The 108,409-nt window shown below is 50.2% G+C and overlaps 3 protein-coding genes across 4 annotated transcripts; 2 read left to right on the top strand and 1 right to left on the bottom strand.

Moving 5' to 3' along the window:
• Nucleotides 1-14,901: 14,901 nt before the first annotated feature.
• SNX20 (sorting nexin 20) lies at nucleotides 14,902-23,212 on the bottom strand. Its single transcript, XM_081118618.1, has 4 exons — nucleotides 23,101-23,212; nucleotides 20,773-20,911; nucleotides 19,217-19,368; nucleotides 14,902-18,075 (listed from the first exon to the last, which is right to left on the bottom strand). Exons 2-4 carry the CDS (start codon nucleotides 20,900-20,902, stop codon nucleotides 17,410-17,412), a joined length of 948 nt encoding a protein of 315 aa, XP_080974744.1. The 5' UTR covers nucleotides 20,903-20,911; nucleotides 23,101-23,212; the 3' UTR covers nucleotides 14,902-17,409.
• A 5,245-nt stretch (nucleotides 23,213-28,457) lies between these two features.
• NOD2 (nucleotide binding oligomerization domain containing 2) lies at nucleotides 28,458-54,080 on the top strand. The gene is made up of 12 exons (XM_081117701.1): nucleotides 28,458-28,535; nucleotides 34,187-34,653; nucleotides 35,874-35,979; nucleotides 38,778-40,593; nucleotides 42,756-42,839; nucleotides 43,057-43,140; nucleotides 44,759-44,842; nucleotides 45,789-45,872; nucleotides 46,362-46,445; nucleotides 48,067-48,150; nucleotides 50,966-51,049; nucleotides 52,773-54,080. Exons 1-12 carry the CDS (start codon nucleotides 28,529-28,531, stop codon nucleotides 52,843-52,845), a joined length of 3,057 nt encoding a protein of 1,018 aa, XP_080973827.1. The 5' UTR covers nucleotides 28,458-28,528; the 3' UTR covers nucleotides 52,846-54,080.
• Nucleotides 54,081-60,951: 6,871 nt separating this feature from the next.
• CYLD (CYLD lysine 63 deubiquitinase) lies at nucleotides 60,952-101,129 on the top strand. 2 transcript variants are annotated; one of them, XM_081118471.1, is made up of 18 exons: nucleotides 60,952-61,031; nucleotides 61,645-61,722; nucleotides 67,550-68,200; nucleotides 69,087-69,389; nucleotides 71,628-71,733; nucleotides 77,804-77,902; nucleotides 79,593-79,709; nucleotides 82,904-83,283; nucleotides 84,121-84,286; nucleotides 85,563-85,704; nucleotides 87,161-87,283; nucleotides 92,860-92,951; nucleotides 93,719-93,785; nucleotides 96,640-96,772; nucleotides 97,668-97,776; nucleotides 98,571-98,689; nucleotides 98,955-99,171; nucleotides 100,608-101,129. In XM_081118471.1, exons 3-18 carry the CDS (start codon nucleotides 67,697-67,699, stop codon nucleotides 100,790-100,792), a joined length of 2,862 nt encoding a protein of 953 aa, XP_080974597.1. In that variant the 5' UTR covers nucleotides 60,952-61,031; nucleotides 61,645-61,722; nucleotides 67,550-67,696; the 3' UTR covers nucleotides 100,793-101,129. The 2 variants fall into 2 exon arrangements, with proteins under 2 accessions (XP_080974597.1, XP_080974596.1); XM_081118470.1 differs by having other exon boundaries at nucleotides 60,963-61,122.
• The last annotated feature ends 7,280 nt before the right edge of the window (nucleotides 101,130-108,409 follow it).

Raw genomic sequence — 108,409 nt, 5'->3', positions numbered from 1 at the left:
GGCCAGCCTTGGGGAATCGGGGCTTGCTGGGACCACCAGCGAGCCCTGCTTTGCTGTGCTATGGACCCAGGCTTGGTTACCCAGCCACTGGGCACCCTCCCCTGCCTACTGGGGTCTGCTTTGGGGTTTTGTCTGGACAGCCCTCAGAGGGCCCTTCCCAACCCCCAGGTCTGGAGGTGTGCAAGGGGGGTGCGTCAGAGGCCTAGAAGGACTAAGGTGCAAGCAGCCTGCGGGGAAGACAAGGGTCCCAGGATGAGCACTGGAAGAGAGAAGTCCGACCCCCTGGGTCGCTGCTCAGATCTCCCGGTGACAAGCAGAGTGGCATCAAGGCCTTCAGGGACCTGAGCGCTAAGAGAGTAACCAACCTCCATCCCCCACCCACCCTGCGATTTGACTTTCTCCTGCTCCACTAAAATAACTCTTGAAGACATTTTTGATCACAAAATTCTGGATAAGTTCATCAAAGCTGACCTTTTCTATATTTTCAAACAAGGCCTCGCTTCCTGGAGCCCACGTGGTTGGTGCCAGACACAGGGCCGGCCCGCAGCGGTCAGCAGCATCCTTGTGTGGCTGCTGCCTTCCTGCTGGTCTGGAAAGTCCGTCAGGCAGGGACTCCCGTGTTGCATGGCACACAGTAGGTTGTCAATAAATGGAAGAGAGGGAACGAAAGATAAAGGAGGGCTGGAGGGAGGGCACTGAGGATCTCACACTGTTTATTGGACCGGAGGGATTATGGCTCCTTCCCGCCTGCCAGTCCTTGACTGTGGAGTTTTACGAAGTAGTCATGTTTCAAATGCAAGTTTGATAAAGCAATAGAGTCTCTCCAACTTTTAATTTTGTTAAATAAGAACATAAAGAAAAACTACAATCTCTAACTGTGTAAAAAAAACCGAGAACCAAACCCGACTTAATTCAGTTTTATTTCGAGAGGAAAAGCCCTCACTGTGCTGTCCTTTCCCCCCCCTTGGACATCGGTGAGAACCTGGCCAAGTGCTCCTTGGGTCGGTGAATGCTAATGTGTAGGGCCCGAGTTACTCCTCCCATTCGAGATCTGAAGCTCAGGGCGAGGGGTGTAGAGAGAATGGACACTCTCTCCCGAGGCTGAGCCCAGACCAGCTACAGGCCCCTTATGCAGGCTGTGGCCTCAGCTGCCCACTGGGGGACCTGGGGACAGGCAAGCACAAAGCACACAGATGCGAAAATCGTGGCACTGAATGGGCCATGAACGGAACATCTGTGTAGAGTGTGAGAGCTGAAACGGGAAGGCTGAGTGTCTCCTGGGGGCACCTCAGCTGGCAGTGTGCACGGCAAGTAGCTCAAAATTCCAGCTGCCCTGAGTGTGACTACCAGCCACCATGCTCGCTGGGAGTACTGACCTGGGGTCCCAGGTACCTCTGAGTGAACGGGTCTCATCCGTAATCTGTGACTATCAGGATCGCCTGTATGTGCTTGTTTGTGCCTCTGATTGTTTGGTGAACATCTGTTTCCAACAAAGCCCTATTGCGGTCACCAGGGTTATTTTGTAATCATTCAAAGGCTCAGCACAGATAGGTGCTTGCGGGGTATCTGCTGAGCAACTGAACGACACGGATTCCTGGCCTCCCACTCGGCCCTAAGCCAGGCCTGGCACGTGGCCTGCTTTTGGCACTCGGCACAGCCCTGCGGTTGGGATCCATAGATGAGCAGCATCTGGACAGGCCGAAACCAGGAATGTGCCGGATATGAGCCGGGTAGCCTGGAGAGAGGATGTGCCCTGGGACCTGGCCCATGGGCTCCTGGCATAGTCCAGGTCCGGGGTGACTCCCGAGTGGCCCAGTCCCCAGGCCAGATCTTTTCCAGATGGAGAGGGGCCCCTGGCCATCTTAACCGAAGTCACCTGACCCCATTTCCTCTGACTCTGTCCTCAAAAAGCAGCATCTGATTGTGATTTGGCTCAGAAAGTCTTGGCCAAAATATTCTAGAGTGATCCATGTGACCTTTTCTCTCCCCCCCCTCCCTCCCTCCCTCCCTCCCTCCCTCCCTCCCTCCCTCCCTCCCTCCCTCCCTCCCTCCTTCCTTCCTTCCTTCCTTCCTTCCTTCCTTCCTTCCTTCCTTCCTTCCTTCCTTCCTTCCTTCCTTCCTGAGAAAGGATTTGAGTGTCATGTTCTGTCTTGCTGTGCAGTTTAGCTACTGCAAGTCGGTCTCAGGTCTGACCACTTTCTGGAGACAGAGCTGCCCAAATAGTTTGCTCCAGGCTTGGGAATAGCAAAGGGTGACCCAAACCTGGCACTCAGTGCCCAGAGAGGTCCTGCTCAGAACCCGCTGGCCTTTCCCTGGACCACACCTACCCTACGTTTGTCTCCAGATCCCTCCATCCATCCGTACTTTCAAATATTTACTGATCAACTACTATGTGTCAGGAACCATGCTCAGAGCTAAACAAAGCAGACATCCTCCCTCCCTGCCTTCACAGAGCTTTCAGCCCAGTGGGGGGACAGCTGTCACATAAAATTACATAGTTCTCAACTGTGATAACTTCTGGGGAGGTGTGTGAGGGAATAACAGGGGGGACATGATTAAAATTGGGAGTCAGAGACGGCCTCTCTAGGAAGCTATGTTCAGATGGAAACCTCAAGGATGCGGAGGAATTAGCCAGGTGAAAAGCTAGAGGCAACAGCTGGTGCAAAGGCCCTGAGGTAGGAGTGTCGGTGGGCATTGGATGAACTGATGGAGGCCAGCGAGGCTGAACGTGGACAGCAAGGAGGAGTCCAGGGGAGCAGAGCCTGGGGACCATAGTGGAGAGTTTGTGCATTACTCTGGGGGAACATCAAGGAGTTGGAGGGACAGCAGGGCAGGTGGGGCAGGATGTGACCGTCTGGCCACTTAGTGGAGAATGGATTGGGACCAGTAGCCTGGAGGGGGAGCTCGCAATGGTGGCCTGTTGGAGAGACATAGCTTATGACATTCCTACCCATGAACGTGCTCGGGATACACCGGGGATCAGCGATGCCTTCCCCACTGTTGAATAACATTCTTCTTAAGCGGGAGAAGCGATGAAAGGCAAAGTTGGAAAGAGCTAGAGGGCAGAGGCAGAGAGCCTGGGAGAACCGGCCTCGATTTCCCCCGGAATGGGCGGAACTGGCCCTCGGGAGGCGGAAAGGGGCGGCCGAGCTGCACCCTCCGCCAGGAGAGGGGAGAAACGGCGCGGTATTGACTTAAACGGGGGCATTGAAAGGCCCTGCGCCCCCGCTCTGCGCCTCGCCTCTCGCAGACAGCCCGGGACCTTTGAAGTCGGGCGGCCCAGTGGGGAGCGGGCTCCCGCCGAGACGAGATGCTGGGGGGCGGGGAAGGGGCGGCGGGCTCTATTAGGCATGCTCTAGCGAAAAGAAAGGCAAATCCAATGATAATGTACATCTGTTTCGGGGAATTTATAAGCTTTGAACATTTTTTATGGGCAGATAAGTGGGTCCTTTTCTTCCCATAACTTAGAACTTCAAAGCTGAGTGTGTGGATAATGCAAATTGCTGAAATTCGAGATTTTCCTACAAAGAGGCTCCCAAAAAAAAATGAGGAAGAAACCCGGAGAAGGGGAGAGAGACAACGAAGGCTAATTGATGCCGTAGTCTTTTATGTACGCGACACAAACGGGACAGAAATTGATTTTTATGAAACAAGAGGTGGGCGGGAGAGACAGGGAGAGGAGGCCGCCCGAGGCAGGTGTGGGGGCTGGGACTGGAGCCCTGAAGGCCAGCCTTGGGAACATGGTCCCCTCCTTCTTGGAGCCCTCGCCCTTAAAGGGGAAGGCAAGACAAATGGACACAAGGACGATTCAGAGCCAGCTAAGGCCCTGTCAGCCCAGGGCTTGATCCGTCCAAGGTCCTAAGGAGCTTGGGGTCTGGATGGAGCCTGAGGCCTGGGGCGCTCAGGGCATCTCCTGCAGGCATGATCCCGGGAGCTGGGGGGTATTCTAGACGGCAAAACAGCGGGACCGGGGCATCCCGGGGTCTGCCTCTGCCACCAGTCCGGCCAGCCCTCTGTGCTTTTCTTGTCTCACCCCCCTCCCCCACCCAGCAAGTAGCCTGTGAGCTTCTTGAGGGCAGGGGCATAGTAAACATTCAATAAATGCTTGTTGAATGACTGACTGACTGAGTGAATGGATGGATGGCACTGAGCGCCCAAAGCAGCTCCGGCTTTCCACCACTCACACGTCCGCAGCAGGCGATTGGGCCGGGGAGGGAAGGTAGGGGCCTGTTTGCGCCTCGTGGTTGACCCCAGGATCCCTTCTGCACCCAGGTGATCAGCCTAAGCCAGTCTCGTGTTTTAACTTTCAGTTTGGTTTTAATATTTACAACATAACCAAATAGGAGTTTTTGGGCTTGTAAAGTTCCTTTGGCATTACAGGTGTGAGGTTTCTTTTTTCTTTCTTTTTCCTCCCATCCCCTCCCCTCTTTTATTTCCTTCCATCGCCTTCAACAAATTTAGAGGTGGGAGGCCTCCTTTATTAATTATTCTGGCTCGTCTAAGCCAGTCACCTCCCTCTGTCCTCACTCCTGTCCTCCTCGCAGCCCCTCTTGGTTCTTCCCAACACACTGGCTCTCTCACCCCCTCACCGCCACTTCCCGCTTGCCCTACAGTAGCCCGTGGCCTGCGTTCCCGCCACTCTTGGTCCAATACCCTGCCCTCTGCCACCTCTGGGGCTCTGCCCCACCCACCCGGCAAACACCAACTCTGGAAAAAGTAGAGAGCTCAGGATCAAGGGCTCTGGGGCCAGATGGACAATTGTCATTAGTACTAACTTGCCATTGACTTCTTCGTCCCTAAGTCCAGTGGGCCTTGCAGTAGCTCTGTTTCTTGACTTGGTGGCTGCACTCCATGATGGTGACCATGCCCGCCCTCCCCAGATGCCCTCTGCCCTTGGACTCTGTGCCCAGGCTGGCGATGCTCCCGTGTCCATTCTCCCTTTCTTCCTGGCACTAGAGACTCTGGTTTTGGGTTCAAGAAGAAAGCCTACAGCTCTCAATCTCCTTTGCAACTAAATTTTGTGGCTAAATTTTGATCCATAGGAAGCATCGCGTGCAGCTCCTGGGGATCTTTCTTAAAAGATAGCTCTAGTTTATTCCCATTACTCTTTTTTCCCCTCCATCTCTTCTTCTATTCTGCTGCCTGGAAAGCAGATGTGATGGTTGGAATTCTAGCCACCACTTTGGACCTTGAGGACAAGGCAACACCCTAGAGATGGTGTTGTGTCTGGAAGAAGCCTGTGTCCGTCTCCAAAGACTCAGAGGAACAGGAATTCTCTTCCAGACCTGGGCTCTTATATTTGGACTATGAGATGAGGGGGTGGAGGAAGGTGGAGGAGGGTATGGGGGGTAAATGCTGATGGACAGGCTCTTGACTTGGGGTGGTGAACACACAGTACAGTGTACAGATGATATGCTATAGAGCTGTGCACCTGAAACCTGTATAATTTTGTTAACCAACCAGTGTTACCCCAATAAATTCAATAAAAAGGAAAGGAACAGTTTATAGAAGCTGTAATGGGGCTTTCACAGAGTTAAGACGGGCTCAGGAACCATGGAGACGGGGGAGGAAGCAGTCTCTTCCTTGCTCTGGGCCCTCTGAGGTGCTATGGTGCCAAAATCCCACTGGAGTCAACGTTCCCTTTAGGCAAAGCACTGCCCATTCAATCCTCACGGCAACTTTCTATCCCGTCCATTTTACAGATGAGGAAGGTAAGGCTGGGAGCTTATGGAATTTCTCTCTCTCTTCCCAGCCCTTCCCCTCCTCCCTCCCCTCGCTCCCCCTCCTCCACCCCACTCTCTCTCTCCCCCCTCCCCTCCGCCTCCCTCCCCTGAGCATCTCCTGACCACCCATGAAAGGGGCTGTGGTGGGCATCACATTCGCTCCCATCCTACTGGTGGAAGCAGATGGCATGGCCAAGCCCAAAGGCGATGGGGCAGGAGAGCGCCCTCTGCGCTAAGGGGCAAGGAGAGTAAATGTCCGGACGCTGGACAATGCGCACTCAGGGCGATGCCCACTCTTGAGCAGTTAGACGAGCCGAGTCCAAGGCCCAGCCTGGCTGCCCCTCTGCCCTGCGGCTTGAGGAAGTCATTTCCCCTTCGTGGGTCTTGGTGTCCTGCACTGGGGTCAATGAGACCGTAAGTCGCTGGCTAGTGTGACTGGAGGGTGGTCCCCAGGGCTGTTGGCAGTGAGCACAGGGCTGTGCACAGTTGAAAGGGATGCCAGAGGTGCTGACCCCAGTACCCCCCCCCACACACACACTGATTAGATCCAGTTTGACCTGGCCTGGGGTCCAGCTGGACCGACTGCCATGGATGACAGCGGCCCGGCCTCACCTCCTCCACCTTCCCCCTCCCCATGCCCACTCAGACACCCCGTGGAAGGTTCTGGAGGCCGGAGGTGGCTTCCCGTCTCGTGGCAGAGGGTGGGATGGGGGTGAGGACGGGGTGGGGGGCATCGGGGTGGCCAGAGGACAGGCAGGCCTTCCCGTGAGCAGCCAGCCCAGCAGCATGTGCCACTTGTTGACGGGGGGGCTACAGATGCGGGGATTATGAAAAGAGAGAATAGAATTTCCTGATAAAATAGAGGAGATTAAGTTAATGAAGGATCATTTGGCTGGCTTGAAAACTATAATTAATAGGCATTAATTGTATGTCTAGAAGTTGCGCGTGGCGTGGGTGCAGAGCCGTCGTCAAACACGACGACACCCCTGCCTAATAAAGTCGGGGCCCAGGTGGTCCTCAGGGCCCCCGACGAGAGCGTCGCGAGGGGCTGCTGTGAGGATGAAAGATGTCACTTGCTGTTGTGCTCTTCCCTTCGTGACATCCTTTCGGAGACGATGCTTGTCATTAGTACTTTCATCTTTGGTTAAATAGCATATGGCTCCAGCTGATTAAAGCCCCCTCCTGGTTTCAATCAGCGACTCGGGATCAGGTTTCTCGTGGTGGCAGTGGTGGCCTTGCTGGTCCCGTGGTAAACTCTTCAGCCACGTCTAAGTCTGGAGAACAGGCGGTGGGGGCGAGGGAGGGGCTTGGAGCTGACCCTGGCCACGCCCCGGGGCTGGCCCTTCTGGAAGGACCTGAGCCAGGAGCCGTGCTGGGCTGGCTCAAGTTGTCTTTAGGGGACCAAGTTGGCTCGAGGCCAGGCCTGCTGACCTTGGCTGTGGCCGGAGGTGGGCTCTCAGACGCCCTCCTTCTTACAGAAGTGTAAGAGGTTGAAGGAAACTCGGAGGGGCGCTCACCTGGGAGGAAGAAGAGCCGGGGACAATGGAATCAGGCCGACAGTGTTTGGATCCTGGCCCACCGCCCTTGGCTGCAAGGCTTCACCAAGCTGAGATTCACTTTTCTCGTTGTTATTGGATGACTTCTGTTAGTCTCCTATTATTCCCATTGCACAGATGAGGAGACCGAGGCTCTTTCAAGGCTTGAGAGCTGACTAAACTTAGTGGGTGAGTCAGAAAGGATGCTGATGTTGTAAAAAGGGGGGGGCACAGAAATGAGGGCCTGGAGAGCTTTGACGAGGCTCTGCTTGATCGTCCAGCTCCCTGCCATCCATGAGCTCCTTCGGGACTGGGACTGCGCCTGTCCTGTTTGTGGCGGTGGACCCCATGCTAGCAGTGCCCAGGTCTAAGTCATCCTCAATAGGTGTTTGGTGAGGGAGGGAGTGATCCCATGGGGCATGGCAGAGCGGACCACAGCTGGGGGTGTCCCACAGGTGGAGAGCAGAGATGTTTATTGAGATCACCAACTCTCCATGTGCCTGGCCCCCTTGCAGCTACACGGGGCCACACAGCTAGTCCTGGCCAGTGGACTGCAAGTGACTGCCCTGGGTGCAAGGATTTTGGATTCCGTGCGGTCTGCCCATAAAACCTTGTATTGAGATGGCATAGCTGCAACAGCCAAGCAGCTGGGCTTGCTGAGACGTTACACAGAAGAAAACTGTCTGGGAAAGTCACCGACTTGCTCTGGACTCTGTGAGAACAGGAAAGTAAATGTGATGTATTAATACCAAGATGTCAGGTTAGATTGTTATTGCAACATAACCAGCCGCATCCTGACGGATACAGAGTAGGGTCACTAAACTGAAGTCAGGGACAGAGGGGGGGCTGTAGTCAAGGATCTAGCTGGCATTTCATCCTAGCCTGTCAGGCTATAGGTCGTCTGGTCAACCCCTGCCCAACACTCACCCTCTGGGCCATGCCCTCCTCTCTGCATGCCAGGCCTGGTAGGCTGCTGCATGGGGTGTCCTCAGTGGAGGAGGGTCCCTCGGAGGAGTTTGAGGCAAATACACTTGTGGGTACTGGAGACGGTGGCCATTCCTTGCCTTGCCACCTTGCTTGGCTTGAGCCTATGGAGAGGAATGGGGCTTGTGAATAGGAAACCTTAATAGCCAGGCTCTGCTCCCCACCTTTCATCTCAGTAGTAAATTATCTACTCTCCTCACTGAGCATAGTTAGTGTATTGATGTATCTAACCAGGGGTGGGGGACCTTTTTTCTGCCAAGGGCCATTTGGATATTTATAACATCATTCGCAGGCCATACAAAATTACCAACTTAAAAATGAGCCTGCTATATTTGGTTAAACATTTAATTAGCTCACCCCTAATGCGATGGCTGGAACTGCTTCACTTTGGTGAGGCCTTGGCAGAACCAGACCAAATGATTTTGCCGGCCATATATGGCCCTAGGGCCAGACGTTCCCCACCCCTGGTCACTCTAAACAAGTGGTGTACAGCTTCATTCCGCATCAGACTCACCTGGAAAGCTTGTCGGAACATGGACTGTGTCCTGATTCAGTAGGTCTGAGGTTGGGCCAAGTGACGCTGGTGCTGCTAGTCCAGGGACCACACTTTGAGACTACTGGGCTGTGGCATCTATGGCCCCAGATCATGGAAGGCCAGCCCCTCTCCCAGGGCCACTATGCCCTGGCATCCTAGTCCCATGCATCCTAGTCCCCACCCTGCCACCTTCCCTCCCAGTGCTCCCAGGGGCTCTAAGACACCGGGATGACTGGGAGGGTCCCAAAATGCCTGAGCTTCCTGGGATAGGCCTTCTCCCTGACCTCTGGGGCTGACTGGGCATAACTTCCCTTTGTCCACAATATACAGCACCTCAGAGATTTGAAGGCAGCTATACAATCAGGACTCTTCTGGTTGATTAAGTGGCAGAATCCCAACTCAACCTGGCTTAAGCCTAAAAGGGAGCCTTCAGGCATAGCTGGATCCAGGAGTACAACCAATGTCGCCAGCACTGTCGCCTCTGTCCTAGCTGTAAGGCGGAAGGTTAAGTGCTGAGTGTGTGTCAAGATAAGGAGATGAGAGTAGGAGAGTCAAGTGTCCCTGGCCCCTGCTGCTTCAGTCCCTGAACCTGTAACATGGGACTGCCAAGTTCAAGGAGAGTGATACAGGCTGCAGGAGACAGGCTGTGAGGACTTTTGATCCATTTCTTTGCACTGTCTTTTGAGTGGAAAGATACCCAGGAAGGGACAACCCAGAGGTGTGACCATCCCAGGACCTCTCCATGTGGTATCTCACTTGGGCAAGCCTCAGTTTCCCTGTCCAGACTGTGCCCTCTCACAGAGTCTCCTCCAGTGTTGGTGTGTGATGAGCCTGGAGGGGCTGAAATTGTGCCTAGAAATGTGCAAATGGAGAAACTCGTGCTGGCCAAGTCCTTGGGGGCACTGTTGGCAGCGAGGTGCCTGAAGACACATGTTCAGTTGATAAAACATGATCATGGAATAGCCGTGTTTGGTCTCAATGAGAGAAAAGCCTCAACTCAGCATGTTAAGCAAGGAAAGGGAGTTGATTGCTGCCATGTTCAGGTACAGTTTGATCTAGGAGCTTAAGGTCATTGGGACTTGGCGTCTGTCTACTTCTTCCCACACTGTTGGCTTGATTCCCTTAGTCCCTCTTGGGCAGCTCCCTGGCAGCTGCAGTCGGAGCCCCAAGATTGCTTCTCTGGTTCTGATTGGCTCATGCCCACTTTGCGACCATGGCTGGGGCCAGGGGCACACCAGACTCCTCTGCCAGGTCACACACGCAGCCGCAGCTGGGCTGGAATCAGCAGCCCCCGAACCAGAGGGGGGTGAAGGAAGGGTGGTCACCCCAAAGCGAAACGGGGCCACTCTGCCCAGAAGAAGGGGAAATGCATTCTGGGAGGCCCACCCAACCCATGTGGGCTACTGGCGCCGAATTATCAGCCTGCCCGAAGCCCCCTCCTCCACCCCTGCCTGCAGCCCCGGCCCTTATCTCTGCGCCCCTCCCCTTCCAAATCCTAAAGGCCACCCAGCCCAAGATGCGCCGTGATCCTCCCCACTCCAGGGGAGAGGAAGGGGGCTGCAGTCACACTCTCTCATTAGTCTCTCTGACATCTTTTGTCACCTATCAGGGGATCGAGCAAGTCCTTTGATCACAGCAAGAGGAGAGAGAGTGTTTAAAGCAGCCCGCGCAGATCTGCTGAGCGCGAGGCAGGGTAGGGTCCGCAGCGGCCTTCAGAGAAGAAACACAATTTCCGCCTCCGGCCTGGCTTGTCTGAGGACGGGTGGGGATCGCCTGCAGCTTGGGTTTTCAAATGGGCCCTGAAGTTGGGGAGGGCAACCCCAAGGGACTTGCTGGAGGGGGACTTCTAGGGGGAAATCCGCAGCCCAGACTTTGATTCTCGGGAGTCACCTGCTGTTGAAACTGAATGGTCAGCTGGGTTCAGGTGTGGCCTGGTCTCCTCCCCCGTCCCCACCCCACCCGCCCCAGCAGTCGCCCCTTTCTGCCCCTCTGCTGGAGCTTGGGTGGGGTCCTCACCCAGCTTCTCAGAAGGAGATTTCGGGGAGGGCAGGGCACAGTGCCTGCCTCCCCCAAGAGATGCTGTGGAACATTCAATAGTTATTTGTTGAGTGCCTTCTACCTGCCGGGCACCAGGACAGGCTATGCATCTGATTCACGAGGCCTGGGGCAAAATGAAACTGTGGGGAACATGTTCAAACGCTTTACAAATTCCCCAGAGCCCAGGGCCCTTCAGAACGTGGGGTCCTGTACAACCACAGAGGTCAACCACCCACGTGGCCACCCTGCCTGCCACTCTTCCAGGTACCAAGGGTGAGAGAGAGAGACACAGACAGACATTGATTTGCTACTCCGCTTATTTATGCACCATTGGTTGACTCTTGTATGTGCCCTGACGGGATCGAACTCGCAACCTTGGCGTATCAGGGTGACCCTTTAACCACCTGAGCCGCCCGGCCAGGGCCTGTCCTTCCTATTCTTTTATTAAAATATGTTCGCTGTGATGCATAAAACACACAGAAGAGCGCATTACCCGTGAATGTGCAACGTAGCAGAATAAATGCCCTTATAGCTCTCACCCAGGACCAGGAACAGGGCACCTCCGCACCAGGAGGCCCTCCTGCCCCTCCCACGAAGCCCCTCCCCCTGCCAGAAGTAACTCGGCTGTCTGGATTTCAGAGGAACTTTCTGCGTTTTTCTCGCCACCTAAGTAAGCGTCCTTAATCACGGTGGCTGAGGTCTCCTCTCTCAGGGTGTCGTTGAGTTGGAACCACACAGGCTGTGCTTTCTGGGTCGGGCCCCTTTCACTCAGTCCAGCTTGTGAGACTCACCCACGTCACGGTGCATCGCACCCTTCATTCCCACGGCTGAGTAAGACTCCCACGTGTGAATTTACGCCGATGTACTTCCCTGTTTTCTTGCTGACGGGTGTACGGGTTGTTTCCAGTTGGGGGTTGTTGTTGGACGTGGCCCTGCTCTGAAATTCCAGCTCAGGCTCCTTGGTGAAGGCCTGCCCATCTATCCGGGGGTACATTCCTGAGAGCGGGAGTGTTGGGCCCTCGCAGAGTCACCCATGTCCAGCTTCAGGACAGGGCGCCAGGTGCTTTTGCTAAGTGGTTGGCCAAATTCGCACTCCCGACAAGCAAGGGATACTTCTCTGTTCTTTTTCCTCCCACCCCGGCTCCCTCTTCCAACCGTCTGCACTGGGCCCAGGGCGTGGGAAGGGGAAAACAAGTCCAGGGGCGCCCCCCTGGGAGTCCTCTCCCGGTCCCCAATCCAGTGAGCAGATGGACTGCAAGTCCCAGCACCATCTGGGTCCTCAGAAGGTGGGAGGTGGGGTGAGGGCTGGGGAGGAGGTGGCACGAAAGCCTCCCTCCAGGAAAGCCATGGGGGGGGGCTCTGGGGTGCCCAATCTCCCCTTGGAAAAGGGCCTCTGGCCCGTAAGGAGGGAGGTTTCTTCACGCCCTCTCCCCCGGGCCGCTGCTCACACCGTGGGAGGCTCCTGGGGGCTCGCGCGCCCCTCGACTATTTTTATGCGCCCTATTCTGTTAGGGTTCGCGGGCTTCGCTGGCTTCCTCCTGTCGCGCGGGCTGGAGGGGGCGGCAGTGCACGGGCCTCCTTCACCTCTGGGGCCTCTGGCGGGGAGAAGAGGCTGGGGGAGCAGAAACCCAGGCGGTGACCTCCTGGGCCCCAAGTGGGGGTCGCCCTGGACCCCACCCAACACTGGCAGTGGCGGGGTGGGAGGCGGTTAAGGAGACAGCGAGGCATCAGCAACGCTTTTTTTTTTTTTTTTTTAATTTCTAGCCTTATTTCAAACCCCTCTGAGTGGTTTTTCAAAGTCTCTTTTTCGGGAAATGCTCAGTTCCTGCTGTTTGGTCCGCGGCTCCGCGCAGCCCGCTGAGCTTAGGAACCGCCGGTGCGGCAGCGCCCCCTGCTGGTCCCCTTCACATTTCCCGACTAGCCGCTCGCCGGGCGCCGCGTGGGTCCAGGAGCGCTCGGGGAAGGGCGGCGGACGCGGCTTCATAACCCGGCGGACGGCGGGCGGCGGGCGGGCCCGGGAAGCCGGCGGAAATGCTCACGCTCGCGGGGGCGAGCAAAGGCGCGCGGAGCGTGGGCGCCGCTTCTCACCCGCGTGGGGAGTGGCTGTAAAACGCTCACATCCAGCTCGGAAGTGCGGAGGCGGCGCAGGCTCAAGAAGACGCCGGCAAGGCCTGTGCCGCTTTGCTGCCTGAATTAAGGAGAATCTGGAGCATTATAGGCCGGTTGAAACAAGCAGGGCATTAGGATACAATGAAACAATCACAGTAGCAGGGGAGACTATTGTATGGTACAGGGAAGTGCTCATGATTGATGACATTTAATCATACTTTAATTTTTCATACTCAGATACATGTTAACGGTGGATACATTTATTTAAACCCATGGGATGTACACCACCAAGGGTGAACCCTAATGTAAACTGTGGACTCTGGGTGATAGTGTGTCAGTGTAGGCCTTTCAAATGTGGGGTTGTTGGTAACGGGGGAGGTTGTGCATGTGGTGGTAGTGGTGGTGGGGGGGAGTCAATGGGAAATCTCAGCACCTTTTTCTTAATTTTGCTGTGAACCTAAGACTGCTCTAAAAACGGAAGTCTATTAAATTTACAAAGCAGATTCCATAAGAATATAAGACCCATCTCTGTTGTAGACTGGGAGAGCTGGTGGTGGTTGCTGCACTGGGGGGGGGGGGGCAGGCTGCCCTGCCCAGGCAGTGGGCATCCCCTGCATTTCCTACAGATGAAAGCTTCAGGAGAACCCTGGAGGGGGGCCTCTGGGGCTGCAGGGAAGGGAGCGTGTGAGCCTGGAGTTGCTGCAGCCATCTTGTCACCAGGAGGAGAGAGAAGGCAAAGCCGAAGAAAGCAGAAGTGGCACAGAGGAAGTGAAAGTGAGGAAGAGAGACTGGGCGACAAGGTTTGAGTCTTTGGATCCAACTTGGCTTCAAGCTAGTCTATTCTCGGGCATTTCCGAGAATAAAGTCCCCCCGTGTCAGATTAACCTGGCCTTCAGTCACTTGACACCAAAAGGGTCTGTGTGCCCTAAACTTGGGCTCCCCAGAGGTTCACTCTGACCCTGTTACTGGAGGTGGGGATGGCACAGATGTGGCGTGCCAGGCGTCTCTTGGTCAGTACCTGGAACCTTCCTCTCGGTGGGCACAGCTGGGGTGGGGGCTTCCTCCTGTCTGCGCCCTGTCCTGGGTCCCCGGGATGGAGGAGATTCCTGCCTCAGGGTTGCATTTCTGTTTTCCATCTACCTAAAGCTCTTCCCCTCCCCTGGCTGCCGTGGCCACCTGCTTAGCCTCCCCTGTGGCTCCCTTAAACACATCCTCCTCTGAGAGGCCCTCCCTGACCATCTGGGTGAGGGGGACCATTCTGTCCCAGCTTCTCTCTGCTCTGTGAGTGGCTCCCTTCTAACATGTCACCTCAATAAGGGCAGGGACTGGGCCTGTTCTGTTCACTGCTATGTCCCAGCTCTTCGCAGGGTCTGGCACATGGGAGGAGTGTCACCCATCGTTGCGTACTGAGAAAATGAGAACACACATAGGTGGGTGGGTGAGGCTGGGGAGAGGCCCTATTCTGCTGCTGACTGGGAGGGTGGGGCTCTGCGCAGGGCCTGGGGGTGGGAGGGCTTTTTCTTGCTCTTAACAGGGGGCACAGTGACACTCACTAGAGGACATGCTGCAGGTTTAGGCTTTGGTGACCCCAGAACTCTCCCTCTGTTTGGGGGTCTTACCTGATATCAGGTAAGATATCTGCTTTGTGTCACAGCCACAGAACAGAGGAGCTGCAGCCTGGGTGGAAAACCAAGGATGTCAGGGGCTGGGGAACAAGCAGAGCTGAACACACAGATTAGGGACTGGGGGACCCAGCCCAGGGAAAGGAGGGACCTCTGATGGTCAGATATAATGCACAGAGGACATTGGGTGTTCCAGCCAATGTCAGAAACTTCCCTGCAGTATTTTCCAGCCCTGAGAAGATCAGCGAGAAGTCTCAGCTTGGTGAAACCAGGTCTTGCTTCTGTAACAGGCCCCCTGGCAGCCTCAGGCTGGGTTTGTCTCAGACAAAGGCCTGCGAGGCATAGTCACAGCCATAGGCTTCAATGTGTTTATTTTTATAGCCACCTTCTAATTACAGCAAGTGATTCTGAGTTTCTGTTTGGGGCAGTAATAAGAAGTTCCCCCAAGTAAAAGGAAATGGCCAGTGGCTGATGGAACAGGTGGTGGTGTCATTGGCTGGGAGGGAGGGGAAGAGGGTCTTGGAAGACGGCTCTTTGTAGTTGTTGCAGGAGGGCCAGGAAAGGTCTGGAGGAGCCCAGGGAGCCAGCTGGGGACGCCTAGGTGGTGGTGGGGAGAAGATGGGGTGGAGGAACCCTTCTGCAGACTGCCCTGGCCATGGGGATGCTGCTCATCAAGGCACTTCGAAGTCACTTTAACACAGAGGGTCTCCAGCCTTAACCTGCACAGAAATGAATCACTTTTGAAGGAGGGGAATGAATGAGCTTGTTAACATGCAGGTTCTGATTCAGTAGGTCTGGGTGAGGCCTGAAATCCAGCATTTCTAACAAGCTCCAGGAGAGGCTGATGCTTCTGGTCCCCAGGCCAGGGGTTATAATGGTGGGCCATGAGGAAGGCTTCCCGGAGGAGGGGGCTTGAGGAGTTGAAGAACTTGTTCCAGAATCCAAGAAGTGAGAAGGTCCCTGACTTCTGCAGCAAAGAGGAGATGCCAGGAGGAGACAGCCATGGGTCATCCCAGACCTCAGACACCCGTAACGGATGAAGACTGTTTGTGGCCAGAAGCACTGGTGACCAACAGGCCACAGCTCTCAAAGACCTGGGTGGGCAGCACTGAGTGTCATCAGGAAGAGACCGGGGGGAGCCCTGCAGCCATCCGTTGCGGGCAGTCCCTTTTTAGGAAACCAGAATAAGTCCATTCCCTGTGCACAAAGTGGGGAGCCAGCCCGTGTTAGGGGTCCTAATGGGGAGGGCCCTGATATGATTTTTTAGGTCCCTTCTACCCTATTAGTTTAAAAAAACCTCTCTCTACCACACACATGCACCGTATATGTGTGATTTTGAGGTGCACACTACCCCCACACTTGACACTCCTGCACCCAGCAAGTGATTCCATGTGGACCCTGACATCAGGGGCTAGCTCTTTGCTTGCCCAGCTTGCTGCCTTAATCTAACTCCTCCCGCCCCCTGACGAGCATGTTTTTTTTCTTAGTGAATATTAGGTGCATCTCATAGTCAACAGCATTTTCTATTTAATGAAATAACTTGTAGAATCTGTGTGATTCACCGATACAAGAAATCCAGTATTTCCCACCCAAAGCGTCCTTCCCCTGGAGCGAATGGAGCCACTTGAAGGCTTTCTTTGTCCCAAGGTGTAAGCCTGTTTTTAACCTTCGGGACAGAGCCAGGTGTGGCCACATGGCATCGCTGTTGAACACCTCCCGGTACAGCTTAGTGAGTGCTTGTCCAGGGCTCTGGCGATCCCTTTGCTGAACCGGCTTCCTGCACAGGCCAGAGTGGCGCCCCACATTAAGGTTCCCAAGTCACAGCCTCCGTAGTTCCCCCTGCTAAGCTCAGCCAGATGGTTTAGGTCCTCAGGGACATACAGCCTCAAACACATATTGGGCCCAAACCCAGCCTGTACCATCCATTTCGGGACTGATGTTAAACCCAGGTCATCCAGACTCCTTTCACTTTGGGGCCCTCGATGTCCTCTCCTGACTGCAGACTTCAGTCGGGATCACTCCAACCCATCAGAGAGCTTCTGAGAACATTGTGCCTCAAAATGGGGAGGTTTGAGCATTCAATCTCTTTTCTATGAGGCCCCCTGAGTGTCTTCTCCCACCTCCCTTCAGGGCCTTGTCTCCATAGCCGAGGGAGGCCATTCAAGGGACAGTTGCCTTATAAATGGAAATCCACCCCTGGGCAATGAGTTACAGCTTTCTAACCAGAGGAAGGTTGGCAACTGCCTTTGTTAAATATACCTTGAATCACAGACTCTTAGGACGTGGTTGCTCCTACCCTTCAGAGGCTGACAGACGCCCCACCCGGGGCCCAAGCTGGCCTTGAGGAGCAGGAGGTGAGCTTTTGTTTTGTGAGTTGGGCCTACATGCTAAGAGGGAAGAACCAGAATACTTAGGATAATGGGTGGGAATATTTGCTATTTGCTTAGGTAGCAACTTCGAGGGGGAAGGAGCAGACAGAAAATACCCAAGAACAGCTTCAGAGACGACCTGGATAAGCTGTGCCTGTGGTGTGCAGTGGAAACCTCTGCTCCAGCCACCTACAGAACACCAGGGAGATGGATCTTCCTCTCCAGTGTCCTGGCAGCTGGGTTCGCGGTTTGGAGATGAAGTGAACCTGGCATCTAAGGGACACAGGACACAAGCAGAGGCTTCCAAGGACACCCAGGGATGGGGAGGGGGGCTCAGTTCCACACATCCAGGGAAGTGGAGGACCAGAGGAGGGCTCGTTCAAGGTCACCCAGCAGGTTAGAGCCACAAGTGACCCAACATGGCTATTCCCATCCAAAATGCACCCCGAACAGCTCACAGAGCAACGGTGATCCCAGATCTGCCAGAGAGGCTCATCACAGATACTCCCGGACAGCCAGTTCCTTCAGGGTGACGCTCCAGGAGGTGTGTCTCCGCAGCTGGCTGTCCTCCAGTCTCTCCTGCAGTGACACAAAGTCCTTGCCCAGTGCGTAGGCCAGGTGGATCATAGCGTCCAGCAGCGGTGCGTAGTAACGGTGGCCCTCCCGGGCGTGCAGGAGCTCCAGGGCCCTCTGGCCAGCCGCAAAGGCCTCGAGGGGGCGCTCGAGCTCCCGGTGGCACACCAGCTGGGCGCAGAGGGCCGGGACCACCAGCGCGGGGCAGTGGCCCGCCAGCTTCTCCTGCAGGGGCACGGCGTGCACCAGGATGTCCAGCGCCTTGGTGTACTGGCCGGCGCGCAGGCAGCCGAAGGCCTCCTGCAGCTCGGGCCGCGTGAGGAAGTCGATGAACTCGCGGGACCTGCGCACGCAGCGGATGCCGTAGAGCTGGCTCAGGTACTCCTTGAAGGCCAGCTTGCGCTCCGAGATCATCTCCTGCGTGAAGTTGCCCACCAGGCGCTTCTTGGGGAAGGCGATGTCTTCGATCTCCTCGCTGAACGTCTTTAGGAGGTTTTTCTGGAGCTTCTGGAAGTCTGAATAGCGCCGTTCCAGGATGGCCTTGGTGTTGTCGAAACTGCCTGTCTGGATGACGACGATTTGGTACATCTGTGGGGCAGAGAGAGCGACAGGCTTTGAGCACATCCTGACGGAGGTTTGAACCGACAGAGCGAGCCCGGCAAATAAAAATAATGATGATCGTGACTTAAAGCATACCCTGAAAGCGGGTGGTGGTTCTGTGGGATCCTGTTTTAAATTGCCATCGGGATCAAGACAAGAGTCAACCCAAGAATAAGCCCAGCGACAAGGAGGTATCTCTGGGGAGAAGAGCACAGGAGCCCGCAGGCAGGGGGTCTGGTGGTCTAAACGGGGCTTGGGGGCCTGCAGGGGAAGCTGGGTTAGGCCTGTGCTCACCAGCTGCTCCACCCCTGGGAGATGGTTTTTAGGTGCTGTGCTGGCAGCAATGTTACCCAGCAAGACAATTATTCCTTTTCAGTTCTCTTTCGGGAGGACACTGATGAAGGGTACAGGCTGCCTGGTTTATAACTCCAGCCCCACCACGGTCTGGCTGTGTGGTCTTAGGTAGGTGATTTAACCTCTCTGAGCCTCACCAGGTAAGGATTAAATGAGTTTATGCACTGAAGCCAGTCAGCGGTCAGCACATTGTGCACGCAGTGTCCTCCAAGGAAGGTGCAGTGGCTCTTCCGTGGTCATTAATGTCTCCCCAACACAGGCTGAAATTCCACTGTGGCAAAGAGCAGGCCCAGCACAGAGCTTCCCACCGACGGAGCTCTGCCCTCAGGAACCAGCCAGAATTTAATAAGAGCGCTCAGTGTTCCTTGTGTTTACTTTTATGATCGACTTTTCTTTATGACAGGATACTGGTTTTCCATTTAAGGTATTTTTCGTAGAAATAAATATACTTAGTGTGTTTTTTAGTGAACCAATTTAAAGGAAAAATTAAGTAAATAATAATAAAAATGATACAGGGATGTGGTAAAAATGGCGCGGAGACACGGATGACCAACACTGGATAAGATGGGATTAGTGGCTGGTTCCTCCTTGGGAAGGCGCCGTGACTCACAGCTCCGGTGCTCACGGCACCTAGCACAGCGCCGAGCATGAAATCCTGCTTTTTTAACATTTTCCCCAGAAGAGCTCTGCAAGTTCAAGTGTGTGAACCCACCCCACGGCTGGGAAAGCTGAGGCCCGCAGACCTTGCCCAGGGCGGGGAAGGAGCGGTGCTTACCACGAACTTGGACACCTTCCTCTCCTCAATGCGGGCCGAGGCAATCTCGAAGAGCAGCTTGACCGGCTTGCGGCAGCCCTTCTCGTTCCTCCAGTACTCCTGCAGCTCCCTCGTGGTCATGCTGGAGTTGGGGCTTGGGCTGCCTTCTGCGTCTGCAAGCACAGCACCCCTGAGGACTTGGACTAGTCAGTGCACTTGGGGCCAGGGCCTGGGAAATGGCTGGGTCTGCCCGGGGTAGGACATCGGATTCCCAGAAGAGCTGTGACTCCCTCCTCCCTCAGCCCACCAAGAACAGGTCCGGCTGGGCATCAGCCCACCCGGCTGAATGCATCCCGCCTGTCCTCCCCCAGCGGTTTTGGTTGGATGCAGCGTGGGTCGCAGGGTCCCCTTTCGGCCTGCACGTTGGCCACTGCGGAACCCCATTGTGCCGACGAGCAGGGACTGTGGCTTGCCCATCTCTGCACTCCCCACACCGCTGGCTCCATGGGTGTCGCGGGCCTCCCTAGCACAGGTCAGTGGGTGGCACAGGGGGCTAGGAGGGTGTTGGGCTCCGGGCTCAGCCTGGCTGGCCCCTGCCAACCCCCTCCCTTCATTGCCCACACTCCATGCTTTTTCTTGCACACACCACCCCTTCTGCCCTCAACACCAACCTCCGCTTTCCTGCCTTGAAAACACACACGTGTTCCTTAAACTTTGCTTGAGCCCCGGGCCACTCTGAGAATCCCGCAGCGATGAGAATCCTTCCCGCCAACGTGCACAAATCACGGTGCATCTTCTCTCACGGGATATGGGTCCCGGGAGCCCTTCTCCAGCATGTTCTTCGGGACCCAGCCTCATGTCGTTTCATGGCTTTAGAGTGAGAGCCGCCCACCTTGCCCTACAGCTTTTTCCATGGCATCTCAAATTATCTCTCATTCCGGACTACACTGGAGGGCCAGCACGGCGTTGGATTTGTTCCAGGGTCTCCCCCCCCCACATAGGCCCGTCTCGAACCAGTGCATAAATGGGCTAGTGACTGAGCAGAGACTTACTCCAGGAGACAGTGCCACCGCAGACGCCTTGGCACTCTCTGCTCTGGACGGTCCCACTGGCTTCCTGGGACTCCTGCCCCACGGGCTTTCTCAGGCCCCAGCAGCTTGTTGTGGGGAATCCCTCAGTGATGAAGGACGGGACTGGTAGGTCATAGCCCGGCCTCCCCATTCCTCAGATGGAATTGCAGTGAGGGATGCTCCATACAGGCTCCGAGAGGGCCCCCACTGGAACTGAGCCCGGTTGCCCAATAACCTGTACAGTGACCCCCATGTTGCTTCCTGCCCTTCCTTCCTTTCCTATGTGGCTTTCCCACTACCCTGCTCTTCCTCCTGGGACACCTGGCAGACAAACCACATGCATGAAATCCCTGCCTCAGTATCTACTCTGGGGTGAGCCAAGCTAAGAGAGCTGTGCCACTCGCTGTCTGTGACATTTGCTGAAGTACCCACATGTGTATTTCAAATGTCTTCAAACCTTTGTTCCCCTGACCAAGCCCTGTGCCCACCTGAGTCCCCTCAGCCCACCTGAGTCCCCTTCAGATCCTGGAGGTGGCAGGTTCGGGCCAGTGGCTGATGCTTCCTGCTTGACCTCTGCTGTGCTCTGGGCTATGGGTCCTGTCCATCCGGGGCTCCAAGGGTGCTTTGCACTTGCCATGTTCCAAGGCTGCCAGGGGGACAAGAGAGAACAGTGAGTGCCCACTCATGGTGGGCTCCTGGTGGGTCCTGGGGTGCCTAGGACCTGTCTCATAGTCCCCACTGTGAGCCCTCCACTGCCCACCCAGCTGTCTACCCAACTGCTGGATGCTAAACCAGGGGCTGGCCCGGCCGGGCGTGGCTCAGCGGTTGAGCGTCGACCTGGGATCCAGGCGATCGGAGTTCCATCCCCGGTCAGGGCACATGCCCTTGTTGTGGGCTCGATCAATGACTCTCTCATCATTGATGTTTCTATCTCTGTCTCTCCCTCTCCTTTCCTCTCTCTGAAATCAATAAAGATATATTTTTTAAAAATAAAAAATAAAAAAATAAACCAAGGTCTGGCCCTTTGCTGGACTGATGGATCCAAGGCCAAGCAGGTCCTTTCTTCTTGTTAGGACCCTGATATTAAGGAGTTGCTCTGAATTTTAAATGAGGTGACTTCAAGCAAAGGTAACGGCTTTAGTGATGAATTGGAAGGAAAATGCTGGCATGTCCAGAAAAATGTCCTAATACTCCATTTGATCTGACATTTGTAAATGAACCTCAGTGTCCAGAGCAGGGACACTGGTATCTGCCTTCCCATCTCTCTCTTTGTCGTTAAGCGGATATTTTCTTAAAAAAAAAAAAAATTGTTTTTATTGATTTTTTTTAAAGAAAGAGGAAATGAGAAGGAGAGAGAGAAACATTGATGTGAGAGAGAAACATCAATCGGTTGCCTCCTGCACGCTCCCTACTGGGGATCGAGCCAGCAACCTGGGCATGTGCCCTGACGGGGCATCAAACCAGTGACACTTTGGTGCACAGGACGATTCTCAACCAACCGAGCCACACCGGCCAGGGCTACTGACAACATCTTATACCCACTTCATAGTCACCCAGGTTCTTCACATCCACTCTTATTTAATAACTCCCAAATCTATCATGACTCCCAAGAACAGATGAAGTTTAGCCCAAGGTCACACAGCTGGTGAGTGTGCCCAAGGAGCAAAGCCAAATGCTAGTGACATGCCAGGCTGTGCCTTCTGCCCGCAATCCCCGCTCCCTCACGCAATCTGAATCCGTGTGTGGTAGGAGTTTTTGAATCTCCATTTTATGATAAAGGAACCAAGGCTTTGAGTTGTCCACAGTAAAGAGCTAGTAGGTGGTGGGCAGGACACAGACGCAGGCTGGGCCGCCCTCAGAATCCTCTCCGCCCTCAGGGCAGGCCGGCAGCGGGAGCCCTGGGGCGCAGCTCCTGCAGTAACTGTCTGATCCAGGCGAGTGACTGAGATGACGGGGTGCCCGGCCAGTTCTTCACCTTCTCTGTGCCCCAGCGTCCTTTATACCGACAGAACCCCCTTCCTGAGGCTGGTGTCCGTGGACAGCTCCTGCTCGGGGCCCCCACACCAAGCACTGTGTAAGAGTCCCTCTCATTATCTGACCTGATAGATGCTTTGAAAAATAAATGACTCTAAATCAAGGTAGAAGTTGGAATAGCATTTTAAACATCTGAGATAAATTAGAAAAGACACAATGAAAACATTAGCAGAAATTCAAAATAAGAAGGGCGCAGGGGACCTTACTCCTTTGTAACAGGATCTGAGGGGTCTGCAGGTGAACCACAGGGGTGGAGCTGGGACTTGAACTCTGATTCAAGTTGCAATCCAGGCCTGGGTGTGAACCCCTGTGTTGCCTCTGGCCTGAGCAGAGATAGGGGCCATGCTGTCAGAACAGTCCCAGGGGCATCAGAAGCTCCTGGAGGGTGGGGGTGCTGGGGGTTTGTAAAAAACAGATTCCTGGCTGCCAACACCAGAGGGTCCACTCTAGCAGGTCTGGGGGTGGGCCCTGGACTCTGCATTTTGCACAAGTAGCCCAGGACTGTGCTGATGCAGGGGTTCCTTGGCACTGCTTTTTGAGAAACACGGGGGTGGTGAATTATTCCCCAGGTTCAAGAGGCGCTGTAGAAGCGTCTGGCACTTCAAATAGAGGCGGAAGAGGGTTGAGGAGGGGCTCCCTGCTCTGTCCCAAGCGCTAAGGAGAGCCCCACATACTGAGGCTGTCACCAATCCTTCTCTGGCCCACCCTTCCCCCAACACGTACTGAGGGTGGGTCACAGACAGCAGGGCTCAGACTCTAGGCGGGCAGAGAGGCCCACTAAGCTTGGAATCAAACACTGACCTCTGATTGAGGCTTCTGGCCCTTCGGTGTCCAAGGGTCCCAGAAGAGTGTCACATGGTCCCCTTTAGCTCTCTTTCCAGCTCCGGCTGTTGCTCTGCTCAGTTCCCCGTTTGAAAACAGGAAATAGGCTGTGTGACCTGCTCTGCGCCGCCCAGCCCATTGGCTGGTGAAAGATGGTATAGTGAACCCGACAGCCAGCCAGCCTGAGGCTGGGGCAGCCAGGCGGGCGGGGCAGAAGCCTCTGAGGGTTCGAGTGGGGCCTCACTTCCCACAGCCTCGCGGTGGCCTGGCTGTCCCTCTGAGTCCTGGACAATCTCTGGCCTTTGGACCTTAGCTCCCAGAGCTCTTTGGTGTTCATTATCCTATACTATGAGCTGGACATTAACCGGTGGGGAAACTGAGGCTAGGAGCACAGAGCTCGGGGGACCAGAGCCAGTGTGGGATGTGGGAAGAGGTGGGATAGACTCTCGGTCCTATGTGGTCCGCTTTTCTGAGCAAAGCTGCATCCCACTCTCTGGACAGAAAGACCCAGGGAAGCCAGACCTCTGGGAAGTGACATGGTTCATGGCCACCAGCACTGTGGCCTGAAGGGCAGGAGTTGGGGACGAGACACAGAACAGAACCCCGGAAGTCCACTCTGCCTTCTCCAGCTCTGACCCCGTCCCTCCCCACTCAAGGCAGTCACCGTCCTGATTCTCAGGGGGTCACTTCCTTGCTTTTCTTAGTCAGTCAACCACCTGCGGACAGACGCCAAAACTGTGGTTTCATTTTACTCATTTTCTGAACTTTCTATAAGTTGAATCATACGTGCTTTTGGTATGCTTTCGTGTCTTCTTTCTGTCACTCAACATGTCTGTAAAACTCATCAATTTTAGTGTGTAGCTGGAGGTTTTTCCATTTTTATTGGTATATGGCTCCATTATTAAATACATCATTATTTAGCCCTTGTTTGTTTGTTTGGTCTGCTGATTTGGGCTGTTTCATCATGATCCAAGCCGCTGGGGATGTTCTTCCCATGTACGCAGGGTCCGTGTTGTCCGAGGTGAAGGGACTGGGTGGCTCTGCCGCTTCCTGAGCGCCTGCATCAGCTTGCACCCCGCCAGCCGTGCGTGGAGTCCCGGCCCCCCCTTGCTGACACTTGCCGTGGTCCGTATCTTCTACTTCAGCCGCCTTCACGGGTGGGCAGTGGCATCTCGCCGTGGGTTGCTGTTGCATTCCCTCCCGCCCAGTGATGCCGAGCCTCTTTTCCTGGGCTCATCACCACCGTTCTGCTCTCTCTGGCGAGGCGTCTGCCTACGTCCGTGGCTCATCCTTCGATCAGATTATTTTCTTTCTGGTTTGTAGCTGTTCTTTACGTTTTCACAGGGTATCTGGCTTCTCCGGCTCTTCTCCATCCTGGGTTTGCATTTGTAATCTCTCAATGGGGGACTTTGATGAGTCAAGTTGCCAGGTTCAAAGTATTCAACCATGTCAGTCTTTTCTCTCACCACCGTGTCATACCTTGAGGTCCTGGTGATTTCGCATTATTTCTGCAACAGCCTCACGCAGGCGGTGCGGGGGTGTGTGTGTGTGTGTGTGTGTGTGTGTGTGCTTAAGATGAGCTAAGGTGTGTGGCACCTAGAGCAAGCCGGTGCAGAGCAAGCGCTGGGCAAGTGCGGGCAATTCTGGTTACTCTGAAAACCTTTCCAGTTTGCCTGTCTTGTTCAGGGTAGTTTCGTGTATGGGGCGGGGTAGGAAGTGGAATATTTATTCCCCATGTTTACCTACTGGCCTCGCTTAGTGAACTGGCCAACATGCGGGCAGAGCCACGGCGCTTATAGAGTGTCTGCATATGTCAGGGTCTGTTTAGCTCAAGGGGAGTGTCCTGAATAGTGCGCCTCTGGCCTGCTAGCGGGCGAGCCACTGAGTGCATCTCTGCCTGGCACTGCCCGCAGGTGGCTGCTGTGGCCAGTGACACAGGCTCTGTGCAGAGAGAGGCTGGAGCCCCTCTCCCCTCCTGTCCTCGGTCCTGTCCTGCAGCTTTCCTGTCTCCTCCCCCACCCCCTGCGTGGCCTGGAATCTGCGAGATGCCAGGGTAGACAGACTCTGAGCCCTTCCCTACAGTCCTGTGAGCCTCCCTCCCAGCAGCCGGCAACCACAGGGCGGAGTGTATGGAAGTCAGTGCTTCCTCTTCAGGGACAAGAGACTCTCTTTGGAAACTCCCAGCCACACAGGGGTGTCTGGCCTGTGCAGGAAGAACCCAGCTGGACCAGAGTGACCTGCCAGCAGCTGGCTTTTCTCTGTAGCACAGAGCTCAGCGTGGTCGAGCAGCTCCATGGGTGTACAGATCAGGTGAGGCCCCACTGACATGGGGAAGTGTGGCACAGGAGTGGGCGGCCCCCATTGTAGTACTGGGCAAGATGGTGAGAAGGGGGTCTTGGGGCATCAGGAAAGGAAATGCTGGCATCTTGGAGTCCAGATGTCTCTTACAGAATTCAAACACTTCTCAGATTCAAACCGCCTGGACCCTCCGTGGCTTCTCAGTGCCTTAGGAGCAAATTCAAACCCTACCTGAGGCTGGCTCCCCCCCCCGGCTTTGTTTTGCCCCCTCCTAGCATCACTTAGACACAACAGTGTCTCAGACACGCCCCCAGTCATTGCCCTCGCACTTCTGTCAGCAAGCAATGCCCTTCTCTTGCTTCCTCCAAGACTGGCTGTTTCATTTTCAGGTTGCGGCTTGGTTATCTCTCCCTTGTGTGGCCTTTCCTGACCCCCTCTGTTGAGGCCTGTCACTGTTTTGCTTGTTTGTTTGTAGCTGGTCTTGAACACCATAATGGCAGGGACTATGTGTGTCTGTAGGTCTGTCCCTATAGCGGTACCTGCCACAGTACGTGGGTGCTCAGTGGCGACTGTGTGAAGAATGAGTGAATACTGAGTGAGTAAATGAATGAGCGGGTGATGCAGAGGGTGGTGATTGGGGCTGTGGCTCCAGCTTAGCCCTGACTCACCGTGTGCCCTGGGCAAGCCACCGCCCCTCTCTGAATTTCAGTTTCCGTAATTGCAACATGAGATTAAATGCAGTTTGAATTCTAGCACCATTGGGCAAGTAACTGAATACCATACACTACCCCTCACCATTGGCCCCGGCGTCCCACAGGCTTGGGACACCAACACTGACACACTGTTTTTGGTAAATTCAACAAGAATTTGTCACTGACAGGTGTGCCTCCACAGGTTTGGCAAAGAAAACCCAAACTGGCAAGGTGTTCGTAGGTGGCACAAAATTCAGTCATGTCAATTTTATTTCTCCACAGTTGGGCATACACACACAAGCCTTTAAAAATCTCAAAGGTTCTTCTACCACATGACCCAGCAATTTCACTTCTAGGTGTTTATCCAGAAAAAAATGAGCACACTAACTTGAAAGATAGCATATTCTTTTGGGTGAGAGGCTGACACAAAACACAACAAATAAAATAGATAGTGTGTTGTATGCAGATAAGTGTTATGGAGAAAAATATAAGATAAACCAGGGAAAGAGGGAGCCATGTAGGTGTCTAGAGGAAGAGCATTCCAGGCAGAGAGAACAGCAAATACAAAGGCCCAGAGGTGGTGGCAGGTCTGGCATATCCTAGGAACAGCAGGAGGTCAGTGTAGCTGGCAAAGAGTGAAAGAGAGAGAGTGTGAGGAGGGGGTTCCGAGAAGGCTCGGGGTGCAAATAGCAATCCTAAAGCCCTTCCTTGGCTTTACTCTGAAATGGGAGTCACTGGAGGGGTTTCAGCAGAGGAATGGCACATAACTAGACTTTTTTTTTTTTTTTTTTTAAGACAGACTCACACTGGCTGCCATTGGAAGCATGGCCAACGGCTAGGACCTCTTGCTACCACCCAGGTAAGAGATGCCGGTGACAGAGGCTGAGGTGGTAATGGTGGTCTAGTAAGAAGTGGCTGCATTTTGGATGTATTTTGAAGGTCAAGCTGAAAAATTTGCTCACGGGTTGGCTGTGGGGTATGAAAGATGAGTTGGCTCAGTTTTCCAGTTGCTCTCTCAATTTTCTCAAGTAATCTGCTATTACTGGGCATTTAGGAGGCTTCCAGCTTTTCACTGTTACGCAGGAGATGGTGTGAGCATGGCTGCAGACAGATCTGCACACCACCTGGAATGATTTCCCTGGGGTAGTGCAGTCTTTCTAATGCAGCATTTCCCAACCCCAACCTACTGCCTATTACCTGTGCAGGTATTTACCTGGAGGCAGTGTGGGTGGTGGTTAGAGCCTGACTTTCGGTGCCAGGTCCCTGAGGGTGAACTTGGCTTTGCTGTCACTACTTGGGTAGGTTAATTAATTTTCCTGTGCTTCGGAGTCCTCATTATAAGTTAGGGATAATGATAGCCAGCCCCCGGGTGTGGGATTTACTGAGTTTGTGTATGTGAAGCCTGGCCCATAGTAAGAACTATGTAAAGGTCAGTTCTTTTTCTTTAACTTGACCTTACATTTTAAAACCTCCAAATACAAGTGTTTTCAAAGGAACATTTATATTAATGCCTCGAATGGAAAACTAGTGTCGTTTGCTTGGAACAATGAGGAATCATCACGGTGTTAGAGGTGCTCCAGCCCGTAGAACTTACCAGAGTCGCCGGCCTCAGCTCAGACAGAAGGACAGAAAGAGAGATGATGTATGTAACTCCTCACACTCCCAGGACACGGTTCTTGGACTTCACAGTATTAAGGCTTACTGATCCCTCAAGGGTGCGTTGTATTCTGCCACCAACAGCCTTCCTGGCTTCTCATTTCACAGAGAGAGTGGGGAGGGGCACTTGTGCTGAGAAACTCTCTGGTTCCCTCCAGTTGCAAGGTGGCCCGGAAAGGGGGATGCTGGCGGCCGGGTCGCGCAGCCAGGGCGGGCCGGCCCTGCGGCAGCCCTGCGGGTCTCAGCGGAGCCCTGAAGGCCGACCCAGCGGGGGGAGGCTCCAGGGCCGGGGGAGTGGCCAGCCGGGCAGGTGGGCGGGGCCGAGGGCAGCAGGGGCGGAGGCGCCAGGGCCGGGGGAGTGGCCAGCCGGGCAGGTGGGCGGGGCCGAGGGCAGCAGGGGCGGAGGCGCCAGGGCCGGGGGCGTGGTCAGCAGGGAAGGTGGGCGGGGCCGAGGGCAGCAGGGGCGGAGGCGCCGGGACGGGGGGCGTGGTCAGCAGGGAAGGTGGGCGGGGCCGAGCGCAGGGGTTGGGCTGAGCGCAGGAGCCTCTGGATCCTCCAGGCTCTGCCCTGAGCGCGCGGAGGAGGAATCGGGGCGTCCCCCCCCACCCCCGCCCAGCTACGTGCTCCAGTGCCCAGCGCCCGGAGAGGGCGGACACCGAGGGTCCCGCCCCCGGGACTCGGACACCTGGCTTCGGAGCCCTCCTGGCCTCCGGGCTTAGGAAGGGATGCTTCAGTTTCCCCTGTGGGGCCCCGGGATCTGAATGGAAGGTAGGTAGACGGAAAGGGGGCGTCTGGAGGTTGGGGAGCCCCCTGGCGGGCTGTGGCTACAGAAGAAGAGGAGGGTGGGGATGTCCGTAGAACTTCTGGGCCCCATGAGCCTTAGGGGTCTAGCGAGAGGCGGTGATCTGGGGGTGGGGCCAGTGGAGGCGCGGGCGGCCTGGGACTGCGGAGGCCAGGTGTCAGGTGTGTGTGGGTGGGGGGGCTGCTCTCTCCGGCCTCAGTTTCCCCTCTTTTCCATGCAGGCCTGTGAATGGGTGGGTGCAAGTGAGAGAGTGCCTGGATGGTCTCCACTCCTTCCTGCCGCCTGGTAGCTCTTTGGGGAGGCTCCTCCCCCTGGGTGGGTGCAGAGCCCCGCTCATCCCCTCATCCCTGCTGGACAGGCCTACACCAGGGTCTGCCCAGCATCACATCCTGTGTGCCACTGGCCCTCTCCTTCGCGCTTCATGTTGGGGAGCAGCCTTCTGGTCCTACTTGCTTTCCAGCAAACTGAAAAGCCCCCCAAGTCCTCTGGGGGGGCCTGCCACAGTTGGCCTCCTGGCTCTCAGTTGGCCCTTGTTTCTTTCCCTCTTTCTGAGCCCTGTCCCTGTTTTGGCTTTGGTCTCCCCCTGGGCTGCTTCCTGGCCACAGGGTCCTTGGTTCATAGAGGGAAAAGTCTGCCATGTCACCCGTCCCCTGACTCTTTGGTGAAGAAAACCAGAGTGACATCCCCATTGCTCTGCCCTCATGTCCCAGTCACTGTGCCCCTGTTTGTTGGCTACTCAAGTCCCCTTTGCCAATCTGCACACGGGGATCTGAGACGGGAAGGGACCCCATCCAGCCTACCCCCCTCTCACCCAGTGCAGGATCCCTCTGCTGTGTGCTCCGTGATGGCAAGCTCCTTATTTATGAGATGCTGTTCAGTGCCCTGCAGCTCTCGGTTCATTTACTTAAAATCAGTGGCTTGCAGACTCCACCGCCTGGGTCCACTTCTGCCTCCTGAAACCATGCAGAATAAATTCATTCTTTTATTTATTCAAACAATCTTTATTGCTGCACTGGGTGAGACACTGGGTCTATAGCAGTGAGAAAAAATGTCATCAGCCCGGCTGGTGTGGCTCTGTGGTTGAGCATCGACCCATGAACCAGGAGGTGGCTGGTTCGATTCCCAGTCAGAACACATGCCAGGGTTTTGGGCTCAGTCTCCAGTAGGAGGCATGCAGGAAGCAGCTGATCCATGTTTCTATCTCTCTACCCCTTTCCTTTCTTTCTCTAAAATCAATAAAAACATATTTTTAAAAAATTATATTAAAAAAAATCAGACAAAATTCCCTGCACTCATGGCGTTAGTAATTCTAGAAAAGAGTCAAAGCAGTCAAATAAGTAAATATGTGATGTGCCAGGTGGCGAGAGTGCTATGAAGAGTATGAAGCCGGTGAGGGGGATGAGTTGTTGGGCAGGTTTATATAGCACGGTCAGGGACTGCCTCTCTGAGATGGTGACAACTGAGCAAAGCCTTGCAGGAGGGGAAGGTGAGCTTTGGGAATATCTGGGCAAAGAACAGTGTACCTCACACAGGCCCTCAGGCAGAACCATGACAGGCAGGAGCAGGTTTATCTTGTTCTGGGAACAAGGAAGGGGCTGGTGTGGCTGGAGCATGGTGGGTGGAGAGCCAGTGGGAGATTAGTAGGAAATGAGTGGGGAGGTAAGGCCTGGGGAGGTGGGGGCACTGCATGGGGCCTTGAAGGCCACTGTGAGGGCTTTGCTGGTTTTCACTCTGAGTGCCGAGGGAGCCACGAAGGGCTTGGAATAGAGGAGTCACCTGCTGTGACTTGGGGTCAGCAGGTTCATCTGGCTATGGGTGGGAGAAGAGGGGACCAGTGAGGCGACCACTGTTGTCATTCTGGGAGAGACCAGAGGAGCCTGTACCTGTGGCATAGAGATGGTGAAAAAATATCAGATTTCGAGCTTTGGGATATATTTTGAAGCGGGGTAGACAGGACTTGAGATGAGAGAGAAAGCAGGAGTCAGGATGACTTGGGGGGTTTTGGCCTGTGTATCTGGAAGTTTGGAGCTGCTGCTTCTGGACTGAGATGGAGCTGTTTAGGGGGAAGATGTGGAGTTTGGCTTGGTGACTGTTGAGTTTGAGATGCCCATAGGCATCCATGTGAAGACGTCTGGTAGGCAGTTGGGGTACGTTTAGTGGAGCGGTTGGAACTGGAAATAAAACTTTGGACCATATCACCGTATAGTCAGCATTAAAGCGGTAAGAGCAGGTGAGTTCACCTAGGGAGAGAGTGATACGGAGAAAAGAGGTCCAACCAGGGAGCTCTGGGGCTCCCGGGATGGGAGCCAGCCAAGGAGACAGAGCGTCCAGTGAGGTGGGGGGAAAATCGGAGTGTTGGGGTGTCCGGAGGTGAGGAGGAGGGGAGCCGCGAGGACAGGTGCCTCTGCAGGAGCAGGAAGATGAGGGCTGAAGACCAAGCCACGCAGGGCTCACTGCTGGGGCCACGGGTGACCAGGACAAAAGCAGCTGGGGATAAGGGAGACCTGATGGGAAGGGCTGGAGTTGGGGACAGCGATCCAGACAGCAGACAAGGAGTCCTGCTGTGGAGGAGCCAGAGAGATGGGATTGGAACCAGAAGGCAGCGGGTGTGGAGAGAGGGCTTTCCTCCTGGGCTGAAGTTATGGTCTGTTTGCACAGTGACTGGATGCTCTCCTAGGCAGAAGCCAGTGAAGGGACCAGGAAGGATGGCTGCAGGAGGCAAGGGGACGGATGGTGCCCCAGGGGCGGGGAGGGGGCCCGCTGAGGTCCAGGACAGCTCAGAAGCCAGGCTTCCCAGAGCCTCCCCCTTCTCCTGTCTGCAGGGACCCAGCAGCTGAGATTTCATCATCGAAGCAAATCAGGTGCTCAGGGACCCAAAGACCCAGGCTCGCCGTGGTCTCAGGAAGGAAGGAGGCATCAGGGCCTGTCCTGGGTTTGGGGATTAGGGAGGGTCTGAGTGGGTTACCCCTTCCCCTTGGCCCTCTTTCAGCAAGGAAGTGCCCTTTTCTCTAAATTGATGGGCCTCACCTTCTTCGAGGAAAGACTATGATTCCAAAGTTGTAGTAACTGAAGTGAAGAGGCAGTGATGATAGGCAGATCATCTTTCTCTCCCAAGTTAAAGTGGAGCAGGAGAAACTTAAGCTAGACATAATGAGGAACTTCCTGAGTGCTTAATGAGGACAGCAATGAGGCCAGGTTCTCCCTCCTGGATGCTTAAGATGAAAAGGCGACACATGCTAGCAGACAAGGTGCTGGCCAAATTGGTCCTCGGGGAATTTCCCTGCTCTGAGGTTTCTGGAACAGGGGCCCGGCCAGAGACGGGACTTTCCAGCTGCTGGTAGGAGGACAGTGATAAATGCTATGGCTTTGCCCTGCCTCTACCCACTGGTGTCCACAGAGCCCTGACATGGCTAGTAGGGTATGTGGCTCAAGCATCTGGCCGCCTCAGTATGTTCAGGAAGGGCCCTGCTTACTTGTCCCCGTGGGTGAGCACATCTGTGGATGTGTCTCAGGTCCCTGTGGGGTCTCTCAGTGCGGGTCATGGTGGATGCACAAGGCTGTGGGCCAGAACTGCCCAGCGTTACCTCTTTCCACACAACTGGTTGGCCAACTCTGGCTTCCGGCCCATCATTTTGGTGTTTCCCCTGGCAGATCTAGACCTGCCAGTCTGGTGTCCTGGCCTTCCTGTTCCTGTTCAGGGCCTGCCCAGATGACTGGGCCATGCCTGCTGAGTTGGGATGAGGGAGACCATGGCCCAGCTCCCCAGACACAGAGGAGAGAGAAGCTGTCCATCCGGGTGAGAAGAGCAGGCATTGTCCTGTGTCACATCTTAAACTTTGCTAATTCCTGGCTGCCCATGTGCCTTCCAGGTGTTGGGTCAGAGGGAGAGCTCAGCCCCCATTTCTGGGCTGTTCCCCGAGGGAGGGATGGGTGGTTCTCTTTCCCAGGACCTGGGCATGGGTGCTGAGGGTTGCTGTTTCCACAGCTGAGAGCCACTCCAGGGCCACGCTCAGCACTCTTCCTACCCCCTCCTGTTCCCTCCTCTCCCCCCTCCTCACCTCTAACCCCTTGATGCCTTTGCTTGGCCCTGGGCCCTGGGAGGCTGCCTGCTTGGCCAGGGAGAACAGTTTTGGGTCCTGGTTCGCTCTACCCTCTTTATTGGGGATGCCCTGCTTCTCAAACTGCGGGACACACAGGCAACCTCGCTGCCTCAATTTCCCCATCTGGCCAGCATAAGGCTTCTAGTTGGAGATTGCTCCTTTCCCTTACTTTGGCTGGCATATGATGGCAGGCACAGAATGTCCCAGGCTTGTCCCCCCCCTCAGTGGATTTTTGATTTATGAACATTCCCATTGTGCCTCTCCAGGGCCCCGCCCTGTGCCGACCTGGGGGTGCCAGCATGAGTAAGTCTCAGGCTTCAACTTGGCCCAAAAGGGAGTGAGACACATAAACAGCCAATGGGAATGGTGCAGAGTCACCCAGCTCCTGTGGCTGCTGCCCTGAGCGTCTGGGAATGCCCCGGGTTTATAGAGAAGCAGGCGCCCCTCCTCTTTTTCCATGCCTCTGCCCTTTCACTTTCATGTTCACCAGCCCAGGTCCCCAGGGCAGACTCTGCTGAGAGATTCTCTTTGTTGCTTGGGGACCCTCCGAGGGCTTGAATCTCTGAGAGACCGTTTCCCCTCAATTCCCAGAGCCCAGAGGCTGAGGGCTGAGCTCAGAGCAAGCCATGGACAGAGGAGACAGCATGTAATGTTTGGTGGTGATGGAGGTGATGGCCTGGGGCAGCTGGGAAAGGGACAGTGATGACCGGGGCCTGTGCACCCATGAGCTTTGACACTACTTAGTTACAGCATAATTTTTGTTTTGCTTGGTCTGGGCTCTTTATAGCAGTGTTCTGGGTCTGCCTCTTGGGGTAGCAGAGGGTTACCTACACAGGCATGGGCTCAGGGCCCCTGTGGGGAACTCAACTACAAGGGAATTAAAGGAATACTTCTGGAGTTTTATGTCTTGGGTTCAAATCCACCCCATCTGCCTGTTAATCCCTGTATAGGTCATCTAGCTTCTCTGTGCCTTAGTTTTTCCATGTGTAAAATGGGGCTGATCACAGCATCTACTTCAGAGTGGATGGAAGGGGTAAATGAATTCGTGTAGGAAACTGCTTAGGATAGTGCCTGGTACATTGTAGGTGCTTAATGAATATCAGCCATTATTGAAGAGAGGGGCTGTAGCCTAAACCCAGCCAGTATGGAGGAGCCCTCTCACACTGCCTCAAAGAGAATTCATTTCCTGATCCTTTGGGAGACATTACTCTTAATATGGGTTCAAACTGTTTTAAACTTCCTAAGCCAGGCCTGAATGAAGTATGGAAATGGGAGCCGGGGTCTTGATTGAACTTCTGCCTGCTTCAAACTCTCTGTGGGACCTTGAGCCAGTTTCTTTCCTTCTCTGGGCCTCAGTTTCTACATCTGTACAATGGGGAACTTGGACTGGGGAAAGTCTGAGGGCAGAACCGTGGCCAGCTTGGACTTGGGGTGGACTGACGGGCCCCTGCACTGCCCCGCTCCCCCATGCATGCCTGCTCCTGAAGGCGTCATGCTGACCTCTCTCTCTTCCCCAGGCTGTGAAATGGGCACGCAGGAGGCTTTCCAGGCACAGAGGAGCCAGCTGGTGGAGCTGCTGGTCTCGGGGTCCCTGGAGGGCTTTGAGAGTGTCCTGGACTGGCTACTGTCCTGGGAAGTCCTTTCTTGGGAGGACTATGAGGGCCTCAGCCTCCTGGGCCAGCCCCTCTCCCACGCTGCCAGGCGCCTCCTGGACACTGTCTGGAATAAAGGCGCCTGGGGCTGTGAACAACTCATCGCGGCCGTGCGGGAGGCGCAGTCTGACAGCCAGTCCCCCACACTGCGTGGCCCCTGGGACCCCCACTCACCCCACCCGGCCCGGGACCTGCAGTGTCACCGGCCAGCCATCGTCAGGAGACTCTACAGCCACGTGGAGGGCGTGCTGGACCTGGTGCGGGCCCAGGGTTTCATCAGCCCCTATGAATGCGAAGGAATCAGGCTGCCCATCTTCACGTCATCCCAGCGGGTGAGCAGGAGTCACAGGGAGCGGGACTGCTTAGTGGCTAAGACTCATTTGTTTCGGTGAAGTCCGTCCTGTGGTGAGGCGCCCGCCCTGGGCTTCCCCTAAGGAGGTAGCCAGCGGGTGAAGTTGCTGCATTTTGGTATCACCCGCTTGTGATGAGAGGACCGCTGCGCGGTGGCCCGGGGCTTGGATACTGGAGCGGGGTGGGGCAGGCTCCGGGCTTTCTCTGTGTGACTGCAGGCCTCTCCACGGAAACCCTCCTGCCCCAGTCTCTCCCGTCTCAGCTTCCTCATTTGTAAACCTGCGGTGAGGTTCTTGGAAGAATTCAGTGAGCTGATCTGTGTAACACGTAAAACAGTGTCTAGCCCATAGTAAGCACTCAGTTCCTTTATCATAATATTTTATACTGCGCACATCTAAGGCTGGCTGTTTGCAACGATCAGCTCAATGGATCATAAAAATTCATTAAATTAAATCTGTTTAATAATAAATATAAATGAATATAAGCACACTGTACACTAATATAGTTTAGACGCCCACATAGGATTTCTGATATGAAATTGCATTGTGTAATTTCATATGTTATGGTATAAACGTGCTCCCACCACCCAGGTGAAGACTAGTACCTGTGTCCTTCCTCAATTACAGTGGCTCATGGTGACCATTGGCCTGACTTCTGTGTTAACTGCTTCTTTGCTTTACTTTATAGTTTTAATACCTTATAAAATAACCCCCCAAATAATGTATTGTTTTGTTTTGAAAATAGAAGAGCGAGCACAGATGTAGCTGTGACAGGAGCAGGGAAGCTCAGGGTCTCAGGGCCGTGGTCTGGGTTTCCTTTCACCGAGAGTCATGTGGGCCCCGCCTGGGAAGTTAGTGGGCAAGGTCATAAGTGAGTCCTGGGAAATACAGGGTTCACTGCAGCTGGCGGGTCTGGAAGGGCAGGTGTGAGTTGGGCTGGATGTCCCCCTTTTTTTTTTCTAAGTTACCCACTCTTTTAGTGGGCTTCAAGAGGGAGCCAGATTGGACGTGTGTTGAAGTGTTGATTTCATCGCCCAATACTGTGTGGCCTTCTTTAAACTCAAGCGGCTGTCTGGTTGTTTTCTGGCCTTGTATTGTGCTGCAGGAGAGATGCCTATGAAATCGCAGTTATCAGCAGACACCTTCCCACACAGATCCATCAGCCTTTCTGGAGAAATAATGACTTTTGCTTTTTCCCATAGGCAAGAAGGCTCCTGGACCTGGCCACGGTGAAGACAAATGGGTTGGCCGCCTTCCTTCTACAGCATGTTCAGGAATTACCAGTCTCACTGACCCTGTTTTTCGAAGGTATGTATGTTCTTCTTAGTCCATCAGAAAAGGAAATAAGGGCTGTGCACATTCATGGTTAGGAGCAAAAGCTCCGGAGTGAGAGATGTCAGTTAGGATCCCACCTACTAGCTGTGTGAGCCTCCTTAAGACACAGTCTCCTCGTTTTAAGGATGACACCGCCACTGCCTCATTGGGCTATTGGGAGGATTAACAGGATCAATGTGCGTAAAATTAAGGTTAGCTCTTATTATTTCCAGAGTGATCATGGGAGCTGTGTATTAAGGTACACACTCATTATGTGTACCAAAAAGATACGGACACACTTTGAAATAGGGCTGGTCTCTCTTTTACTTTTAAATTTATTTTTCAATTACAGTTGGCCGACAATATTACATGAGTTTCGGGTGTACAACCTACTAATTAGACATTTATATACCTTACGAAGGTCTGGAATCTCTTGATCTCTGCAACTCAGCTATTCACTACCAGAAGCTCGAGAACCAAATGGATTTAGATAACGTTGTATCTCTCATTGCGCAGGGTCACCAGCCCAGCTCAGGCATCCTGCTCCGTGCTTTGTTTACAACCTCTGTCCCCTGAGAAGCCGGTGTTGTTTTTTCTGCTTTCCAGATGTGAAAACTGGGCAGGAGGTCCAGTGAGGAGGTAGGGGAGGCTGGGCCTGGTTTTAGACGGTCTCCAACCATGCTTTCTTCTTTCTTGGGACAAGAGGTTATCAGCGGTAAAGAGAAGACATGCACCTGGAGCTCTTTGAGTCTTGTTCCCTGGTCTCTGTAGGGAAAGTCACTCTGTCTCTGCATGGTGCTTGCAGATGGATTTGCCACCCTTGGCCGTGCTCTCTGGGCCATGAGCGTGCCCATGGGAGGGATGGCTGGAAGCCTGTGCTTGGCACCTGGGTGTGTAGCCTCTCACGTGAGAACAGAGCACAGACGTCGGTGCACGTGAGGGGATGCACAGCCCAGAGCCAGCGCCCACTTAGCCCTTGGTGAACACTTGTGTCATTACTAAGCTCCACTGGCTGTTCATGCATTGTAACACCATGCCACGGGGCAAGATTCCCCAAGGTGCCAGCCCTAAAGGTGACAACTGACATCGTTTGTTTTTAAAATGAGAGGTAAGCCCTGGCCTGTGTGGCTCAGTGGTTAGAGCATTGGCCTGCGCACCCAAGGGTTGTGGGTTCGATTCCCAGTCAAGGGCATGTACCTCAGTTATGGGTTCACCCCCTCCCCCCTGTCGGGGCGAGTGCAGGAGGCAGCCAGTCAATGTGTCTCTCTCACATCGATGTTTCTCTCTCACTCTCTCCCTTCCCTTCCCTCCTTTCCATTCTCTCTGAAAAGCAATGGAAAAAATACCCTCAGGTGAGGATTGACAAAATTAAAAATTAACAATAAATAAATAAAATGAGAGGTAATTTTTTTTCTGGAGAAGTTTGCTATCATTGGTGGTAGATGGAAAACCTGCATGGAAATCAGGGCATTAGGAACAGATATATTTTGTGGACTTTGTTCAGTGCTCCTGGTATATCCAGAGGGCATTAAGAGCCACGGTCATCAGCTCTGGGAGCAGAACAGGCACAGGGCATCTCCTTCCTGTGACTAAATCCAGCTTGTGTGTGCTGAGAGCGCTCTGTGGAAATTGCTTGCTAGCCTTTGGGCTGCGAACAAATGAGCCAGAGCTTGGTTGGGGACAGTGAGGCTGTGATGGAGTGAACGGTGCTCTGAAGTCTCACCAGCCGGGGCTCCAGACCACCACTTGCCCATTTCCCGAAGGGGGAACTATGCCCTGACAAAGAAGTGGCTGCTCAGGTATTAGGATGGTAAAGGGAAAGCGGCAACCTTGTGGACACAGCCTGTAAGTGGGACTCCAACTGCAGGGGCTGGGCGCAGAGGATTAGGAAGTGGGCCTCCATCAGGAAATCTTGTACAAGTACTCGGCCCGGGCACCCCAGTGACCCCAAGGGCTAGGCCCACCCAGATAATCCAGGACAATCTTCCCATCTCGAGGTCTTTAATCACATCTGTCTAGTCCCTTTTGCAAGCAAGGTGACAGTCACAGGTTCCGAGGATTAGGATGCAGACATCTTTGGGGGGCCATGATTGTGCCTGCCACACATACTACTAATAATCATAATAAACACCATTTTTGTGAAAGTTTGCCATGTGTCAGGCATTCTTCTAAACTCTATTTTATCTCATTTCCTCCTGAAACCATCCTTCAAGATGTGGATTTTCCCCATTTTTCAGATAAAACTATCGAGGTCAGAAAAGTGGCTTGCCCAGGCTGATGGGGGACCCTGCTTCCCAGGTTTGAAGCTCAGGTGTGTCTGACTTCAGGAACCGGATCCCTCAGCCCTCACACCTTCTGCTTCCCTTTAGAGAGATTCAGCTGAGGCTGAGTAGTGAAGGGACTTACCTGAGGCCGCTTGGGCATCAGAATGCAGGTCTTCTGACTCAGCCCAGTGCCCCTTCTAACCTGCAGCGCCTCCTGATGCCATTAATAATAACAGCATTCACTTATGTCATTTGAGCATTTATTTTGTATTGAGCACTGAATGAAGCCCTTGGCATGAGCTATCTTAATTGTTCCACGTAAAAACCCTATAAGGCAGGGACTGCCATCTCTCTCACCTTACAGGGGAGGAAACTGAGGGTGAGGAAGGTTACATGACCGTCCTCAAAGCCCACGGCTCCTGAGTGGAGAGCCCGCTGGCTGTCCTCCCACCTGTGACGTCACACCGCCCCATGCAGCCCCCCACCCCCCGCTCAGCCCCACTCCACTGGCCTCTCCCTGTCTTGCAGACACAGTGTGTAAGAAGTACCTGTCCAAGCTGAGGACCACGGTCTCGGCCCAGGCTCGCTTCCTGAGCACCTACGATGGGGCGGAGAATCTTTGCCTGGAGGAAATATACACGGAGAACGTCCTGGAGGTCCGGACGGAGGTGGGCATGGCTGGACCCCCCGAGAAGAGCCCTGCCACCCTGGGCCTGGAGGAGCTCTTCAGTGCCCGCGGGCACCTCAATGAGGACGCGGACACCGTGCTGGTGGTGGGCGAGGCTGGCAGCGGCAAGACCACGCTCCTGCAGCGGCTGCACCTGCTGTGGGCCGTGGGGCAGGACTTCCAGGAGTTTCTCTTTGTCTTCCCATTCAGCTGCCGGCAGCTGCAGTGCGTGACCAAAGCCCTGTCCGTGCGGACGCTGCTCTTTGAACACTGCTGTTGGCCTGACCTCGGGCAACAAGAAGTCTTTCAGTTCCTTCTTGACCACCCCGACCGTGTCCTCTTAACCTTTGATGGCTTTGACGAGTTCAGGTTCAGGTTCACGGATCGTGAGCGTCACTGCTCTCCGACTGACCCCACGTCCGTCCAGAATCTGCTCTTCAACCTGCTGCAGGGCAACCTGCTAAAGAATGCCCGCAAGGTGCTGACCAGCCGCCCGGACGCGGTGTCCGCGTTCCTCCGCAAGTACGTGCGCATGGAGCTCAACCTCAAGGGCTTCTCGGAAGACAGCATTGAACTGTACCTGAGGAAGCGCCACCAGGAGCCGGGTGTGGCCGACCGGCTCGTCAGCCTCCTCAGAGCGACCTCGGCCCTGCACGGTTTGTGCCACCTTCCGGTCTTCGCGTGGATGGTGTCCAAATGCCACCGGGAGCTGTTGCTGCAGGGCACGGGGTCCCCGAAGACCACCACGGATATGTACCTGCTGATCCTGCAGCATTTCCTGCTGCATGCCTCCCCACCAGACTCAGCCCGCCACGGCCTGGCGCCCAGCCTGCTTCGAGGCAGGCTCCCCACCCTCCTGCACCTCGGCCGCCTGGCTCTCTGGGGCCTGGGCATGAGCTGCTACGTGTTCTCGGCCAAGCAGCTGCAGGCGGCGCACGTCGACGGGGAGGACGTTTCTCTTGGCTTCCTGGTGCACACCAGAAGCACCGTGCCCGGGAGCGCACCCGCCCTGGAGTTCCTGCACATCACTCTCCAGTGTTTCTTTGCTGCCTTCTACCTGGCGCTGGGCGCTGATGTAACGCCGTCCTCTCTCAGACACCTCTTCAATTGTCGCCGGACAGGGGGCTCGCCGCTGGCCAGGCTGCTGCCCACGGTGTGCGTGCAGGGCTCGGGGCGCGAGGAGGGCAGTGTGGAGGCTTTGCTGCAGGAGGCCGAGCCGCACAACCTCCAGATCACGGCGGCCTTCCTGGCGGGGCTGCTGTCCCGGGAGCACCAGGGCCTGCTGGCCGAGTGCCGGGTGTCCGAGAAGGCCCTGCGGTGGCGCCAGGCCTGTGCCCGCTGGTGTCTGGCCCGCAGCCTCCATAAGCACTTCCACTCCATCCCGCCAGCCCTGCCGGGCGAGGCCAAGAGCATGCACGCCCTGCCGGGCTTCGTCTGGCTCATCCGGAGCCTGTACGAGATGCGGGAGGAGCGGCTGGCGCGGGAGGCTGTACGCCGGCTCAAGGTCGGGCACCTCAAGCTGACGTTCTGCGGCGTGGGCCCTGCCGAGTGCGCTGCCCTGGCCTACGTGCTGCGACACCTCCGGCGGCCTGTGGCCTTGCAGCTGGACCACAACTCTGTGGGCGACATTGGCGTGGAGCAGCTGCTGCCTTGCCTTGGTGTCTGCAAAGCTCTTTAGTGAGTGCTGGCGGGCGAAGCTGGTGGGCTCGGTGGGGGTGCTGCCATCGAGGTGCAGGTGTGGGAACAGCTGCCGGGGCCCAGGAGTTTGGGCCCAGCCCGCCCCCCCTCCTGCGCAGCCCCAGCTGGGTCCCTTCCCCAGTCTGGGCCTTAGTTTCTGTTGTTATTTTTAATATTTGTTTCAGGCGCACAGCATAGTGGTTAGACACTTGTGTAATTTACAAAGCGGTCCCCCAGATAATTCTAGTTCCCACTTGGCCTGGGCCTTGGTTTAGATAGATGATAATGATAGCCATAATCCGTGGGACAGCCCGTGTGACAGGCATTGTGCCTCACACTTCCCAGAACGACTTATTTATCTGCACGGCCACCCTGGGCTGTAGCAGGGGCATTCTTTTTCCTATTATCCTAGCTTTGAGGCTCAGAGATGTGATGTAACTTCTCCAAGGTCACACAGGAAATGGCAGAGCTGGGAGACACAAGTCACACCTCTCAGGTCACAAGTCCCCGCTCCCCAAGTCCCACAGGCAGCCTGTCTGTGGATGGGCTCCAGAGGCTGCCTGACAACCTTGAAGCCATATGCAAAGTTTTGTGTCATTTGTGTCTGTGTCAGGAACTGCCCCAAATCAGAGGTGACTTGTGCCCCATCAGAAACTTTAAAATCCCAACAAGGTGGGAGTTTCAGGACCCCAGAAAGAGAAAATGATTGTGGAATTTCACCTGAGCTTTTATTCCTTATGTAGCGCTGGGTCCAGATGAAGTTTTGATATCACTCATGCCGCCTTCAGCCCGTCTACAGGTGTGAGGCCCTCCCTTTGGGAGGTCGCTGCCCCAGCGCCTGGGGGCCTCTCTCCTTGTCTTGGGCCAAGTGAGCGCAGAGGGTGTGCCCAGGTCTAGCCACCAGCCCATTGCAGGTTCCCCAACTTCCCTTCTTGCCTTGAAAGAAGATGTCCTGCCCCTATTTATAACCTCTGAGAAAGAGGAAGTTATAAGTTAATGTTGAAATCTACTCACGTCTCCCTGGTGACTTTATTTGGCCCTAATCAAGGGACAGACATCTCCTGGAACATATGAGGATGACATACCTTCTCTAGGCCAAAGCAGCAAGACTTTCTTCTGCATGGAGCAAACACACAGATGGCTACTAGAAACTGAAGGGGACCTTCGTCCCTTACATAGGGACTGTTGGCCCAAGTTTATAAATAGGATGTAACAATATGGCATATAGAGTTAATATGTGTATATCATATAGTTAATATATATAGTAAATATGAATATATCAGGAGGAAGAGATGACACACTTAAATTGGGTGGTTAGAGGAGAGTTTAATAAAGGGAGTATTTTCAAAGGCTTTCGTGGGTGTTAGGAAGAGCTAGTGAGGGCTGCTCAGGATCAGAACATCCAATGAGGGATTCCAGAGCCTGAGCTGTTACCCTTTAAGTCAGGGACCCCCCAAGTTTGTCTGAAGATGAAGAGTCATGCACACAGTTGTTAAAATACCCAGATCCCCAGGCCCCACCCCACACACGCCAAATGCCAACTCCAGGTGTGGGGCTGGAAAGTCTTTGTTTTAAGGATGCTTTCCAATCCTGTGATCAGGTGAGCCTTGGAAACACTGACCCAACAGGCATGTCAGGGGCAGGGCCTGGCCTGCAGGAGTGATGTCATTGGGGTAAAGTGCTGGACAGCAGGGCCTCACTAACCACAGTCTGCATGCAGGTTTTCCAAAGTATTGGCCACTCTTGTCTAACTGGTCTACCATGTGCTCACCCAGCTGCCCAGCTTCTCTGCACCTTTGCCACGTGCCTGCTCCTTCGCCCTTGGAACCTTCTATGAGGCTGCTCTGATTGCCATTTCCCTTTCCCAGAGCTGGAAGTGGTGCCTCGGACGAGGTCTGTGACTCCCTGCGGAGTGCAGTGTTCTTCAGCAGGAGCTTGGGGTCCCCAGTTGCTGAGCCGTCCCCCACACAGTGCATGACATCAGCAGCCTGGCCAGTGATGGGAGAGTCTCCCTCTTTTCTAGGCTGTTCCCTCTTTGTGGGGTTTCCTGCAAGCACAGATGCTGGTGCTTTGGGGAGGAGTAAAACTCTCTTTTAAGGTTTTGCTCATTTTTTCCCCCTCTCATGAGCTGTTTTCAAGTTTATTTATTTGATGTTTTTTAGCCTGCGAGATAATAACATCTCAGACCGAGGCATCTGCAAGCTCGTCGAGCATGCCCTTCACTGTGAGGAGCTGCAGAAGCTGGCGTGAGTAGGTCTGGGCCATGGGTGTTGGGCCCTGTGTCCCCAGCCTCACTCCTGGCCATGTCCCCAGGGAGCAGTTTCAAGCTGTGATGGGCTGGACAGGTGTTTGCATGGCTGAAGGATGCAAGTGACTTCCATCCTGAGGGGACAGGCTGCCCGGGGTTTGGGTGGTCGCTGTCCGCTGTGCTTGTCTCCATGTCTCTCTCTCTGAATTTTCCAGTTTGTTCAACAACAAGCTGACCGACGGCTGTGCACAGTCCATGGCCAGACTCCTTGAGTGCAGGCAGAACTTCCTGGCATTGAGGTGAGCCTCGGCCTCTGTTCCTTGGAAGCTGTCTTCCCCCCACAGCTCCATCAGCGCAGTCTGGGCTCAGCCCTGGCTCGGCCCGTCCTGGGTGCATCATCTCCTGGCCGAGCACAGGGGCAGGGTCTGCTTTGGGGCAGGGCTGTGCTGTGGCCTCCCCAGCGAACCCTGGACTGGCTGTGCTCAGGGCTTCCTGCCCTTTGACCTTTAACGCCCAGGGCTGGAGAGGGTTTGCTGGCCCCTTCCCTTACCTGTGTCTGAGAGTGTTACTAGCTCTCTGGGTCAACGAATTCCCTGTTGAACTTGAGCACGTGCTAGGGAGGAAGGCATGCTGCAGTCACTTGCCACCAGAGGTGTGGCTGTCAGGAGCCAAAAAGCTCTCAGAAAGTCCCTCCGCTGCTTGGACGGTGCAAGAGGCGCGGGGTTTGATCTCCAGCCTGGGAGGTCTGCATGTCTGTTGCCCACCCTCCTGGCCTCAGCTGGTCTCGCCTGTGTGACACCATTGCATTGCCCCTCCAGCTGGTCCCTCGCTTGGCCTGGCTCCTCTTTCTCTCGGGGCTAGTCTTACCTCCTGAATTGACAGGCAGTGAAAGAAAAGGTGAAGAATTGCCTGCATTCATCCTTTCTACCCCCTGCACTAGGTTTGGGGACGGGAGCTGCCATTTTTAAACTGTTGACTATGTAGCTCAGTCTCAGGCAGGGCGCTGAGGCCAAGGCCAGAGGTGCCCTTCCGTGTGAAGGACTCCCTTCTGCCTCCATCACCGTGGCTGTGGCCAGGCCTGGGCTGGCCCGACCCCAGGGAGGGCTGTGGGTAGCGGATGGTGGAGGCCTGGGTGTCTAGCTAATAGAGCACTGTCACTCAGAGCCTGCGCTCTGGAGCCGGGCCAACTGAGGTCTGAACACAGATCCCTGCAGTTTGAATCCCCGTTAGCTGTGTGACCTTGGGTCAGCCCACTGTGTGCCTCTGTTTCCCCTTCTGTCAGATGGAGACAGTGATAACAGCCACCTTCCCAGGAGTTGCGATGATTCAGTGAGTTGAGGTTCAAGTACACCCTGTAGTAAGTACTTTACCCAGTGAGTGAAAGATCACAGGAATCACCTAAGTTCTCAGCACGCCTGTCCATGTCCCGTCTCCGAGGAGGGAGTACTTATGCAGTTGATTTATTGGGAAAAAAGGAGAGGAAATGGGTCTGCCCCAGGCTCTCTGGAAACAGGTGGAGGCTGCTGCAGCAAGGTGGAGCTGGAAGGCTGCAGGGGGCACGAAGCCTAGTGGGAGGAAAGATATGACAGTGAGTCACCCTCACTCCCTGGGAAACCACCTTCTAGGACTTCTTCCTCCTGTGGCTCTTGCCCGTACCTGTCACCTGCTTTGCAAAATAGCCTACCCGAACCCCCCTTCCCTTTGCTGGTGGAAAATGGATTCTCAAGAGCCATTGGGCAGGCTCCCGCAGCCAGACAGCACACACAGAGGCTGGCTCCCGTGTCTTGCAGACAGGTCCCCAGAGCATTCTGTCCCGGTTTCTCTGTCCAAGCCACACGTTCCCCTGCAGACCCGGGTCTTCGGCACGACCGGATCCCACATCCCAACTCTCTCAGCCTCCTCTGTCTTCCCTTCCAGGCTGGGAAATAACCACATCACCGCCGAGGGAGCCCAGGTGCTGGCCCAGGGGCTCCGGGCCAACACCTCCCTGCAGTTCCTGGGGTAGGTTGGATTCTGGGCCCCGGGCCGCGTGAAGGGGTTTGGGGCAGGTGGAACTTTTGAACCAGAAGGCCCCAGAGGCAGCGTGGGCTCCAGTGGGGAGGGTGAGGCAGGGAGACAGTGGGTGGCCCCTGGCTGCCCAGGACTTGCTTTCCACTTGATAAACAGGAAGCTCAGGATGTCAGGGCTGGGGGAGGGCAGTGCCACAAGGTGGCAGGAAGCCTCGGGTTCTTGCTTCTCACCTGTGTCTGTACATGGGAACCACTGGGCAGCTTCTGCAGAGCCACTGCCTGGGCCCCACCACAGACTAATTAAGGGAACTATCTAGAGGCAGGGCCCAAGGATCAGTAATTTTCTAAAGCTCCCAGAGAAGGTGCAGCCAGGTGAGGACCACGGAAAGAGAAAGATTAGGGGAAGGCTGGGGAGGGACCAGGTCCTCCAGAGCCCCTGCTTGCTGGAGGGATGCCAGGCCTGCGAGTGGGGGCGGGAGTCAGGCGGGCTGGGAGGGTAGTTCCCCAGACCACGGGGCCCCAGCGTGGGGTTTCCTGCTTGCTGGACGCAGCATCAGCCCCCAGCAGGCACAGGCACCTGTGGGTACAGTTACCAGGAAGCAGGTCTGACCTAAATGTCAAGGAAATGTCACAACCATGTGAATTGTCATTGGGAGTGAGTTTCCCGTCCCTGTGGGTGCACCCTGGGTGGGCTTCTGCTGTTCTGTGAGTCTGATTTTAAAGCAGCTGAAAAATCTGAGTGAAGATTGGCCATCCCTTGGAAAAGATGGAGGCAGGCCACTTCGCTGGGAGCTAGGAGCCCTGCTGAGACCTTTCCGGGACTGGGGTTCCTGCCCCTCTGGCTGGGGCCATGGAGAGGAAGGGAACGACCAGAGCATGTCTAGAACACAGAACACATTCTCGCCGACACTATCTGTTGACTCTGTTGACCTTTTCAGGTTCTGGGGCAACAAGGTGGGTGACAAGGGGGCCCAGGCCTTGGCGGAAGCCTTGGGTGATCACCAGAGCTTGAGGTGGCTCAGGTAAGCTTCGGTGCCTATCCTGCGGTTGTCACAGGGAGCCAGCATGAGGAGGGAGGAGCCTGGGCAGGTTCTGAAGGTCTTTGACCTTCATTTTTACCCCCCTATGTTAGGCAGTGGGATGCGAAAGAAAGATCGTGGGATTTGGAGTTAGGGCGCTTGCGTCTTTCTAGGTGACTCTGGAGCTGTCCTTTCCCCTCTCAAGGGTCTTGATTCCCTATCTGTAAGTTGAAGATGTTAGGCTGGAGCGAGGACATTTTACCTCAAGGACCAACCTTAGTCCAGTCCCAGTGCTGCCCAGGCCACCGTGTCGGGAAGGGCTCCAAGGCTGCATGTGGCCTTGATGGGAAGAGCGCGGTAGCCCATTACCGATTCTGACCTGGAGTGGATGGGAAGAGGGGCCCTGCGTGCTGTGCATTCTGCCCTTCAGGGCTTAGCTCATCTCTGAGGTCCCTCCTGCTCTGACATGTTCTCGCTCCTGATCACATCCAGCCTGGTGGGAAACAACATTGGCGGTGCGGGTGCTCAGGCCTTAGCCTCGATGCTGGAAAAGAACACGGCACTGCAAGAGCTCTGGTGAGTTTGGGGGAGCCCTTGCTTTGGGGGGAAGGTATCAGCCTCTCTTCCTTCCCTGGCCTGACCCGGGGAAGCAGTTGTGTGGGTGAGACAAAGGTGTATGACTGAGTGATGGGGCCACCGCGTGCGTCTTTTCGTGTCCTGGGGGATGAGGCTTACGGGGCCCAGCACGGAGGGGCTCCCTCTCTTCAGTCAATGCACTTCTGGGTTTGTTGGTTTGTTCGCTGCCTCCGTGTGGCCTCATGGTTGCGGGCACAGGTTCTGAACCACGTGGCTGAGCTTCAAGGCCGGCTGTGATCTTAGGCAAGTTCAGTGGCAATCTCTGAGTCTTAGGTTTCTTCCAACTAGAAAACACTTCTGTAAGAATTAAATGAGGTGATGCCTGTAACGAGCTTGACGTGTGTAAGTGCTTCATAAATGTTCCACCGTGACAGTGACGTGTGGCTGCTGCCGCGACAGCCACTATGGTTAACTGTGACTTACTGCTAACAATGTGCCGTCACTCAGAGTGAGCGGGGTGCCTGAGAACACCGGACACAGTCAGGGCCACCGTGGAGGGTGGGGTGGAGTTTGGGGGAAGGTGAAAGATGAACCGTGAATCAAACTGTCACAACGGACCTGAAACTCATTCCAGGTTTTCCATCCTTTAGATGCTACCAGTCTAGTCTTCTTAGGACATGCCCTTGGCGGTTCCAAATTATATCAGGCAGTTAAGACGTTGATTTATCTAGGAAGCCAAAGGGCACCAAAAGCCCTGAGCATTGGGATATAGTGGCTGGGCCTTGGCTGTTGGCAGGGCTCATTGGTTCTGCCCATGGACCATTGTTCCTTCCCTGGTTGGGTTTCACCACCTGGAATTTCTCGTTAGAGGAGCGCCTCGCTGTGAGTGCATCAGGTATAACCTCTGTCGGCTGCAGGTGAGCGAAAACCACCGTCTACAGTGGCTTAAACCAGTAAAGGATTAATTTTTCCACGTGCGAGCATTCTGGACGCAGGCAGCATAGGGCCCGTGTGGTGGTGCCCCAAGGCCAGCGGGGTCTGGACTCTCTCTGTTCCATCACATCCTCCGTCTGTGGCTTCACCCTCAGGGTTGGTGGCCTCATGATCACAGGAGGGCTGCAGCACCTCCAGCACTCGGTGTGGGTTCTCAGGAAGGGCAAAGGCACAGCCAGCCGGGCTCTTCCCTTTTAAGAGCATTCCCAGGAGCCCACCTGTCGACTTCCCCTTACGTGTTCCTGGCATGTGGGTGCCCCTTGGCCGACCCTGGCTGCAGTGGAGAGTGGGAAATGTCGTATTTGTTGTTGTTTGTTTGTTTGACCAAGCACATGGCTGCCCCAGACAAAATACATTTCAATTAATAAAAAAGAAAGGGAGGATGGATCCTGAGTCACTGGGACAGGAGGGAGCTCCTCACCTAGTGGAGAATTTGGGCAGATCTCTCTGCCCAGGATGTCCCTGGAACGGAGCCCCTCACACCCGCCTTCTGTGGTCTTACTTTGTTTGTAAGTGTGGGTTTTCAGATGTTGGGCTTTCTAAAGGGGGGGCACAGCCCATCTTCGGGGACCTCGTCTTCCATAACGAATGTTATCGCATCAACGGAGTCTTCTCTCTCTTCTTCCAGTCTGGAGGAGAACCGTCTCCAGGATGAAGGTGTCTGTTCTCTCGCCAAAGGACTTAGGAGAAATTCAAGTTTGAAAGTCCTCAAGTAAGGAACCCGCCCGTCCGCGGGAGCCGGGGTAGTAGTGAGTGGCATGGGGAGGGGTGTTTCTGAATCGGAGGCCTGGGCGGGTGCCCAGCCTGCCTAACTCCCACAGCCTGGCCCGGCTGAACACGGCTGTATTGCCCGGGAGCCCCCAAATGCAGGAGGGATTCCAAGGCAAGGTGGTCCCAGCGAACACTGGTGACAGAGCCGTGAAGTGAGGTGGGAAGGGGAGGTAACCAGTAACAGTGTGTCACCAAGCCTGGTATCACTGAAGCTACCAGGGCTCAATCCCACTGTTACGAGGCAGTGGGGCTATTTGTCCACCAACTGCCTGTCCTTTTGTTGAAGTGAGCATGCTTCCCGAGTCAGGAGCAAGGCCTCAGGCTGAGTGGGGGTCTTCCCAGCCAGCAGCCATCAGAGCTGGAGGTGACAGCTGAGGGGACATGGCTGGGCTGCCGACAGCAGGTGCTGTGGGCCCCTCCCATCTAAAGGCCTTCTCTGGCCCAGGCGAGAGAAACCTGGTGCTGGTCACCTCCAGTGGTTTCTCTCGTGTTACGCGGTCAGGCACCTTGCTTTGCTTGTGAGGGTGTTCATCTGCGCATGTGTGGAGACGAGAAATGTTTTGGGGCTCCCACTCCGTGCGGCACAGAGTTTAACATGATAAAAAGGATGGGGCAGGCCCCGAGCAGGTAAAGACATACATGTGAGCGGTAAGTAGTAGAGAGGGCTCTAAGGAGAACTTGAGAGGCGAAACAGAGTGAAGAGGGGAGTTGCTGCTGCTCGGACAACGCCCCTCTGAGAAGATGGCTTCTGAGTTAGAACCCGAATAACAACAGGTCCCTGCCATGCTGAGTCTCAGGGACGTGTGTCCCAGGTAGACAGAGCAGCAGGTGCCAAGGCCCTGCGGCAGAAACAAGCCTGGTGGCTTTGAGAACAGAGGAGGGCCTGTGTGGTGGTTCTGTCGGAGGGTGGAGGGGGCAGAGGTGAGGCAGTGAGCTCCAGGGGCCCGAGCCGTGGGAAGGATGGGGCTTCTTCTGAGGACACTGAGACGCCTTTGGAAGGTTTTAATGAGGAACTCACGTGACCTGATTTACATCGTAGAAAGGTCATGCTTGCTGCCTGATCAGAACGGATAGAATGAGGGGTGATGTGGGGAGACCAGGCAGAAGGCTCCGGCCGTCTTCCAGGCACAGATGGAAACTTGGATCAGGCTGGTGATGTGGAGGAGGCTGGTGAAAGGGGCCAGGGGCTCGTAGTGTCCTGCAGGTCCAGGGGACACTGGAGGCAGACTTGGCGGGCAGGGACCCCTCCCACGTGGAGATGGATGGCGGATGGGAGCGGGAGTCCATGACCACCACAGGCTGTGTGGGTGCTCTCTCAGGCTGGTGCTTCCGAAGGACACCGGGCATTACAGATGGCTCCTTTTGCTGGAGGAGGGTGGCATTTTCCCTGGCAAACGTGGCCCGAGGGACACTGTTGCCTTTAGAGAAAGGCAGACAGCTGCCTGTGGGAGAGCAGCTGCTTTGCTGCCAGCCTGCCTGCCACTCTGGCAACGCTTGTTTGTGTCTCTTTGAGGGGTGATGCAGTTGCCAAATGTTTGGGGAAAACACTTCCGCTCATCACATGGGGGAAAGTGGGCTGGGAGGCGGGGGGGTCTGAGCCGGGACACCAGGCTTTGAAGACAGGAGGCCTGTGGCGATACCTGCTTTGTTACTGACCAGGCGTGGATGTGGCGAATGCGCGCTCTCTCATGGCCATAGACTTACCCAGTCGACCCCAAGGGGCGCTAGGCGGTGGCAGCAGCGGTTGTCCCATGCGGCCTTGGCATGAGTCTTATAATTCAGCATCACTGAATTAAATCATCCCTCACTGTTTCCCCATAAAAAGATGCCTGCGTCCTTTTTTTAACCAAACTGCCAAGTGTTGGTTAGGAGTGCAGGCTCCGGACCCGGTGGCCTGGGGTTGGACCCAGCCCCACCATGACCGGCTGTTGCTCCTTGGACAAGGGCCTCGGTTGTCTCAGGTGTGAATGGGGGTAATTATCGGACCCTCATCATAGGGTTTTGAGCAGGAAAGGGTGTGGTAAAGAGCTGGCACATAGTAGGAGCTCCACCCAATGAGCAGTTGTTATTCACAGCTTTGCCTTGGGGCCAGTTTCTGAGAAGTCCTGCATTTGTGGAGGAGGTAGGAGGCAGGGAGTGGAGATTATCTAGCAAGTGAGCTATGAGCAGGTCAGCATGGGGACCCCGGGGCTCTTCCCCTGCTGTTCCCACAGAATGACACTTCCCTTCTTCATTCCCAGCCTCGAGTTTTCTCTGTGCCCCCTGGGGCCCCAGAGGAAATGTCCCTGTTCAATGATTGTTTTCTATCAGTTAATCATGGTGCTGAGTGGTTTAGAATAAGCCCTTCTCTAATTCTTATACTTTGAGAAGTGGGCACTCTTTCAGGTCCATTTAGAGATGAGGAAGGTGGGACTAATTTGCTTGAGATCCGGAAGGAAGTGGTGTAAGTCGGACTTGGACCCAGGGAGTCTGGCACTAAGATGCACACACTTGGCAGCCATGCTGTAGCACCTTCCCCAGGGAGCAGCCACTTAATCAGATAATGAATCTGAGAGTGGAAGAGAGAGGCATGCATTTCTCCTTAGGCACCGCACCTTTGGTGATGAGCTCCTCGGGAATCTCAGCAGGGGAGGGACATGTCCAGGGGGCCGGTGGGCTTGGGCAGGCTGACCAACTCCCAAAGCCTCCTTTAATTGGAGAGTCCCAAGAGGGCAACCCAGCATCCTTGACCCTTACTGTTGCATCTTCCTCTGCAGGCTGTCCAACAACTGCATCACCTACCTCGGGGCAGAGGCCCTCCTGCAGGCCCTTGAAAGGAATGACACCATCCTAGAAGTCTGGTAAGGGCCCTGGGCAGGCCTCTTTACCTCTCTGAGCCTCAGTTTTCCAACCTATAAAATGGGGTGAGAGGAGAGAGGAGCTTAAGAATTTCTAAGGCCCCTCTTGGCTCTGACACGTGGTAGATGTAGTTCTTGTCTGGGAAAGACATCTTCACGTCTCTGAGCAGGGGCCAATTCTTTTGTTTTTAAATAATGAGTATTTACTTGGAAATAGCTCTGTTCCAGGCAGGAGTATGGAATGTGGTTGAAGAGTAACAGAGGAAAGAGCTCAGCTCCTGCCCTCCTGGGCATTATATCGGCCTTCCCAGGTCAAGGCCGTTGAGTCAGACAGGCTCTGTGTGTTTCTGGGTGGTTATTACACAGGGTGGACACTGCTGTACAATGTATCCAAGTCTTTATATTTAAAAGCCATGTTCTTTCACGTATTTGGAAAAAACTATTGAGGCACAACTTCAAAGATTTATCTTCCTTTCCAGGAATGTAAGTATCACTCAGATAGTAAGTAGAAAGGTCCCGCTGGTTTAACGCATTATACATGAACATCACCATATATGCTTCAGACTCTGAGCTGGGAGCCAATACAGGGCTCCTTGACACGATGGGATTATGTCCCGATAAACCCCCTGTACGCTGAAAATATCATTCAGTCAAAAATGCATTGAATACACCTAACCCACTGACCACCACAGCTTAGCCCAGCCCACTCGGACATGCTCAGGGCGCTTACATTGGCCTCCAGGTGGGCGCCATCTTCCTGTTGCCCAGCCTCCCGAGGGGGCATCCTACCACAGTCCCTGGTCCAGAAAAGGTCGAATCCAAAGTATGGCTCCTACTGAATGCCGATCGCTTTCCCACCTGAAAAATCAAGTCGAACCATTGTAAGTTGGGACCTATCTGTATTTTAAAACTAGGAGATTCCCCCATAAAGATCTAAAAAAACCCTGGCAAGCCTGGACCCCCAGTGAAAGTGCCAGTAAGGAAGCAGAGTAGAGGAAGGCCAGACCCTGGATGGGCAAGCTGCCCTGGCTGACCCAACCCTCCTGGCCCGCTGTCCGGGACCAGTCCCTCGGCTGCTGCACGTTACCGGCCTCCTCCCTGGGAGTTTGTGACCCACTCTTAATATGCAGACTCGTCCCTCCCCCGAAACGCATAGCAAGGCGGTAGATATCAAATGATGAAGTTAAAAATAAAGACTTCTCAGATTTGCCCTGTGATGGAGAGAGTCTCTGTCCGATTGTGCAATCCCCGTATCCTGTGAGGTCCGCAGGGCGTGGGCGCAGTGTGGGGTTTTTTAAAAAATCATTGCATAGCCCTAAGGAATGTCACACTCTGTGTCTGGGGGGAACAAGCCCGCATCAGGTTGATATTTTAAGGGTTCTGATGTTATTTGCTTCCTGTTGGTGGAGCTGGGGAAGGGGGGCATGTGGCCATGCTTGTTGCATTCTCGACAAATTCTGCTGTTGCCTTAAAAAGAATGGCTGGCTTTGGGGAGTCGGGCTGGCCATGGCCAGAGTGGACTCTGAGCAGAGCCTGGTGTCATCATGCCCAGTGACTCAGAGCTGTCCTGGCTGGCACCGGGAAGAACCCTCAGGCTGCTCTCCCGGGAGCTGCCGCTGGCTAAGGGCAGGCCATCCCACGTAGCTTTGGGAGGTTCAGCTGCCGTTGGGGAGCAATGCTGTGGCCCTGTCCTCACTCTGACTTCTCATCGCTCTGTCCCCTGAAGGCTCCGAGGAAACATGTTCTCTCCTGAGGAAACTGAGACGCTCAGCCACAGGGACAGCAGACTCCTGCTTTGACGTCTCCGGGCCCACGCTCACTTCAGGCTGCGGGGTTGGACCCAGAAGCTGGGTCATATCTGCGGGAGCCCGTTCGGACAGAGCCCCTGGTCCTGCCCAGGCCAACGCAGTAGGTCACTTTTGTTCTGGCAGAGAAGGGGTGTCAGTGCCCTGCAGAGGGGATACTCCCAAAGCCTACTGTGGCCATCGAGTTCTTCCCACGGTTCAACCTGTGGGCTGGAGAAATGTGCAGCCCCTCCTTGTGGGGCCGGCCTCCAGCGATGGGACGGTCAGTGGACCACGAAGGTGACTGGGTGCCTGTTGGCGTAGAGACCTGGGTCCCCGTGAGGAGCTCCTTTCCACGCCTCTCCCGATGAGCGGGCGGCTTTAGGAGAAACTTTCTGCCATGTCTCAACTCATGGGCCAGCCATCCAGGCTGCTCCCCACCATCTGGCTCCTCTGCTCATCCTGGACCCTGCAGGGGGCATTTCCTCTGTGGTTGAGGATTGGACATCAGTGTTCTCAGCTTTGATCGCTCCCCTTCCCCTGCACAATGGGAGGGACTACAATTTGCCCTGCTCTCCTTTCTGGTCCTTAAGACATTATTGGGAGGGGACACATGACAGCTATTTAGTCCCCAAGGTCGTCTAGATCTGCAAGAAGAATATGACCCTGCTACCTCTGGTCTCACACATGAACTTTTATTTCAATTATTCTTTGGAATCAACTTCCTATCCAAATGCAGCTTTGGAAAAAGCAGTCTGTGCCAGGATTTGGGATGGCCCCACCAGGTCTCGGGGTGATGCCTGTGAGCTGAACTCTCACAACAGACTTCCAAAATGTACTCCTACGAGTCGGTTCTGGGTGATTTGTGCCAGGATGCTTTCAGATATAAAGTTGTGGGTCAAAAGTTTACAGGGGCAAAATCAAAGGCCCTTCCTTATAAAGCAAATGTCTTTCTGGGTTTTTCAGAATGATGCGAACTCTCAGGTGCTGTGTAAGTGTTACTGTTTTCAACATTGTTATTTGTGAAAACTAGTTACTATTTATCAACCACTTTGTTTTATTCTCCCAAGATTATATTTTTATGAAACACACACACACACACACACACACACACACACACGACTAGGAATTTTATGCTGTACATAGTCACAGAGAAGAAAACCCTGGAGTTACCCAAGCTGTCTTCATTGTGACCAAACAATTGCAATGTTCCTGCAACTTGTCAAATATTAAAGCACAATTTTCTACTTAAAGGGGCGAAATTATGTTTTTGACCAGATCATTTATTGCTTAAGGCAAAAGCAAGTCTTGGAAATGGCCCTGCCATCGAAACATATTGGGCTTTGGCTTGGCCAAGTTTAATCCGCGTGACATTGAGCTGTGCCGGACCCTCGGGGTGCCCTGGCTGAGAGGCCCCAGCCCCCCTCCATTCTCCCCAAGTGGCTCCAGGCGCCTTTTAACAGAAGGATGGAGAAGATCTGGGAACAGCTCTCAGCCAGCAGCCTCCCGGTAGGCCTTGTGGAAATAATTCGTAGCTGCATTTAATGAGCAAGGGCTCAGGTGGCCGCTTACCAGAGAGAAGCCCTCTTTGAAAGGTCCTGAGTGTGCCTGGCTCGTTAAATGCGGCAGCAGGCCCCTGGCGCCTGCGGGTGAGCGTGTCGGGGGGCTCTCTGTCGGGGCGCTAGGCTCTGTCCAGACCATTGTTCCCCACAGAGGAGACCGGGAGGAAGGCGGAGATGGTCCCGCTTTCTCTTGAAGCGTGAACACAGCAGCCTCTGCGCACATCTGGGATTGTAAATGCATCTTTCTTCATTTTAGTCCGCAATTATATTAGCCGGACATGTTAGGATGGTCGGGTGAACAAAACAGACACGGCTCCCGTCTTCAAGGCAGTTATGAGAGGGGGAAGGGGAGGGAGAGGCAGGAAACAGGTAAACAGACAACAAGCTGCACAAAGACCCACTCGTGGGGAAGAGCCTGGTATGTGTGCTGGGCTGAATGCGGCCCCAGTGGCCCCAATCCCGGGACCTGGGACTGTTGCTTAAATGGCAGAAGGGACTTTAAGATGTGGTTAAGTTAGGGGTCTTGTGATGAGGTGAGTACAAATATGATCTGGATAGACCCCAAATGCAGCCACAGGTATCCTTGTGAGAGACGGGCAAAGGGTCTGACCCAGAAGAAGGCCGTGTGACCCCTGCTGTAAGAGGCTACACTACTGCCTGAAGGTGGAGGAAGAGACCCCATGGGCCAAGAAATGCAGCTCCAGAAGCTGCAAAAGGCCAGGACACATTTGTTCCTAGAGTCACTGGGGCCTGTCCAGCCTTGCTACCCTTTAGTTTCCAGCTCACTTGGGAATTCTGGCTCCGGGGCTATGAGAGAATAAGTCGGTGACATTTTAAGCCACCGAGTTTATGGCAATTTGTTACAGCACCCAAAGGAAACCAATATAGCATGTTGGAGGCAAGGTAAGGGGACAGTGTGCCCAGAAGGGCTTGAAGAGGTAGGTAGGACCAGTCGTGAAGGGCCTAGCTGGCCAAGGTCAAGAGCTAGGGGTTGATTTTGGAATGGTGGCAAACCACTGGAGAATTCTATGCAGGGGAGATGTGACCCAGTTACATTTAAAGAAGAGCTCTCCTGCTCCTGGGTGGAGAAGGGGCTGGAATGCACAGGGGTGGGAGCGAGGGGAAGAGGAAGTGGGGAGCCCGTCCAGGTAAGAAGCGGTTGGCTGGCCTGAGGTGGCGTCAGTGGAGGTGGCAGAGGAGACGGAGTCCAGAGACATTCTAGAGGTAGATGGCCGAGGGTTTACAGACGGACTGGATGTCAGGGATGAGGGCATAGGAAGGCTGGAGGGTGATTCCTAGATTTCTGGCTCGGGTAACTGGCCGACTGGAGATCTGGAAGCGGGAGGAAGAAGGCAAGTGAAGACGTCAAGTTATGTGAGTCTGGGCCCTGCGGGAGGTGACCACCAGGTAAAACAGCACGCAGTTCTTGGGCCTGCAGGGCACATCCTGGGAGAGACTCTGGAGAGGGGAGAACTCAGGAGGGCTTGGGGAAGAGTGGTCCTGAGGGCTGGTATGTGATTACTGTCAGGGCTCAGAAGACGTTTCCTAACTTTGGAAAATTCAGCAGATCCACCAAAAACGTTCTAAGCCCGGGCAGGTAGCTCATGAGGCAGGACTTTCCATCTTAAAGTTCTCTGATAGGGAGGCTACCTGAAGGGTGTGTGCTGGGACCAGTGGCTTATCCAGGAGCAGACAGGTTTGTGGCTAAGAACACATAATTCTTATGTGTAGAAAAGAGGGATCAGAGCAGGAGGATGCTTTAAAAGAGCTTCAGACTTTTATAATATTCACCATCATCCTAGAAGAAAAAAAAAGTCAATCTGAGTGTTTTTCTCCCTACAGAACAAAAACCAGATGCTGAAATGAACCCCCCCCCCCCCAGCAGTGTGGGTGGTGGAATCAGGTTCCAAGCGGGTTGAGTCAAGACGACAGCATCATTTCATTATTGCACCAACATGTTCGCACCTCCCTCCCCACTCGGGTGCTGCAGCCTGTGGGTGAAGCACACAGCGATCGGGGCACCACCCGGCAGTGCCTGCGCAGGAGGGAACGCAGGGCCTCAGGCTCTGGCTGGCAGGTCACAGGTGAACAGCAAGGTCATGGATGACGCTGGGGACCGGCCTGGGCAGTATCTCTGGGAGAATGACATGGGGGAGGGACTGTAGCTGTGCAGACTGGCAATCCAAGGTCTCTGGCCCCCCGTTTTTGCTCTAAATTTAATCCCACCTAGCATCATTTCCAGAACAACCCACAAATCCTATCTCCTAAGCATTACCCCTCCCGCCATCAGCCACCCTGAAAATCCTTCCCTGCAGGAGCTCTGCATTTTTTTTTTTTTTTTTTTTAACTTGGAACAACTCCTTTTTGACATTTTCAGTCCTGCACCCCACTCCTCCTCAACTGCTCTCCCACCCCCAGGAAACAAGGGCCTCCTTTGGGGCCACCTTGACTCCATGGTTGCATCCGTCTCTTGACTGGTCTCCCCGCTTCTGCCCTGACCCTCAGAGTGAGCCCGTTAGGACAGAAGTGAGACCAGCCCCTGCTCTGCTCTGAACTCTCCAGGACTTCCCGCGTGGCGCAGGTGAAGTCGAGGTCTCACGGGGCCTGGCCCCCCTGTGCTTCCCCGGCTCCCCTTTCCCCATCATTCCCTCGTTCCCTGCACTTCAGCCACAGGGCGTCTCGACGAGGCCAAGCGCCCTGCTGCTTCCAGGACTTTGCACCTGCCTGTTTCCTCTTGAAGACAGGCGGCAGGGCTGGCTTTCCTGTTTCCTTCAGGTCTTTGTTCAAATGTCGCCTCATTAAGGGAGTCCTTTCGGGAACAATGCACCTGAAATAGCAGCCCCCAGTGACTCTCTTCTCCGGGCCCTGCTTGCTGCTGTCTTCTCAGCACCAACCATTGTCTATCTCTGTCTCACTTTCCCTAGAATGTCAACTCTGGGTGCACAGGGGCCATGCCCTCTGCGTGTCCTCAGGGTCTAGACGGTGCTGAGCACATAGTAGGTGCTCACGTATTTGTTGAATGGATGGAGAATCCAGCCTGCTTAAGGGAGGTAGAAAGTAGAAGTCTGGGCAGATTATAATAATGAATCTCCTTCCCCCTCACCATTACTGTCCCTTCCTGGGACACGGGATTGTCCCTAATGTACCTGCTGCTCAAAATGGGATTCCCAGTGAGGAGCCCTGGACCCCCTTTCTGAGGGTGTGTGTTTTTCAAATCCCACAGAAGTCATTTGTTCTTGTTAACAGCAAGCAGCTCCCACAGGAGATCATGGCTTTATAGTTCAGCTGGATTAGTTTAAAAATGATTAAAGTAAAAGTAATCCCCTTTATCTTATCAAAAAGAGGTGACCAGAGTAAAAGCTCCCAGGCAGAATGTCCCATCTCACCTAGAGCTCGCTTGCTGAGAGAGAGGGACGTTCCTGAGATGGCAGACCCTCAACTCATCCATCGATTGAAACACTGACCACACTGGGAATTGCGGAGAAAGTGGGGTGCAGTATCCTTGCCTGCGGGGCACCTGTCCAGGTCGCCCTGTGGTTTAGAGACCATGTTGAATGCACCTGTTCCCAGGAGGGCTGGGAAACGGCTGGGCCATGGGAGGCTGGATGAACAGCTGAGGTTGACTTCTTCTGAGCTGGGAGGCAGAGGGTTGCAGCTGAGCGGGGAATGTTGGGAGTTCACCTTAGGCTGTGTGGTGTGGAGGTGCTGGCTGGGCAGTGGGGCAGACACACTGAATTTGGTGAGGCTGGAGGTGAGAGTAGCCTGTGATACCCATTTGGGAAGCATGGGGCAGGGCCTACCGATTAACCATGTAGCTGAGGAGGTTTGTTGAGTCCTCAGTAGGTGTTACCTCAGTGCAGCCTAGGCCCCTACCAGCCTACCAGGAGGTCCAGGTCCCAGCTCCTGGCCAAGAGCTCCATTCCACCCAAAGACTTTTGGCTGGGCTCCTGCAGTGCGCAATAAGACAGTTTTAGAGTCACAGGTAACCGCCCTGCTCAAAGCCCTTCAGAGGGTTCCCACTGCCCTTGGGAGGAAGACCAACCCTGCCCTGGCTCTCAAGGCCCCACCTGACTGGCCCTTTTGCACCCACCGCTTCTGTTACTACCTCTTTTGGTTCCTTCAACATGTCACCCACATTCCTGTTCCCTTCACCTGGTTGCTCCCTCCCACCCCCAACTGCCAGTCATCTTTCCTACCTCATCTCAAAGGCGGCTTCCTCACAGGCCTCGTGGGGTGCCCTGCTGCCTTCTCTGTGGTCCCAGCAGTTGGCCTCTGAGGCTCATTCTAACTTCAGCAATGAAGTAAGTGATTGTGTAATTAGTGGTTTGGGACGTGCCTTCCTTGCCAGAGGGCAGGGTGGCCTCTCCCTTGTAGCTGCTCTGTCTCCTGGTCACCATCGGTTGTGTGAAGGCCGGCCAGGCTGAGTAGGGTGGTGGGTAGATAGGGGTGACCGGTGGGGCCTGGAGCCATCGGCAAAGATCCTTCGAAGGAGGAGGACTTGGGAGGCAGAGGGGGTGGGCACTTCACCTGCAGAATTCGGTTAAAGAGAGATGGAAAGAGCCCGGCTTGAAATCAGGAGGAGCAGCCACCTGTAAAAGGAGAGGCTGGCTTATCAAGGACTGCAGATAATAGCACCTGTCTTATCCCCTGGCTGACATTTCTCTTCTCTTCAGAACTGTTTTCAACACCGTGCCCTAGGCAGCCTTTACCAATCGATAGGAGATGGTATTGGAGATAAGCCCTGGTTATCAGGCCTGACTCCAAAGAATATCTCTCGGGTGAAGCCAAACCCTGACGCTCTGTGATTCAGGGAATGTGTGACTGGAGGACTGAGCTGGGACCTGACCACTGCTGGTGGGAAGAAAGCTCTGCTGAGGCAGAGGGTTCAGCAGCACCCAGCGGATCATCACAGAGGGTGTCAAGGGCTGGCAAGTTCAAATGCCTCGGAGCCGGTAATTAATATGAGAGAAGTGTGCCAGGAGGGGTAATAGGGACTGGTGAGGGGTGTGGCAAAGGGACAAAGGGAGCATGTGGGCCCTGTCTAAAAGGATTTAACATCTTTCTCCCCCACTCCACTTCCTCTTTTCCCTCCGTCTCCTCACTGTATGGGTCAGGCAAACAGTCTTCAGGCAGGATTTTTCTCCCAGACAGCCCTACTGTGACCTCTGACTCCTACGATTTTATTGGAAAATCCAGATCTAGAATGAGCACTGTGTCCCCGAAGGCCACGCTGCAAGCCAGAATGGTGGCTTCCTATTTTATTGCTCTCCATGCAGTGTGGCCATGAAGCTTGGGAAACAGGACAAGGGTGGACTAGGGAGGGGCAAGCGTGGATTGAGGCTTAGGTTTTCAAAAGATGGCAATTTCATTATGGGTGCTTATGGCAAGGGACATGGGTGGCCTGTTTACCAGTACTGTTGGTAATCACTCATGTGACTTCTTTTATGTACTCACTGGTTAAAATTCCCCAGATCTTCAGAGACATCACTTTCCACTGGGGAAATTTTCCCTCTCATGATTAAACACACACACACACACACACACACACACACACACCCCTCTTCCTTCCTCACTATTAATCACCTTCTCCTATAATTGGTACTTAAAATGTCAAAGGAGAAGGAATTAATTAACAGGAGTATCCAGTGCAGCGACGCATGCTGCAAGGCTCTGGGACTGATTATAAAAAGCACTTCCTTAAATATTTTGAACACTTTGGGGAATCACAAACCTCCCTTGTAATTGAAAGATCCTTAACTACACCCCAAGTCCTGGCTGGTGGCCAGGGGTTCACAGCTGAGTGAGGCGGTGTGTGGAAATCCCTTCTTCAGCACCCTAGGGAGACTTGCCTCCCACCTGGGATAGGTGGCTGCAAAGGTTCAGAAGCGGCAGGGATCCCAGGCTGACTCTGGGCAGAGGAAGGGATCGGACAGGACAGAGAGCCTGCCGCGCGTGAGGAGCTTCGCACGCAGTGTTTCACAACTATCCTCGCGAGGCGGGTGACACTGTTGCCTCCACTTTACAGATGAGCACATTGAGGCTCGGCGTGGCTGTGATTTCTCCAGGCCACGCGGCTCCTTATTGAAAGCACAAAGTATTCCCACTTAGGTCTGATTCCAAAGCTTTCCTTTTTCCGGGAATCCTGAAATCCTATTTCCAGCTCTCCTTTGGACTGCTCCCCTCCGCAGCCCCAAACTCACTCTGCGGGTGTTTTGACAGCTAAGCCCGCAGCCGGGACCTAAGCCTGGGAGGCGGAGCGAGGGGAGCACGGCGCCCGCCCAGCTCCAGTGTCAGCCAATGGTGACGCGGCGCCCACAGCCTCCCGCCCAATCAGCAGAGACCCCCGCCCTCACCCTCCGCCGCTCCTCGGGCCCCACGGCCCTCCCTTTGGCTCCACCTAGCTTGACGGAGCGGAAAGTCCCTACAGTCCGCTCCAGACCCGCAGCCATTGGAGGAAGGTCTGTCACCGGGAGACCCAATCAGACCGTGCGCGAGAACGCAACTCGGGATGTGATTGGTTAGAGCGGCGGTTGCCCCTCCGCCCCCGCTCTCCCCGCCCCCTCCAGTGGCTCGGAGGCGGGGCAGGTGGGGGCGGGCCCAGGTAGCAGGTTGGGCTGCGCGGGGGCCCGCGCGTCGGAGGTAAATATTAGGGCGGTGGGTGCCGGGCGTCGGTGCGGGTCCGGGACGCGGGCTTACGAGGCGGGGAAGGGGCGCCGCCCCGCCGCCCGAGGTGAGTGAGCGAGCGAGCGGGCGGGCGAGCCGGCGAGCGGCCGGGTCCCCTCGGGCGCCCTCCCCGGCCTCGGGAGCCTCCCGCAGCCGCCCGGCCGCCGGGCCCTCGGCGCCTGCCCGTTAGTCGCTCTGGACCCGAGCCGGTAGGGCCCGCGGGGAACTGAGCCCGCTGACGTCAGCCCGGCGTCCCCTCGCCCGGGGCTCCCCCGGCCCCAGGCCTTCCCGAGAGGGCTCCCGAGTGGTGGCAGCCTGGTCGCCGCCGCCGGGGCCTCGGGAGAAGACGGGGCTTGGGGTGGGAGCGGCGCAGGAAGCCCCCTCCCGCTTCGGCCCCGCGTGGACGGGTGGGGAAACCGAGGCCCGGGCCGCCGGCCGCCTCCTGACCGCCGCGTTGGCCTGGGGAGCCCCGGGCTTCTGTGAGGTGGAGCCTGTGGATCCAGCGGTGTCGGCGGGTCTGTGGCTTCCGTCCAGGAAGAGCAGCCGGGGTTCAGGCCTCGTTAATGGCGTGCTCGGCTTTTTCTTTCAGTTTCCCGGTCCCCAGGGTGAGGATGGTTTTCACGCAACCCGGGGCTCTGCACTCGGAAGCTCGCTCTGTGGGAAGAAGGTACGCTTTTCCTTCCTTGCCCCCTCCTTCATCATCGCTGCGACGACCTGCGGCGCTCGGTCCTCAGCCGGCTCAGCTGCCGCCCGTTCAGGTCCTTGGCGTCTTTTCTCTTCTGCCCCCCTGCATTTGCATGTTTTAGAGTGGCTGTCATCTCCCAGCCACCAAGCCTTTCCGTCTCCCGGTCCCCACCCCCTTGCCCCGCCCCTCCCCTCCCCTCCCCTCCCCTCCCCCCTCCCCCTCCCCCTCCCCTTCCCCTCCCCTCCCCCTCCCCCCTCCCCCCTCCCCCCTCCCCTTCCCCTCCCCTCCCCTCCCCCTCCCTGGAAGTTGTACCCTTGGCTCCAGAGCGTTCCCTACCTTGCTTTTGAATTCGGGCCAATAGGGATCCTAATAAGATTGTCCCTTTTGCAGCCTTTGGCTCCGGGAGCTAAATCCAGGCCTAGAGAGAGGCCGTTCATTCAAGTTTTGGTTTTCTGCAGCCCCCTCAAGTCCCAAGTAGACTGAATTGCACTGAGGATGTAGCTGCCAGTTTCCCCCTCTGGGCAGTGGGTGGATTTGAGCTAGAACAGTATTAGGAGAAAATGATTTGCTGGAAACTCCTGTGGAAGTTCATGTACCGTGGATGCTGATAACACCCAGACCATTCTCTATAATGTTCAGCTACAGATTTTTAGTGTTTTTTCGAAGAAGCTTTCCTCTGGACGGTGACTTTCTTGAAGAGCTGGTAAGACCAGGGCCCTGGTTATATAAAACATCAAACCCTCAGCAGCGCGGATTGCCTGTGGTGTGCCACGCCTGGATGTGATTTTGTTTGGTTAGAGAAAGTCCTTGTTATAAGATGAGAGAAAGGAGTAATTATCCTAGTCATCAAAGTATGAGTATTTTGTTCCTGATTGTCACACTGTGGTTTTAAATTTGTTGAGGTCTTTTCAATAGTTATGCAGAAGTTGTAGGTGTTAGGCAGGATGTGAGAATCTAGGAAGCCGGTTTCAGATGAGCCTCAAACAAGTTGTTTTCGAGATTGTGAAATGCTTCTTATTTCTTTTTTATATAAGTAACAAGAGGTGTAAACATTGAGCATGACTTCATTATGAATTATATTCCGGAGAATTAGGTAAAAATCATTGAAATACTCCCAACTCCCGAGTCTTTTTCTTTTATCCTGGAAAAAGCTTTTAATCACTTAAACAGTTAAAATGAGGAAATGGAATTTTCGCTTTCACCTGTTATCATTTGAGTTAACCAAGTCATTTTCATTCATGTTGCACCGGTTTGGGGATCAGAACTATAAAGATGACGGACCCGGGGAGTTCAGTCTGGAAGTGTTGTGGCCACGTTCACTCTGAGACAGCAGAAGTCCTTGTTTTTGTGCCATGAGTATGCAGGTGTGGAGCCAGGCTATATATTTAACCTTATAAATCCCACTCGTTTTAGGGGCTGAACACTTGCCTGCTTGGGTCACAAGTTAAGCCATGAGGAAAATGAAAGCTGTCTCTTATCTCATCATCAAATCTCGTATTTCTATTTGTTAGTTGTTTAGGATATAACTACTTGTTTTTTTAATGAGAGAGAATGATCTTTCTTAAAATGCTAATTATTCTAGCTATCCAGAAGGGTTTGGAAAAAGTCTCATTGTCTTCTTTCTTTGGTCTTCACACTGACCTTCCTACCTCTTTGCCATTTATATTAGGGGCAGTATTTTAGTGTTGTCATTTTTATTTGGATTTAGAGAGCCTCCTGTGGATTTTAGAGCAAGTCAGGATATCTCAGGAGATGCAAACTGTTCTTGGATTAGATCTGCCTTTGTTTTCTTTAGTGAAGTTCTTTGAGCTAATATAACCTAATAACTTGAGAATCAAAGTGACACTGTATCTTCTGGAAAGTTAACCATTGTCAGTTTTATGTAGCTAATGCTCTTCAGTTGTACTATGTATTATATTCTAGAATGTGGTAGTTCTGACCTTTAATATTTTTGTATAAAGATCCATGATCATCTTTTTATTGCATTGATAGGAAACTGATAAATATTTGAGTCTTCCATCCCTCATCTTAGTTTAATGACTTTGTTTTAATACAATTAAATTCTCTTTTACTCAGGATTCAGATATCAACAAGCTCAGATAACCAGATACAGTTTCAAATCTTTGTGACCTTCAATTGTTTCTCATCTCAAATGTTGTCAAAAGAAAGACCTTCTGTTCAATATGGTTTTAGGGTTAAATACATTTTGTATTCCAATTCTTTGGTAATCTTCATTGAGTACTTATAGTAATTATCAGGATATTCGTAATCACTGAATTTTCCAGCCTGAAATAAGTATGATGGTATTTATTTATTTTTGTTTTTTATAAATATATCTTTATTGACTTCAGAGAGAGGAAGGGAGAGGGAGAAAGAGAAACATCAATGATGGGAGAGTCCTCATTGATCGCTGCCTCCTGCACACCCCTTACTGGTGATGAAGCCTGCAACCCCAGCATGTGCCCTGACCGGGAATCAAACTGCGATCTCCTGGATCCTAGGTCGATGCTCAGCCACTTAGCCACGCCCGCCTGGGCAGTACGATGGTGTTTAGATGAATCATTTGTGATATATTACTACTGAAAGTGAAGTGTACTATTAGAGGCAATTTTTAAACACTTGGACCTGAAAGGTAGTAGGAGAACACAAATGAAGGCAGTCATCATATCTTACTAAGTCTATACTGTTCAGTGTCTGACACTGTGTTGAGTACATAAAAATACTAAACAAACTGACAGAACTTCTTGAGTGATAAAGAACTCATTGATAATGTGGTTTAAATCTTTCCCACATAGTCTTGAGTCAGTTTTTACTGCTTGGATCTCTTAACACTTAATTACTCTTCTCCTGTCTCAGTGAAAGAAAAATGTTGGCATTATATTCTTTCTAAAGAAATAGAAGGTCTTTTTGTTAGTATATTTCTGCTGTAATGCCATTATATTGAGATATTAAAGATCATGAACTGTATCATCTTGTATATCTCTACACTAGAGCTATAAAGTTCCCCATTCAGCTTTCTCTAATTATCAGTTGCAATGAAGACAATCAATTTTTAATATGATAGTTCCTAACCTATTCTTTCTTAATGTATTCTTTCTAAAAGAAGAAAGACCACATCCTTTTTATTTTTGGATAATGCTTTTTAAATATTTTATAACTTTGGCTTTGGCTGCTCTAATTTTCTAGTGTGACCCATGCTGTTATTGAGTCTAAGCTTACTCCCACTGGTGCTAGTGCAAGTTAGAAAAAAGTTACTGCTTCCTGTGGAGTTCACTGTAAAATATGGTTCTTGATAACAGTTGTTAAATTGCCCTCAACCCTTTATAAACCAAAGCAGTTATATCCAGTTTTACCATGGACTGTCTTGTAGAAAACATTTTGTTAATCAAATTCACTTAAAATGTAGTGTCCTAATGCATTTATATAGTAATTTAGTTTTGTCTTGGTAATAGTTAATTAGCTCTGATGGTTTTATTTTAAATGGGGACATGAATTGTTAATAGGATAGGCGTTGTTGGCGTATAATATTATTAAGACTCAATGATGTTCTTAATTTTAGTAATTGAAGGTATGATTTTTAGAAATTAAAAAAATAATTTTTCTTCAAAATAGAATTGCCATACTTAAAAAAATTTTTTTTGACCAAAAATATTTCAATACATTTTAAAGAGAACAAAACAACTCTCTTTTTTAGAAGTTGCTTTTTGACCATCTCAGCCTTCTGGGAGAAACCCAGCGCCTGTGCAGTATTACTGTTGCCTGTCTGTGTAACGCAGCCTGTGTGCACCTCTCCTGAAAGACCTGTACAGAACTTGTACTCCTTTTTTGTTATTGATTTGTTTGTTTTTAAAGCACACAAACATATTTCATCACCTGGCTTCTCAGAAGTGATTAGAAGCAGTAAGTTGGAAGCAGCAAGGCAGTGAAAGGAGCCTGGTGCACTGCAGGAAGCCACAGAAAATCGCTGATGGCTGAAAGCTGCCGTCTGTCCATCCAGACAGCAGACCAGGAACTCGGGCGCAGTCTAAATAAAGCCCTTTACCAAAGTGACAAACACCGCTCCCCGTTGAGAGTCACAGATAATCGTTTATGCTCATATGGATGATTTGATGATCAGGAAAAAATGGTGCTATTTCCTTGCTGAAAAATTTAAGAATTTTAGTCAGAAATACGAAACACTTTATTGGAGTACTTTAAAGGAATAGAGATGAATTTAGGCTTTGGGCGGCTGTTTGGGTTGCCCTCGTAGGGGTTTTGTTTATGTGGTGCCAAGATCGGGGTGTCCACAGGTGTCTTATGTAAGTGGCAGATATAAATTGGTCCTGTTCCTGCTGAAGTAGACAGTGCCCTCAAGCGGAATTAGGACAAACACAATGAGAAAAACACAAAAAGAGAAGGAGGGAGGGAAGCCTCTGACGCTCGCTCTGGCTGTGTCCTGCCCTCACCCGGGTGGCGCAGGCAGTTCAGCACTGTTGGTTTAGGGGTGCAGACTCTTCACCCTGTCTGGGGTCATCTCCATGTCACATTCTGACACCTATCACCAGAGAATACCCGATTATCATACAGTGCACCCTAAAGAAATGTCATTCTGTGTATGGATTTGCCACACTCCTTTATCATTAAGTGATGAAACTTAAAATTTGGTTCTTTAGTTTTTGGAGTGTTTACTTTTTAATTCTAAGAACAAAATGGTGAATATGACAGTGCTATCAACTGCCACTGTGACGTGGAGTAATGGAAATGGGCACCTGTCAGAGAGGGATGGGATAAATATCACACTTAGAAACCAAATAGCCATATTCATGTGACAGAATAGATAAGAGCTATTGTTTTCAGTAAGATAATTAATTAAAATAATGGACTACAGTCTTAATTTGCATTAATGAAATTGTATAGTTTTTAATCATCCATTAAAGTAGGGTTGAGTAGGACATTTTAATTGGGAAAGATTAATAATATTGAACAGTTTTAAATGAAAATTTGAAACTGCAAATCATTTTTTGTGTGTACTCCTTTCTTGTACGCATAGCAAAAATTGTGGTATAAAGACATTTTTTATATTTGATACTATATGGCTATATTTCATTGTTACGTAGTCCAAGTTTTGATGGCTGTAGAATTGATTTTTTCGGATATATTTCATATAATCAGATTTACCATTTCTGATCATTGCAAGTGTGAGAAATTAAATGATAGCTGTGATTAATATGATTAATATTTGCCTATCTAAGGACAAAATGTACACGATTAAGGAAATGAACAGTCAGAAATAAAATGTTCCATTATCAAAATATGGCACATAAATAAATGAATTGTGGCTCAGAATGTGATTTTATGGTGCTTTATTGATAAAAGATGTTTAACATAATAGTTACAACGGATAACTTTTTCCTTAAACTAGGTGTACATACAAAAATAATAGCCTTTTGATTTATGTGGTTTTCATTCAAGTGCAGCAGCTTATCCATTTAACTTAGATAGGATCTGTTAAAAATGCTACTTTTTAAAGCTTAAAAATGTCAGAATAAGTATATAAGGTTATCTTTTACTTAGAATTTGATTTTATAAACTTTAATGCCTTGGAAACAAACATTATTATATTGTCTTTGAAGATACTTTATAATTGGATCTCCTTAATTAAATATGTAAAATTACAGTAGATACAAGTAATATATGTCTTTTAACCTTTTTAGATATTTTTGGAAGTATTTTATGTGTGTGTGTTTTTACTAGTTGAGCGAGATTTTAAAGTCTTTAACCTTAATTTCAGTGCATGTAGACTTAAGAGTTTCTTTCTGCTTCTCCTCAGGCATTTTGATTCCTGTCGTTTTACAGCATGGACACCAGATTGCTGAAAACATGCTTTGGGACTGCAAGTGAATTTATATTTTGGGGGTTTACCACAAACGTCGTAGTTCCCTTTTTTTTCAGTTAATATTTTGGAGTTAATGTCACAATGAGTTCAGGCTTATGGAGCCAAGAGAAGGTTACTTCACCCTACTGGGAAGAGCGGATGTTTTACTTGCTTCTCCAGGAGTACAGTGTTCCAGACAAACAAACGCAGAAGCTCCTCAAAGTACCCAAGGGGAGCATAGGGCAGTATGTCCAGGACCGCGCTATGGGGCATTCGAGGGTCCCTTCCGCCAAGGGCAAGAAAAGTCAGATTGGATTAAAAATCCTAGAGCAGCCACATGCAGTTCTCCTTGTTGATGAAAAGGATGTGGTGGAAATAAATGAAAAATTCACAGAGCTACTTTTGGCAATTACCAACGGCGAAGAGAGGTTAAGCCTGTTTAAAAACAGAAACAGACTAAGTAAAGGCCTCCACATAGACGTGGGTTGCCCTGTGAAGGTCCAGCTGAGGCCGGGGGAGGAGAAGTTCCCTGGAGTTGTGCGCTTCAGGGGCCCCCTGCTAGCAGAGAGGACAGTGTCGGGAATATTCTTCGGAGTAGAATTACTGGTAAGTGAGGTAGACCTTTTTTGTGGGCTGTGTGTGTGCCTGTGTTTGCAAGTATTCCTATGTATGCATGTATTTTTCCCCCTTTAAATACCAATTGTTTTCTCAGAAATTTTCTGGAATTTTTACTATTTATAATCCTGAGAATTTACTTTCTGGTGATAAATTGAGATGATGCCACAACTGATACATTGGAAGCTTGAAAAACTACCTCCAAGAGTAGGAAATACAGACAGATCATGCAATTATTGGAGACTTGCAAATCTTAGAAATTTTAACATTGTGTCAAAAAGGAACTCTACTAATTGTACACTAATCACATCACAAAACTATTAGTGTCTTGTGGCATTATTTGAATCCTAGCTATGCCACTTAACCTGGTTAACTTACCAGGTTACTTAACCAAGCTACTTCTCTAAATTGGCTTCCTCACCTATAAAATAGTGATACTAGTACACAACTTGCAGGTTTTTTGTGATACAGTGGTTTAGGATTTAGCATGGTGGCTGGCACATGGTACGTTCTCCATAAATGGAGCTCACATTACCGTTATTTTAAAGTCAAATTTTCTTTCTATGACAAAATTATTGTTCAAATGACAAGGTAGAATCCAGCCCTGCTCTCTCACAGTGGAATTACAATTTGAAATCATCCAATAATTTTATTTCAGCATCAAATACAGCTTTTTCCTTATTTTTTTCAAAACAACCTAAATTCAATAGCAACTGCTAATAATTCTATTTCTTATATGTGTCACTTAGAATTCTTTCAGTGATTTCCCTGAAATCCTAGAGTGGACATTTTTTTTCTAATGGGTTGCCTCTATCTATCTGTCTGTCTATATCTCTCTGTCTATCTATCAATCTTTTTCCCCCTTTTTTAAAACCAGGAAGAAGGTCGTTGCCAAGGCTTCACTGATGGGGTCTATCAAGGGAAGCAGCTTTTCCGGTGTGATGAAGACTGTGGAGTATTTGTTGCGCTGGACAAGCTGGAGCTAATAGAGGAGGATGACAATGGACTGCAAAGTGACTATGCAGGTCCAGGGGACACAGTGCAGGTCGAACTGCCCCCGCTGGAAATAAACTCTAGAGTTTCTCTGAAGCTCGGAGAAACTATAGAATCTGGAACGGTTATATTCTGTGACCTTTTGCCAGGAAAAGAAAGCTTAGGATATTTTGTTGGTGTGGACATGGTAAGAAGCTCTTGGATTATACTGTCTTTGTGAATATATCTGGGAGTTCTGTGACTAATTTAGGCACCAGTTAAACACTGAATTTTCAGATGGGCTAATTTGGAGTAATTTAAAGAACATGTTTATTTTTTGTTTTTTTAAAAATATGTCTTAATTGATTTCAGAGAGGAAGGGAGAGGGGGAGAGAGCGAAACATCCATGATGAGAGAGTCATTGACTGGCTGCCTCCTGCACGCCCCCGACTGGGGATCGAGCCCGCAACCCGGGCATGTGCCCTGACTGGGAGTTGAACCCCGATCTCCTGGAACCTACGTCGATGCTCAGCCGCTGAGCCATGCCCCTCGGGCAAGAACGTGTTCTAATTGGTCTCTGGTAAAGGAGCACTGATATGGGACAGGAGTCTAGAGAATAACATTTACTCTTTTTCAGTTTGAATAAACTGAAATAATGTTTTTTGTCTTTAAATTTGCTGTATGATAGCTGACCAACAGAAATGAACACCAAAATATATTAAATAATACCGTGTGTTTCTTTATTTTGAAAGGTTTTGTTGGGGGAGGGGAATCTGTGTTTCTCTTTTGTAATGTTTTGTAACATTTTATTGGCTGATCTGATTTTAATGAGTAGTGTAAAATTCACTTATGGAAAATACCTGAATAGAGGAAAAGCACATTGCTCTAGGCTAGAGGAAGAGACAAGTATTTTCTTAGGATGTAACTCATTCAAAGAAATTTTTTATCATGGTAAAATATACACGACATAAAATTTACCATCCTAACCATTTTATGTGTATAGGTCAGTGGCAGTAAGGACATTCACATTGCTGTGCCACCAGCACCCCGCCCATCTCCAGGACTTTCTCCCAAACTGAAACAGTCCCCACTGAACAGCAACTCCCCACATACTCCCCTCAGCTAACGGTCCCTTCTTAACCTCTACCCTACTTTCCGTCTCTGGGAATGTGCCGATTCTAGGCACTGCATGGAAGCAGAATCCAGAATTTGTTTCTTTGTTTCATTCATTTTTTAAATGTCTTTATTGATTTCAGAGAGGAAGATGAGAGGGGGGGAGAGAGGTAGAAACATCAATGATGAGAGAGAGTCATTGATTGGCTGCCTCCTGCACGCCCCCACTGGGCATGTGCCCGCAACCCGGGCACGAGACCACCTCCCGGGCATGTGCCCTGACCGAGAATCGAACCTCGAGCTCCTGGATCCTAGGGCTATGTACTCAGCTGCTGAGCCACGCCCGCCAGGCTGCTTCATTCATTTTAAATGTTTCCTCACAATCTTATTTGTTAGTATTGGGTACATCCCAGTCCAGGTTGAATGAGCCCTGTGGGATTTAGAGAAGGAGAAGAAAAAACTGAGAACATTTGTATCATAGATTAAAAAAATGGATGTAACTCGTTAGGTATAAAGAAGGAAATTCATACTGAATTATTAAACACGAGCATGAGTTAGGAGAGGATGTGAGAAATAGACTCTTGTGCTCATGATGTTTGTAGTGATTATTTTTATCTGTATATTCAGGGATGCTTTTAGTTCTCAGCATAAAGTTCTCTTATCCTGGGCTTGGAAATTCTAGGAAATTCTACTTGATCCCATTAGTTAGACAAACCTAATAATGTTGTTTAAACAAACATCTACTGGATATTTAACGTGCAAAGGTAGAGGCAGAACCCAACCTGTGGGCCCCTCAGGAGAGCTAACAGTTAAGCACACCTTCAAACCAATATTCTTTAAATATTCAGTATTAATTTAGAGGAGAGACTGTGGGCTGGAGGGAGGGAAGATTGGAGAAAGAGGGCCCTGATCATTGGGGTTAGTCTGCTTGCTTCATGTTGTTTGGGCCTCAAACTTGGCAAAAGGCAGGTAGGCCTTGCCCTCCTTAGGTGACATTCTAGGCATCACCTTGTTCACTTGGGGCAGGTGCCTAGAGGTCCCCCTCCCCCAACTGTCTGTCCTTGGCTGGCTTGTGCTAGCATTCATTCCAAACCCCTCTAGCAAAGGCCATTCCTGGAATGGCAAGTTTTGGCAAAGGTGATATTCTTCAGTTCCTTCTATTTCCAGTGACATTTAGTGCGTTGTACACATTGGCGCTCAGGGAAGTTGTCTGGCCCCCCAAAAAGTTTAAAATTACAGTGTAAACCTGGGGGAATCTTGTTATGGAAAATGCAGACTTTATGTTGGCATTTATTGAGGAGGGCTTTAAAGTTGGCTGTCACTTCACTTCCAGGATAATCCGATTGGCAACTGGGACGGCAGGTTAGATGGCGTTCAGCTCTGCAGTTTTGCAAGTGTCGAAAGCACAGTTCTCTTGCACATCAATGACATCATCCCAGGTATATTTTCTTTGTTTTATATATTAATTAGGCAGAGTTTGAAAGGTGTATTTTGTTATGAGGCTGCAAATATAAGCTTCCAGGTGCATGTTTAGAACTTGACCTTCGTGAAACTTGGAATTGTTTTTCAATAGACCATCCTCTCTTACCCCAAATGAGAGCAGTACTTACAGATTTTTATTTCCAGGGTATATGAGTGTGGGGTGGCATTTATATATTGTCACTCACTTTTTTATCACCTGTCCATTACAAGAGGGGGGAAAAAGCCCTTCTGATAATTGGAGGGGTCAGAAAATGTAATAAAGTGCTACTTGTTTTAAGGGTGAGCCTGGTTTAAACTAGAAGCTTGAAGCAGAAGTTGGTTATTTAGTATATAATCTGATGCACAGTGGAGAGGCAGGATGCCCCGTGAGGTCTCTGTCAGCTTTGAGACCGTGTGATTGATCGGGTTTCCTGCCTCTGTAGCCAGAAACAGGTCACTCAACTTTACATCTTAAAAAAATCTTAAGCAATCTTTTATTTTACCTCAGACAAGTCGTACCTGATGGTTGCTGTCAACTAATTGCTAAATTCCTATTGATAGCTGCTCCAGCAGCACCTCCCCTACTCTGAGGAGAATCCACTTATAGGCCAGTCAGCCTGATCGTGTGTTAATCATAAACTAGCAGAGGCTGGCAGCCTGGTGATTCTTACTGAGCTTTATGCAGATCGGAATAAAGTGCCAGAGAGCCTGTGTGCAGTAGCCACAAATGTACGAACCCCTGAATTAGATTACTTAGACTTTTTTATGTTCTGAATTATCCCCATTTTGCTGATAAAACACTGGGGCTTAGGTCAGGCCAGATAGTGCCACCCACTATTGGCTAGGGTCAAGTCCAGACCTGTCAGATCCTAAAGCTCTGTTTAAAACAACCTTACCCCAGTCTTGTGTGTACACTAGGCTATGAAGACCTGCATAGAAAAATATACTTCTCAGCCTCACTTGTATGCTTGAGAATATTGTTTCCATGGAGATGTATTTTGTCTCTAATTCTATGAAAGCTAAATTTTACTGGAACAAGGATGACAGCTGAACAAAATGGTTTGTTTGCATCCAGTGTTTTTCCATTATTGCTAATCTTGACACAGAACACTTCGAGGTCCCCCCTGGTCCTCTCGGGTCCTCAGTTTCTTTTTTTTATAAACATGAAATGGCCAATATTAGATGATCCTTGAGATTCCTTCTAACCTGCATGGTTTTTCCTACCTTCTTCCTCTTGGCTTGGCAAGTAATAAATGCTTGTTTTTCTGTGTGAGGAAATGCTTTCTACTTCAGATTTTAGCTTTACAGCAAGAGCACATTAACTTAGGTGGAGGCGTTCAAATGATAGCTGCATATCAGTTTTACTTTGTAAAAGTCCGACATATTTTGATTTTCTTGATTTCTTGAAAATTAATTTTTACTTTCTTGCCAATTGAATTTCTAGCTATTTCTTTGCTTCTCTTTGGAAACATGGTTTGCATTCAGGGGAAAGCATACATATGTTCATGTATATTTTAAAAATATGTTTTTATTGATTTCAGAGAGAGGAAGGGAGAGGGAGAGGTAGAAAGATCAATGATAAGAGTCATTGATTGGCTGCTTCCTGCATACCCCCTATTGAGGATTGAGCCTGCAACCCAGGCGTGTGCCCTGACCTGGAATTGGACTGTGACCTGGTTCATAGATTGACACTCTACCACTGAGCCGCGCCGGAGGGTCCATAAGTTCATATTTTATTTAGGAATATTTAATTGACCTTTTCAAGCCTTTTTATGAGAAGAACATAATTTATGATCTGATAAATCAAAATAGTTTTTAATGTTGTAATAAATACTTATGTTTAGAAGGCAGTTTTTTTGTAAAAGGTCATTTATTCATTCAAATGCAGTAAGCCCTTACTCAGGCTTACTACAGTTTCAGCTGAGGCTATAGTAGGAAGCAAGACAAAAACCCTTCCCACAGGGAGCTTTCATTTTAGTGAGGACAGGGGTAGTGAGGAGAACTCATGGTGACGGGGTGGAGAATGGTGAAGGGGAAGGCAGTGCTGGCCTGGGGGAGGGGTGGTTCTACTTTGTTTATATAGGATTGTCCAGGGCGTCCTCTACTGCAGAGACGTTGGAGTTCTTGCCTTGAAGGAGAGTGAGCCTCGGGGTTCAGAGGGAGGGCCTGAGGCTGCAGCCAGCGCAGCCAGTTTGAGTAATTACAGGTTCACTGTGGCTGAAGCAGGTTGAAGGGGGAGTGGTAGGGAGGCGGTGGGAGCTGGAGCAGGCAGGGCCAGGTGGGCTGGTATGGGGATGAATTCTTGGCATTTGCTCTGAGGGAGGTGGGGAGCTGGGGCAGGGTTTTCAGCAAAGGACGTTGTAGCCTAACCGACGTTTAGCATGATCACTGGTGTGCGTTAGAGGGCAGATACAGGGCGACCAGGGAGACCTGCAGAGACCCGTGCGAGAGATGGTGGTGGCTTGGATTGGGGTGGCATGTAATATATTGTTTAGTTTAGCCTGTTTTTAAACAATATAAATACAGCCATAGCAACCATGTTCTTTAACTACTTGCACCATTTACTTAACATGTATTTTGAGATCCCCTCCTGTAGACGAAGGTATTGATAGTCATTCACCCTCACTGCCTCATGGTATCCCATCCTGCGGGCATCCCACCGTTTAATCACCCTCTAGTGTGGATGGGTGCTTGGTTTTGGGTTATTTCTGCACCCTCTTCAACACTTGGTACTGAATAGAATTTTTGCCAGTCTGATGCCTGAGAAACGGTACCTCAAGGTAGTTTTAATTTGAGCTCCCCAGTTACAAGTAGGGCTGAATAACTTTTCATATGTTGATGATACATTTGTGTCTTCTGTTAAGTACCTATGTGTCTTTGACCATTTTTCTGTTATTTTATTCACTTGTGAGTTTTCTATTTTGAAGTTCTAGTAAAATATTTTTTCAACATTTTATTATGAAATTTTCAAACATACAGAAAAGTTGAAAGAATTTTATAGTGAACATTCCTATTCTTACCACCTCGATTCCACAATTAACAGTTTATTGGACTGGACTTGCTTGCTAATTTTTGTCTACTTGTTCTATCAGTCGTTAAGAGAGTGATGTTGAAGTCTTCAACTATAATTGTAGTATTAGTCTATTTTTTTCTTTCATTTCTTTTCAGTTTTTGCTTCACATATTTTGGAACTTTTGTTTGGTGTATATACATTTCAGATTGTTATGTCTTGGTGGAATGTCCCTTTTTTCATTATATAATGTCCTATCTGTATCTAGTAATTTTCTTTGCTCTGAAGTCTACTTTATAATATATTAATATATCCACTACTGTTATTTTTGTATTAATATTTATATGACATGTTATTTCCAACCTTTTATTTTGAACATGCTATGTTATTATCTTTGAAGTGAGTTCCTTATAGACAAAAGATAGTTGGGTCATGTTAATAAATCTACTCTGCCAATCTCTGTCTTTTAATTGTTCAATTTACACTATTTATATTTAATGTAACTATTGGCGTATTAGGACTTATGTCTAACAGTGTTGTTGTTTTTTTAATCTTCACCCAAGGATATTTTTTCTATTGCTTTTCAGATTTTCAGAGAGAGTAGAAGGGAGAGAAGCAGAGAGAGAGAGAGAAACATCGATGTGAGAATGACACATCGATTGATTGCCTCCTGTGCGAGCCCCAACCAGGGCCCAGGGATTGAGCCTGCAACTGAGGTACATGCCCTTGGCAGGAATAGAACCTGGGACCCTTCAGTCCACAGGCCGGCACTCAAACCACTGAGCAGAACTGACCAGGGCAAGTCTAACATTTTGTATTCTGTTTGTTTTCTCTCTTAAATTTTTCTGGTTTTTTCCTGCCTTCCTCTAGGTTACTTGAACATTATTTAGAATTTCATTCTGATTTATCTGTTGTGTCTCTAAATCTGTGTCTTTATATAGCTTTCAAATAATTACAGTAGATATTACATTATGTATACCTACCTAATCAGAGTTTACTGGTGACATGATTTTACTGGTTTGAGTAAAGTGTAGGAGTCTTATCTCCATTTTTTATATCTCTTTACTCTTTTCCATTTAAGATATTGTTGTCTCAGATATTTCCTTGACATACATTTAGAACCATACCAGTGTTATAATTTGTACTCCAACTGTAAGCATAGTTTAGAAACTTGATGGAAGAAGGAAAGTCTACTGTATTTAATCATATTTTTCTCTTTCTGTTGTTCTTTCTTCCTTTCTAATTTCCCAAGATTCATTTTTTTATTATTTCTATTTTCTTTAGAGAACTTCCTTTATCCATTCTTTTAGGATAGGTCTGCAGGTGACAGAGTATCTTAGTTTTCCTTCATCTGAGAATATTTTTCTCTGCAGAGAATTCTATAGGAATGTTCTATTCCTCAAAATTGATATTTGACCCCCTCTCAGGTAGTCTTTGGCAGAAGATAACCACTGTTTCCAGCTCCAGTGCCCTCCACATTCCTAACCTTTGGAGCCCTCCCCTCACATCACCAGCAGAGCTGTCACCCAGGCCCACCCATTTGACCCTCCGGCACTGCCAGGCTGCCCTAGTTATAATAACCACTAACTCTGTGATGTATGTAGGTTATGGTATATGCAGGAATATCTTTTTTGAATAGACTTACATGCAGTTAATAGTGGGAATTAGTTTTCTGTAGTCAATTTCTATGCTATAATTTGGGAACTTTTTCCAGTGACTAAGAAGTTTTACCCTCCACACTAGCTCTCATATGTGATATTTGGAGATATTTGAATGGTAGCATCATAAAGGTATTAGTAAATAGCTTTTCTTTTACTATACCACTTGGTTAAAATCATGGTTACTTAGTATAATTTTCAAATTAAAATATTTTGTTTAATCATATTCTGAGACATTTAAGATAGTTTAACAATGCATTCTCCTCCCCCTCAACAATGGAAAAAAGTTACCAAGCTTTGTTATATATATAATTTAGTATTATTTCCTTTTTTCTAAAAAATAAAATAAAAATTAGGCCTTTTCTTTGTACTTAAAATGTAAAATTTTTTTATTTTCTTCTTTCTGTTCTCAAAAATCCCCTGTGGGGGATACTGCTTTGCTGATACACAGCTTTCTCAGGGATGGCTCCTGAGTGCCATGTTGGACTCCACAGGTGTGTTACTGAACTTCAGGGGAAAAACTTCCCAGACTGACTTTTCTACATTTGCTTCATCACTGCCTTGACTATCCAGGAAAGCTACGGGCCTGTACGGGTTTAGAGTAGTGTTTACCATGTTTGTTATACCTATACTTCAAAAAGAAGTGTTGAGTATTTTCTTCAGAAATATTACTGATATTTTCTCTGTCTCTGCATCATTAACCAATGTTTAGTTCTTTGTGGTTTTTCTATTTATATGTATATGTTTGCATATACATTTGTGTCATTAACATATATATGTTTTTAAAAACTGATACATATTTTTAACCACACTTTTTCCAAACTGTGTTCCACAAGTTACATTAATCTGAGATGCTAAGTAGACTGGTACAAAAATGTTATCAGGTAAGTTACTGTATCCCTCTTTGAGAGATTCACAGTGCACATTAGTGTAGTAAGGGTTCTGGTGTTATACAATAAAGAAGTCTGTTCATCTTTGTTTATCTCAGCATCTTCCAGAAATATTTGAGTGTGGAACACTTCAGACACACAGAGGCGTTTGAGGATACAGATTTGGGAAATCCTGCAAAAAACTGAGTAAAGTTTTCTTGGTAGTGTTTTAACACATCAAATAAAATTGACTAAAGGTGATTTATATTTTCAAGAAGTTAAAGCGTTCAGCTGTATTATATTTGGGGTATATTATCGCATAGAAATTCCATTTTGAAATACAGCATTGATTTTGATACTTTTGATGGCCTTTAAGAATTTTTAAAACTATTGTGAAAATACTGCTTTTTTGTTGGAAAGAGATTTTTATTGTTATTGTCATTATTTGCACTATTGTTTTTCGTCTATAAGAATTTGCTTTTACATTTAAAGACCATATTTACTGTTTCAGATAGCGTGACACAGGAGAGGAGGCCTCCCAAACTTGCCTTTGCGTCGAGAGGTGTTGGGGACAAAGGCTTATCCAGTCACAGTAAACCAAAGGTTACAGGTATGGATGAGTAGAGTGCAGTTCATTTGTAGCATGATCGTTGCTTTTCCACAGCATTGAGCAAAGGGTAAGGTGTTCTACCCTAAAGTTCATATAGATTTTCTTCCTTCAAATACTTTTAGTAGTTTACTAGAAATTTTTTATGGATGGTGTTGATCAGGCCAAGAGTTCCCAACCCTTTTTGGCTGATGAAATGTTTCTGGTGAGGACCTGTGTCTTGCTGGTCCATAACAACTGGTTTCTGGAATCCCCTGCTTGTGACATTTGTTGTTTAGAGTTGTAGCTGTAGAGACTAATCATACAGGGTGGGATAAAAGTAGCTTTACAGTTGTGAGTATGTGAAACAGAGCTTATTCTTGTATTATATTAATTTTTGTATTAGTTTCCATATGTAAACCTACTTTTGCCCACCCTGTATTTGGATAATGTTCTATAGGATCAAATATATTAGAGATTACTTATATAGGGTAAAGTATACTAGAGAGTACTTATATAGGGTAAGGTATACTAGAGATTAATTATGTGGGTTTCATTAACTAGATGTGGCACAAATTAAATCCCAAACTGCTAAGCAAAAATTTTTATCTCTTCTAGAAACTTCCCCAAAATAGATATGAGTTCTTAGCTCTTTTTTGTTAGCTGCCACACATTTCAGAGATTTATAGGATTGTAGTTATATAAGCTGAGCAGCCCATTTAAAAGCTGTGAGAATTTTCGTTAACACAGATGTGGGCGAGGAGAAGAATATTTTTTCCTCAGTCACCTAGTGAACAAAACTATTTTGGTTTGTTTGAAGGGAGGTTGTACTTTAGAAATACTTTATGTGACATTAAATCCTGGGAGACTTAGAATTAAATAAAATATATAGGTCATAGTATTCTTTATCCTGACCTATAGATCTAGACTGGGTCGCTCAAACATGCTACTCTCACTTAAATATAAGTATCCTAAACATTTTCTTAAGACGACTTACTTTTGCTATAGCAGGTCTTAGTTGTAGGTGTAAAGTATAGAGCTGTCTGTTTTAAATGAAAGAAAAAACAGGGTTTGTCTGGGTTCTGGAGACCTCATGGCTCAATTCTACAGCATGTCCTCTTACTACTGAGGCAGGTGATGTCAGTGTCTTTCTCACATTTAATGAATCTAAGATGTAAGAAATGTTACTGCTTCACTTTCTCAAGGACATGAAGAGGTTAAGCAACGACTTCGATGATGAACAGTTCCAAAATGTTTAAAACTTAAATTCTTAAAACTGAATTTGTTCAACATTTGAAGGTTACCTCCTTCTGAGAACATCTCTTCCAAAATAATAGGTTAAATTTGTGAACCCACAGGTTCATCAAATGAAGTTGGGGAATGGTGATTTTGACATTTGGAAATAAACCGTAGTACATGAAATGATTAATTTTTTAAAAAAATAAAAGTTTGTTTAAAAGAAACATGGTTTTCTTTAAACATACCTCTTTACACCCTCCCCCCCCATTTGAGTCTTGGCTGGAAGAATCTTTTTGGCATTGCGAAATGGTTGCCAGAGTTTCAAAAGCTGAAGGCACTGATAAAACACAGTGTGCTTGGGCGTCGATTGGTTGTGTAAATAGTTGTTAACATCATAGGCATATTAATTTCTGTATGGAAAAACTTTCAAACCATGGTGACTTTATCTTTAAAAGGAACTTTTCTTGTTCCATAGGATCTACCTCAGACCCTGGAAGTAGAAACAGATCTGAATTATTTTATACCCTAAATGGGTCTTCTGTTGACTCACAACCGCAGCCCAAATCGAAAAGCACATGGTACAGTGATGAAGGTAACCTACAGCTGATGCCTCAGAGAAAAGGGGGCTTCCCCAGTATATGTAGTGGGGGAGCAGGATCGCTGAACTGAAACATTGCACACAGTTTGAACTGCACTGATGAGGGGAAGGAGACATTTAGAAACTGTTAGCAGCTGTTCTCTGCCTAGCTGATCTGTTGAGTGCAGAAGATCTCTAGAATCAATGAATCATTTGAAGAACTTTCTGTCTGGGTCTTTTTCTCTTTAAAACACTTTCTGTGAAGAAAGCTTCCTTGGTTCTGGGACATCATGTTCTTCTGGTTTATTCTTTTCTTTCTTTGTCTGTTCAACACATATTTCTTGGGTACATACTATGTGCCAGACATTCTTCTAGGCATCGAGGTTACATGTGAGAAAAATAGACCTGGCCCTTACCCTTTCTGTGTTTACGATCAAGCTGTGAAAATAGACATTGATCAGATGATCACAGAAACATGTAGAATTGCTATGGCAACGAGGGCAGGAGGGTGTGTGGTGTTGTGAGGTATAAGCATGGTTTTGCTTGGGGCCTCAGGGATGTTTCTCTGAGGAAGTGACGAGCTTGGATTTACCAGAGGAGTGTGGTAGATAAAGTGGGAGGGGACAGAAGGACCATTTAGGCAGAGGGAAGAGCATATGTGAAGGCCTCGTGGGAAAACGGAGCCTGGTGTTCTCAAGGACTAAAGAGAGTCAGAGTGGCTAGAACAGAGAGAGGGGCATAACATTTTATGAGAAAGGAAAACCGGGCCAGGGCTCTTGGAGCCTGGTGGCCCTATTAAAAGGAAATGGGAAGCCACTGAGGGATTTTCAGCAAGGTGTGACCTGACCAAGTTTCCCTTTGGAAAGGATAATTCTTGCTGCAGGGTGGGCAGTGGGTTGGAGCAGGGAGTGTGTGTAGGCAAGGGCACCCATGACGGCTGTTTGGACTTGGTCCTGAATGAAAAAAGCTGGAACTAGGCATTTGGGGAAGAGATGGGGAAGGTGGATGGCTATGAGATAGGTGGGAGTGAACTGACAGGTCTCATGGAGAGACTGAAAGTGAGAGCTGAGGAAGAGAGATGTCAATGCTGACTCCGTGTTTTTCAGCTTGTGTGCTGAGATGATTGCGGAGAAAGGCGAAGGATTGCTTTTGAATACATTGAATTTGAGGGGCTTTTAGACTTCCTAGAGGTGATTTGTCACGTAGGCAGTTGGAGATACAGATCTGGAGCTTAGAAGAGAGGGAAGAGCTAGATAAATGAGTCTGTAGGTTGCCTTCATATATGTGGTGATTACAGTCCCATGAAGAGTATGACCTGAGGAGAGAGTGGGGGTGGAAGGTGTGGGTGAAGGCTGAGCCTTGAGGAACTTAATGGCTGGGAGGTGCCATTCTCTTCACTCTCTCCCCTGAGCTTCCATCATCTTTAATGTTACCATTCTCTTGTTTTTTATTAGAGCTTTTTAAGTTTGTACATGTAGACAGCATACTCCCAGTTCTGCATATTTTGAGCTTTGTATACAAGGAATTGGACTGTATGTGTGTTGTGTGATTTCCGTCCTCAACATTATGATTCTCAGATTCCTCCGAGTTCTGGTGCATGATCATGATTTTTCATTGCTGTGTAGCCTTCCATATGAATATACCACAATGTAAATTACCCATTCAGCCATCAATAGACATTTGAATTATAACCAGCTTGAAATCGACATTCTTATACGTGCCTGGGGTCTGTAACTGCGAGTGGAGCCACTGGTCATGGGAGGTGTACCCCTTTTCTGTACCGATTGCCCAGAGTGGCCCCACCAGCTCGCATGCCCGTCGGCATCGTGCAAGGCAATTGCTCGTTCCTCACCCTCACCAGTGGTTCTGTTCTGAGACCTCTGACTTTTTAAATGTCAGCTTAGACCTTCTTTCATCTGTTTGCTAGTGAGGGCAAGAATCTTTTCATCGATTTGTTGGTGGTTTAGGTTTCTTCTTTTGTGAGTTGCCTTTTCAAGTCTAGTGTTTTTTGTCGTCTTCTTTCTGATTTGTAGACCTTTCTCAAATTCTAATCCTTTGTTGGGCACAGGATTGAAGTAATTTCTTCTTGTTCGTGGCTCATCTTTTCACTCGTACTGTGATGCCTTTTAATGAACACGTAGCTCTTAGTTTTCGCATGGCTGTGTTCTTCAGGCTTTTCCTTTACTGTTTGTAGACTCATGTTTAAGAAGTTCTTCCTTTACTGAAGTCTAAAGAACAGTCTTCTGTGCTGTCTTCTGAAAATTTATAGTTTTGCCTTTCACATTTGTTTTTAAGCCACTTGAAATGATTTTTGTGTAGAGTGTGGATACCTGATTGTCTCCGCACTGTTTATTAAGCTCTTTCTTTCCCCACTGTCACAGTGCCTGCCTGGCAACCGTATGAGTCATTTCAGGGAAACAGCTTTCGGCCTTGGGGTCTCTTTATCGTATGTTTGTTTTCATGAATTTCTGGTTTTGTCTTTATTCTTTCCTCTTGCCTACTTTTTTGTTTTTCTAACATTTTAAGAATTGTTTTTATTTATTGGTTGATGAGAGAGAGAGAGAGAGGGAGAGGGAAACATGGATTTGCTGTTCCACTTATTTACACATCATTGGTTGCTGCTCGTATGCGCCCTGACGGGATTAAACCGACAACCTTGGTTATCAGGACGATGCTCTAACCAACTGAGCTATCCAGCCCGGGCCTCTGACTTCTCAGGTTGTATGCTGAATTCACTAATCTCTTTTTCTTTTTCTAAAATAAACTATTAAATCTATACATTTCCTTTAGAGGTCTTACTTTAGCCATGTTCCACATAGGCTTGTTTTTCTCTTTTTTTCCCCTCCTTTATTTTAAAAATTTACGTCATCATTTTTTCTTTGATCCATTTGCTATTTAGCAGCATCTTTAAGAAATTTTTTGGTATCTTTTGTGGTGGTTTCTAACTTCACTGTATTATGGACAAAACAGAACCTCTGCAGTACTAATCAATACTAGGTTTCTTTGGTTTGGACAGTTGGGTGGAGAAGGTGGAGGTAGGTGGAGAGTGAAGAGCACTGGTCAGGGGGTATCTATTCTGTGGTGCCTGCGAGAGACCCACTGAGAGGTCAAGTGGGCAGTGGACCAGATGTGCACATTAATTTGTAGGGCTGTAGGGCATATTTAACATTATTGAATACATTTCTCTAATTAAGAGTAACTCTTTATAGTTGCCGAAGATTCTGCAAAGTCGCTTACAGAGCTGTCTCCAGAGTTGGGACGAGACTCGCCACCGCTGCAGCCTCCCTCCATGAACTCACTATCCAGCGAGAACAGATTCCACTCTTTGCCATTCAGCTTGACAAAGATGCCCAACACCAACGGGAGCATTGGCCACAGCCCGCTCTCTCTGTCCGTGCAGTCTGTGATGGGCGAGCTGAACAGCGCCCCCGTCCAGGACAGCACGCCTGTGTCCGCATCTCCGGGGAGCGCCCACGGTCTGGAGGTGGGCTCACTGGCGGAAGTGAAAGAGAACCCACCTTTCTATGGGGTGATCCGCTGGATCGGGCAGCCACCGGGACTCAACGAAGTTCTCGCTGGGCTGGAACTGGTAACTTCATTCCTCCTAAAAATTGCACTTCTCTGCTATCTAGGATTTTGTAGATTTTCCCCTATTATATGCTTTTGGTGAAATGTGTGTTGTCAGAAGAGCCATCACTCGAGCACAGTTTCATTACCATGTCGCCTGACCTCCTCTGCCACCCCTTGAGCACCTGGTCACTTGTCCTAAGTGATAGCAGGTCATCGTCCAAAGGATAATAGAGCTTTAGGTTCATATGTTTAGGCTCATTGTGTTAAACAGAATACAGTAAGGGAAGCAAGGCCTTCATCAGCTTCTCTCTCTCTCTCAGCCTCCCACCTCCCAGTCAGGTCTAATATTTATATCATTGGCTTTAAGACTAATCACCATTTTAAGAAATGCTTCGGATCTTTGCTAGAGGGAGAGATTTTCCCTTTGGAGATTAAGAAAGTATATTGTTTGATATTACATAATCAGGAGAGGGGAATTTGAGTACATTTAGCTTTTATTTAAATATGTTTCTCGTTTTATTTGTATGCTAGTGAATGCTGGTTTTTTCAGGATAAAATGAATAGCCTCTTCTCCCTGCCCCCAAGTTTTAATACTTTGGAAAAGATGCAAGAGAGTCAGTTATCCAGAGCAGGTTCAAGCATGTCTTTGGAAGGGAATCCAGAAAGGACTTCATGCTGGATTGAGGAGTTAATTTCTTAAATCATTGGCTGATTAGTCAGCCCCTTTTAGATGGAGTTTCTTAGTACAGGTGTGGTGCAGAATTCAGAGAAAGGGTAAACTCAAAATACGCCTTAGTCCTTTGAACACCGTCTTTGCAAGAACCCAAGTGATGCAGTGGGTGCTTCTCTTCACCAGGAAGACGAATGTGCGGGCTGCACGGACGGGACCTTCCGGGGCACCCGGTACTTCACCTGTGCCCTGAAGAAGGCGCTCTTTGTCAAGCTGAAGAGCTGCAGGCCCGACTCGAGGTTCGCATCCCTGCAGCCGGTCTCCAATCAGATTGAGCGCTGCAACTCCCTAGGTACGTGCCTGCCTCCCACTTCTTGCCCATCTGGAGCGACTCTAGGTCTGATCTCGGGCCACGTGGCAGTAGGCAGTGGTGGCTGTGTAGATGCGTGTATCGTCAGCATTCATTAGTCAAGTTGTTACCTGGTATGTAAGAAAGTTACAGTTATCTTAACGGGACATTAAAAAAAATTACTCAGGAAAACATGTTTGAGATTTAAAAAATGAAAAATAGATGGATTTACTTTTCTTTTCCTGGGGATCACAAACACTTAATTTTCAACAGCTCAGGAGGCAGGTAGGTGGCCAGCGTGGCTCAGTGGTTGAGCGTCGACCTATGAACTAGGAGGTCAGGGCTAGATTCCCAGTCAGGACACATGCTCGTGTTGTAGGCTCGATCCCCAGTAGGGGCCTGCAGAAGGCAGCCGATTAGTGACTCTCTCTCATCATTGATGTTTCTATCTCCCTCTCCCTTCCTCTCTCTGAAATCAATAAAAAAAACAAAAAAAAAAAAACAAAAAAAACTGTATTTATAGGAAGGCAGCACTGGTATAAGTAGTAGTTTAGGCCAGGCCGGCGTGGCTCAGCGGTTGAGCGTCGACCTAGGCTCCAGGAGATCGTGGTTCGATTCCTGGTCAGGGCACATGCCCAGGTTGTGGGCTCGATCCCCAGCAGGGGGCGTGCAGGAGGCAGCTGATCAGTGACTCTCATCATTGATGTTTCTCTCTCTCCCTCTCCCTTCCTCTCTCTGAAGTCAATAAAGACATATGAAAAAAGAAGTAGTTTCGATTGCTTGATGAGGATGGAGCTCGTTGCCTGTAAGGCAGCGGTTCCTGGTGCTGCCCCTTTCTTCTGGGTGGTGGTGGTAAAGCATTTCAAGGGCTCAACAGACGTAAATAGGAAAACCGTCCTTATGAAAAACAGCTCTCATTACAGCTGAAACTGTACTTCAGAATTTTTGTTTTCTTTTCCAACTTTAAATGAAACATCTTCAGACAGATAGTAAAATATTTGGGGAACAAAACATATCATTGGCAGGTGTTTCTTTGCATTAATTACTTAGTGTTCTGAAGTGGTCTCTGACTGTGAAGGACGTGAGGCTGAAGGTGCGCAGCAGTGTTTTACAAGCCCCGCTGAGTAGCGGTGAACCCAAACCAGCCCTTAACTCAGCTTTCAGTTGAGAAACAAATTTTGCATCAAAATGCAAAAAAAACCTATTTTAAGTGTAGACATATACAGGAATGCCTATTGCCATAGTTAAAGAATTACTGTTTTCATTTTCATCTCTTTAGCCTTTGGAGGCTACTTAAGTGAAGTAGTGGAAGAAAATACTCCACCGAAAATGGAAAAGGAAGGTTTGGAGATAATGATTGGAAAGAAGAAAGGCATCCAAGGGCATTACAATTCTTGTTACTTAGACTCGACCTTATTCTGGTAAGTTTACCATCAGCTCGGGAGGAATACCGTGCTCTGGGGGCAGGGGCGTGGGGGGTGTGTGTGAGTGAGTGGGGGGTGAGTGAGAGACAGACAGACAGATTGCTAACTGCCTCTGAGGAAAGCAAAAGGGAGGCTTGCGTTTCATTACACACTCCTTGGATGCTGTTGACTGTTGTCTCATGAACCTGTATCCAAAAAACTAACCTGTGGTGTAACGAGATGAAGGATGCCTAAGAGGTGAGTGACCGTATCCCAGGTGCAGCCGCTGGCCTAGGGTGTGTGGGAAGCCACGTGCCTGCCGAGGGGAAGAGCAGCGTCTGGCGCGCACATCAGATGGCCTGAGTGGCCGTAAGCCCCTGGCTGGAGGGTGTGTTTGCTTCACTAGGTAGAGGGGATCGTAGAATGACTTTACGTAAAGAATTGTTTTCAGGAGAAGTGTAGTCTCCTCGTATGTGTAATTTATTCCCAAGTGGACCAACTTAACGTGGCAAGAAGTTTTACACTGGAGAGTGGACCAAGCACACAGCCAGGCGTGGTGAGAGTGACCTGCTGGCTCCCTGCAGCTGGGGCAGGGGAAAGGACGGTTGTGGGGTGTTGGAAACTTAGAGGGAGGGCAGAGAATAAAAATGGTTTTGAGGGCAGAATATACTTTCAGTCTCAGATGTGTTGACAAAAGCAAGAATTGATACAATATTCTTTAGGTTTCCTGATACAAAATCTTTTTTAGCAAAATGTTTTTCTTTGATACCAGAAGTTACCGCTGTCACTCACAAGAGATTTTGGCATTTAAAGATTTGATTTAGACTCTGCCCTGGGCGCGGGGGGAGACTAGCATGTACCTTGTGTGCGCTATGTGTTGGCTGTGTGTTCACCCCGGGGACTCAGTTTGCAGACTTCCTCCCTGTTGTCTCTTTGCCCTGTTGTCTCTTTGCCCTTTTTCAAAGATGTTTCCCCAAATAGTGAAAACATATTTTAATCCTTTAACACAGTCAGTCTCTAGCTTGCCTTCTTTTTTTTAAGAGGATGTTTTTCCCGTTGCTTTTCAGAGAGAATGGAAGGGAGAGAGAGAAACATTGATGTGAGAGACACACTGATTGGTTGCCTCCCGCACGCAGTCGGGCCTTCGACCAAGCGAGTAGTGACCTTGGTCATAATCGAAACTGGGGCCCTTCAGTCCTCAGACTGACGCACTAACCACTGAGCCCCCCGGCCCGGACTCCAGCCTGCCGTCTGGACACTGGTCGCCTTCTTAACCTGGAAGGATCTCCAGGCCCCGACGATGGAGCCGTGGGACCCTACCAGGGCTCCTGGGATCCTGTATCATGAATTTGCTTGTTATTTGTTCTCTAGACTTTGTGGTTTTTCTCTTCGCATTCTTTTCAGTATGTATTTCTCAAGAAAAAATTAAAAAATAGGCTTACAGCATGAGGAAAATACTCTTTCTGTTTTGCAGCTTGTTTGCCTTTAGCTCCGTCCTGGACACGGTGCTGCTTAGACCCAAGGAGAAGGACGACGTGGAGTATTACAGCGAAACCCAGGAGCTCCTGCGCACGGAGATCGTGAACCCGCTCAGGATGTGAGTGCAGCCCTGCCGCTTCCTTAGCTGGTTAAATGCATCATTATTGTTGAGAGTACTACAGATGTCCCCCTTTTTTCCCCATAGACCCCCCTCCACCCTGCATCCGCCCCCCAAGCCCCAGGCCTTCCCCACATTACTGTCCATGGGTTATGCACATATGCATAGAAGTTCTCTGATTAACCTCTCCCCACTCCCCCACCCCCTCCTTCCCTCTGAGCTCCCTCAGTCTGTTCCATGCTTCTGTGTCTCTGGATCTATTTTGTTCCTCAGTCTGTTTTGTTCGTTAGATTCCACATATGAGTGAGATCATGTAAAACTGAGTCAGGAAGAATCAGAAAACCTGAATGGGCCAATAACAAGTGATGAAATCAAAGCAGAAATAAAAAAAGTCCCAGCAAACAAAAGTGCTGGTCTGGATGGCTTCACAGGGGAGCTTTCTAATTCTTTTAGTTGTCGCGTTAGTTTACCAAAAATTTTTCTTGCTTTTTGAGGTAGGCCAGCAGGGCTACGAACTTCCCTCTCAGGACTGCTTCACTGTGTCCCATAGATTTGGGTTGTTGTGTGTTCATTTTCATTTGTTTCCAGGAAGTTTTTTATTTCTTTCTTGATCTTATTGGTAACCCGTCATTGTTTAATAACATGCTATTTAGCCTCCATATGTTTGATTATTTTTGAGTGTTTTTACTGTAGTTGATTTTTAATTTCATGCCCTTGTGATCTGAGATGCTTGATATGATTTCAATCTTCTTGAACTTGTAGAGACTTGTTTTGTGTCCTAACATGTGGTCTGTCTATGAGAATGGCCCATGTGCAACTTGAGAGGAATGTATATTCTGCAGCTTTGGGATGAAATGTTCTGTAAATATCAGTTAAATCTATCTGATCTAGTGTGCCATTTAGAGTCACTCTTTCTGTGTTGTTTTTTTGTCTCGAAGATCTAATCCAGTGAAGTCAGTGGGGTGTTAAAGTCCCCGACTATGTCTGTATTGCTGTTGATCTCTCCCTCAAAGTCCTTAAGGTTATTATTGATAAATCCTTCTTTCTTGCCATTTTAATTCTTTATGCCTATGTTTCTCTATTTCTTCCTGTTATTACAGCAGTCTCTTTAACATTTCTTGCAATACTTCTATTTCTACTTCTCATTACAGCAGTCCCTTTAACATTTCCTGCAATGCTGGTTTGGTGGTGATAAACTCCTTTAGCCTTTTTTTTTTTTTTTTGTCTGGGAAGCTCTTTATTTCACCATCTATCTTGAATGATAGCCTTGTTGGATAGAGTACTCTTGATTTCAGTTCCTTGCTTTTCATTACCTTGAATACTTCATGCCATTCTCTTCTGGTCTATAGTGTTTCTGATGAGAAATCAGCTGATAGCCTTATGGGAGCTCCTTTGTAGGTAACAGATTGCTTTTCTCTTGCTGCCTTTAAGATTCGCTCTTTGTCTTGAATTTTTGGCATTTTAATTATGATGTATCTGGGTGTGGGCCTCTTTGGGTTCTTCTTGCTTGGGACTCTCTGTGCCTCCTGAACTTGTGTGAGTTTTTCCTTGACCAGGTTAGGGAAGTTTTGTGTCATTATTTCTTCAAACAGATTCTCTAACCCTTGCTTACTTTCTACCTTCTCTGGCACTCCTATGATGTGAATATTGTTATGTTTCATGTTGTCCCACAGCTCCCTTAGACTGCCCTCCTGTTTTTTAATTGTTTTTTTCTTTTTGGATCTCTGATTGAGTGATCTTTTTCTACCTTGTCTTCTAATTCACTGATCCGATCCTCAGCTTCCTCTAATCTGCTGTTTATTCCTTCCAGTGTGTTCTTTATTTCTGCTGTCATTCTTAATTTCCTTCATAGTTTCCATATCTTTTTCATGCTGTTGAGCATCCTTACAATCAGTATTTTGAACTCTGTATCTGATAGATTGCTTATCTTTGTTTCATTTGGCTCTTTTTCTGGAGACCTCTCTTGTTCTTTAATTTGGGGCTTGTTTTTTTGTTTCCCCATTTTGGCTCCCTATTTGGGTTTGTTTCTATGTATTAGGTAGGCCTGCTAGGAGTCTCAGTCTTTTTGGACCATTTCTGGTACAGGCCAATGTCAGACGCTGTTTGTGACTGGCCTTGAGTACCCTCTTTGGAGCTATAAACAACCCACAGCGTGAGGTCCCCTCTGTTGGGGCTGGGTGTGTATGGACAGGACCAAGAGGCACAGCAAAGTCTGCTTTTCCAAGGCCTGGGTCCAGAAGCAAATCAGGCAAAGACTCAAAGCACTCTGAGATCTGCCTCTGCCTGCAGGCTGATTCATCTGATTCTTTTAATGAGTCTCAGGCTGTAGAAACTCCCCGGGTTAGGGCGAGAGGTTTTCCAGCAAGGTGGGGCAATTGCTTCCCCCTCAGGCAAAAGCTGCTTGGAAGGAAAATGTCTGCCTCTGCAGTATGGGGGAATGACTCAGCAAAGGAATCCAGAGGGGTGCCCTCTGAGCTCTATCTCCAGAGGCCACAACCCTAGATTCTCCTCACACAGCTGCAGTCCATTCTACCCTTCCTCTGCCGGAGCCCAAGGTGAGTGGACAGGAAACTCTGTGCGTTCACTCTTTAAGAGGGTGCCTGCATTTCCAGCCATATCTCCCTGGCAGACAGAAACCCAGCTGCTTTTCACAGCCAGGTGTTATGTGGACAGGTTTTTCAATTCTGATGCTCTGGGCTGGGGAGCCCAACCTGAGCTGTAGGCCCCAGAGTCCTCAGTGGGACCCCTCCACAGCTGCACTATTTCTCTGGACTTTCAGCTGCTGCCTGTGGGAGCCCAGCCAGCCCTCTTGTGCCTCTGCACCTCCTACCAGTCTCTAGTGGTCTCCACTTTTCCCCCTTGGTTATGAGGGTGCTCCCCAGCTCATCTGCAGTTGCAGTTGATTATTCAGGATGGTTTTTCTCAATTTTAGTTGTAATTCCAGTTTGGTCCTGGAAGAGTGTCAGTGTAGCTTCCACTCAATCTGCCACCATCTTTAATCTCCCTGCAGAATTATTTTTGCTTATACCTGGTGTCCTAGTTGCTGTTTCTTTGTAGAATAATTAATTTATGCCTGGTTTTTATTTATTAAGAAATGGGTGGAAACTCATTGCCTTGATGTAGCTTTAATAATTTTTTTAACCTTTGGTCCTTGTACTGCGTTTACTCATTTACTTTCTTAAATCTGGCCAAGGTATAGCATGTAGTGTGTGCCATGAAGTGATGAAACCATTTGGTGGAGTTTGCTACAATTTAGCAATTGTAGGAGCTGTAGAAAAAGCAGATACAGTGGGATTCCTATCTTCTGAAAGAGTTCATTCTAACACTCTGACAGTCATCATGCCTATTAGTCTAATCGATACACTCTGGCTTCTTAAACTTAATTTTATTTGAGAAAAAAGGAGCAAGGGAAAATTTTTATTTGTAGAGTAGCTACTCTTTATTCTTTTGTATTAGAAACAAATGATGTGTATCTTATCAACACATTTCTTGGTTAAAGGAATATATTTAGACCTCCACCTCCCTTAAAAAGATTATGTTTTTGGTCCTTTCCTAGTTTAAGAACTATAGATATGTCTTTCTTTGGCCACAGGAAGCAATTGTAATGGTTACAAATATAAGCGACGAGACATCTCATAAGGACTTTGATACATAGCAATAGAAATATGTGATCATGTCTCATTGTAAACCTTAAACTATGAGGAGTTAGGGCCATAGAGTATAAAACCAACCTGTCCATTCAGGAATATAGGGAGCACACTATATAATTTAAAATCCATACTAAATAAAATTATATTTTGTGCCATACTTTTCTTATTTAACAATTAAAATAAAAATAGCTTGAAATAAGATTTTGACCTAAAAATTCAGAAATATAATAAAAAAATCCTGAAATATAATGAGCATTCAGAATGACGTACTGTACAACATGCTAGGAAAGGAAATTATAAGTGAATAGATTTCCTACAGATATCTTTTGATTTCCTAAATTCTGTAGTGATGAAAATGTGTAGTTTTTACTCCTGAAGATAATGAGGCTTGATTTTTCCATCAATTATTTTGTATTATTTGTGTTATGCAAATTTTTAAACATACTGTATTCCCCCCACCCTCTCAGTGATTGATACGAGACAAGACAGAAGAAGTCCCAAACTCTAAGGCATGCTCCACTCCCTTCCTTCCGCCAAACACCGTAGCCCATTACCAGGCATTCTTAGGATACTGTTGTCCAACCAGTTAAGAGTCACGGTTACCTGGGCTGTGTCACCCTGTTTGCCGGCCCTCAGGGTTCCCTGTGTCTGCAGCCTCATAGCTGTGTCAAAGCTGACTGGTTTTATTTGGTACTGAAAGCCCTGCTTTCTGCATTTCAAGCTCCTCAAAGGCACAGACCCTTTTTTCTCACCTTCCTCATTTTTGCATTCCCAGCAGCTAAAAGGTCAGACTACTATGTAAGCACTAGGTGTTCAATATATGTTGGCTGCAGAGTTAAGGAGGGAATGAATAGTCGATATAAAAAGTGGCTATAGGATTAGCCAGACAGTGGTTAGTGTTTCAGCCCCAGGACCGAAGGGTCTCAAGTTTGATTCCGGTTAAGGGCACGTCAGTTGCAGGCTCGATCCCCTACCCCAGTCTGGGCGCGTGCGGGAGGCAACCAGTTGATGTGTCTCTCCCTTTGGTGTCTCTCTCTCCCTTCCACTCTCTCTGAAAAGCAATGAAAAAAATATTCTTGGGTGAAGATTAAGAAAAAAAGATCAGCCATTAGCCAGATCTGACTGGCCCTTCATAAGCCCACAGCAGCCTCTGGCTTCTCTTCTGATGCCATTGTTAGAATAAGAATTTGTCACAGATTGACCTTGAACATATTGAAGGTATCCTATATTCCGACAAAGATGAGAGAAAGTCACAATTATGATGATGGCTTGATTGCAGATTTTAGATTTCAGTTTCTTATCGGTGACCCTGGTGTCTGTTTCATCCTTTAGCACTGAAAGAACTCTCTCAGAATTGTTTGTTCTCTTCTATAAAGTACGCTTCAATTTCTTAAGCAAGTAGTAGTAAAAATCCAGTCACCATAAATTAAACTATTTTTTCTTTTATTAGTATGGGGTAGTTATTTTTAGGGTATAATAGTGTCTGGGATAATTCTGATTCTAGATTCTTTTGTTTTTTTGAAATATGTTTTTAGTGATTTCAGAGAGAGAAAGGGAGAGGGAGAGAGAAGCATCACTGATGAGAGAGAATCATCGATCAGCTGCCTCCTGCACGCCCCCTCTGGGGATTGGGCGGGCCACCCCGGCGTGGGCCCTGACCAGGAATCTAACTGGTGACCTCCTGGTTCATGGGTTGATGCTCAACCAGTGAGCCACACCAGCTGTGCTGATTCTAGATTCCTAATTTTTCAAACCTCATTCTAATAAATTCAATAAAAGGAAAAACAAAGAAGCCTATAATTGTATTTTTCAAAATAGTTGTCTAGCCTATTGATTTATGACATGGTACAGTTATATCAGATATGTGTGATTATCAAAATATATTGATTTAATGTATATGTATTAATTCATATTTTTTACTAACAGATATGGATATGTGTGTGCAACAAAGATTATGAAACTGAGGAAAATACTTGAAAAAGTTGAGGCTGCATCAGGATTTACCTCTGAGGAGAAAGGTGACTGTGTTACCTCGCAGGAGATGCACTAAAGAGCTTGGGAGCACGTGCTGCACGATTGGCTTGGCCAGATACGGGCCTGTGTTGTTGTGGGAGCTTATTTCACGATAGAAGCTTCTATGTGATGCACAGCTTCCTCCCTTTTTAAATATGCCGTCTCTCTCCTAAAAGGCAGTAGTGACGTGGAATAGTGGACCTGAGAAGCTGGCTGGTTGTACGGGTTAAAGGGATACATGGGCGTTTCCTTCCCACCTGGGCTCTCTCCGTGGGCAGGGTTGCACTGGCTCAGCCACATTGTCCCACCTCGTCCTCATCACAGAGGGACGCGGTTACGGTCAGAGTCAGGGGTTCCGTCTGTTCATAGCTGACGGCTGTACTCAGAGATTCAGCTCCCCACTTTGAATGTGTTGACAGCATATTGAACTAGCTGTACTGTTCAGGGACTCAATAAGTATTTAAATGTCAGGAAAATGCAAGGTCGTACTTCAATTTCATTTAACTTAAACCCATCAAAAGAAATTAGAATTATTTCACTATATGTGAATTATTATACTTTTTCAAATGCAATAAAGTTACAACAAAATTAGAACTTAATACTTCATCATATCCTTTGTAATTTTAGTTAGAAAAACTTGAGAACTGTGCTTTTAATTGAAATAAGATTGATTGTGAAATTGAATTGGGTATAGGATTATGACTGCTGTAAAAAATAGAATGATTTTAAAGTGTTGTCAGTGACTTATTTGATTTTTTTAATTTTCTCCTAGATCCTGAAGAATTCTTGAATATCTTGTTTCATCATATTTTAAGGGTAGAACCATTGTTAAAAATAAGGTAACTTTTAACTTTTTGTAGAAGTGCTGAAAACAGACAGTTCTCGTTTCCACTGCTACCATCCAACAGACACAAGTCCTTGTGACCACTTCATGTATTTGTTTAGGGATCTTCATAGCCTGTACTGCATATTAATCTTACATTGTCTTCACACTGTTACACTTGACCTGAGGGATGAAGCCCATGTACATCTGTGCTTTTAATTGTCACCCTAGCAATAAATGTCATTGCAAATCATCTTCTTGTAAAACTTTATAGGTACTTTGTACTGTAGGTTCATGAAACCTTTTTGAGAGAATCTTATCCCACCCTGATCGAACACAGTGAAACACTGACACCACCACTCACAAGTTAATTTGCCTGGAATTAGCTCCTGTTCCCAGCTCTGTCACGTAGCCTTTCCTCTGTCAGAGGGGAAGCCTTGAACTCACACAGGAAGGTTCCTCCTGAGGCCTCGAAGTAGTGAACTTTTTCAGGTAGTTTGAATGCTGAACCTTTCTATGTTTTAGTCGTCTCTCTGTTGAAAATCTTGCTAATATGCTATTTATTTCCCTAAAATTTAATCACAGACAAGAATCTTACTCATTTCTGCCTTACGTGATGTGCTTGCTGCCAGTGTTGAACTGATAGATATGGAGAAAGAGGGGCGCAGTACCAACAACTATATTTCGAAACTGTTTTGGGTGTTCTCACTAATGGAATAAGGCAGGATACATAAGCGTCAAGAGTGCATATTTATTATCTGATCAGAGATGGTAATGGCTGTATGTGCACCTAGAAAATTCTAGAGAGTTGTTTGGAAACGACTAGTATTAATAAAGAATTTATAATTTGACCATGTAGGGAAACCATGGAAAAATCAATAGAATTTCTGTGTACCCTCCAGCAAGTATGAAAAGGGGATAATTTCATATTTTATGAAAGTATAAATTGCCAAGAAATCAATTTCATTGAGATAGGTTTTTTAAAAGACTTGCACAGAAGTGAAAGCTGACTTGATTAGTTAATGAGAGAGTTTGTGTTCTAAGTAGAAAGATTGAATAACTTAAAGATACTAGGTTTTTACAAAATAATTTACACATAAGCAAGACCTTAATTTAAAAAAAAACTCAGTAAGGTGATTTTAGAGTTTGCTACAAGATGAAATAGGTGAAAGCATTGAATTTTAAAAAAAGAATTCTATAATCTGTGAAAGTAAAGCAAAAGATATTAAAACTGTGATACTGGTATAAGATTAGAAATTCTGATCAATAGATCTGGACAGAAAGCTCAGAAATAGAATGAACTACATGTAGCATTTCAGCCTTCAAACACAAACGAGGAAAGAAAGGTATATTTAACCCATGATGTAGGAAATCTAGCAGGGAATTTGGGAGGAAGAAGTCACTTTTGTTTTTCATCTTGAAATAAATTCCAGATGATTAAAATAGTTGTCACCTTCTTTGTCCTAGCCCAACACACCTTAGAGATATTATACTCCCAGTAATAACACAAGATGTGCCCTGCAGGGCTCTCAGGGCATCGGGGAGGGGTCACACACAGGAGCCTATCTCAGCTCTCAGGGCCTGTGGAGCTGAGGTGCACTGCCTCCTTCCCCCTTCAGCAGCCTCCTCATGTTGAGAATCCCTGGTTTAAAGATTATAAAAAGATATGGAAAGGTACTTTGAAAGTTAGCCCCCTTTCTCCCATGTGTCCTTTCTTTCTGCGGAGAGAGTCAGCTGCCGCAATAAACAGGACAAGTACCTTAATGTCTGGAACAGCCCCAGAATGCTCTTAAATGATGGAGGAGGCAAAACAAGGGCTTAGATGCCCAAGGATAAATGCATATTTGACAACAAAGTCAAACAAAAACAGAATTCCCAGGAATAGAGTAAAAAGTATATATATTTACATATATATATTGTATGGCTGAGAAGGGTACCTCACTGGAGGCAGCAGGCACAGCTAAAGAGAGAATTTCCCATTTGGAAGGTAGATCTGAAAAAATTACCCAGAATGTAGCTCAAAGGGGTAAGGAGTTAGAAAACAAGACAGAACAGATAAGAGGGAAGGAAGATAGATTCTAATTATAATTTTAGGAGGTGGCATCAGAAAGAATAGGGACTTGCAGGGAAGTGCCTGTCCTGCCCTAGATCTCAGGCCCTTCATTTCAGAAATGACAGGTTTGGTGTAGAAGCCTCTAAGGGTCTGTCCCATTTAGGCATGTAGGAATTTATTTTCCTGTTTCAACATTAAATGCAGTTTGCTGCTTTCCAGGTTTGGACAATACCAGTTTTACCCAGTTTAAAATTTTACCCACACATATTATCCAAATATTCAAAAAAGAATGTTTATAAAATAACGCACAAAATAAATTCACTTATATTGGTATTGTTAATTAAACACCTTGCTGACCAGCTATTTCGAGCCAGAACTTGCCCATGCAGCAGGCTACTTTTCCATACTTGAATACTCGTGACCAGTCAGCAAGGTGTTTAAAATTACTTAACCTCATATCTGCACTTACATTAATTTAAGTAATTAAGTTAACTCATGACCGGTCAGCAAGGTGTCAAGTTGAACCAAGTGATTTTAGCTTCTGGTTACAACACAGTGCTTCTTGATTGTGATGTTACTCCATTATTTTTCTCCTGATCCCTGATGAAAACTAGGACAAGAAATCATGTTTAAGGTCTTATGCAGAAGACATTTAATTATTTTATCTAAATTATTGTCTTTGCCCCATTGGTCTGAGTGTCCGAAGTTGCTTCATCAATTGTGTAGTTTTCTGTTCTCAAACACTGTTGGTGCAACTTCACGTTTTGATCTAAGAGTTTCATAAATAATGTGGGGGTTTTTCTGCATGTTTTTTTAGGTCAGCAGGTCAAAAAGTACAAGATTGTTACTTCTATCAAATTTTTATGGAAAAAAATGAGAAAGTTGGAGTTCCTACAATTCAGCAGTTGTTAGAATGGTCTTTTATCAACAGTAACCTGAAGTTTGCAGAGGTTAGTGATCATTACTTGTGTTTTATGTGAAAGTTCTTAAGAGTGTCGACTACTAGTAGATTCAATAACTGTTACCTTTAACTCACTGAGAACAGTTAGAAACACAAACTGTTAACAAAACACCAATTTTTCAAAAAAGTGCAGTGTTTCAATTTTGTCCCTGTAGAAAATGCCTTAGAATTAAGACTGAACTTTTTGGATTTTTGTGCCAAAGGAAATATCAAGCTAATTTGTAATTTGAAAACTTTTAAGTAGTTTAAAGCAAAGAAGATTTATGTGTGTTTTTTAAATGTTATTTTACCCAATTTAAAATTTTACCCTCGCATATTATCCAAATATCCAAAAAGGAATGTTTACAATAAGTAAGAGACAAAATAAATTGACTTTTATTGCTATTGTTAATGAACATGGGATGTTAGTTTTTATTAAGTGTCTGCTTATTAAGTGTCTTCATGATCTTAGTAGTTAGTATATGCTTGTAGCTTACTTTTATTGTATTCATATCTAAATGAATATTCTGGTAAAACCTTAACAGCTACAGTTATTTATTTGTTGAAATACAAGCAATAGTGTTCTTTAGTGATGACAGTTTATTATACTTGCAAAAACAATTTTTCCAAACCTTTGTTAAATACAAACCCAAAGCAGAGTGTCACTCTCGATAGTCACCGTGGTCTTTGAGACCCGAGGTTGCTCACCTGCCTGAGCGCTGCATGTTGTTGTGTGTCCATGGGAACTTGAACTCAGCCTTCACGTTCCACTTTCACACAGATTCTGCGTTACAGGCCATCGATGTGATGCTGAAACCACTGCTCCCTGAGCCAGCCATGACTGTTTCAGTCTCACTGGGAAAAGTCTTGTTCAGCACTTTGATTAAAGTACATCTTTTTTTTAGGCACCATCCTGTCTGATTATTCAGATGCCTCGGTTTGGAAAAGACTTTAAACTATTTAAGAAAATCTTTCCTTCTCTGGAATTAAATATAACAGATTTACTTGAAGACAGTAAGTATGAGAGTTCGTCATTTGCTCTGTTTGTTCTTGGAGGTAGTCCCAGGCCATTCTCATCCACTGTGAGAGGAGCAGGGTCGGAAGAGCCAGGAAATACTAAGCTGCCCACTTCAGTTCTAGGAATTTATTCTGAGAAAATAATCAGACATGCCAACAGATATTTTATGTGCAAACATGTTTATTGTTGCATGATTAAGAAGTTAGAAACAATTTATTATTAGCAAGAGGAGAGTTGTTAAATGAATTACAGTATATCCGTCCAAGGAAACCTGCTGTTTCCTGTGTTTGAAGACCTTTGTGAAAGTGGTCACGAAGTAACGTGAAGTGAAAGGTATGTCGATATTTTGTACAGGAGGAGCTGTAAACACACACGGCGCACACCCTCCGCTCCCCCCCCCCCCCCCCCGAGCTTTGTAGATGGGCAGGTGTGAAATGATTGGAGAAAGTTCACAGGGCTATTGACAGTGGTTATCTCTTGCTAACTGAAACTGTGGATGCTTTCAGTTTTCTTCTTTATACCATCTGTATCTTTGAATATTCATTAATAGACATTTTATAATCGGGGAAAGCACCCTAGAATATATTAATTTAAAAAATTGTCATTGGTTAGACACTGTCTTTAAAGTTATCCTGAATCCAAGGAATTCCAATTGAAAGCTGACGGGCATGGTGAAGGAGGGAGTTTTTTGAGTCCCTGAGCATTTTCTTTTTAAAGCTTAACTTTTAATCTTTTAAATGAAAGAATGCATTTTTTAAAGGCCCCTCCCCCCCCCCTGTCGCCACCTCAGCCCCCCGGCAGTGCCGCATCTGCGGAGGGCTGGCCATGTATGAGTGCAGAGAGTGCTACGAGGACCCCGACATCTCGGCCGGGAGCATCAAGCAGTTCTGCAAGACCTGCAACACTCAGGTGAGTCTGAAGTCCCTCCGCAGAGCAGCGCTCACTTCTTAAACAGGAAGTGAATGTGGTCGAAACAGACTGCAGGCTTTGAACATTTCAAACTCACAGTTAATGTCTAAAAATTCAGAATTATGTGGTATTGTTTGTGCCTCTTCTGTGCATCTGATGAGGCTCCCGTGAAGGACAGGTTGCTGGGAACAGGGAGGCTCAGGTCGAGGAAGCAGAGTCCGCTCATGAGAAACACTGAGCTTGGCTCGTTCACATTCCGCTGTAGGTCCACCTTCATCCCAAGAGACTGAACCATAAGTATAACCCGGTATCCCTGCCCAAAGACCTGCCCGACTGGGACTGGAGGCACGGCTGCATCCCCTGCCAGAAGATGGAGCTGTTCGCCGTCCTGTGCATAGAGACCAGCCACTACGTGGCCTTCGTGAAGTACGGCAAGGACGACTCCGCCTGGCTGTTCTTCGACAGCATGGCCGACCGGGACGGTAATTCACACGGCCTCCCCTCAGGCCACGGTGTCGCCTGCCGTGGGCAGCGCCTGGTGGGATGGTGTCCAAGGAGGACAGTGGTGTTTGGGGAAGGCTGTTCAGGATTAGCGGGGTTGGTCTGAAATCTTGACATGCGTTCACAGCCTGCTACTAAGGTAGCGGTCGTTACGCTGTGCTGTTGCGACGTGCAGAGGGTCTTCCTTGAAGGAGGAACCTGAGGTTCTCGTTTCAGGCCGAGGGGCTTTCTTCTCGGCTTCATCGCCTCGAACCTCCAGGCTCCTCTCCTCTGCACAAGCCCAGTTGCTGTGTGTTGAGGGCCCAGGGGCCAGGCTCTCTGGGAAGCACGTTACTCAGTAAATCCGTGCAGGATGGGAATCACTCCCGTTCTGTGCTGCTACAGCTGAGGCCTAGGTGCCTGCATTCGACTCAGTCTTTGCAACCTCAGTGCTCAGTGCTGGATGCTAACCCACCATGCTGTCTTCTCCGTGACAGAGCTGAGACAGGAGTAATGTGCCCTCTAAAAAGCCACCTGCTCTGCATGATTTGTTTCCTCCTGACACGGGGACCATTACCCCTCCTTGGCTGTTTCTCAGGCGCCTGGTGTTGAACAGCCACCAAGCCAGGGCATGTGAGGGACCCCACCCTTGGCAAGGCTGTGACTCTCCTGCGCCTCCACTCTTCCCCCCGCCACACTGTGCACAGCTCCAGTCCCCTTGTCCCGGGTGGCCCTGTGACAGCCTGGGACACCCCTGTGGAAGCCTCTTGACCAGAAGCCCGAGCTGTAAATGAGACTGGTTGACATTTCCTCGGTCTCAGACACCTGAGGGGATGGCACAGCCCCATTTGTACACGTGTCCCTGCCCCAGCTCAGTGTTCATTTAACATGAGACTCAGAAGCACGGGGTTTAAACATCCGGTAAAGCCACTGGGAGGCTGACCCAGCATCGCTCCTGGAATCCCCGAAACCACACCCATCAGCTTCATTCAGTCTGATGACCTGTGAGATAAAACCTGTGGGAGCTGCACAGGCACATGTAAAATAAGGGGCTAACCAGGTCAGCTCACTAGCTCTGCCCCCCCCGGCAGTGGGTCTCGGGGCGAGGGGGCGGGTGCAGGCAGGGGCCCGGGAAGGGGTGTGGGCGTCCGTCTGTGACACTTACTGAGCAGAGAGGAGCCTGGGACGTTGGGTTTGGACTTTGCTCAGGCTGTGTGTCCCTTTTCTTCACTCTTGGCCTCAGCATCCTCTCAGAAACCAAGAAGTGGGAACACTGTTGAGAGCAAAAGGAGGCTTTAACCCCTAGAAATCGGTAGGAAAGTCAGTCTTCCCGATCCTGGCAGATCTTACCTGAGCGGGGGCTTTGAGGGTGTGTGGGCGGGCGGGGAGCTGCGTGTGGAGAACGTGACCCTGAGCCGTGCTCTTCCTGTGTCCACAGGCGGTCAGAACGGCTTCAACATCCCCCAGGTGACCCCGTGCCCAGAAGTCCGGGAGTACCTGAAGATGTCCCCCGAGGACCTGCACTCCTTGGACTCCCGGCGGATCCAGGGCTGTGCACGCAGGCTGCTGTGCGATGCGTACATGTGCATGTACCAGAGCCCCACGATGAGCCTGTACAAGTAGGGGTGCCAGGCAGGTGCGAGGCTGCTGTGGGCGTGTCGCTCCCCCCTGCCGGCAGTGCTGTCCTCGTGGGGATGACCTTTCAGAAAAGAATTCCCATGTTTAAAACAAATTGCTTTTGTGTTACCGGAGTATTTAATAAGAAGCATTTTGCACTCTAGAAAGTATGTTTGTGTTGGTTTTTTAAGAAGTCTAAATGAAGTTATTAATAACTGAAGCTTGAAGTTAGGTGCGTTGCTCATATGATATTTTTGGAAGCATACAATTTTAATTGTGACAGTTTCAAACCTCTTCTAGTCCATTGAGAATGTAAATAAATGTGTCTTCTTTATGGACCAAGGATATGAAATCATCTTTCCTTTGTAGCTAATGGTTGCCCTGAGGAAGAAACACTTTGGTTTAATTAAGAGACCACTTTCAGTGCAGTTATTAAAGTTGTGCTGAGCTGACGTGTTAATGTTTCCTCGCTCGCGTGTGTGCCATCTGCCGAGTGTCCATGTCGCTGTGGTGGTGGTCGGAAAAGTACCTCGTTCCCTAATGGTGTTTTCTGTTTGTTCCGGGGTAGAGATAAAGGAGTGATTTTTGTCATTAAACATCCATTTTTTATGTAATTTTCAGGGGGGATTAGAGTGTGCAGCCATCGACACTCTTCATTCATGGTAACTGTCTGCCTGCAGTGTTTTTTTTCTGTGTTTTTTTGGGAAACTTTCTATTTTATGGAATGGGGTACAGTGAATTTTATTAAAGGGTTGAGGCGACACATGTCATTCTACACCAGTATATGGCCCATAGAAAATAAGTTTGGCACATGGAATGACTCATTAAAATTTCAGACATCTAACCTCTGCGAGTTGAGTAAGACTGTCCAGAGCTTAGGTGTGAGTGTTGGTCAGTGGGTCCCTCATGAAGCTCAGCTTGGTTTCACCTGAAGTGATGGCAGTTACGCATCAGGTATTTCACTTAAATGGTAGCAGCAGCTTTATTCTCCTCCTGGTTAAATAAGAAGAAATGGATGTTTTCTTAGCTGGTACACACAGTGTGTGTCTAGACAGTGGACATTGTAGACTGCTCATGGGTGTCAGTGCTGTGGCGTGTGCCATGATGGGTGCCGTGGCGTGTTCTGTGGCGGGTGCTATGGCGTGTGGCGTGTGCTGTGGTGGGTGCCGTGGTGGGTGCCGTGGCATGTTCTGTGGTGGGTGCTATGGCGTGTGGCGTGTGCTGTGGTGGGTGCCGTGGCATGTTCTGTGGTGGGTGCTATGGCGTGTGGCGTGTGCTGTGGTGGGTGCTGTGGTGGGTGCTGTGGCGTGTGCTGTGGTGGGTGCCGTGGCATGTTCTGTGGTGGGTGCTATGGCGTGTGGCGTGTGCTGTGGTGGGTGCTGTGGCGTGTTCTGTGGTGGGTGCTATGGCGTGTGGCGTGTGCTGTGGTGGGTGCTGTGGTGGGTGCTGTGGCGTGTTCTGTGGTGGGTGCTATGGCGTGTGGCGTGTGCTGTGGCGTGTGCTGTGGTGGGTGCTGTGGCATGTGCTGTGGTGTGCGTGTGCTCCGAGCATTGTTTCCTGGAATCTCTTCCTAACTGTGCAGAAGGACAGAAGAGTTGTCATAGTATATAGCACATGACTACATAAAACAGTGTCTAAAAGTAATGGAGAGAATCTTTGCAAACCTGCAGTTGTCTTTTAAAGGCGTGTCTACCCTTTGGGTTTATCATTCTTCTAATACTTACTGGCGCTATTAGTCATAATAAGGCACAAAAACTCCATCTTGTAATTTTTTCATTTTTGAAATGGAAGTGCTTTTGCATATGTTGAGATGGGCGGGGTGTTAAGATGGATACTAGATCGGGGGGGGGGTGCCCCGACCTCTGTCACCCCCAGTAAGCGAGGGCGTGGGTGCCCTGACCACCTGCAAGTCAGGTCACCACTGATAAATACATGCGGGATGAATAAATGTGCGAATGAGCTTGTCGGCGTGTTACAAGGTCATCTGAAAGAACGCTTAGGAGTCTGTAGTTAAGACTGGACTTTTCAGTAAAGAAGCAAAATGAAGACAGTCCCTTTTCTGTAAAAATTCAAACAAAATATGGGCTGAGGAAGGCTGTCCCTCGCCCGGTGGCAGAAGACTCGAGGAAGACGCGCGTGATGGCTCCCACGCTTCCTTCCCCCGGGGAGGGGGCCCTGCAGGTGGGGGACCCAGCCAGCTGCCGTTGCTGAGCTCCAGGTGGAGCTTCCCGTCCCGTCCACATTGCCTTAGGGGGAGGGCGCCCTCGGGAGAGACGCGGGCCACACTGTGGGTCCTTCCCTGGCCCCGGTGCCCCCAGTCCCGCCTTGTCCCCGCTCCAGCAGAGCCCACGTCCAGTGGTACCAGCGGGGCCAGGCTGTGTGGCACCAGTGGTCCACATGCCTGTTGATTTAAATTTTAGCCTTAAATTTTGTTCAGCATTTTCCTGTTGGCTTTTTCAGCGTTTTGGTGACCCCTTCTCCATATTACATCTCAGACAACGTGGCAGCACAGTAGAACTAACTTCTTTATACCGTGGTTTATGACTCATAGCTACAAATGGGAAACGTAACAGTCATGTTCCCCACTTCCAAACGGTACACGTGCTTGTGTGTGACTGTGTGTGTGTGTGTGTGTGTGTGAGATTGTTGGAGTGAGTGTGAGTGTATGTGTGAATGTGCATGTGTGTGCGCATGTGCATGCGTATGTGAGAGGGGTGTGTGTACGTGTGTGTGAGTACGTCAGTGTGTGCATGCATGCGAGTACATGTGAGGTGTGTGTGTACGTATGTGAGTGTGTGAGTGCATGTGTGCGTGTGTGCGAATGGATATAGAGGAGAGAGGAATATCACCATGTAGAGATAAATGTGTTCGGTCCCTCAGGCTCAGCTTATGAAGAAGTTTGACTCCACCCCAAAGGCGTGTTTCCTAAGACACATGGAAAACCAGGAGAACCAGTAACAAAACTCAGTGAAATACAGTTGTTAAAATTGCTAAAGATGGTCTCCTTATACCAGGTTAGGATTTTTTAAATTCATGTTTGACAGATGTTAGAGGTACATGGCTTCTTTCTCTCCCTTGGGGTCATTTTTTCACATAATTCCCAGAATCCAGGAACGGGCAAGATGGGAACTAACGCTGCGGAGCCTGTATTGTCATTAACTGCCTGTTGTTTGAACTCGGCATCGCCCTCCTCAGGCGGCTCTGTCCTGCTCAGATTTCGCGTCCACCTGGGTGGTCGTGGACAGATGTGAGCAGAGAAGAGCAGTGTTAGGACTCGCTGAGCAACTGCCAAGCGACAGGTCTTCATTAGACACCTGTGACCCAGGATTGGGTCAGAAGGAACGTGAGACGTGGCCGCTGCCCTCAGACAGCTTACCGCCTGCTTCTAAGAACGGTGTCCACTGCGGCCGCTGAGCTTCAGTGAAAGGACTCTTAGGGGGCCTCGGGGTGTCACGGAGGGCGTGCTGGTCTGGGGGCGAGAGACCTGGCTCAGGCACTTTCCGTGCCACTCCATTAGCCTTAGGCTGACGTCCTGATTTCTTTGGACCTCAGTGTCCCTCTGTGTGACAAGGGGGTTGGAATAGCAAATTTTACAGAAAAGAAAATCAAAATTTCTGAGACCCAGGCCGCACCTTCTGGATCTGACTCTGCACAAAGAGGGCCCAGGAAATCGGATGGTCCAAAGCTCCACCAGGTGGGCCTGAGAATCAGCCAGGTTAAAAAACTCACTGAACAAAAAGATCTCCAAAAATACCTCTTCTTTATGTGGCGTGTGATTATATAAGGTTATTGTATCAATTACACAGACACGGGCAACTGGACGTTTACCCTGTTGTTTATCTGTGTTTGCATATGAATTGTCTGAGACACGCGTTTAGTGCCCGCGCCTCAGCCACCCCCGCGGTGTGAGCGGCCTGGGCGGGCGAGGGAGCCCAGAGAGGGCCCCTGCTGTTGGTTTTCTGGGCGTTTGCCCTCCGGGTCGTTTCTTCAGCGACTGAGGCTCTGGGGACCACAGAAATGGGTGAACAAAATTGTCATGCAAAGTGAAAGAAAAAACAGGTTATTTCTTACTGTCTGCTACTTTATGGTGAAAACTTTAACATTCTGTGAGGAATTGCGTCTTTGGGGTAACGGGGCCTCTTTAACCATAAAGTAAAATGTCCTTGTCCCAGGGCTTGCTGTTAACAAGAAGGCCACCTTCTCTCCTGGGTTGGCGACCTTAACGACACACCTGGCTCTCCTTCCGCGAAGACGACACCTGGGTTCCCCAGGGCAGGCGGGGCGGAGGAGGGGAGACCACTGGGCGAGGGCCAGGGCCAGGAGGGGGCTGCTGGGGAGGCAGGGTCCCCGCGCCCCCCGGGCACCTGTCAGACCCGGGTCTGCAGAGCGAGGCTTCCTGCGGGGAGGTCGCGCGGCTTGTCTGGTCTCCTCTCGGAAGTTTTATTCGACACTCTTCATCAGTCTAAATCCTGAGCAGATGTGGCCCCGGGGGCAGGCACGTGGGCAAGGGGCTCCCCTTGCTCCGGGTCACAGGCAACGCGGTACTTGGAGCAGGTTCTCAGAAGCCCTTTGTGCCCTGACCCGGGCCTGGCAGTGGGGCCGTTGTTGCCTGAGGACACTTTTCGGGCTCTTTGTGTGTGGTCGGGGGAGGGGCCGGCCGGGGCATCGTCCTGGCCCGCTGCTTCAGATACAATTCCCTGGCACTTTTAAACACGGTCCACGTTAGCTTTTTACTTCTTCCAGAGAAGAGTTGTGTAGGAGACCGCACCGGCCCTGGCCTTTGGAGGTGGCCTGCAGCGCTGGGATTCTAACTAGAAAGTCGGGGCGCCCTGCCCGCAACACACTCCCGATGCAGCCACCAGGGCGGCCGTGGCTCGGAGTCAGTTGGTGTGAAGGAGCACGTCTTGTATGGCTTCACACTTTCCCAGGACATCCTGCATTTATGACGACCTTTAAAAAGAACACCCCGTAAAATAGCCCCTCACTATCAGATTGCTCGGGGTTAGCCTTAATTTTGTTAAATTTCTAAGAGATGAATGAAGAGCTGCTGTGGAAAGAATGTACTATCTACTGTTTCTGTGTCATTAAAATGGAATTTTTGTGGTTCCTTTTCCTTGATTTCTTTGGGGACGGGGTTCGGGTTTGGGAAGCCGGGAGATGACTTGAGGACAACTTCTGAAGCCGTCGCGGTGGGGCCGGGAGAAAAGGTCCCGGGGAGACCGCTGCACCCCAGACGCACCCGTGGTCGCGCCTCTGCACCATGGCGACGGCCGTAGAGAACTCGCAGACTTCTCCTGTCCCAGATGTGCCCGTGGGCTTGGGGCTGCCCCTGGCACCGCGATCCTAGGTCACTTCTTGAGGTCACTTGGCATTCCTGAGCTCTGTGAACAGTGCCAGTCCCGCCCGTCTCTAAGCCACACTGGAGGTTCTGCCGCTGCATTCGTTCCAGCTTCTCCAAGCACAGGCACAGGCCTCTCACTATAGGCCAGCGTCCCCGTCCCCACAGCCTGTCCCCGCAGCCGCCAGGAGGCGACAGAACGCTGGACTTCTCTGTGCAGCCCAGGGGAGCGAGTCAAGGGAGCTAGGCCAGGGGAGCCAGCCCAGGGAGCGAGTCCAGGGGAGCCAGCCCAGGGGAGCCAGCCCAGGGGAGCCAGCCCAGGGGAGCGAGTCCAGGGAGCGAGGCTAGGGAGCGAGTCCAGGGGAGCCAGCCCAGGGAGCGAGCCCAGGGGAGCCAGCCCAGGGGAGCCAGCCCAGGGAGCGAGCCCAGGGGAGCCAGCCCAGGGGAACCAGCCCAGGGAGCGAGCCCAGGGGAGCCAGCCCAGGGGAGCCAGCCCAGGGGAGCCAGCCCAGGGGAGCCAGCCCAGGGAGCGAGCCCAGGGGAGCCAGCCCAGGGGAGCCAGCCCAGGGGAGCCAGCCCAGGGGGAGCGAGTCCAGGGAGCGAGCCAGGGGAGCCAGCCCAGGGGAGCAAGCCCAAGGGAGCCAGCCCAGGGGAGCCAGCCCAGGGGAGCGAGTCCAGGGGAGCGAGTCCGGGGAGCCAGCCCAGGGGAGCCAGCCCGGGGAGCGAGCCCAGGGGAGCCAGCCCAGGGGAGCCAGCCCGGGGAGCGAGCCCAGGGGAGCCAGCCCAGGGGAGCCAGGCCGGGGAGCGAGCCCAGGGGAGCCAGCCCAGGGGAGCCAGCCCAGGGGAGCCAGCCCAGGGGAGCCAGCCCAGGGGAGCCAGGCCAGGGAGCGAGCCCAGGGGAGCCAGCCCAGGGGAGCCAGCCCAGGGGAGCCAGCCCAGGGGAGCGAGCCCAGGGGAGCCAGCCCAGGGGAGCCAGGCCAGGGAGCGAGCCCAGGGGAGCCAGCCCAGGGGAGCCAGCCCAGGGGAGCCAGCCCAGGGGAGCCAGCCCAGGGGAGCCAGGCCAGGGAGCGAGCCCAGGGGAGCCAGCCCAGGGGAGCCAGCCCAGGGGAGCCAGCCCAGGGGAGCGAGCCCAGGGGAGCCAGCCCAGGGGAGCCAGGCCAGGGAGCGAGCCCAGGGGAGCCAGCCCAGGGGAGCCAGCCCAGGGAGCGAGCCCAGGGGAGCGAGTCCAGGGAGCGAGCCCAGGGGAGCGAGCCCAGGGGAGCGAGCCCAGGGGAGCCAGCCCGGAGAGCGAGTCCGGGGAGCCAGCCCAGGGGAGCCAGCCCTGGGAGCGAGCCCAGGGGAGCCAGCCCAGGGGAGCCAGCCCAGGGAGCGAGCCCAGGGGAGCCAGCCCAGGGGAGCGAGCCCAGGGGAGCCAGCCCAGGGGAGCCAGCCCAGGGGAGCCAGCCCAGGGGAGCGAGTCCATGGAGCGAGCGCAGGGGAGCCAGCCCAGGGGAGCGAATCCAGGGAGCGAGCCCAGGGGAGCGAGCCCAGGGGAGCCAGCCCAGGGGAGCGAGTCCAGGGGAGCGAGTCCGGGGAGCCAGCCCAGGGGAGCCAGCCCAGGGAGCGAGCCCAGGGGAGCCAGCCCAGGGGAGCCAGACCAGGGAGCGAACCCAGGGGAGCCAGCCCAGGGGAGCCAGCCCAGGGGAGCGAGTCCAGGGGAGCCAGCCCCAGGGAGCCAGCCCAGGGAGCGAGCCCAGGGGAGCCAGCCCAGGGGAGCCAGCCCAGGGGAGCGAGTCCAGGGGAGCCAGCCCAGGGGAGCCAGCCCAGGGGAGCGAGTCCAGGGGAGCCAGCCCAGGGGAGCCAGCGACGGAGCGAGCCCAGGGGAGCCAGCCCAGGGGAGCCAGCCCAGGGAGCGAGCCCAGGGGAGCCAGCCCAGGGGAGCCAGCCCAGGGGAGCCAGCCCAGGGAGCGAGCCCAGGGGAGCCAGCCCAGGGGAGCCAGCCCAGGGAGCGAGCCCAGGGGAGCCAGCCCAGGGGAGCCAGCCCAGGGGAGCCCCCCAGGGGAGCCAGCCCAGGGAGCGAGCCCAGGGGAGCCAGCCCAGGGGAGCCAGCCCAGGGAGCGAGCCCAGGGGAGCCAGTCCAGGGGAGCCAGCCCAGGGGAGCGAGTCCAGGGGAGCCAGCCCAGGGGAGCCAGCCCAGGGAGCTAGCCCAGGGGAGCCAGCCCAGGGGAGCCAGCCCAGGGAGCCAGCCCAGGGGAGCCAGCCCAGTGGAGCCAGCCCGGGGAGCGATCCCAGGGGAGCCAGCCCAG

This window comes from Miniopterus schreibersii (assembly GCF_964146895.1).
Source record: "Miniopterus schreibersii genome assembly, chromosome: 18".
Taxonomy (NCBI): Eukaryota; Metazoa; Chordata; class Mammalia; order Chiroptera; family Miniopteridae; genus Miniopterus; species Miniopterus schreibersii.
This window is presented reverse-complemented; position numbering and strand designations above follow the sequence as displayed.

Excerpts from the sequence above, each read along its gene's own strand:
- SNX20 (XM_081118618.1), bottom strand. The coding sequence starts at position 20,902 with ATGGCAAGTGCAAAGCACCCTTGGAGCCCCGGATGGACAGGACCCATA. Across the intron at positions 19,369-20,772 it reads AGGATCTGAAGGGGACTCAG|ACGCAGAAGGCAGCCCAAGC; the intron begins GTGGGCTGAGGG and ends CTGTGCTTGCAG. Across the intron at positions 18,076-19,216 it reads GGAAGGTGTCCAAGTTCGTG|ATGTACCAAATCGTCGTCAT; the intron begins GTAAGCACCGCT and ends TCTGCCCCACAG.
- CYLD (XM_081118471.1), top strand. The coding sequence starts at position 67,697 with ATGAGTTCAGGCTTATGGAGCCAAGAGAAGGTTACTTCACCCTACTGG. Across the intron at positions 92,952-93,718 it reads ATTTACCTCTGAGGAGAAAG|ATCCTGAAGAATTCTTGAAT; the intron begins GTGACTGTGTTA and ends ATTTTCTCCTAG. Across the intron at positions 96,773-97,667 it reads GTAACCTGAAGTTTGCAGAG|GCACCATCCTGTCTGATTAT; the intron begins GTTAGTGATCAT and ends TCTTTTTTTTAG.
- NOD2 (XM_081117701.1), top strand. Across the intron at positions 35,980-38,777 it reads ACTGACCCTGTTTTTCGAAG|ACACAGTGTGTAAGAAGTAC; the intron begins GTATGTATGTTC and ends CCTGTCTTGCAG. Across the intron at positions 40,594-42,755 it reads GGTGTCTGCAAAGCTCTTTA|CCTGCGAGATAATAACATCT; the intron begins GTGAGTGCTGGC and ends GATGTTTTTTAG.